This window comes from Cyanistes caeruleus, chromosome 2 (genome assembly GCF_971803275.1).
Source record: "Cyanistes caeruleus chromosome 2, bCyaCae1.hap1.1, whole genome shotgun sequence".
Lineage (NCBI taxonomy): Eukaryota > Metazoa > Chordata > Aves > Passeriformes > Paridae > Cyanistes > Cyanistes caeruleus.
The window spans coordinates 36930206-37074384 of NC_141702.1; the positions used below are offsets into that span (position 1 = coordinate 36930206).

Sequence of the window (144179 nt, forward strand, 5' to 3'; positions counted from 1 at the left end):
CTGCATACAGGAAGGGACAAGCTCATAGCAGAAGAATTTTTTTTCAGCAGTGGGAACAACTGCATGATGATTATCTTCCACCCAGTGTGGGATTCCATGAGAGATCACGGATGCTCTGGCAAGCGGTGGGGCATTACTACATGTTTGTGGAAGTCTCTCAGTTTTATTGATTAGACTCCTGACAAAGCAGTAAAACCCTGCAACAGAAAGCCACACTGCTCATTCCTGAATCATATGAAATCATTCACCATTTTATGTACAAGTTTTGAATTACAATCTTCAACTCCTCATCAGAAAAAATAACAAACCAAAAAGCCTAAAAAAGCATTTTTGGAAGAACTGCATAGTATACAGAAGCATACTTCAATTACACAATATCTTACAGAACACAGACTGTAACAAAAAGCAGAGCCTGTTACCTTTTCTGAGAAGGCAGTGCCCAGCCAAAACTAGATGTTTCATCTCCATTATTAGAGGAACAGCTTTAACTGAACAGAACATGAAAAAAGTTCTTGAACAGTCCAAATAGCTTAACAGAAAAATAAAAGTACATTTGTAAACAACTTTATGAAAACAGTAAAGGTCACTGAAAGTCAAGCTGTTAAACTCTTCTTAGCCCAAACTGCTGTATTTTACCCTTATAGAATTTTTTTTATGAAAAACTATTTTTTTCACATGGAAAACCTCAGTGAGAAATCTGGGCAAGTGTTTTTTAAATTTTTGGTAAAATTAAGAAAAGGACAATTTGAAGGCAGAAAGTGAAACTCCAAATTTCCTTTGAAAATTAAGAGTGATAAAACCAAACTGTTGACTGAAGCCAACAGTGCATGGTAGCACAGCACTTATTTTTTAATCTGAAACCCTTTTTAATGTAAACTCTGAAAAATCATAAGCAACTGCTAGAAATTACTTTTGTATTATGTACCATTAATTTATCACTGCATTCACCTTCATTATTCAAACCTTGCCATAAAGTGACTTTTCACATACAACACTGATTTACTTTAAGCCTATCTCTTTTACTACACAGCAAAATGTAAAAACTTCCCTGGGAAATATGTAACTATCAATGCCTCTGAAGTTGAGAATCAATATTTATGCTGCTCTACTTAATGCTTCAGCATATGTTAAGTAAGCTGCTGATCACTGAGTGTCTCCATTTTGGTAGATAGACAGATGTATGTGAACAGCAATGCTTTGGATAACTTGTGCTATTCCTAATACTAGAGTTATTTTCTCCCCCAATTACATTTTGCTATAAATATGTGTGCCCTTAAGTTGATCCTAATATCAGTTTCAGCTAACTAATCAAATTATCTGTTAAGGTTTTGGGAATGAGAACCCTTCCTTTATTTAAATAAAATGAGGGAAAGGTTTCTAACTCCCAAAGGTTTGCCAACATTAGATTTATTTTCAAGACAGGATGTTCAGTAAGTTGTTCGTCCTCTTTGCTGTTCACAGATAAGCACAACAGTATTAATGGTTTTTATCAAGTAGGCAGGAAGAGAAAGAAAATAGTGTGAGGTTTTCCCCTTAAGGTTTTTCCACGTTCTGCTCATGGGTATGAGTAACTATTCATTTGAAATAAGCGTATTTCAAATTTCAAATTATTTCTTTTATAGGGCTCAGCAGCTAAACTTCAATTTTCTATTTTACTTTTGCAAATAAGTGTTATTAAAACCCTGCCTGTAACTGAGAACATCAAAAACTTATGTATGTATGTAAGGAGTAATTTATCATTGTATATAGAAGTGCTTCTTTTTTGTACCAGTTAAAAATTAATTCATAATCCAAATAATCAATCTGCAATGTAAATGAGTAATTATTTTCTCCTATGTAATAATGGTAAATAACAACACTGAGCATTACATAGTCCACTCAAGTTCATTAAATGCAATTCTTCAGTCACAAAAGGCAGCAGGCATTCTGTGATGAACTTCCTTTGAGATATGTTCAAATGACTGGAATAACTGAGATTCCTGATGAAGATCTAAGCTATTTCCCTCATTTTCTTAATAGTTCCCACTATTTGCATACTCAACTCCATTTTATAATTTGCTATTTAAAATAAAGTCATCTCCCCAAACTCTTCTCTCTCTATCTAAAACAAACTTATTTACATTTATGGTAAATGCTTTTCACCAAATAAGTTTTAAGAAAAAAAACTCCTGAAGCATAATCAATAAGGGAGCAAAAACAAAGGGAGAAAGTATTTCAAGTTCTGCATTAATTTTCTTTCTGAATTTCCTTTCAAAGATTCTACAGGGACAAAAGCTGTAAAGATTTAAAATACGCTTTTACATATTTCTGATTGTATCTCTTTTATACAAGGGACCAACCCTATCCAATGATCACCTTCCTAAATTTTGACCTGTATTTAAATGAAACTGCATGTCATTCACCCCAAGAAAGTAAACAAAATACAGCCTTTTACTTCAAATATTTTATGAATGCAAGATTACAAGAAATATATTAGTCAAAAATGCAGGGCTATCAAGCACTGAACCAAGAATGCTGGCATCAGTTTGCCTACCATTTTGCATGTGGAAAAAATACACTATGTCTACAGGTAAAAGGCATCACTAATGCATGATGAATTACTCTGGTCAGCCAACATCACCTCTGCAGCTTGGTGCATGTTTCAGTTTATTATGAAAATAATCATCATAATCATAGTTTGAGATGAGACACTGGAACAAAACCATTCTTAAACAGGAAAGTTTTGTTTTTTTTCTCTTACTGAGGTAACACCAAAAACTAAAAATAAGTTCTCACAATTTAGCAGCCTCCTCAACACTTGTTAGGCTAGCCTTCACACTAGGAGCATGCAAACAGCCACTCTTCTCGCTTTAAACTGAGGGCTATTGGTTAATTCAAGTCACTGTTTTTTCACCCTATTCAATTAACCTGTTGAACTGAATTTCACCTAGGAAAAAGAAAATTAAATGATGTTAAGTGTAGCAGACAAGTACAGATCACACCAAGAAGCTAACACTCATGAGCTGTCATAATAAGGGATAATAATAACAATAAAAAAGTCAGTCTTTTCTGTGCATATTTTTCGCTTGAAAGGTCCCAGGAAATCATGATGTGCCTGGCCGCTTCTGTTGCTGATTTCTGATGACCTCTAATTGTTTTTTGCATTGCTGATAGTATGTTGAGAGACTTTTGTTTTCATCTAACAGCTTTTTATGTTCTTGTACAAGACGTGATGTGTTTTGCTGGTCTTTTTCATCCTGGTCCAGTTCTGCTATTAGTTCTTGTCTGAAATAAAAAAAAAGTCATTGCCATTTATATTCTATTTCCATTTGTGCGCAGATGACTTCATATGTTTCAAGTCAGTATTTGATTATCAGTCTGAACTCACAGCTGGTGATATTTTGTGCAAAAGAAGTTGACAAAAGAATGTTATTCTTTAATGTAGTCTGGGGAAAAAATCCCTTCCAAATCAAGTCCACATTTAAACTTGAAAATAGCTGAGAGACTGAACCTCAGACTCTAAAACTGTCCTTTAGATAATGTCTTTCAGATGTAGTTTACGGTCACAGGTAACAGGTCACAGTGAAATACCTAAGGAGCCACACAAAATCTCAAATATATTCAAAACCAATTTTAGGTATCTATATGTACATTTTAAATTTCTAAAAGGCAACTTAAAATACAAAAATGCAGTATTTTTTTCTAACTTTTTAGTTATTATTTTAGTTTACTTTCTATCTGGACTTGAACTTATTAAAGCAGTGGAAAAGTAGAATCAAGGAAATTACTCCTGTAACTGGCATTTCATATTATTTATGCTGTAAGTGTTCAACATGATTTTTTAGCAAAGATTTTAGAAGCCCAAACATACTGATAATACTGCTATAATATTCTGCAAAACTGACGTGGCAGTTTGTTTTACTATTTTGTTATGAGGTGACAAGAAGGCAAGCTGCCAGCAATACTTTTGCAAAAAAATAGCAAAGGAGAAAGTTCATGTTGATTAATTGTTGCCATATGTTTTTAATTACAGTTAAAGAAAATTTAGAACTAATAACTACCTTAACCAACATTAAATTCACCCATCACAACATCTTTTTTTGTTTTAAATGCCTATAGACAATTACATTCTGACTAAGAAAAAAACAGTTTGGAAGAAATGTGAACACAAACTTCCTAGGGAAAAAAACCCAGTAGGAATCTAAAAGTAGAGAATTAACCATTTTGAAACAAATAAATATTAAATAATTTATTGACCACTGGGGACAACATAAATAGAGTCAAAACTAAGATATTAGCTCTAGCATCATTATCTCCTCATCAAATCTAAGAATTCTAGTTACATGTGAAAAAAACCAAATTGTTCACAGAATACTAAGCCCAAAGCGAATAGGGTTCAATCTTACAGTAACATTTTCTCCCCACTCTGTATGCTATTTCCACTGTACAAAAGGTTTACACACACATTTTTCTCATTAGCTAATCCACAAACACCAAGGCAAGCTCCCTGTTAACAGCTGCTTGCCTGCAGTGGCTCAGACACTGGTGGGTCACAAGCTGATTATTTGGTCTAGTGTGTGACTATGACCTCTCTGAACTGGTCCTCAGCATCAGGAAACAGAACACAACAGAATGTGTTATGAAGTCAAATTCTGAATCAGCAATAATTTTTGACCTAATACAACAATATGTGCAGCTGCTTTACTTAAATGTGTAAACAATGCAAGAGGAAAGAGTTTTTTTCCAGTGCACAAGGAGAAGGTACGTAACAGCTTTTAAGTATCAGGTCTTAAACCCCTGCCAGAAAAATATAAGATGAATATCAATTATATTGTTGTAAATGCAGCGCTCGACAAAAGTCAGATACACATTTAAAACTAACTACAAAATGAGTAACATTGACATATTACTCAAAATTCTATAATCTGTTAATTAAACAATTATCTATAAATTACAACTGAAAATATTTTAATGGACAGTGTAGCAAATTAAATTCCAAGATTCTTTAACAGTTCCGGTGTTTCATTTGAGATGATCCAAACAAACATTACCAGTTTGTTACATACAGAGATTTGCCATGACCTTATATAGGACTTGTCCAGAAGAAGAGTATTGATATTGATTAGAACTTTCAATTACCTGCTCTAAATATTTCATCTGTACTGAGCAGCTGTACTGTACTCTGTTTCTGAGTTTAAGGTTGGAAAACAATTATACCATATGAAATTTTACTCAATAAAGCCAGAACTAATAGTCACAGTGACTATTATTTACTTTTCATTATTTATTATTATACACAGACTTTGTGTATAGGAAAGAGAAGAAGAGAAAAGGTCAAACACATTTCACTTACTTCCTCTGCAACAGCAATGCGATTTCTGTCTGAACTTTCATATATTCTTGTGCCATTTTGCAGTGCTGTTCAAACACAGCCATGGATTCTTTGGAGTTTGGGCATGGTGCTAGAGGCTGAAAATAAATCAGACATGTTAAAGACTAATGAACTGATATCTTAGTAAATAGTGTGTTAGAATGTCTCTGCAGTGTATTAATAACAGTCTTTTAAAAAACAGTAAGCCTTTAAAAATAAGTGTTAAACCATGTCCTGGAAAATATTACTGCACCGATGTCAAAGTTTACTCAAATCTGAAGTTTTCAATCTGACACTCGTCATAAAAATCAAAGCAATGTTTAACTCCACACACAGAAATTAAAGTGTATACAACAATTTGATGCAGTAACACTCAAGTAAATAATGTTTGACAGTCAAACTCAGCTTACATTTGGTTTTAGAGATCATGTTTCCCAGAGCTTGTTTTTAATAGCTTGATCAAACCTGAGTCAACCAATCTCAGATTACATAATATATTTTTTTAGCCGTGGTCAAAAATTAGACAGAACATAAACCCAGGTAAATATGCGGCACTATATTTTGCAGCCCCAAAGTCACATGTTAGAATGAAATGCAAACTTGAGAATCTAATAAACTGTATGTTTATTACCTGTAACTGATGGTCTAATGTGAGATATGCCATTGGGATGGAGTTATCTGACCCATTGGTCTCTGTAACAATACCAAGAAAACTTCAATGTATTTAAAAAGAGTTAATTCTATTCTTACAGGACAAAAAACAAGAAGTCTAAGTAATTTCACAATACACAATCTCAATGTGGATAAGCAGATGGAAATAGCAGCGTTCCAATCCCAAGGCAGATGAATCATTTTGTTTTTCTGATAGTTAAGAACATCAAAGTATGGTCTATCACATCAAGAAAAAAATAAAAAAAATATGGTTATCAACCTACATTTCTAGAAGCCATGTATAAGCACACAGATTTTAAAAATACTGTTTTTGTACAATTTGTGATAATTTCTGTTTATTAAAAAAATTGCCATTTCATTCTTGTTTATGAAGGATCAGCCAGCCAGCCCATGCATCTAATGACTTTAAAATTAGAAGCTGTGCAAATCAGCTCTGCCAAAATAAAATAAGCACAACCTCCTGCTCAGTTTTGAAACCTGCTCCCAGTGAGGTCTCTAAGTATCTTCCTCACAACATGCTCTAGGGCATCTTCTCTGCTCTGTATAGCTACTTTGTGGGTAGCAAGGAACCCAATAACCAGTCTGCGTCCTGGGCATGGCTGCTCTCTTCTTACACTGCAGTTATTCTGGATTTCTCTAGAGCTTTCATTCCAGATTTAGTATGTTTCTGCATTCTTATCTTTCAGTAGCCCACATTCTGGGGATCACAAGGTTACTGTTAAGCTTTAAGAGACACAGGAGTAAAGACATATGGAGAAACTACTGATTTTACAGCCGCATAATTGCTACTAGAGGATTATATGGAGGAGGGTAGGTGGGAGAAAAAAGGGGCTGCTTACCCATACCCCAAAAGCACCTGCCACAGAGTAGTCGTGGTAGAGAAACTAAGGTGTTGCCCTCAAAGACTATGCTATTTCCAAGAGCAGCTTCAAAAGGAAACAGAAATAAGAGGGTGGGAATGGAGAAAAAGTGGTTAAGTGTATGCTTGTAAGGAAACTGGAAGGTGGTAAAAACAAAAAGGAAAAAGAAAAAGAAAACAACCCTAAAACCAGAGACTTAATCACCATGGTATCTTAAATGCAATCAACATGAGAAGTCCTTCCCTACATTAGACTATTGCCATATACAGACACTGTGACAATGAGGGAATCACTGCAATGCTTCAAAGTACATCAGTACATGTAAATGTTTCAGGTGACATTCCTAAGTGTTTCAGCACCATATCACAGAACTGCAAATTTTCCTTGATTGACCAGATTTGGCTGCATCCTTGTTTTATCCCTTTGCTTCATTAAATTAAAAAGGTCGCATCTTTTACAGAAAACCAAAATCTTTTCTCTCTTTAGAAACCTGAACAACTCTTTGTGCATGGCATACATAAACCTAGCAAGAAAAAAATACACATATGGCACATTCTGTATTTACATGGGTATAAGGTGAGCAATTTCTGTGAGCCAGAAAACAGACCTGACTTTAGCTTGTGATGTGCTGCATTTAAGACCAAAATCTTGGCACAAACTTTCGTTACAGTGGCTTACAATTTGCAGCTTTCAGTTCCCAAGAGCTCTTGACTGGTTAAGAGCTTGCTTCTAATATGAGGCAACAATTCCTGTTAGTGCTCACTGCCTAAAGCAACTTGTGGTCCATACTGCACAAGACGGCCCAGGGTGGGCTGCAGCAGTGGGCAAGGGCTTGGAGAAGTTGAGTGACAAGGCATTCAATGACTTGCAAAGCAACAAAGGACAGAAAGAAGAAAATAGAGAAGCAAAACACCAGAATGTGTTGTACTCCCATTAACACGGGGAAAGAAACCCTACAACTTACATAATCACCTTATAGTAGGTAAAATGCAAGTGCGTGAATATACATCTGTATTTATGTATATATATACATATGCATGTGCTAGAGTCAGTCATATGAGTTTCTATTTTGTAGCTGGTTACAGGAAAAGAATGTGATCATACAGATGAAAAGATCACAAGAAAAAAATTACAGAATTTGAGGCACTGTGAAGCACCATCGAGACTAAATTTAAGATTCAAACATGTACATTTTGGGAACAAAAATGTAATTTTTATTTATATTCCAAAATGTAATTTGAGGGGATCCATTTTTTTTCCCTGCAGTCTAGTACTGGTTCTTTTCATAACAGAATGCATTAGGGCTTTTAAAATCAAATTGAACTATTCAATTATCTTAATTCTTAATCCTATTTCATAACAAAAGAACATTGATGCTACAGTAGAAGTATTTACAGTGTTTCTACAGACACATTACTGCATTTAAAACCAGCAATTTTGTGTGCACATCTACATTCTGCATAAGCAAAATTACAACAGAGATGGTAAACAGAGGTAACCTACTCCAGGTGATACTCACCTATGTAACATTTAATTCCAGGTGTCAGGGCAATGAAATCTTTAAATGTGCATTCAAAATACAAATGAACGAGACTAAAATGTTCCAAGATGTCTATGCCCCTAATTCCCCAAAACCACACTATAGCAAAAAACACTGCTAACAAGATCCTCATTAAATATTACTATCACTGCAATTTACAGTACTTTCTTACAAGCAAAATGCTTACAAGTTTATGTAATTTAACAATCTATAAAAAAGTATTCTTAAAGCGTACTTGAAAAACAAGGCAGTAATGTAATGATAGGATTTAAGCAGAACTTAAAAGAACCATGACCTTCATCCCTTACTTTTATTTATGTCTGAGCACACACCCCATATCATTATCAAACAAATATTTTGATTTTTTTTTACAGGCAAAAAATTGACATAATAAACTAAGGATTACCTGCATCATCTGGTGTCCATGGATTACGTGTTGGCTTTTCAGAGGTTGGTCCCGAGGTAGTGATCATTCTCACACTAGGACTAGATGATCTACTGCTGTTTCTACTCTCCTGAAATGACAAAATAAAACAAAATGACAAGTTAACAGAAGATTTTTGAGAAGTTTAGTAAAAAGAAAAAAAATTGAAGAAATCTGAACTTATAATCCTCCAAAATACTCTTCCTCCCCAAGCTTTTACCCTGAATGTTCTCCTGATGGTTTGGTCAACTGTACATGCATTGCAAAGATAATTTCATCTCCATTTCTTCTTTACTGTGTAAAAGAAGTTGATATAATTTTGCTGATCGGCATAACAAAAAGCAATGCTGAACAATTTGTGCAAGATCTTTTTAGAAGAGCATTACAGTATGTCTAGTGATTTTGACACCATCATTCAGTGAAATCTAGCAGCTCCCTAACATAAAGAGGAAAATGAAGTTTATTTCCAACATTTAATCAATGAATGGAACTATATTATATTAAAGGAATACAGCTTAGTAGCTGCACTTGCATGTGTTAATCTACAGTTTTCTTCTGGTTCTTTTGTTAACTCAGAGGTTATGTGACTAATCTTCAGAAAACATGAAAAAAGAGCTTATTCAAAAAGGATCAGTCAATTGAAACACCTCAATCAGAAAATGAGTACATTCTCCCTCATGAAGCAAATTAAGAACTAAACCAAAATTCTGAAGGATGTTTTTTCATGCATTTTTACATGTTTGACTCCTCCAATAATCCTTTTGTTTACCAATGCACAAAAACATAATACAGACTTCACTGTTCTACTAAGCTGCTTTTTCAGAAATGTTATTTACAATATATATGTTTCTATTTCACATATCCCCCCGGTGACATTAAATTAACACAGTAAAGGATTTAAGACTATAAACCCCAGCAAGTCTCTCAGAAAAAAACTGAAATAAAAAGAAAAGATGCTATTAAAATACAACTATTTTCAGGATGGTGTATTAGCATGAAATGATTCATTACTCAATTTTTCAAAATGAGCACTCAAATATACATTACCTAGGAATTACATTTCTTTATGACTTTATTTCCAAATATCCTACTTTAAATTTCAAAATTCAGGATTCAAGCAAAGTAACAATCCAAAGAATAATAAGATTCTACACACTGAAACATCCATTATCTCAAATGCATAGTCTTTCTTCTGTGACTTTTATTAACATTTCATGTTTTATGTTAATATCTAGAAACAAGGACAATCAACTAGAAATAATCTGATGGGTATGTTCAAGATGATGGCAGCAGACATTTTGAAAAATCTTTTGTGTTGGAGTTTTTGTTGACATTAAGAAAGGTTTATGTTGTTGAGCTTACTGTTAGTGTCCTCAGATATGAATGATAAACACACCGTGCTGATGTAAAAGATCAGAAGATAGAGAAAGCACTTGTAACAGCAGAAAAGTCCTTTATCCAAAAAGGGATTTGTTGAGTATCTATAGTAGATAGTGAGGGGCACCTGAGAAATACTCTAATTACAGTAAGTTCTCAGTGCTTTACCAGATTGTTTTGGTTCACCAACCAAAAAAACATTTCCTTGATATTATTTACATGAAATTCAGCAGATACAGAAATTAAGGAATCACATCTGAAGCATATCTAAAAAGCACTACGAAGTTGAAAGGAAGTTTCCCAAACTGAACACTGGTTAGATTACTATGTTTGAGTGTGTGTTGAGTGAGATGTTTTAGGCCACCTGGATGGCAGCCCTCTGACAGTCCAGACAACGTCTGGACTTTAGCCATCAGTTTCTGCTACCCCTTCATCCTTGCTTCCTCTGGACTTGCTAGCAGTTTACTCTCAAATCATCTTTGCCAGGTGGTGAAACCCACATGGCATTCTTAGCTTCCATTTCTCAAAGACTTACGGTCTGGAAGAGCTGACATGCTCTGAGGAATAATCCTCTCTGAAGTCTAATTTAAATAGGCAACAGAATTTAAAGAAATCATCATTACTAGTCCTGTTTCCTCATCTTATCTGTGAAATTTATCTTGCTGTGAAAGGAGAGGAAAAAACCCAAATGTGCATCTGTAACAAATTTCACAATCTCATGGACATAGTGATTCATCTTTGTAATATCAGATACCCATATTATCCCAGTTAGATTGCATGCATGTGGGCATCTACATTCTGACCTTGCTTCTCAACTGGTCGTGTCAGTACATGGTTTTCTTTAATATAGTGATTTTTTTCACTTCAAAGTGAACTATAAGAGTTTTGAAAGCCCAGCAACAGTTATGACACCTCCTCTCCCCCAAAACCAACAATCCCAAAATAAAACAAAAAAGTGTTTAAAAGAGGAAGTAGGTAGTTTTGGTATTTATGACAGTACTGTGAAAGATGAATACAAAACAACTAAACCAATAAAAGATACACAGGCAAGGAGACAGATACCACAATGGGCATCAGATCAGGTTATGACCTGTAGATCTTGAGTCATTATGCTAGATATATTTCTCAGTATCTGTGTAAAATGTTAAATTTTGTAAAGACTGCATGCAGAATAAATAACAATTTGCTGTGTTCCTTCAAATCCCCAAAAATATTAGTAATTGCAGTTCAGAGACTGCACATCTGTTTCTATGTTACAAAGGTGTTTAGCCAAGAGCAATAGCACTAGACAGATGACATACTAAAATGTTTTAAAGTGCAAGTACAGGGACATAGGCAGAAGAAACAATTTAAACAATTCAGTTCCAAAAAAAAAAAAAAAAAAAAAAAAGGCGTAATTAGCAGATCATCACATTATATGGACAGAAACAAATGAAAATGTAGCATATGACTTTAGAAGGGACAGCTACATCAGTGCTGCTCATGTCACTTTGAGTAAGAAGCAGTCTAAGGTCACCAAGTGCTAAAATCTGTGAAAATTCAGACCTAAACATGTGTTCTCAACACCTAATCACTCTAACAGCTGATCCAAAGATGGAAAATCTTTGACCTAGCAAATTTTCCTATCTAAACTGTTGATGCTGAGTAGTAAACTCTTTGCGAAGCACTATTACTGACTGTTACTGAGAAAGCCAGTAAGAGCAACACTGTAAAGTGCCTTAAGAGTCTCAACAACATAAACACAGTAATGGTCAGGCATACAAACTACACAAAAAATTATTCTTAAAGCACACAGACATGAAATAGACACACAATTGTAAAACATACAAGATGGTCAAATGAAAACAAACAGGTGCACAGGACCAAGAGTCTTGGTCTACCCCTTTCAGGTAAGCACCCAAACTTTGGTATATGCATTATTAAATATTTATTGTATATATATATATGTATATATAATTGCATATTAATTAATATTATAGATCCATATATTTGAATATTTATATACAAGCCTGGTGTTTTCCTTCACTTTAAGAAAAATTCCATTCTGAATTGGAAAAACTTTTCTAATTAAAAACAGTAGTTGTAACAGAAACACAGCAGCAATTTTCAGGAAAAATACATTAAATAAAAATATTTCTGATCAGCTTTACTGTGTCAAATAATAAAAAGCCAGAAAAGAGGCACAATCCTACAATTCTGAGTGGGATAGGGCCTTTCACAGCCTGGGTGAGGGAGCAGAGGCACGCGGGGCCATGGCTGCCTGGTGAAGAAGGCTGTGCTGCAGAGTGGGTGTAAGGGAGAATGGAATGCAGGGAAGAAGGATGTTTGCAATGAAGGGAGGGAGGGGGGAAGGGGATTTTCACATTACCAAGGATACCCTATATATGGTATGGTGCATATGGGGAGATTGGATAAACTGACCACAGCTATGCCACTCAGACCATTTTTTCTGCTTTGGCTTGTAGAATGCTTATATGGATAATAGTTCAAAATTTTTGCTAAAAAGTCAAGGCATTCAGATCCAGACCTAGAGAAACCCATAATTACTAGTCTGAAGTCTTTAGCCATAATTACATTGTGCTCTGTTTGTTCACTGTTTTCCATTTTTTTTAATATGCACGCATGTGTACATCAAAAGTTAGCATTAGTTTCAGCAGATTTTCCTGTCTCTCCTCACATCAAAAAAGGGATAAAAATTTCTTATTTGTTTATATGGAAAGTCAAAAATGTCTTTCAAACTGCATTTTTCATGCATGTGAAAATGTTACATTTTTCAGATTTTACCATAATGTTTCCAAAGAAACTGCAGGATAGCAACAGATAATTGTGATTCTTCCACTTACATTTCCAATATGTACACTTATCAGAAGCAAGAAAGAAAAATGTGACTGGTACTTCTATAGAGCCAAAGGAGTAATTGGTGAGGTAAACATACAAGAAAATTTCTGTATCCTTCTGTTAATAAGGACAATTTAGCTAGAACACCCATACAAGCAATAGAATAGCTTTCAAAGGATTATTATAATACCTATTAAGATATGAAGCAAATTATGAAAATCTGAAATATCAACCATTCATTAAAATTAAGAGAATGAAAACTTTTAAATAACAAAGCTATAATTAAGTATATTCATACATCAATCAGCACAATTTGGTGTAATTGATGTACTGTCACTTAAATTTTCTCCCAAGTCTTGCATAATTTTAATTCTACAATTAAATTAATAGGCTAAATTCGTTCCTAAAATTTACAGATTACTAACACACCTGTCTTCTCTGAAGATATTAAAATGTATTACGTAGACTTGTTATTTTCTAGTAGATGTACACAGTAAATTTACTAATACCTACAGGAATGATGAGGTTTCAGTGGCTATCATACTCCATGTAATTAAAGAAAAATCAAAGGTTATCTCCCTAATAATTATACCTCTAAGAATTACCACCTATTTTAGATTATTGGAGTAGGCTGTTTATTAAGGAAACCTGATTAACCCGCTGAATATGCTAAGCACAAGTATCTCACACACAAATAATAGTAAGGATTTCAAAATTGCCAATTCACACTAAGGGCCAAATAGTCTCTGAATTACTGAAGCAATTAAAAACACAAAATAAACACATTTGAATGAAGCATTAGCTATACTTTTCTCATTTAAAACTGAAATGAAACTAGGAGCATGTTATGTAGCATACCACTGTTTCTGTTACCATGGCATTTACAATACCATGTAATAGACATATAGCTATCTTATTATAAAATATCTTTTATAAAAAGTATTTTTTTTAAACAAAACTTTGTGACAACACCCTGCTGTAAACCTTTCACAAGAAACAGAGAGATATCTCTGTAATTTACTATTCAGGATTCAGAGACTGATAATAAATAGCATTTATTATACTGATGCATATGCTTTTTACTTTCATGCAGAAAGTGAGTCTATATATAAGTTTTACACAACAAGTAGTAATTACAATTGTTTTCGACACATAGAGAGATGAAAAGGCTTTCCTGTGCAACATGTGCCCTCAGCCAAATTAAGCGGTACACAAAAAAACATGTGTACATAAAAGTGATAAACACTGCATAAGCTATACAGAAAACGCTTCTCATCTACAGCTCATTCATAGTTGCCCTCATGGAATCTCATTTCAATGCAATACTAACAACACTACAGTCTGCCAAGCTTCCACATCATTACTATGAAAGCATCAAAGGTGAAGATTTCCAGATTGGTTCCCCAGTCCAGATTTGGTGCTGACTTTACTGAAAGGCAAAGAAGAGATGAGAAGGACATTACCTGACTGGACTCTGTTCCAGCAACACTAAGATCTTGAATGGATCTGCGCCTCTGCTGTCCGTTTCCTGCTGGGAAAAAAACAAAACAAAAACAAACCAGTGAAATATATTCAGAACAAAATAAGAAGGGTGCGACTGTTGCAGAGGAGCTTGGAATTTGTACAAATCCACAGAGACAAAGTGAGAGAGGGGGAGAGAGAGACAGCTGCAGAATTTTAACTCAAAACATGCTGGCCTGTCCACAAAAAGTATACCCTAATACAATAACCACTCCTACCACATGAATAGCTGCTGCACTCTACTCCACCATCTTCTGTCACATGTATTTGGTCAGGCTTAGTACTTGGGGCAGGAGCTGATGACGACATCTATTTCAAGTGCGTTACGTTATGGGGATTTCTAAAAGCTAAACCGCGAAGATAACAGGCTGCCAGCTTTAACCTGTTGCTCTTTGGCTTGCTCAAGGAACACAGCAAGGACTTCTGCTTGTGTGCCACTCCCTGCAAGAAAACTCAGAAGGGAAAGCGCTTCCTTCTGGTCTCCTGTCTCCTTCAGAGGAACGAAACTATGTCCTGTTCTCATGCTCTGAGAAGTGTGAAAAGGGGACCGTTCAGCTAAATCACATCTCACCATCAACCTACGAAGCACAATGCTGTAATCTTTTCCTCTTCTCCTTCCACCTGTTCGCAATTATCCACCAGTGACAGCTATATAAAACAGTTTAAATTTTAGCACTGACAAGCAATCAAAGGCATCTTCAGGAAACAAAATCTCCTTAAAAATAAAAGGAGATTATGCAACAGAATCTCCCTGACTACTTTGATTTTTATTACAGTGATTGTTTATATTATCTCTTGAGAGCAGGTCAGCTGTCCAAAAGGAAACACCAAAACGTCCTGAGTAACAGCTGACAATGCTCAAAATTCTTGCTCTTAGCTCCGCATTACGTAACTCTGCGACTGGAGGGGAGCATCTGAAACATGTACTGCAGCCGTGGCAGCCCCTCGCCCAGCAGCCCTGCACTCAGCCACCAACTCAGCTCACTCAAAGCCCTGCAAAAGGCAGCACATTGCTGACCTTTCAGATACTTCTCATTCAGCATCATTCCCACGACTCCAAGCCTATCCTAACATGCATTTTGAATTGCAACAGTTACTACAAAAATAGAAGACTTTAATATTAACATATAAGAATTTAATAATTATTTATTAAGCCTTTGAGTTTTTTAATATATATACTATTACATGTAGGAACACACTACCACAAAACAGCAATACAAAATGTTTAGTGTAACTTTATCGATTTGTCACGTCTTTTTAAAATTTATAGAAGGTACTATAAGAAACAAGCATATAAGAAAATCAAGCAGGATTCTAAAACAGGAATATACTTTTTGCTCTGACTACAGATGGATTGAAATTGCAACTGTTCTGTGGTCTTGATATTTTGCTTCTGAAATTCAGGGAAAGTGTATACTTACCTAAGCAGCAACAGCTAAGTCTGTTGCATACTTTGATACTAGGGATCTCGTGAATGACAAATCTATGTCAAAATGTCTGAACTTGTTCATTTGCAGTGAACTTTTTCACTATGTAATCATTTAACAAACAAGATTATACATTTAATTGAATTCTGTGCTGTGGATACTTCATCTGGCTGACACAGCTCATCTCAATATTCAACATATGTGCAATCCACCCACGACCGATACAAAATTATGTGCACATTTCATTCAACAATGTTGTTATAAAATTAGCTCAGCTTAAATAGGCTTGCAAAAATATCTGAAATTCTCATTTCAGATTAGCAACATTTGTGAATTTAAAGAACCCAGCACATGTGTTGCTGAAATATTAGAACATGGCTGACAAAATGTTAAAATAATCAGGGTGGGGTGCAAGAAAGAAAAGAAAATGCCTTGCGGGAAGTGAAGGGGTGGGGGGGGTGGGGAAAGAGGGGCCAAAACTACTTTTGTAAAAAATGAACACCTTTAAATAAAATATCTTCAAGTTAGTAGCATGAGGGAAGAGCAAGCTCTACTAGGCAATGCCATTTTAATTAGTATAATACTGCAGACATCTGGCAAATAGCTTCAACAAGGCAGAAACAGACTACAAATCAACAAATACTTATTGCTCCAGATTCAAGACAAATTTCAATTGAAAAATACACTATACAACACAATAAAAAATATTTATTTGAAAAGATCATGGGTACTTCTTTATGCTTTCCTCTCCCAGTTTTGATCTTGTTCTTACCTCTATGTCCATTTAATAGTAATTTTTCCTCATTATAAAAGCTAAGAGATTTGTACGTGGACAGAAGTTAATCCATAGTAACTTGATGCACAGTGTCAGGCTTTTGGTGGTTTACAGGATTTTAAGATTAAAAAGCAAATGTCACAAACATACTTCATGGCCTCAGAAAAACCCATTTCACATCGTGTTGTTTATTTTCTAAAATTAAATTCTAAAGGAAGAGGAAACTTCCATCATGTCCTGCCCCACATACTCTAGGCAAAAATAAATTGTACAGCTTATTAAGCTTTTGATCACCACCCCCACCCAGCCGCCAAACATCCAGACCAGCTATGACCTCTTCTCCCTGCCCTTTAGCAGACACTTGCATCTCCTTTTACACTTTCTTATTTACTCACAGTCCCCTCTCTCTTTCTTACACATCTACAGTGCTCAAACCTCTCTCACAGTGAAGGATGATCAGTGACTACAACAGTGCTGCAAGACATTTTGAAGAAGTTAAAGCATTGATCTGAATTCCAGAAGAATGAAGTGATCTGGGAAGACAAGGATGGGGTTTCTGGCATACATTGATTTTAAAAGTAGATAGAAAAACTGCAGACCTACAGCATCCATAATTCCTATGCACCTTCTAAAGACCCTCCACAAAATGCATCTATCTTGAATAATCATTTATGCAGCGTCAATGCTATAAAAATCGTAGCACTGTGGCACAGTTTCAGATGACAAAATTACATAGCCAAAAGCACACATGCTAAATGCACGAGATGTCTAACATTGCCACTGAAGAGAAGGCTGTACTTGTAGGTATATTTGCTAGATGCTGCTTGAATGGTTTCTATCCAAAATGTATACAAACTAGAATTCAGATTTTTTTTTGTTTCTTTAAACATAAAGATACTTAAATCTTTTGTTCTTACTAGGGTTTTTACCTTTCATATATAAATATGTGTATAATAATAAAGTTGGTGCTTATAACCTGTACCAGACATACTGTAAATGAAGAAAAAGAATTGATATGTCACTAGGCCAATCTGGCTGCAGGATATCACCACTGCAAACTCATTTGCTAAGTTGTTACACAAAGGATTTGTGTATTTGACCCGTTTTTCAGTTTTGTAAACTAACAACACAAAACAGAATCTTAAATAAACAAATAGTTCTATTCACCCTTATTGTACTTATTTAGAAAGAGCAAATATATTCCCTTCTGTCAACATTTTACCTTTAATTGATAAAGTATGCATTTTACGACCTTGGAAGCATAATCAGTTCATGGACGAAAAGCAGTTGAGGCAACAGATTACGAAAACCCCCAATGATAGCAGATGTAGTACTCATACTTCCAAAATAGCTCTGCCCAAAGCAGCTGACTCACGGTAACATGCCTGCCTGGTGCTTCCCCTCTCCGGGCAGCAGCTGCTCTACCATGTGCTCAGCACAACTCCAGGCAGCAGCACAGACCGACACTTGTGCGGCTCCAAGGACAGGGATGAGCTGCTCACCCCACCGAGGGACGTGCCCAGGGAAGTCCAGAGGAGCTGGGTCTGTGGCAGAAGTAGCATGGAATGTAACTGGGTGGGACTGAGGTGGTGGTAGCAGTTTGGGGGTCTTGGAAGCTTAGGGTTCTAGAAAGTGAAAAGTGTGTTCAGAGGCCAGAACTGAGAGCCTTGTGCTGAGAGAGTAAAGAAAGGAAAGAAGTGACAAGTATACAGATGAATATAATTAGTTTACTGGGCAGATGATCACATTCTGTCATGTAATTAATCTCATTTTTTTCTGGCTTTGGGATTATTACTGGAAAGCTGCTCTGACAACCGGAAAACTTTATATTTGAAGTCAAGATTTATTTGCGGACAATTTACATATTTTTTCTGTAGTGCCAATGCCGTCTTTTCGCTTAAGTAGCTCTCTCTTGCTACTTTTTAGCTTCAGATTCATCTATAGAAAATAATTATTTATTCTCAGCTTTTGTGGGCTAAAAAAAGCCATGCTTTCAGATTTGTTCTTATACTCTCTAAACTCCACTTATTCTAGTAACTCTTCTTCATATTATTTGCGTGCATGTATGGTTCTTCTATATGGCTGACCAGAACAGTATGTTTCATTCCTAATTATACTCAACGAGGGACAGTAATAGTGTCAGTGCTTCTTTATCTTTCCTGGAAATGAACCTTAAGATGTTTTTCACAACTACAGAAGATTCATGTCTCACACTACCTGGGATTATCTCCATGCATGTGCTATGTCATTTTATTAAAAATTCTTGACAAAAAGTGATGATTCAGGATGCATGACTGTGGATTTTACCCTACTTCTATTCAGTCACAGCAAAATTCTCCCTATGTGATATTCTAATCCTCCTCTTTGAATAGGTGCTTCCAATAAAGCATTAACAGGGAATTTTATTATCACTTATTTGACTTAAATACCTTAGGAGTAAATTTTGAGAAAACTCATTAATATGCTTGTTCCAACCCTATACCTTTTTTTTATTTCTACAGGTTTCTATTTTTTTAATATGTATTCCATATTATTTTGAAATTTCCATCCTGTCAAGTTCAATTAAAATAGACCAGCTGAATAATTTTTAATGACTAACTAGGAAACCAATAGACGGGTACAATCTATTTTGTGAAAACAACATGGTATTATATTTCACTGGCTTCTTCACTATTGCCTGAAAGTTTCAACGTTTCTTGGAAACCTCAATGTTATGGGCAGACAGTGTACAGAGACAAGATGCACTCATTAGCTTCCAGAGCTTATTTACCAGGCTCTCATTGTGAGTTAACACTGAAACTGGACAGATGTCTTCACTTTTGCTTTCCGTGCTTTTTCAGGATTTCATTTATGTTAGTGCAGGACAGGACTACTTGAAAGTCACAGTGAAAAGCTACTTTAGTAAACTTTTTTGCTAATTTGTTAGCTTCAGTGCCAAAGAGGTTTTCTTTTTACGGGTGCTATTGCTCTTTGGAATCTACTTATACCATATTCTCTATTTTTACTGTAACCTTCAATAAAGTGATTTGAAAGAAACTTTTGTACAAAATTATCTTTTGCATTCAGCTTTATCATACCTACCAATATCAAGATTTACAAGGAAACCTCCTCAGATGACAGAAATTTAGAATAGGAGTGCCACAGTTTTTAATGGATTTTTAGATACTATCACTTGCATTTCCTGCCCTGACATGCCATTTTGAGTGACTTGCATACTGTTAATGGTATGCCTATCACAGTTTGGGATTGATTATACTTGTTTTTAGGCTTTGAGAAGTATGAAATAAAAGAAAGAAAAACATCATGCTACTAACTAAAAAAAAGATTTGGGATACATGAGAATTATTCATTAAAGTCCCAAATGATATTCCCATCATGGTGCCTGATTAATTTTTTTCCTATCAGAAGCCTCTCCTAGTGATTTTAGTTTGTATTTATTTAAACACACCAGCAGTACCTCATGCACACACATTTCAGCCCTGGAAAGTGTAGTCAAATATAACAATTACACAGAATAAGTGTTAATGTTTTAATCACAAATATCACATGGATTTAAAGTTCTGTACATAATTTATCTTACATAAATCTTTATCTTAGATTTCTGTTCTACTGTTACCTGATTAAAAATGGGAACCTAAACACAACAAAGATTGTGGCAAAAGAATTACCTAGACTATGAATTTTTCAACTTAGGTCCATTTTCACCAAATGAGGTACTGTAATACAAGACTGCATGTATATTTTTCCTCTGTAAGAAGACTGAACATCAAGATTGTTAAGGGAAAAAGTCCTTTATCAGTAGAAGTAAATTTGAATTAGAAGATTGAATAATTAACTGATAAAAGTAAGTTTGTAATAAAATATCATGCTCCTCTTTACTGAAGCATTATGAAAAATTTAGTGGGATAATTTCTGGGCCTGTCCTAAAGCAACTGGAGCAAGAAGTATTTTAGCAGTCTGATCATTATTCCGGCATCTTAACCAATTGACCCGTTCACCTGGTCTGCGATACCTGGTATGATGATCTCAGGGACATCCAGAATGTTGCCAAATGAAGCAGTTTTACGATGGCCTCGTTTAGGCTTGGAATAGGCTGAAAAAATACACATATACAATACACATGCAAAACACTAAAATGGCAAGAGCAAAATTATTAAATTCCTAATACTGCATTGTTCATATACTTGGTTAAACTAGAGTTCATGCAAAAATGTGTCATGCAGAATAAACTGCATTGCCTTCCACTCATGCTTACACATAGTAAAGCAACTGTTAAAAAGCAAAAAATGCAGAACTAGCCATCATTACAACACAGTGTAATTAGTTATAGTTAGCAACACAAAAGTCAAACACAGAAAGCAGCATGGCAACACAGAAGGGAAAACCAAATGTAATTATCCAAATAGAGAACAAATTAAATTATTTCAGTTCACCTGTACATTCAGAAAAGAATCTTGATTGCCTGAACATAACTAACATTTTCTCTTTGGTGTTGGATATAAACTACTTTAATAAAAAGTCTAATAGCTAGGTACTTCTGTTTCCTTAACTCATCTCCTTTCAAAGCAAATCTCATGTATCTCTGAAAAAATGCTTACTTTTATTACATTTGACAATCACTCCTGCCAGTTACTCTTTTGTCCTACTAGTGAAGATTTTTTGTTTAGAAAACTGGATATAACAACCAGCTTTTTAAGTTTTGAATAATGTTCAAGAGACATTATACACTTTGAAACAAAATCTAATCATACTTTTTTAAATTTTTACCACTTCTGTAGTTTAAGATAAATTGTTCCTATTTAGAGAAAAATCTGAATATATCTACCAAAGTGTATCTACCAAAAATACTCATCTCACTAAGTAATGGTGATATGCATTACATGATTTACTCTTACATTTAATCTAGAGGATGATGGAACAAGATTAAATCATTTTCAACCTGATTTAACAACAGCCCAATCTTCACCCAGCCATGCAGTTTCTTTTCAGGTTCACAGCATATTATTTCTGTCACACAGTTAACAAGATTCAAAAAGAAACCAAAACCAATATAGTGCTGTTTCACCTCTTTTTGAAAAAGTTACGGTCAGATGTGCTTGACCTCATTTCTCATAGTCCACCACTGCATGAAGTGATTTTACAAAAAAACTACCCAAAGAACCCCAAACCAAAAATAGTATGTTCAATATGTACCTTTATTTCAAGAAAAGAAACCCTGCAGTCATGATTAAAAAATCCGAAAAAGCCCGTAGATTATTCTGAATAGTAATTATTATTTCAAAGCAATGCACTTAAAGAAGACAACCTAGGAAAATTAAAAACTCGTACAAAGGAGGGCCAGGTTATCTCTGCTAATATCAAAAAGTTACATTAAGAATGTCAGTGACCAAAGTGAGTCCTGACATGTTTTAAAATAAAACCAGCATGGTGTTATTACCAGGTAAGCACACAGCTTCCTTCTATGTTAAGACACCTTTAGAGATATTTGGGGTGAGATGTGCTACACAGTCATCCAGTCAAAGACTGACAGTACAAAAGACAGATTTTGGAATAAGGCTTTAAAATAAAAACATGAAAGTAAAACGAATTTAGGGCAGGATAAATATTATTTCAGTACCTCAATATTTAGTAAAACAAGATCCTGGAGTAATCATAACACAATGAAGAACAAAAATAAAATAGCCATGGTGCACAAGAAAGCTAGAATTTTGATGTGTAATTCCTTATTAATTGCAGCTACTCAGTTACCCTAATTTTCATATTGGTAGAAAAATACTCAAACAGCTAAATAACCCTGAACTAACAGAAGTAATTTTGTTTATTTAAATCTGGTCATATGCCATAACACAAAAACTTTCACATATGAAACTTAAAACCTGAAGTTTACATATACCAACAAACAATATCTTTGATGAAGAAAAGAGACAAGAAAGTGTTTGCCAAGTGTACAGATTTTTATTAATTCACTCTTCTGGGATGAATCAAAATTGCTTTCACCATAGAATTATGTATTTATACTTACAGATAAATTCTAATGCTCTCAAAGATTAAGGTTTAGAAATGACAGTTTATATCTGAAGGAAACCTGGCAAAACACCTGTATCTTTTTTTTAAACAAAAGACAATGCTTTCTTAACCTGGTGAATGAAATCTAATTACGTTTCTCATTCTGAAATCTGTCAAAGTGGATTTTTAAACTTATTTGAGAACATGCTGAACTTTGAACCTACCTCTTAATTTCAAAAGTATTATAGAGACAACCCTGAAGAAAATGTTATCATATAAATCATTAAGCTAGCAGAGATGTAATAACACTATTTCAGATAAAATGAGAAAGTTGTGCATTTGGAATAGGACTGATATTTAGAAGTCTCATAACACATTTTTTAAAAAGGCAAAAATCTAATTCAACAAAATCTCTAAAACCTTTAAAATATCCAATTAAAATACCCAGTGTTGCTGAGTGTATATCCATAAATAAAGGCATTTCTGCCTCCAATTAATAAAGGACAATCAAGGCTACAGGAATAGCTTAAGAATTTTCATATGGCTACTGTTGTTAACTTTCTGTAAGACTATGTATGTTTTACATTTTCCTTCTTCCTTTATTTCTTTCCAATTCCTTAGTCCACTCCCCAAACATCGTTAAATTTTACCTGTGATGGAAGCTATTCTTGCTTCTATTTCAGACATGTCAGCACTCATCCTTTTGGCTTCTCCAGAAACAAGGGCTGATGGTGGTCGTGCGCGAACATCTGACAAGCTCTCAACACTGCTCCCGCGAGATGGGGGCAAACTTAAACGGCCAGGATCACCCTGTTTAATAGAAAAGAAAGTTCTGCAGAAGCAAGCCCTCCATTATATACACCAGTATGTTTCTACAGTATGCATTTTCAAAGTCACAGGATTTAAAATTCATAATACAATAAATGGCAATAATTTAACTATTATTGGTATATACAAATGAAGTATCTGCAGCTTTGAAAATAATCTAACTTCACACAGATGAAAAAAAATCAGCAGGATTCGGCCAATACTGGCGTAAGAGAATCTTTGTATTTTTGCATTCTAATTGAAATAAACCAAGGTATTTTCAAAATTCACCTAAATGTTTAATCCTTTCATGTCATAGTAGTATTTTGATTATAAATTAAGGTGGCAATTTTCAAACATTTTTTTAATCTAATAATTCCCTTTAAATACTTATTTTAAAAATAATTATTTTTTACATTTCATTGGAGATCTTATTGGAGCCATCCAATTTACCTTTTTGGAATCATACAATATTTTTCTGTCCCTTTTCATATTCTTCTCCTATAACTAAGTGGATGAAATTTTGCACTATCTTGAATGATGACATGTTTCAGAGCAGATACAACACTTATGTCTAACCATGTCCACTTTGCTACCATGGTTCAAAATTGCACATGTTGGCTTACCGGCTGCTTGGCTGTATTTTTGATTTGCTGTGCCAATTTTGATTCCAAACGTTTAATAGTGTCATTGGTAGAAGCTCCTTGGAAATCACTTGGTTCCATGTTAGCATCGCTCTTGTTACTTGTGTTTGTAGAAGTGATGTCCATGAATGAACCTAGAAACCAGTAACAAGGAAAAGCATTTGAGAATGTCCACTAGAAATACTGAAGTACATCTCTTCACAGGAAAGCTCTCAGAAGTCCTAACTTGCCTTTAAAGCAACACTTTTCAAAACTTTTAATGAAAGACAAGTTGCAAGACTGCTACAGATCAATTAGTATAAGAAGCAAGAGGAGTGAAAAAAGAATATGTAACTAAATACTGTGACAACATTCTGAAGTCAATCTTTACCTCTCTTTGAAATTGTTAGGGTAGCTGTTATATTAATGACATAACAGCAACCTCATTCACAATTAATGCCAAAGACCATCATTGACCACAGGGGAGCACAAATACCTGAAAAATATCAGCCAATATATATTCACAATTTGAAGTGATGAATTATGTCTTAAAATCATGTGCTGAGAGGTGGAAAAAAACTAGTAAAGTCAGTGAAATGCTAAAGCTGCAAAGGTTTTGTTAATATAAAAGTCACTAAGCTGCAAAGTAGCCAGGGAAGCTTTATCCAAAATAGCAGCAATTTCTTTGGAGACAGAAAATAATCCAACCAAGCAGAGTAAGCTGAAGAAATGTAAGATTAAAAACTACTTAAGTGGAAAAGAATGTACTCTAAACAATGAGAAAACTAAATGATCTTTTGTCATTATTATTAAAAGGATTTTTTAAAGGTCAAAGCTATCTGAAAGTCTAGCCCACATTTTATTCCATTCACCTTTCTAATGATTTTTCTTGCACTTATTTTAAATAATTGTATTTACTGCAACTTATCATATAACAAATGCAAGTTTAAATTGTGGAGACTGCAACTTAAAGCAGGTGCAGCTTTTAATAATAGTGAAAAATTTTAAATTGACAACTCCTAAACATATGAGTAAAAGGGTGTCAATTGCTAGCAACGTTCATGAGATAAAAATGGAGACATTAAACCTGAGCATTTGAAGACAGCTTTTATTATAAGCTTTTTCTTCATTATGCTCACTTCAGCAAAACCATTTGACTGATAACACTAAATATGATGTGATATGAGGTATTAATAAAATAAATAGGGTCTGCTGATGCTTAAGATTTTGGAAATCTTCTCCATTTTGAGTTCAAAATCAATGTAAGAATGTGCTTTATAATCTATCTGCATCATTTAATGTTGCTGTTCTTTTTCTCTAACTTATACAAATGTACCTGTGCTAGTGGCTGAGTTGCTTTGGCCTTCATCTGAATACTGGCAAGGATACTGCAGAGGTTCATCAGCTCCTGGAAAGTACTGTGAAAAAGCAATAATTATTTGATAAAAAAGAAATTAACAATTGTTTTTAAATTATTTAAACAGTACCTCATAATTTGTAAGTGTAAATTATATATTACATTAATAACAATTTATTTAGAACATAAATGAATGCAATTGCTTTTAATAATTTAATACATTACATATACCTACAACTTTGTTTATTTTCTCAAATTTATTATGATGTATTGCACCCCTCCAAAGAAGGTATATATCTATATCTATAAAAATATATATAAAAGACAAATTATTTCCCATCTCTACTACAATAATTTGATATTTTTTGTCAAAAAGAGAGAGGCAAAAGAGAACATGCAAGCCCACCTTTGGAGTGGGATGAAAGGCATACCTTTTATAAATCAATTTCCCAGCTTAATAGTTTAAGAAATGATTAAATTACTTAAATAAATTTTTATACCCGCATCAAGTGTGTCATTATTTTAACGATTTCCTCCATGGATGGCCGTTGTGAGGGATCCTTGGACCAACAACGGGTCATTAAACTCTCAATTGGTTTAGGCAAATTTTTGATCAGTGGTGGCCGAGTACCTGCAATTGAAATTAGAAAACACCCTTAAATTTTTTAAACAGACTCCAAAACAAATGAGTGTCTGATCTCTCTCCAGTATTTTGCTAAATAAATAAAGGAAAATGCAGAGTTAATTGTAACCTGGATGAACTGGCTTGTACTTAATTTTCTCTCTTACAAACAAAAACTGACAAGAAAAGTTCCTTTGCACTATACAGTAGAAAAAAAAAATTAAACTTTTCTTTCAGTACAGGTTTAAATACTTTCCGTGACTAACCAAGTACAACATATTATAAAGGCTAATGAAATGTTACTTCTTTCTGAAGAATAAAGTTCTAGGCCAAACTAGGAAGCAACTAATAACAGTCTTTGCTCCCTAATGCTGTATTCACAGAAAAACCAGAAAAAAAAAAAGCCCAGGAAAAAATACCCCACAAAAAAGCCCAAAAGACTCAAAGTATTTTTGAAAGCTGTTTTTACTCTTGAGAACATCCTGAAAATTATTAGGCACTTATATTATTATAGGAACTACCAATTTTGTGTGATTTTTTTCATTGCCTATAGTCATTCTTAGTAACATTTTACTTCAACTACTGTATAACTATTCAGCTGGTTTTTGCTTCAAGTTCCTCCTCTTATTACAATTTCAATGAGAACAATTAATGGACAACCAGTTGTGTTTGATATATGAGATACAGTGATGGTTTGCAAAGAAAGCAGTAAGTATTTAAGAATATATTAAACAGAATGAATAATACATGAAGTAAGAATGCCACAATAGTTTTAGGTGAGATAAAGTGCACTAAGACTTCCTTCTTAAGAAGAAAGAAAAAGAAAATGGAAAAAGATAAAAAAGATAAAATTTTAAAGCAAAAGTAGGTACAGATAGGGAATTTTAAAGTATACTCCCACACCTTACTGAGGCTTCCTGATTTACTAGATTTATACTCAGTTTTACAGTTAATGCTTTTATGCAAGGCACTTATCACTCCTAATCTCAATCGCCAGTGTCCTTGAAAAACTGGAGAACTTCTTTCTTCATTCAAAAATGACATTTGCAAACATCTCTCTTTGTGCATTATTGAGACTATAATATTAATTGATTCTATCACTGACAGCCTCATTCTCTTCTTTGAATAGGGTATGCCTGTGCTCACCTTATGCTTCTGTCATTTACTACTGAAGCACTGACACTCAGGCAGAGTGCTTAGAGTCACTCAGCCTTTATTGTTTGTTAATTTTTACTTCCAGAAAGTTTATGCTTGCTTTGATGTTGTCTCTCACAAGTGGCAGAAAGTCTTTGCAGACATTCACTGAACTACTTCACTATCATTATTTCATTACTCAAAAAATTGTTTTGCCATGGTACCTAAAAAGACAGCAGTAAAAAAGTTACACCTCTAGCATGAAAATACTACAGGTCTACTCTACTACACTGACCTATGTTTCACCACTGCTTTAAAGAAAGCAGTTCATTTGAACACACCACTGTGTCCTGCTCATAGTCTAAGCTCCTGAAAATCTGTTCTGTATAGTACCTAGCAGAGCAGAGTGCTGCACCATGAGTGCAGGCACCTAGGTATAAAGGTAAAACCATTCAAAGAGCAGGATAAAAAAAAAACAAACCACAAAACACCATAGATGAAAAATAAAAGTAACATTTTTAATGCCTAATGGCGCTGGAGGAGGTCTCAGTTAATAACATTTCTAAACACAGGTTAAGTTACTTAAAATTACACATTTCTTGAAGACGGTTCAATTAAAAAAAAGAAAAAAGACAATGTATCTATTAAAATCATCATTCGGACAGGTAAGATGTTTTTCTCAGATCACTTTTAAAATTGAGTGTTATAATAATGAAGACATTGCTCTTCATCCTTCTTTGTACATACACCTGTTACACGTAGCAAGCACAGCAGCAGACAAGTAACTGAAAACCCACACTGACACAAAAGTAACAGTGGCTAACTACTTAGTCTTTGTGACAGAAATGCATATTTAATGAATCACAAAATAGAAACATTAGTAATTAAAAGTTGTACAGCTAAGACAGTTCAGCAAATTTATAGGTTGTATACACAACTTCAAATGCATTATTTTTCAATAAAGTAAAAGTTGAAAAGTATTTTCAACTCACCATTGTGAACTGCCCACATTATTCGGAAAGCTGGACCACCAATCTCATCAAAAGGTTTCCTACGGGTGATTACCTCCCAGAGAATAATACCCCAACTGAAAACGTCACATTTTTCACTGTAATTGCTACCTGGAAGAAAGCCATCAATATAATTTGACTCTTTTATATGCAACACATTAAAAAGAAATACAGTTTGAGCAGATCATAGAATCAGGTTGGAAAAGAGCTCCAAGATCGTTGAATCCAACCTTTTGCTAAACACCACAATGTCAACTAAACCATGGCCCTAAATGCCATGCTGAGTCATTTCTTCAATGCTTCTAGGGATGGTGACTCCATCACTCCCCTGGGCAGCTTGCTCCAATAAATAAATAGCTTTACATACTTACTTTCACTTCACATTTAACATGCTGGAAAATAACGAGTTTTCTAAAGCTGGCTGATTCATGCTAACTTAAGTCAGAAATCACTTGACAGTCTGACTGCTCAGAATGCCCCTCTCTGGGAATCAATCCTCGGAGTCATCTTGAAATAATAAAAATGCATGAGTTTCCTTATATAATATAAACCACAATTTATTAGGTTTAAAAAAATCTGTTGCATTCATGCTGTAATTGATTATTTTTGTTTCCTCCAAATATTCTTCAATTCACTTCTTCCAATCTTAGTGACAATAAGCCAGCCAGTAACACCTGCCATATCCATTACTCTTTTATTAATTACAGGTCTTCAGAAGAGCTACCAAGTTACCATATGAACAAATTCAGGAGAATCGTCAATTTCTCACCATCTGAATTCCTCTTGGTTTATTATTCTTATTCTTTTGTAATGTCATTACTTAATTAATTAAATTGACCATAAGTTCAGTATTTCTATGATTCCTAAAGTGCCAAAGACAGGTACGTGACATAGAGTAACAAATAAAAATGTTCAGAGGCTACAGAGAACGAATGTATGCTTTGTAACCATAACTCATGCAAATGCTAATAAGAAATGTGAATAGTTAATGACATGAGAATAAATGTGTGAATATAAATTATAGGACATTTGCTCATCTATCTTCAAACAAGGATTAAAATTGGCATATAGTGGATAAGAGATTTTTTTGTTCATATGTAATCAGGAAGCATTATTCAGACAAATCATTTCAGTAACAAAGAAGTCTAGTTTCATGTGAATACCCACCATATAGCAACAGTTCCAACAGGCTCCATCCCCTACCTGTGAGCCAACTTCCTTTGCCCCCATACCTCTGAAAAACTGTGCCCGGCAAACAGCTTGTTCTCTGGCCAGTTCACAAGTCAAACACAAGAAACAGGCTGCAGCATGAACCACAAGCCCTCTTTAAGTGAAGGCACTAATTTGAACTTTACAAAACTTTCTAAGAATGTGGATGTCAAAAACTCTTTACACCTGTATCAAAGTAGCTGAATGTGGCTAATGAATTCAAAAGGTAGGAAGAAGAAAAACAAAGTCAGCTTTATCAGTCAGCTTATTTTCAAAGATGCTGGGGAAAAAAAGTCATATAAGCAATGGCAGATCAGTAAGGGAAGCAAAACAGTCTCATCTATGCAGTCACAGCACTTCTGTAACACAGCCTATGAAACTGAAATACTGTTATTTCCCAATCTGAGCAATGAAATTCTTTGTGGCTGACAAGTCTTGGACTAATTCTGAAAAGCTAGAGTCCAAAAGAAGTGAGAGAGTATTCTGTATTGTTTCCTTATGTGAGAGACTAAGATTGGATAGACACAATAATTCCTCAATTTATCCAATTCACCCAAAGCAATTTTAATTTTTTAAAAAAAATTATTTCTTCTAATGGGAATTCAGATATTGGTTGCAATTGCTCTCTTTTACTTCACTCTGATCTATATAATATTATTTTCATTTAGATTATTTGATCTGTACAAGGCTTTAGGTGCCCTAATGTTTAAAATGGGGGAAAAATTTTTAATATTTCAGCCAAAGAGATCAAATCAGGGACACCTGCTTCCTAAGGCAGGAAGATGACTCTTCCAGACCACTGCTTAATTGCATTGATAATTAAGGTAGAGACAGGCTAAAGGGTGTTTAATCTCCAATTTAATATCTATGGGATTATTTCTTTGATAATCATGCAGCAATTATAGGTATCTAATTATCATCAGTCTTCCCCAATTATGCTCCAATAAATAGCTTGTTTTCCTACTTAACCAAATTAACTGTATTAACAAGTTCCTCAGAATGTAGGAAAGAGGAAGTACATCAAATCTCCAGATTACACAAAAAGCAGATGAAGATGTGAGTTACAAGAAAGTGGGAGATCAAAAAAGAAGGCAATTATGTTCAATTTAGAGACTCTAACAGGGAAATTCTAAAGTTAAAAGCTGATCAGAGTAGGGAGGGAAAGTAATGACAGTGTATTTAAGTGACAGAAGAGTTTGAAATTATTTAAGAATCTTAGAAACAGCAAAATTGCGGGGAAAGAGCCCTCTGGCTGTATTTGACTCACTTACAAAATAAGGAACTGCAGCTGTCTAAAGGTACTCCTTATGTAAATCTCAGCAATGACAAATAAAGATTCCACATCTTCATGTAATTAAATGTCTAATATTAACATGAGAGAATTGGTTCAGTGCTGCTCTTCAAACCTCTGCACAATTATTTGACAATTTAAAAAGATTAAAAAAAAATATTAGACTTCTGCCAAAACTTCCAGTTGTTACATCTAACTTTAGTAAACTTTAAAGACTACATGATGCTCTTATTCTCACATCACATTAATTCACAGCTGCATCCCTACAAAGAAAATGTAATATTCATGCTGAATTTTTATTACCTTCAAAAACTTCAGGTGCCATCCAAGCAGCACTTCCTTTGTTGTTGGTCATGTGTGTTTGAATATCACAGGCTGTACCAAAGTCACAGATTTTTAGAACTGTCCCCCCAGCTACCAAGAGCAAACTGCCAAAGAAAAAAAAAAAGGATATTAATATTGTAAAATAAAATAGTTTGATAACAAAACACTGATTTTTTTTTTTCATCCCAACAACTATCATTCTAATATAGATGAATATCTTAGGCTTTGTATCTCAGTGCTTTGTTTTATAATCTGGGAAATATGGAAGGTCATTTGTGTATATTGTGACTATATTACATATTTTAAAGTAATCCGATATATGTTGTAATTTATTAATATTTCTATATGCTAGATTTTAACTAAATATCTCTAGCCATAGTAAATCACTAAGCATATATTGACAAGAGTAGACTTTCAGATGCCAGGGGTTGAAAACCAACAAGTGCTGTACAAATTTTATCAAAAGAACAATCACGACTCCCACTAATGTCAGTCAACGTAGCTATTTATTTAAATGAAAGAACTTGGAGTTACAAGTGAATAACTCTAAATCAAAACTGGGGAGTACATGAAAGAACTAAAGATTTAAATTGTGGTTTCATGTTATAATTTTACCTGGTAATAACTGAGATTAACACCAAAAAGGGATGATTCTGCTGATCCTCAAATATTTGTTTCTATCTAATCTGTGGAGCCAGATCCAAAGCTGTAAAATAAGCTGGGTAACAAACTGACTGGATAGAAAACTATTAAATTTTGTTTCGGTGGAAAGTGATGGGATCTTCTGGCAGGGCTAGTGGACCAGGCAGAAGGAGGGGATAAAGGAGGATGGCCATGTGGCAAAAGAGCTCTAATGCAACAGATTAAATATGACATTAGAACCAATTAACCTCCCCACAATGTTCTCTTATTGAACACCACAATCATTCCAAAACTGGATGGTTTTACATGCCTCTGATCACAAGCCAAATTCCTAATAAAACCTTCTTCCATGATGCAGGGCAGGAGCATGGTATTTTTCCAGTTGAACAGAAAGTAACTGAATACAGTTAATTTTCTGTATCATATACTGTCATTCTGTAACTGAAGTTTCAAATGCAAAACCATCATTTGGAATACAGTACATCCAAAAGTTAGGTATTTCTTTTAAATGCGATACAATTATTATAAATGATCTTAAACACCAATTGTAAGAAAATATGAAAAATGAACTATAAACCTACTTTGGTGGTTTCAGATCTCTGTGAATTAGAGCCTTTGGTTTCATACTGTGGAGATATGCCACTCCTTGGGAACACTGTAAACACCAACTCATGGCATGTGCAGCAGTATAATGAGGCAGAGGTTCAGCACCATGCAACACTGCAAAACAAAGGCACAAACTAAAAAGAACTTTATTGCATATTACAACAGATACAATGGAGTTAACAAAATACCAGTCAGAAAGCTCTGTAGAGTCCAAGTAATCATTAACACCTCATTACTTCAACTAAAAATATCCTTCTGCAGACTGTTAAAATAACAGAAATATCAAAATATTTCCCATTTTTTAGTACACTTTCCATAATAATTTATGTTAAAATTCAATATGAAAGGTGTTGCCTCTTCTCAGTTATCCCTGGTAAAGTCTGTTAAACAAAAGCCCAGGGAATTCACAAATTAAGGAAGAATGTTTTCAGATGTTCCACTGGAAAATTTTAAATTACTTGTATAAAATATAGAAACTGCTATCAAGAACAAACCAGTGAACAGAAAAGAGGTTTTAAAAGGCACACTCCCTTCTCCTTTAAGTTATTTCAAGTATTTCAAGGAACCACATAATAATTCAAAGAGACCCCTGCAAGTCCACCAAGTAGGTCAAGCAGGCCACCTCCAGCTGGTTGTGCTGGATTGTGTTCAGTGGCTTATGAACAGCTCCAAGAATGGAGACATATTTATGAAACAACTCGTAGTTTAGATGATGTTTGCCCTAATACTAGCACTTTAACTCCAGGAAGTTGAAATGATACTCACCATTGTACAGAGAACCTCCTTCAGCATACTCCATAACAAGACACACCTTTGGGGGAAGGGGACAAAAACTTAGCATATTTTCAATGCAGAGGCAGAAGACAGTTTTCATAAACTGAAAGGGAAGTTCTTTGTGAGCAACTGCAAAAACTCCATATCTAAGCTAATGGGAAGTACATCAGTCAGTTTGACAGGTATGTATTTAGATGTAAGAAAAATCAGTTTTACACTTAGTTCTCATTGGAAGATAGAAAACAAAAGGAATGACCTCTCTCCCTCTTCAGACTTAAAAAGCAAATACTGTCTTAAAACTGCAGTTCACTGTCCTTTACTTTATTCCTTTAGTGGCTTACAAAAAAAAGAATTAAATACCATGCCAAAATCATTTCACTAGTACTAAGAAAGAAAAGGGATGCAGCATTATTTTAATCAGTTAAAAAGCCCATACCAGAATTAGCTAAGGATACATCTGTTCTGTCACAGCACCCTCTTTTCTGCTTAGAGCATTTGTGTGACTTTTTGCAGCTGTGGCAGAAAGCAAGCAAATCCTGAAAATTGCATGTATGAAAATAGGAGCTGATTTACAAGACACAATCATGTGTTGATAATGCATTTCCTTTCTGTATTGATTAGCAATTAATATGACTGTAGATATGAATGTAACTATATCTGTAATACACTAGATGCCATTTTGACAAACTGAAGTAAAACTGGTGTTTAGAAACAGATTTGGTGTGTTCTTGAAAGAATTTGTTTTTCATAGCAGTAGAAAGGAAAAACAAATACCTGAAAATATCAACCAACCTACACATCTGTATATTTCCTTATTATGGCCAAAACATGAAAAATATATAAAATATACATTTTTTAATATAAAATACATGTTATGTGCACTGGTCCTTGCACATGTTAAGCTAGTAACCTTTTGTCATACTGACATAAGCTGTAACTTACTGGGTTTAGACAGGCTCCATATAACTTGACAATATTGGGATGATTTACTCGTGACAGTTGTCGAAGCTGCAATACAAATCACACGCTTTCAAACCATGATAAAAAAAGGGATAATGCTTTATTTTCATAGCTATAAGTAATACACCACAACAGCAAGTACAGCTTTCTATGTCTGCATAACCCCAGATGGTGACTTCACAAATTAAAAGATTTATGTCACTCTTTCCATTTTAACTTATGTAATGCCGTTTGTTCAAACTGGAAATGTGATTTTAAAGAAAGTTTGAAGAAATTACGTTTAAAGAAAGTATTTTTGTCAGGCTATAATAACATCACTCAAGTCACAAGCACTGTGCAACTATGACATCTATAGATTTGGTGCTCTTCCTAGAGACTTCAATTTTGGGACTACATAAAAACTGATTAAATAAAAAAAAAATCAGAATCATACTGTTTGTTTTGACAATATAGAGGACAAAAGTTCTAAAATCCCCAAGCCCACAACCCTATAGTTAAATATTTTAACATTAAAAAAAATTAACAATAAATTTAATAATTAAATTATTGATAATCATTAGTAATAACTTATAAATCATTAAGAATTTACAAATGAAAATAATTAAATATTAAAATGACATAGTTCCAAGAACTTATTACTATTTGTACTACAATTGCAGTATTTTGCATTGGGTTTTTTTACCAGTACATAGTAGAAGCAAGCAAAAAGGCATTTTTTCCCCTTTACACAGACAGTTGAAGTAGTTTATGCTGTCTACAGAGCAAATGCTATTATTTCTATGCAGAATTATTTCTATGTATTCAGAAGATCTAAAAAATCAGAATGAAATATTTCACCTGATGCTTTTACTGTGCAGGGTGTTCTGAATAGCAGTAATTACTGAATCCTTTCTGGGATTATCTACTCAGATCTCATTTGAACACAAAAATCCCAAGGGACCAATCGTATCTACTCAGCATTACAGCAGATTCAGACTAATAACCTTAAAAACTTTTCATCGTAATGAACAACATATAAATATTTAAAGAAAGGCCAATTACAAATATGCTTTTTCCAGCCCTTTAGTGTGTCACATTTTACTAGAGTTAGTTCTAAATTTAAGAGTTTTATTTTTAACATATTTTGTGTATCCTGAACATCCTAAATTATAACTGAATAAATACTTGGCAGTATGGCACAATATATCTAATTTAAATTAAACTTTTGATTTTAGAAAATATTATGTATCTTGGGAAGTCTATCAGTATATCTGAACTACTCAATACATTTTTAAAGAAGCAAACATTGAACAAAAGCCTTTAAGGTACCAATGTATTTATATATAAGAAAAGAATCAAGTTATTAGAACCGCTGAAAAAACTCAGGAACAGTTTCAAATATCAACCTGATTGTACTGATTGAGAACCTATGCTGTGGCCCCTGGAAGTGTTAACCAGCTCCAAGGCTTTGGCTATTCCAGCTGCACCCTGACTTCAGACTGGGACAGAATCTAAGAAGTGTTATTTCACTCCTTGTGTGGCCTTGTCTCTCCCACACTCTTGCTTTTCAGTTTTTATGAGAAGCAAACTAAAGGAGCTGCAATATGCTTTGACAGGGCTCCTGTTCTGCAAAACAAGGGTCCAGGCCTGAACTGGGTATCACAGGCAGCATTTATATTAAGATAAAGAAATAGCTTTTAGTACACTAAATGCACCCATGAATTTCAGGAAACAAGCTCTACCAAGCCCCATACTTTCCATCAGATGTACTGTACCTCTACAATGAAGGCTTTTCTTTCAGATTCACTTTCTATCTGTTTAATGGCTACATCTTTAGCTCGCCATTTTGCCTTGCAGACCACACCAAAGGCTCCTCTTCCAACAACCTAGAACAAAATATAAAACACTAGAGTTAAAACTTGAAATGGTTTCATTTGTTGTGCAGGACTTCACAGACAGAAATTTAACTTACAAAACTGAAGATACGCAGACTTGAGGTTTGCAGTAGGAATTGAATACTGTGCCATCAAAACATAACTGGGCTTAGCTAAGCTTGCTCAAGAGACCATTTACAGAAGAATTGGAAAACACACATACAAAACATTTTACTACTGATGTGCAGAGACAGTATTTCAAAGAATTATGATCTCAATTATTTAGAACAAGAATTGCTCAGAAGAAAATCAGAGAAATGAAAACAATTTTTTTTTTAGGTTTCACCCATGAAATTGCATTTATCTGCTGTATTTGTTTATTCTTGCTAAAAACATGAATTAAGACTTCTGAAATTTAAATGCATACAAAACTGCACAGGACCATGATGAAACTGGGACAAGATGCTCAGTGTGCTCAAAGTTATCAGTTCATTTTCTCAGAGATGACTCAAGAGTGTGACAGCAGTAAATAATCCTGCAAGTCCTTCAAAAAAGCACTGTGTCTATAAGATAAGTTTTCCCTATTTCTGTCTGCTTTCTATCTGATTTAGAATTAACATTGCCTAAAACAATTAAAAAAACCCAACCCCTGAGAAGAGCCATAATTTTTCAGTGTAACTTTGTAAAAGCAGTAGTAGCAGCTTTTGTATTCTATAGTGTTCAAGCAATCTTTAACCTTTGCTGTGAAGAAGCTCAACACCACCACACCAGCATTATTTAGAGTAGCTCTTTGAAATCAAGCATATAAATTAAAACAGCATAGAGAGAAGGTCACTTTCAGTTACTGGTGAATTACACATGATGTTTAATTGAAAATTCATTTATTTTAATTGTTCCTCAGAGGAAAATTGGCAACCTACAGGAATAATGACAATACATGCACATGAGATGTAAAATTGAAATGAAGGTGTTGCCAAAACAGTGACTACAAAACAGTGGCAGCCACTACAGGAAACCACAGACAAGCGCATTATTACTCATATACTCAAAATAAAATGTTGAAGAGTAGGAAACCTAAGGCACACACAGGCACAGAAGGAAAAGGAGCACCTTGAACTCCAAAAAATGCAAGGCAGGCAAGATGAGAATTAGGAGAGGGGAGGAGAAACAAGGGGCTGACTACCATTTATGTAATCTATTCCTGGATTAGGTTTTTACTATGTGCTTCCCAAATAAATAAATAGTGAAACTGATTTCCTCTGGGAATGGGATGGAAAAGACTGCAGGTGCACAACTCAAGACCTGCTAAACTCTCATGGATATGAGAAAGTCTGCAATCAAGGCCCCAGTTTGAAGAGATGAAAAATATAAATTAAAAAAAACCCTTCAAGATCTTGCATTAAGAAAGATCAAAAAAGGGAAATTATGCCTAATACTTCTTAAAAGTTTCATGTGGATATAAGAAACAGCTGCCCATGACAGCCAAGGTGATCAATGGCACTTTCTTCTTCTGGCTTCCTTGTTACTGTAAGAAATATTTTTCTCTTTTACATTACAGCATGTACTTAAGCCTTGCAAGAGTTCCTGCCATCTCACCTTTACCTTCCACAACAGTGGTTTGCAGACTGAGTCTGCGAGAAGATATTCACAGGGGATGCACAGAACATGCTCCATTCTGTTCCATTAAAGAACAGGACCTGTTGATTGTAACCTCATCCCCCTGCCAAAGTGCAGGGCCTTGACTCTTGTCCTGACGTAACACACGCTATTTTCTTGCATTCCACAAGTGAGGTTGCAAACACCAAGCCATATGAATGATAGATGAGCAGCCTACAAAAATAGTACATATCAACAAATTGGAAACAATGAGTCACTGGAAGATATGAAAGTCCCAAACAGCCTTCCTTGTTATTTCTCCTTCTCTCTCAGACAACGTTTTGAATAAAATTGCCCATTTTCTTGGAGTTGGCAGGCCCCCCACCTTCTACTGCTGCAAGAGTTGTCCATTATAAAGCCTCTACCCACCTTGCACAGCACATGACCAGACCTACAGAATAAGCAAAATCTTATCAGTTAATGTGTGTGCTGTAAGTCTGCATTTTGCAGAAATGATGATTATTGAGCACATAAAAATCCACCATGCAAACACCTGGGAAATACTAAGGACATTTAATGAGAGAAGGATGCCACAGAGCAGCTTGTGCAGGATGAAGAGCAGCAGCACTACAGTTCCACATCTGCTGATCCCCTACACTGTGAAGGAATCCAGACAGGGTTACCCAAGTGAGTGGGAAGAACTCTCCCTTCCACTTAGGGAAAAGGACATGGGCATATAACAAATTCTCCTAGGTGGATACAATTGGCCTTGTGATGCAAGTCTCTGTGCACCTTTTAGGTTCCTTTTCTTAACATATCTATCTTTCTCATACTCCGTCACAGTTTTCAACTACAATTCTGTTACATTTAAACCAGTGACAGAAACAAAAGGATTTGAAAAAAGTGCATATACATCAGTTAAAAGATTGGTCTCAAAATTTAATTAAGTAATATTTTTTTCTTTTACTTAGCCTGAATCACTTACAACAGTTTGTGATGGGTCAGGTTTACTTTTTTTCTGGCTAGTTGTATCTTTCCCTGCTGAAAAGACTTGTATCTGTCCATATGTAAAAATACACTGTATGTATTATGTACATAATTTTAAAATTATGAATAGGCAACATATACTACATACATTTTTATACATTAAATACATTTCTTTTTCAGATGTATAACAAAAAATAGAAAGCCCATGTATCTCTTCCATTTGATTTCACATAGTTAAATTCAGCCTGTAAGTTACTATAAATGCATACTGTTTCCTTGCAGATAATCCATGACTATTTGCAAGTTTCATCATGAGGACTTGTACATGTATTTCCAGTTCATATACTAAAGAAAGCATAATTTTGCAGTGTTGTTGTATTTTTTAACAATGTTGCTATTAAATGAGGAATCTCACAGAAACAAGTATACTGCCCAATGTAGTGTTTTACACTGAGCCACGAAAGTCACAATATTTGGGTTTTAGTTGACAAGTGGAATAAATTCCAAGAATCAGATGTACTTTAAGAAATTCCACTGATGACTGGAAAAAATAATAATAAATAAAATCAGTGTTGAGCACAGAGAGAAAGAATTTAGTAGGTAATTTAAACCTTAATTACATAACAGAAAGCTGTGAGACCATCACGTATGTAAATTTTATTGTTTGTGAAAATTTGATAAATGATTATGCAGTCAAGGTTTCATAACAATTTATCAGTGACTTGGTGCCAGCTTAGGCAGAGGGTTGAACTTGAGAAGAGGACATGAATGCAGTGAATATTTACCTAGGATACAGGGAAAACAGAAGAGCCAGTCCTCCGTTAAAGCAGCTCAGGCTCTTGGATAGCACATGAAAGGAACAACTATCAGAAATGATGATGGATCTAATACAAATTGAAGTTTCCCATACGTGAAAACACAGTGTTTTTCCTACTTAATCTGGAAAAAGTACCTTACTCATAGCAAAAACCCCTTTATAACTGACAGAATGCAGCCTGTGGTGGAGTCCATTTACATATAGTTTTCTTCCCTTTAATTTTTTATTTAAAGGAGTAAATCTTAGATATTGTCATGATGGTTTAAACACTATGTAGTTTCCTTCAGCACCACGTGCTGGAACTAAGTAACTTAATATCACAGGAGTAAGGCACTGCCTGAACTTTAGTTTCTTCATGCTCATTCCTTCTTGTCCCCTGCTTTTGGTGCCACACCATATGTTTTAGCAATACTGCATATTTGGAATGATATGAAGCACAGTTAATGTAATTATTGACACAATAAATCAATAAACAGCAGTTGATCTGTAGCACTGTGTATATCTGGAAAATGATCTAAAAATAAACAGATTCTTTTGGTAAAAGATTTTGTTCCTTTAAATATCGTCTAGGAGAAATAAGGAAAATACAAGGCAGATGAGACATTTAGAGAGTAAGAACAAGCCTGCTTCTACCTTTCTCACAGAAGAGAACTAAGTTTGTCAAAAAACACTCGGTACATGACACAAAAACATTTTAAACTGGAAGTAATACTTAAAGAGATTCAAAGATTGAAAAGTGTACTAAAATTTCTTCTTCTACATATAGAATACACACCAGTCAAAAGTAACATTTTACTGTGTGACAAAGTGACATGGTGAAGGACAGTGCCACTTGCATGTTTTCCAGATAATGTATTTAGAGTCTTATTTAAAGAATATGAACCATACAAGAACCCTGGAACAAGCATTACCTCTGTCTCTGTGTACAAATAGTATCAAATGCTGTACGTAAACAAAGATACATGATACTGACTTGTAAGTATGTAGACTATACTGACTGCTAAGTTATGTAGACTAGAAATCATGCAGGAAATAGAGACTGCAGATATGTTAAGACCTTAAGGATGTATTTTGTCCTAAGGGATGTGACCAAAAATTTCCCCTCCCCCAGTAAAACACGAAAAATGCATCTCTATTTATTCAGATGCACAAAAATCCCCTAACAAATGCCAACACTTTGGAAGAATTAATTTCAACTTTGTATTAACTGCACAGCTTTTCTATTAACTCAAAAACATAAAAATGAAAAGTTTTTCTCTCTATCCATAAAGTTTCCATGTAAGGTAGTTCTGCATACTGGATACCTAGTGCTTTTCTTTCTAAAAAAAACTTGCTGGATATATAAGACAGCAATAAAATATAATAGCTCCCTGGTTAGTAGACGTAGTATTCTTTGCAGAACTGACTTCATAATTTGAAGTATCTACTGTATGACATGCTCATTTACAATTTTGGGAAGCAAGAGAAACGGTTACAAAAATCCAACAAAAGAAACCCAACAAAACCCGTGCTTCCAAAATGACTACAGGTTTTAAGTTATCTTTAATATCTATGTTGCTTTGTTTACTGGTATATTTGCTAATGAAATGGTATGTATGCAAACTGAATGTTTGGATCTCTCAAGCTCCAGACACTACACAAGACAGAGTGGGAAAAAATGTCCTATATTGCTTTCTAAAAACACAAAAAAGATGTTAAAATTTTATTTTAACTGAATTTTAAAATTCAGTTGCTTCTATTTTCTTTGTCTACCAGAGCTCCAGCAGTACCAATAAAGTATACTAATATTTTCAGTTTTTCACATGCCTGCCTGTATGGCAAATGGAGCATAAATTAAAAAACAAACAAAAAATCCAACAAAACCCAGAAAGTAAAACAAACAAACAAACAAAAAAAGGTACCAAAAGAAACCATGAACAACATTTTAGAGCTTCTAAAAATATATGCCTACACTTTTATCATTCAACTAGCCTCAAATCCCAGCTTTGGTTCCTCTGTGTGTGCTATGCTTTATTAAGTAGGTTGAAGCAAATCGGCCCCATGCCACGAATGACTGGGGCCAATACCCTGGCAGCACTTTTAGGAAGGAGTTTGGATCTATCTGCCAATTCTTACAGCTATGTTCTTTGGTTATTTGTACTAGTGTCAGCACAACTCTAAATGTTGCTTTTCCTTTTTGGGATTCATACAGAAATGAAGAAACCTCCAAATCCTCTTCACTCCCCCACTCCGAAAACCCCTGTAATGAATCCTACTTTTTTGAAGAAAACAAAGTCACTTAGTTTAGATTTAGTTTACAAGTTTCAACTTAGAAGTTATGCAAAACACCTTAGGAAAAAAGTATTTCTTCCTGAAATAAACTAGTTATTAAAATCAACTTAGATTCTTAATAAATATAGACAAACTCATACAGTTGGTCCCTAACTAGGGTTTCACCTGTTAGAGCTGTGTAGCACTGTACAGGTTTCATTCAGTGGCTTGTCTATCTGAATTTAGCTCTGTTTTAAGAACTAATTATCATTTCAGCTTCTTTAGAACATGTTTATGAAGAATCAAACTATCACCTTACATGTTCTTGAAATTACAGGATCATAGAATGGTTTGGATTGGAAGGGACCTTAGAGACCATCTAGTTCCAAACCCCTTGTCATGGGCAGGAACACCTTCCACTGGACCAGGTTACCCAGAATCCCACTGAAAATTATGTTCCCAGAGATTCTTCCTTTGCTCTGAACATGCAACCAACCCTCCCTGCATTTTGGTAGCTCAAGTCATTCAAAAAAATGCATGCATCTCAAAGATAACAGTTTATCAAGTTATACTTTCATTCTGGCTTATCACATACTGAAAAGCTTTTACCCTACTGATAGGGTTTTATACATCTGTATCAAGAAATTAACTAATTTTAATTACCAGCAATTTATAAACATTAATGAAACAACTGTCTGATGCTTTAGTATGAATCAATTTCTTCTGTTAAGAGCAGCCCAGAGATTGGATTATTATTTTAGAAACAAGATATTGGATAATGAGGCAGTCAGGATGCAGGATTCTAACGTGAGCTTTCTGGGCTGGCACTGTCTAAAATTACTGGTAATTTACTGTAAATACTGTTCCAATGGGTGGAACAAATAAGGGACATGTGAAACTTTCTCTGTTGTTTTAGTTTTTTCTTAAGGAAAGAAAGGTATTAGACATAGAACTCTTAATTACCTCAGAAATATGGATCTTGCTTTCATCACTGGAACAGGAAGATCTGTGAGGTTTCTTTCCCATGTGTTCTTTATGAGAGTGAAGTATGAGTCTCTTTTACAGGACACAAACTGATTCACTGAATATATCTGCATGTGCAGAAATGAGTGTAAAGTGCCACATTAAATGTTTAACTAGCTTATTAACTTATCTTCTAACTCAGTGCACAGTAAATTTCATCCACATAGAATTGGTGTTGAACAACTTCTGCTATAAATTTACACCCCAGCTAAAACTTCAGCTATTTTCTTATGTAAATGAATAAAGAGAATCTTCCATTGGTGTAACTAAACTACATTTAAGTAGTTATTTGAATTAATTCGGAAATGTATTTAGAATAAAATCAGAGAAAATACTGGCATATGTTTTCACCATGTACTTATTTTTTGCCTTTGTTTTTAAATACCCAGCTTTGCAGCTTGAAGTCTTACCGAAAAAGGCTGAGAAATTCAACTGACTTCAAATGGATTTCTAACCACCACCCTTGGTTCTTGAGAACCAATCCTTCTGCACTCAAGTCAGATATCCAAAAAATGCTGTTCAGATCTCAAATCACATCCAGTTCTTCTCTAAATTCCTTCCAACTTTTCAGATTGTATTCTACAACTGGGGGTGACCCCCCAGAACACAGAAACAGTGGAGGTAGTAATAGCTTCATGTTCAACAGCAACTTACACAAATCTGCTTTACTTTGTAATGGACATAATCAGTTATTGCATCTCACTAACATTTTAAAAGTTAACTATATAAAGGGGAGAAAAACCCAGTTGCTCTGCTGTATTGCTCATTTTCTTGCCTCTGAACTGCTTTGCTCCAGAATTGGAAGGAGCAGACATAGATCTCAGCACGCTACTCAGTTAATGAAATTAATCAACTGTTTCAAAAATATCTGACATAGGTGGACATACTATAAATTGCATCTCCTTGGTTGCTGGGATCTTAAGTAAACTTTCTATAAGAAATATATATTAAGCCTACCTCTTCATCTCAAAGAAAACATTACCCTAATTCTCTTAGAATTAACTACTACCCAAATAGATTGTTGAAAATAAACTTCACTGTAAAATGTATATATACAGTTTACTGTATATACTCTACCAGTAGAGAATTAAACAAGAGTTTTCAAGTAATTTACACTTTCAGACCATCCAAAAGTAACTTACAACTATGCAAATATGGCATTAGTTTTTCTAACTTGTCTGCATCAGGCAGTGACTGGGCAGGGTCACAGTATACATGACCAGACATGTACCTTTGGCTGTGCCAAGGATACACACATCATGTGATGAAGAGGTCTACATTTTGGTCATGTATGGGACTGTTACCCAGTTACCTGGTCGAGGAAAGCCTGTGGAATTTTCAGGAAAGAGTGGCAGGGAGTAGGCTGCCAGAACAATTAAAAACCAAAGTGTGTTTGTTGCTTAGATGTGGAAACTCCTCTGGGAAGAAACAACAGGAGTGTTGTTCTAGATTTAAATATGAGACTTTAAAACAAGACTCTTAGGCTTTTTATTGCTGACTTGATTTTTCAGTTATATTAGGTAGTATTTTTTCAGTTTCTAGTGATTTGTCTGTCTAATATTAAAAACTTAAAACGGCCATTTTCACAATCGAAAATTTGCATAGTAAAATAGAGACCACTTCTTTTGAACACAAGTTTTATGTTGTTTTTCCCCTTCTAGTTTTGAAGATGCTCCTGCTGTGTCACATCAATTTTGATCTGACTCCAACTCTTTAATAATAATTGTCTCCATGTTTTATTTAATTTTAAGCACCTGAAATGACAAAGAGGCAGACTGAAGCTGGAGACGTGTTTGACTGGTGGGAAGTAACACTACAGTTAGTCATGTGCATGGTAGCTAAAGTGAAATGTGGTATATTCTTGTTCTTATCTTAGTAGAGTTCAGACAAACCTAAATGAAAGTGTACTTATAGATCTCACATTTATTAACAAGGTCTCTGGGCCTGCAAGTATTCCAGAACTTCAATATCTATTAATAAACCAGTGGCAGAGTGGGACTGCTATCTGCTGACAAGACAGCCTTGATAATACAACAGCAAAGCTATGATTATAAAAGCATTTGAGTTTCCAGTGTAGATCTCTTAACACTCCATTTTGAAACACTTGAAGTTTGCCAAGCATAAATATGACCATTTGGAGACATTACAGTCACTTACAATCCTTGAAAACTTCTGAAGTTTCTTCTAAAGTGAGAGCACAGAAAATCCTCAGTGAGGATGTGTGTTTTGTTATGACTACGAAGTTGACTATTCATGCTGAAATTGCATCATGAGTAAGAGGTCAACACCCACAGCTCAGAAAAGCAAGGTCTAAGTATGATCCCCAATCCATCTGTTATCTTGTAAAGTAGGCCTTATTTCTTCCTCTGTGCAATGACATTTAGACTGTGTTCAGCATTAGGGTATCCCCATTGCCTGTAAGAATTCTGGGAGGACGGGTACACTCAATATGCTATGCCAGCTGTGAGATTTTTTTCATGGAGACAACGTGGAACACTTCATCAGAGTTCTCTTGCTTATATCACATGAGTTTTGTTATCTCTACAAATATACTGTGTTGAGAATAATGCAACAGCTGCATTAAACAAATTTCTACTTAGGCATTGTCTCTAGATACATTTTTGTGCTGACAGTCCTGTTTCTGTGAGTGCCAGGCACATGTGTAGGACACAGTCAAGCTCTGAGCACCGAACCTTAGAATGCTAAACTCTAGTTACACCAATTACACACTATGCAGCTCCACATTTCTTATATGTAAAACAGCAATACAATCCTTGCTAACAACCTCCCCAGGGGTGTTGTGAGGATTAAAGATTTGTATAGCACTTTATTAATTCAAAGGGCTATGTCTGACACAGCAGATGTGGCACTCACTTCTATGAGCCATCACTGGGCACCTTTTTCCGATGGATAACCCACTTAAACTTTCTCCACTGGGTGACAAAGGCTGTTTCTCCCATAACATGTGATTTGATCCCTGGCTATTAGTAAGTGTTGCAAAAACATCAAAAATACCTTCACTTCAGAATAATTAATTGCACAAAGGAAGGTGGAACAACTAGACTTACAGAAACAAAAATCTTTATGATTGCCAAATTCATAGAAAGAGATAAAGGCAATCTTTTGAAAGCTACTGTCTCCTGAAAATTCCCAGTGCCTGCTATGGTGAAAGCCAAAGTTACCACAACACTACCTGAATACAGCAGAAAGTGCCCTGGTGCTCCATGTTGTAGATTTTAAGGTCCCTGAACAATCCCCAGAAGACCCAAGCCCAGTGGGATAATTATAAACAAACCAGTATCTACCAAACTGCTATAAAAACCTGACAGGAAGGTTGTAATCTAAAAGCTATCAAAGCTGCTACACAAAACTCCACTTCCACACAAATTTTTTAAGGAAAAGAGGGTAATTATTACTGAAAGAGAAAGATGGTAACCTACAAATAAAAGCACAGAGACTGCATTAGCAGTCTTGGATGCCTGTTAGGTCCAGACTCTACAAGTGGGTCTCATCAAACTTGTTATGGGTCAACATGAAGCAACTTCACTCATGTAGAGAATTTAGGAGGGGACAAAGGAAAAAACCAGCAGCAATATTTTTGTGTAACTCTGAGAGTCAAACAACACTGTAGTATATAGAGACTACTGAGCCTGTTATTAAAGCACGCAAGCCACCCTAGATCACACCCACGCTACTTTCACAGGAACTCCAGACAGATGAAAGGTACACCTGAAATAATTTTACTATACGATTTTCACAGAAAAAAAACTTACTTCCAACTTTGTTATTTAATAACTGAATACCACTTCCTGGGTAACAGGCACAGGTCACAAATGAAATGTTACATATCCATGAGTGCAACATCACTAGCCTATGTATGAAAAAAAAATCTGTTTACCCTTACAACTCACGGAGCTGTAAATTTAGCAAATCATTAAGAGTGGTATGATTATTACATATACAATGGCTCAGTTTGGTGGCAGAAGGTGAAAACAGGGGCATAGAGAAAAAGAGATCTGAAAGAAACACTAGAATTAACAGCTCTCTCTCCTGACAACTGTGTTTGCCACCCATACTAAAGTGGGTGGCGAAACTTTAAAGTCCTTAATAAATCTATCCCGTTTAAATAAAATTCCACAGTAAGGCATTCAGCAGCAGGGCCGGCAGAAGTAAGCTGGCACTTCCACTCCTAGCTAGACCGGCTTTGTTCGCTGGTGCCAGCCGCTGCAGCATCCACGGGACCACAGACCCCCGGTCAGGTACCCTGGGGGGGTCCCGGCATCCCGGCGCACCCGGGAATTCTCCGCAGCCCCTTCCGCAGCGGAGGGACGGCGCCGGCGAGGAGAACGCCGGGGGCGCTCGGGGTCTGCGCGGCCGGGACCAGGCTGGCCGCGCCCGGAGAGCGAGGGGGACGGCGGGACCCTCACTCACCTCTTCCACCTCGATCTCTTTGTAGTCGATTTCTTCGAAGTTGAGGACCGGGGGGGTTTCAATCATGTCAGCGGAGGCGGCAGCGGACATGCCTCCTCTTTCACCGCGGGGAGGAGAGGGAGCCGGGGCTACGCGAGGGTCCGGCACCAGGCAGCCGAGGGCCGGGGCTCGGCGGGGCTCGGCGGCGGTTCTTGGCGCAGGTCGTGGCGGGCCTGTCCGAGGCGCCGCCGGGGCCGCATCCGCGGCGGCCTCGGGCCTCACTGGCGGCGGGCGCAGGCCCCGGCGCCGCCGCTGCGCATCCCGCGCCCTCCCGCACCCCCCCGGGGCGCCGCGCCGACTGCCCTAGGCCGCGGCCTCTGCGCAGCTCGGGACCGCCTCGGCCGCGCGTCCCCGGGCGAGAGAAGGCGGCGCCCCCGGGGCCGCAGCCGGGCACCTCCGCCAGCCCCAGCGGCGGCAGCGGGAGAGGGGGCCGCGGCGGGGGTGGGGGAGCCGCTCAGAGCCGCGCCGCGGCCGCCGCCGCTGACATCAGAGCCGCTTCCTGCTGCCCCGGCCGAGGAGGGAGGGACGGACTGAGAGAGTAAGGGAGGGAGGGAGCGCCGGGCGGGGGCGGGCAGGGAAGCGCCGGCAGCATCGGCCTCTCGGGCGGCCGCGGCTGGGCCACGGCCTGGCGGCGGCACCGCCCCCGCCCCGCCCCGCCGCCCGCTGCCGCCAGGGGGAGCAGCCGCGCCCCGCGACGGCCCCGCTTCCTCTTCCTGCCGCCGGCCGGAGCCGCCGGAGGGGCGCGGGGCGGCTGGGGCTGGGGCTGGGGCTGGGGCTTGGAGTGCAGGGTTCGGCCGGGCTCCCCGGGTTCCGGGCGGCTGACGGGCACGGCCCCATCCCACACGAGCTTTTTCATACATATAGATATATAAATATATGTATATATATATGTATGTATATGTGTGTGTGTGTGTGTGTATATGTATGTATGTGTGTGTGTGTGTATATATATGTATGTATATGTCTGTGTGTATATATATATATATATACACATGCATGTATGTATGGGTATCTACATACATATATATGCATGTATGTATGTGTGTGTGTGTGTATATATATGTATGTATATGTCTGTGTGTATATATATATATATATATATACATGCATGTATGTATGGGTATCTACATACATATATATGCATGTATGTATATGTGAGTGTATGTGTATATATATGTGTGTATGTATATATATACACATACACACCTTTTGCCTGTATATATGCATATATATTTCTCCAGTGCAGGAAGTATTGTATGGGGTCTTGGGACGAGACCAGTCCAGTGCTTTCTCAGGCGAAACCTGTGTGTAAGAGGGTGGCCGTGGAGTGGAGGGTAATGGAGAGTTAATGTAAACACTTAGTAATACACTTAGTAATAAAGGGATAGAACGTATAATTTAACCACTCCCTCTCAAGGGAGTCTTGACCCACTCTTTGCCAGGGCTGGCTCTTGCTTCTGTTTTTGGCTGGGGTACCCACCCCATTATTGTTTTGGTGGTAAATGTCTCAGACTGATGCTTCAGGGCAGTCCATGGTGTGAAATCAGTGCTGAGATGAGTGAATAGAGCTGCTGTGTTGCCCTGAAACAGCTGTGCTTCATTTTGATATGTTTAGCCTTTGGGCTATATATAAAAAGTTATGTTATTATATAATACTATTAATAGTATGTAATTTTAGTAGATCTAGTAAGCTTTCCTAGATCTTCCTCTGATAGCATGCTAGCATGTGTCTGTACCTCACAAGGAAGTCTCATAAATGTAGATAGATCTAGTTTACAGAGCTAGTCTGAGAAAGCCACTTAAACAGTTAACTAGGAGAAAAAATACGAAGGATGAATATGGACAGTGACATAATCTTATGGTGGCTCAGCTGTTGTTAAAAAAGCCAAAGTGAAAGTACCTCTATCAGAGCTGCTGCACTTTGTGACAGGTTGCCATTAATGGGTTCTTTGCTCCCCTCTTGTATTTTTCTGTCAGCTTTTGTAATTTGTCCAGGATTTTCAGACGTACACCAATCCAGAAATCCCAGCCAAGCAGTCACAGTACATGTTGACTCTGTTACATGCAAGATGAAACTCGTATGCAGGGCTGGTTGGGTCGGTGCAATTACATTGCCTGAACAATCTGTGTCTGTGTGGGGAGCTGACTCGAATGCTGAATGTGCTGAGTTTCTGTTGCTTTTTGATTTTCTGATATGGTTTGGTCTAGAAAGATCTAAAGTGTCTTCTGTTAGACAGGGGAAGTTTCCCCATACCCCAAAATCTGGCTAATACCTGCTTCATCCAGCAGTGGAGTTATTCAGAGCCTCTACTTTCTCAGGTTGTTTATAGGTTTGGATGTTCATACTGGCCCTGGCACCCCCTTATACCCAGTGAAGCATTTGATTTTCATTTTCTCAAAAGCACTACTGATGCACATCTTGGTCATGCTGTGACACAGTCATAAAGAACCATGTTTATACCTGGACCTCACAACTTACAGGAAAGTGTATCTCTTGTGTAAGCAGCTGCTACTGTCTCAGCTGCTGGGTGTGCAATATTTTGATTGTTGGAAGATAAAGAATATGGATTTCTGAGGTATTGAGAAAACTGCAAGTCCAATGAAAACCAGACCCCTTTCAATCTGGCTCATCTTCATATTGGTTCATACTGGTTCATGCTGCTGGATGAATTGCTTCAGTTCTATAAACACTTGTAGAGCAAGGCAAGAAACACATAAAGTCAACTGAAGCCAAGGAAAAGGTGCAAATGAAAGGAATGGGAGGTGTGAAAATCTATCACTGCTAGTCTTGATACCTAGTTGCAATCATGAGCATGGTCTCAGGCCGAAAGCTTAAAATTTGTTTCTTTTTTGGACACATGCATTGGGGAAGGTGAATTATATCTACTTTTTGAAAAGATGGCCAGGTGTGTGGCTTTAGGGGTTGGCATTTGGTGATCTCTGGTAAATGTAACTGAATACTTGGTTTCTGTTATGTTTCCCAGGCCTCCCTTGAGGGTTTGTTTCAAGCAAATGGCAGTTGCAGGCTCCTATTTTTCAGTGGAGAGATTTTTCTGTTACCTTTGTTATATTTTGTTGATGGCTATTAAGGCAGCAGAGGAGAGCATTCCAATTATAGTTGCTTGTAGGGTTCATTTCCTATCAGAAATTGATGTTGAAATATGTATCTCAAAAATAATGAGCTCTTTCTTTGTGAAGGCAGAGTCATCATCATTATCAAAATGTCATTGCTGTGAAGATCAGGAGGGGTTTTAAGGATGTGGTAATTTTGATATTACTTTTTTTTTTTCTTCTTTCTTGACTGACAGAGTCTTAATTAGTTACGATTAGCTATTTTGTGGACTGGGTATTGGTTGTACAGCCCCAAAATATGTATTCAACAAATACAGGAGTAAAAGGAGAAGAAAGGCTGCACCTGCTGTGCTTATCTTGGAGAAAAGCTGCTCTTGTGTTTAGAAGAAAAACTTAGAACCTGGTAAGTCCACATTCTGGGTCTCAGTAGCCTGTCTCTAACATTGGAAAGCAGTTACACTGCCTGGAGGGTGATCACTTTAAAGATTATTGGAAACAACTGGGTGCCATGGCCAGAGTGTGCACAGACACTCAAACCTGAGATTGCTGCTGGGGTGCTCATTGTCACACCTCTCCTAGAGTGTAGGGCTCTGTTTTTTCAGAGGAGACAACAGTGAGTCTGATACAAAATATAAACAAAATCTACATGGACAGCTTAACAGATGAGATTTAGCTGTAGTATGCAGATGTATATCCTAATGAAAATTTATCCAATATAATATGGAATTGTACAGCTTAGAATTTGGATACATCTTCATGAATACAAAGGCACAGATACATTATCCTGGCTACCCTTCATCCAGCTCCCTTTAAATTACTCTGACAACTTTTTAAAAGGAGTGAAGAAGCATTATTTTCCACTAACTTAATTTAGAAAAAACCTAAGTGATTTCTTCTTTCAAAAGACTTTAACTTGTATTGTTTTTTCAGTGTATTCAATTTTTTTTTAAAGTTGGTTAAAATGTCTCACTTTAGGTGACTGAAGATTGATACTAGAAAACAATGGTGGAACATATTGGATGGAATCTACAACTGGAGTGCCTACAACAAAAAAATATTCCCTTTTCTATTAAGCACAGGAATATATTTCAGCCAGGTCTGACTCTATTTTATCCCTGTTAAATATTGTCCTGTAAATATGAAGTTATGTTATTTCAGTTTGTGGGAACCCTCTATGATTAAAGAGCAGGTTCCTGGTGACAGTAGTATGGAGAACACTATCAAGCACACATGCCCCACAAATTCATGTCCCAGCTGGGAGGCACCCCAGAGAAGCTTGCTGCTTGTTCCAGTGCAGGTAGTGTGGAAATATCTCAAGAGGACAAATCACTGTGATGATGTCGAGAGATTTCTGTTTCTCTGCATGGCTGAGTTGTTGTCTAATACACTCGTCTCATGCAACTTCTTTGGATTGTACATTAATATTTCCCAAGAGCAGGTTACAATATTGTGTGTGTCAGATTTCACTTTGGATCTCAATAATTTCTTCAGTTATGTCCTGCATTAATGGTTTGCATAGTCTTGGAAAACAGCACAAGGGTGTCTTCTGCCAAATACACTGAGATAGCAGCCTCATCATACTTCATATATTTTTATTGCTTTTTTGCTTTCTGGGAAGACTTCTCCACAGTATGTAAAATCTTCTAAATAGCTATTAATTCCTTCAGTGGTGGTGGTCCCTATTATTTGTGATAAAATGCATATATTAAAAAAAAAAAACCCAACTAAAAAAGCTTTGCAAAGTAAATGTATGAGCTGCTTTGCTAAACAGCAAACTCAGTTGTAGGCAAGAAACTGTACTCACTTTGGTAAAAGGAAAAGTTCTATTGTATGAGTATTACAGAAACTCAAATGATCACAATTGTTTCTGAATCTTTTTTTGCCTCCTAATCTGAAGTGTGTTAGGTCTCCAACAAGAGTTTTCTATCAGTCTAAACCACCAAGAGAGCCAGGAAAGACAAGTAATGCAGCCACTGTGCAGTAAGGGCAAAGTAAATGTGAGAGACTATCTAGATTCAGTCCTGTAACCAAACACCCTTTCACTGTTGCAGCTATCAGCAGTTGGGCTTGGCTAAGTGGCCAGGGGGAAAAAGATAGTAAGAAATTTAGCATGGAGAAGAAGGAGACAGGTGGCTGTAGACTGGTTGATCTTGAAGTGAGTGTCTGAAAGGTATAGGACATAAAATTGCTGACAGAAGATGTGTTAGAGAGAGGCATAAGTGCAGGTAGCTATAAAGTAGCAAAGGTATTTTAGAAAGGTGCAAAACCAGATCCAGGCATCTAAGTGTCTTTTGCTGTGATCTCAGTAGGCTTTAAAATAAAATGTGATGGAGAGCATAATAAAGAGCATGGAGGTAAATGGAATGAAGTGTCACGTCTTTTTAATCAAAGGTAGATTATCTCAGATTAACAAAAGATCATTTTTGATATATTCAGTGATATTTTTAGGCAAGGAGTATGGATAGAACTATTCTATCTTGAATGTATTTGATATATTGTCTTGTGGGAAATCGTTAATTAAGCTGGACATGATAAGAATCATTAGAAGAACTGAAAGTGGGTAAAAAAAGTAGAGGAGTGGTTAGGAGACAGTAGAGACTATCAAAAGGTAAGTATTGAAATGAAGTTGCTAATAATTTTTTTTCAGGATTGAATTTTGAGAGAAAGCTTCCTAGTAATTTCATTAACAGTGTTGATAAGAGAATTAGGAGTATGACAGTGATTCTGAAGACACAAGTTTAGACAGCATAGTTAATGGAGAGAAGGATAAGAATATCAAATGGGAAAAAGTAGATGACTCCAAGGATAAGAGAAATAAAGAGGCTAGTATTTAAAATATTAGAGTGCACGTTCATGAAGTAATTTGAGAACTCATAACATCTTGTTATCCTATAAAAGACTTACAAAGAAGAAGTGAAGATTGCAGCTTGCATGTTTAAACTGGTTTTAGGAGGACAGTGAGTCTTTCTAGGTAGTGCATCTAGAAAATATGCAAGCTTATATATCCTATATGATATATCCAATAAAGCTACAAAAGTTTATGCAGACCTCATCTGAAAGGCTCTACTGTGTGTGTACCTGCTTTCCAAGAAAAATGAATTGAGACCTAACTAGTTGCAGAGAAAAGCTACAAAGATGGTCAAGATAAGAGAGGACTTACTATAGAAGGGAATATAAAACAACTTGGCATGTTTAATCTTGTGAAACAAAGACAGAGAGGAGGATATATGTTGCCTCTGTTTAAAGAAATTGGAAAGATAAAGATATTGTGGACATAAACAGTGCTGATGGAAAGTGATATTCAGGTAAAAAGAAACTAGTTTTTGCACAAGTACCCTGTTACTGCCTGCAGATTGGAGACCTGTAAATATTCCTTGCAAATGGGACAAATCACTTCACTGGATGGTCCTGATAAGTGAAATAATTTATTTATCATAACTATCTGTGAAAGCTAAGTATTATATTCATTTCCTAAGGAGGTAGCTTCCAATCATATGTTTACTAAAAATGTGCTATTAAAAGTGTAAATAAGGTAACAAATCCTTTTTGTGGTACTTCTTTACCTGATTATAGCTTGAAATGAACTGTATGTTCTTAAGAGTAAGTAAGAATTATGTTGAATTGTGTAAGGCAGTGTTCTAAAGAAGGAAGTGAAATTGGAAGTAGGAGAAATTTTTGGTATTTTATTTCTTGGAGAAGTAATATCATTATCTTTTATATGTTAAAACTTCTAACTTATGAATCAGAGCATGTGAAGGGAATTGTTGTAGGTGTGATTTTTGAACAATATTCAGAAAGAGAATTTACAGCCTTGTACGTTTTATACAAGGCACGTAAATGGGTGGAGTATCACGAAGCATGGGAGCAGTGGACTGGAAATAAGAGGGGAAACTGTTCATGATCTTCATCACATAATGGGGATAAAGACATGTAGTCTGAGAGCACATACACTAAGGCTCCTCTGTAAGAGGAACTTACCTTCAAAGTTTTTCTCCTAGAAGATCTGTTTAAATGAGAAACAGAAGTAGATGCTCTGTGTGCTTACTTTCTGGTTTCATACCAGCTAGAACTGACAGAAACATGGAACATATAGAGCTTTCAGTCAAATGGAGAACTTGCCTGTGAGGAAAGTCTGAAGAGGTTAGACCTTTTCTCCCTGAAAAGAGAAGGCACAAGAGAGAATCTCATCACAGTATTCTAGTACTTAAAGGGCTTCTCCAGAGATGATGGAATCTCTCTCTTCATAGGGAAGAAAAGGTGCGATGGGTACTGGTTGTGCTAGGTTTAATCTTGATACAAGAGACAATTTTTTTACAGTGGGAATAACCATTGCCTAGAACAACATATCCAGGTTCACAGTGAAGTTCCCTTCACTGGATGTTTTCAAGACAAAACTGGGCAGGGTGCTGGGTGATCTCTTCTAGCCTCCCTTTCCCAGACAAGGTTGGCCCAGATAATCTTTCAAGGTTCCTTCCAACCTTGGCTGAACTATGTTCCTAGGAATATGCTAGCAGGCTGGAAACATCTCACAGAAGGATGGAAACATCTCCCTGATTCTAGTGTGGTTTGCGATAACCAATGACACGAGTGTGGAACGTGGACCTGCAGTTCCAGCCTGGTTGGGTGCACAGGCATGTCCTCTGTGTAGCTCTGCTTTCTTGTTGCTTGTGGATGTGTTTGGAAAACAGCCTATGAATGCACATGGAGGAACCAAATTTTCCACTAGATAGTCATATTTCTAATTGATATGTGAGTCACATGTGTGCTGAAAGTCAGTGTTCTGTAATGTAAAATAAAAATCAAAAAGATCTGGTTGTTTTAAAGAGGTACTTGTTAACATGACTTGCCATGCATCATTAGGATGGTATTTCTTTCTAGAAGATATCTTTAATAAATGATCAGTCAAAACTATCTGTAATTAAGATAACACATTTCTATCAGTGGAAGAATAAAGCCAATAAAATTATAGGAGAAGGAAGTAAACAGTTTATATAATTGTATCACTTGTTTCATAATGAAATAGAGTAATTTTCTTCTGTTTTATATGTGATGCTCCCAATTAAATGTGACCATATAGGAGCAAAAGTCACAGTAAATATGGAAGCGATAAATCACTTTAAAAAAAAAGTAAAAAACCTTTTGTTTCTCCAAAAGCTTCTAGTCCGGTTTCATAAAGGCAGCCTTCTTCAGGCCATTAATGTAGCTGTTGCTTCAACAGGTCAATGTAATAGATGTGATGTGCCAGTTAACTTGCTAAGGCCTAACTTTAGGCATAATCTCAGCTTTAATTGTCTAATTCATTTACCTTGGTGAGACCTGGAGGTGTGTGCCCTCTTGGGAATCTCAGTCTGTGTCCATTAGTCCCTACTCATTAAGAGGAAGGAAAATGAACTTTTGCAAAAAACCCCAAATACATAGATCTTGTGGTTTTGTGGTAGAAAACTCAAAACATAGCTTTAAAGCTAGCCTGAAATGGTAACTTCAGGATTTGCATATTTTTTATCTGAGAATGTCTGTGAGTCTCCCAGACTGTGAGGCATACATGGCTAGTGCAAACCCTCCAAGTTCAGTGTGCCTGGTGGTGACATCTTCTAGAAAGACATCTACTTATGGGATGTGTGCCAGATCCACTGTGAAGGAGACTGGGAATGTGGAGATTGAACTTGGGGATATTCTTTGATGCCATGACTTTAGGGTGTTGGTTTATGGAGGTAGAGAACATGTTGAGAAGGAAGCATATTTTTTTTCTGTCTTTCTGGCCAATTAAATGCATGTTTGGAGAAGAGGGGTCCTGTCTTCACTGGGAAGAGAGCGTGTGGTCCTAAAAGAGCAGCTGTGCACAGAGGCACTGTTCATGCATATGAACTGTCCCTGGCAATCAGACCTCAGTTGCTGGTATTGCCACCACTAATGTCATCTGAGCTGACTGCTATCCTGAAATAATGTATGCATTATAGACCACATCACATTATACAAATCATATGTACAACATGCAACCCAAACAACAACCAACAATGCTAATATTGTCAGCATGAAAAAATAGGGAGAAAGTCTGCATCTGTCATACATTAACTTTCAGTTTAATCTCATAAAAATGTGATTCCTTGAAAGTTAGATGGTTTCGAAGTGCCTTCTTTGATCAGTAGGGAGACACAGGCATCTTCAGAGGGCATTTCTTCCCTATATGTCAGGTTATGATGAATTACTCACTGGAGATGTCTTTTTCTCTACTGCAAGCCCTTGTGACAAACTTCAGTTAGACTTCTAGGGCTCGGTCCAGCTTCCTACTAACGGCCATTTAGTGACTTTGGAGAACTCCAGGGATTCTGTGACCTTTGCATGGGGCTGGTAAATATTTTTCAGGTCATGACCTGGAGATCCAGGAAGCACATTCCGGGGAATCTGAGATGATGTTAGATAGGTATGTATGGGCAGTTGGGGTGCTCACCCTATTTCTTACTTAAAGTAAGGTTAGGGAAATCCCAAATGGGATCTGACCCCAGCCCAGCTAAGGCCAGTATTACTCTTAGTAGAATACCTGTATGTAGATGAGTCCTCAAACTCTAGAGGTCTAAATGTCACAACCTAGCTCTGTGTGAAGAGTAAACTTGAATACAATATTGTTTAATTTCTCATGAGTTTGTTCCTTCACTGTTCCCATCAATGGCAGGTTCTCCACACCAAGAAGACAAGCAAGTTTGAATTTCATTTTTATATTGGAAGAAAATATAAAATAGCCCAACAAAACCCCCAAAAGAGTGCTTTCGTCCCCATCTCCTCCCCTCCCCGCCCCCCCTTGGTCAAATTTAAACAACTTGGAAAAGAAAGACTTAGTTGCTCTGCTTTATTAGAGACATTAAATTCAGAGATGCCTATAAGAAGTTATATTTGAAAGGGTGAAAATTGCATTTAATCCAGCTCTTAAAATATGATGGCTGGGCAACTGTTTCTTCTGACAACTAGCAATTACTTAATCATACAAATTTCTTTCACTATGTAAAAGAAATGGAGAAAAGCAGATGAAAATTCCCTTTGGGGATCTGAGGATTTGATAACCTTATTTCTTCAGATGTAGTCAGGAATATTACTGTCTTTAATATCTACATCAGTTGCAGAAAAGCAATAAAAAAAGTCATCTCAAAGATCCTGGCATTAGTTTATTTGTGTCATAGCCTTTAACTTTATGAAGCATTTTGTGTGGGTGGAATTTGACATGCCTGATGCAATTGTTCTCTTGATTCAGTGTAACTAGAGAAATAAATTTGAAGCAAATGGAAGTCAAGTAAAGAATGCAAGCAAATGTAAAAGGAGGCATTTTTCTTCCAGGAAGTTTTTACAGTAGACTTCTGAAAGATTTTATCTGGAACATGGATTCTTCAAAAAGAGTAATTTGACACTGGAAAAAATCATGCATCACATATATTTCTGACATCTGGGTCTGTTTCATTTGTCTTAGTTATAATTTTATGTTTATATGATGGGTATTTCCTGAAACTGCAGTGGAAGAAGTCAATACTGAAGTCATTTTTATTTCCCCACAAGGTGGTACTGTGGTACTGACTATACAGCTCTTGTTTTGGCTATAGTTGATTTATATCTGTACCCCCTTCTGCACATGTTTTAAAGACAGATTTTTGTTTGCAAAGAAGAAAGTTTCAGTCCTAAAATCAAATGGCGTTGCACAATGTTCTTAAGAGTCTTTTTTTAATGTGCTTTTTACCAATCTTTTTTTCTCATTAAAAATAAATTTTATTGCAAGTTGTGATTGTCAGAAAATCTCCATTATTGTTGTTTAGAATTTTTCATCTTTTATTGCATTAAAAAAAATACTTAGTTTCAGACTCCTCTGTTTTCTAACTAAAACAATAGCTGTTGTAAGTTTGTTCAGAAATTAATCTCTTTTTTCCCCCTTTAGTTACACATAAGTAAAGAGGTAACTACAAATAATTACAGATGTAAAAATAAATTAAAACATTAAGTATTTAGAAGAATGCAGTTTTTTCCCCCCTAAAAACAGACCTAAACACTGTCAAGTACAATAACAAAACATAATTAATAGTTTTAATCAATCTCTGGCAGTACATGGGGTAATTCCAGTTGCTTGCAGAGGTCTGTAGGATCCATTGTGAACAGCTCTATGTGTTTGCACCCCACCATTGCATCTGATGACTTTTCTGTGGTCATGTCTATGCCTCTATACTACTGTAGTTTGTAGTTTATAGTTTACATTACGAAGTGGAATAAGGCTAGGGGAGACCTGAGCCCTAGCCTTGGTCTGGGAGTCTGCATACTGCTAAATGGTCAGCATAGTCCTTGGCAGGGCTAAGAGACAGTTTATCAGAGGATTTTTATTAATTAATAATTTTATTTAGTCTTATTAATAATTATCCATGTATTACCAGAGGGTTGGCTGTAGCTGTACTTTACATGGAATAGAGTTCAGCTGTATTGATATGTGCTGTTCAGGGATTATTGATCTCAAGAGCAGAGGACAGGCCTTGGTCCGTTGCATTCATCCATATCAATGTAGCCACTGGAATCCAGTGAATAATCCTTATGCTCAAAGCTAAGGATGGACTCAGGTAGGTTTTTGCTCAATTTTAGAAATGCAAACTGCTGTTTTTATGGCCCAGCCCTTTCATCCACTGTGTTTCTCTGTGCCGCTGTTTCTATTCACCCCCCGTGCATGGATATACCATAGGCGGCTTGACAAAGCAGTTACCCTACAAATTCTGGTTGTACAAGTGTCATGCACAATCATTACTTAAGAGCCAGAAGGAACATCAAAATGGGCTCCAGTTATAAAAAATAATAATAAAAAATGAGTACAAATGAAGGCTCACATTTAACTATTATTAAAAATAATGTTCAGTGGTCTATGCCTCATTTAGTGATATCTAAGAGCTTTCTAAGAATAAGTTATTCAGTTTCCTCTGAGTTTTCTATATATTCTTCATGAATGGAAGAAATACACTGGAGGGCTGAGTGTGGCTATTACCTTTTGAACCTTCTTTCAAGCAGAATCCCACTTGAAGTTCTTGTGCTCCACGGCAGGCCAGGGACAGCAATGTGGATCAGGAAAGAGAGACCCAAAGCAAGTCCCAAATTACAGGGGTGCCAACCATGTGGCACCACACAACTTGTATGGAGGCAGAGTGAATGCCTTGACTCCTCAAGCAGGACTTGTCAATGTTCACAGCTTGCCCTTCATGGCCTCTAGGTCAGAGGATAGAACTGGTCCTGCTAGGGTGAAAACATGACAGGAGATACTCCTTTTTTTGCAATTTGTGGCATTCCAACACTGATATGAGGGTGTGGGGGGCATGGAAACACAATATAGGGGCTAAAAGAACTGAAAGGACTATGGTCTCCTGGCAAGCAGTGCTTGCAAAGCAGATCTGTGGGATCTGTTACCAGTATTATGGTCATATTATTGTGCCAGAGGTAACATGAGAGCAGGATAGGAAGAGGCACTTCTGCTCAGACATTCTGTACATTTACAAATGGGCACCCTTTCTTTAGGCATCAGATCCCAAGCAAAGAATTTTCTATGATTATATCTTCTCAAAGCATAAAGTTATGGTCTATTAAAAGTCTGTACACCCTACTTGGAAAATGATCTGTCAGCATTTTCAGATTTTGGCTCTGCTTTTGAACAATCTCTGTCCATTATTGTTGATAAAGGCTTCTTTCTTCCTACTATTTTCCCTTATCACAAAGAAGTTCCCTGAATTCTGGGACTTTCCTGCACATGTGCATGCTTAAAATAAGCTTTCTGTGGGCTTTTTTTAGATTTCAATTTTTTTCTTGATGGAGATAATAACATTAATTCTTCATGAGAGAAAAATATATCCAGTGCCCTGGGAAAAGTGTTCTGGACCTGGTAGCAATGTCTCAAATGTGCTTGAATGAGATCTAACAAGAGTGAGCATGTGTCTTAGCCGGGCTCTTGAGACTGCAGGATGGGAGAAATATGTTTGAAGGAATCACACTGAAGTGGTTCGCTGGTAGTACATAGATAGAATCGCTGGTAGGGATATTTAATAACATGGGTATGGTTTTTGTTTCCAGGACTTAGAGTTCATAAAGAACAGGTGAAGAGAGATTAAATGCTTCTCCGACATCATTTTTCTATGTCAGAATTTGCTGTCAGTGCCACAAGTCATCTTTGCAGGGGGAAAAGTGAGCTACATAGCTACAAGCAGAAAGGGAGCTGTGCCTATGCCCTATAATCTGAGAATCTTGTTTCCCATGACACTAGATCCCAGTAACAGTATTTCTTTGTTATAGAAATGCACTTCAGATATTGAATCAAAGCCATACAAAACAATTTTAAGAATCCTACATCTGAAAGCAGAGGAATATCACACAAAGAGTAACAGATGTTGAAAATATTTGCCCTCTGGCTCCCAGTTTTGGTTTCTATTCCTAAATGGTCCTTTTCTGAAGCCTAAGAAAACTATTAAGCTGGACTCACACCTGCACAGGCCAGACTCAGCTCACATGCACTCTGAAACATCTGCAGACTCTGATATAAAGCAACCAGAAACCCCATGTTTTATGAGCCATTTTGGGCTTTAGAGAACCTCTACTAAAGCACAGCTTTCGTATTATGGAAAGAAATTGAAGGGTTGCCAATTGGAGATGACCACCAAAGGGGACAGCAGGATCAAGATGAAAAGAAATCTTTTAATAATGTACTTAAGAGGGAATAGATCCAATAAAATGACCTTTGGAAAGTCTCTTATTCTCCTGTAATTTCTTTGTCAGTTGCTTTAGCCAAGTCCACAGGATGCTCCAGGGTGAAGTAGCTGACCTTCAAAGCTTGTGAGTCCTTGTACTTTCCTCTTCTGCTTTTATCATCTTCTGGAAGAATTCAAACATATATCTAGTCACCCACTGAAGAATGAACTCTGGTTTATCTAATAAATGATAGAAATTGCTGGTCTGTTCTATCTGGAAATGGAAAGGACCTAAGATAAAAGCCTCTCTTTATTAAGGAGCCAAAGATATTTTAGATCTCATTTGGCCTTCATGCCCTACTCATTCCTGTTTGTTTTATCTAGTGGTGCTTTGCTGATACAGTTATTATCCTTCTCAGCTACTCTAAACATATAATATTAATTCTGCGCTCTCTTTCTACCTCCAGCCTTTTTAATAGTTAGCTTTTTAAAGCCCTGTAAGGCTAATTACCCCATGATCACTCTATGTGTTTCTCACGTGAGCGGGCATTCTCTGGTTCCCTCTAAATCCACTTGCTCCATTAATTCCCTTGCCTTCTTTTTTCTTCTTGTTGCTCTTTAGAATTTGGATCCTTTTTCCAACATCAGGAAAACCTTTTTGTCCTCATCTTCTGAGTATTTTTTTTTTTCCTATTCTTCAGGAAGCAAAATAATACCAGAAAGAGGTGAATGAGAGACATGGAATTGAATTGCACCTGTGATGTTCAAGACCTAGGTTGAAATATTTCAGTGAATGTCCATTTTGACATTACAGGTTGTTCTTGACATCATATAAAATGGTTGTCCTAGATTATTTTAATGATCATAATCACTGGTTCTAAAACCTGTGGGTTCTTCAAAGATTCAGCACTTCAAACAATTACTCCTCTCTTTCTCTCTTCATTAGTAATCCCCTCACATGCTCTTGGTTACAGTGTTGTTTCATCTCATGTTTGTTTGTCCTAACTAATTTAGATATTAAGTCCTTGGTGACTGACAATGTGTCTATCTATGCAAAGCACACTTAAATAAATAAATTTAATAATAATTAATAATAAATATGCCAGCTGAAAGCTGTGCGTCTGAGCTAGCAAGGACGACACTGACATTGATGAATTTGGTTTCAGGAACAATGCTTGCTGTTCCCCTGCCTTGGATCTATGGGAAGATCTGTTAATGGATGTTGTGCTCTGATGGCTGCCAGATCCCCCTCTTACAGTCTTTCCCACCAGAGAGTCATTTTGCCTTGCCCCTCATCTCTGGACAATTTGAAATCCAGCCTTTGGAGCTAATATTCTCCTAAAAGTGATTGAAAAACAAGAGGAAAGCATAGATTCTGTTTTGGGGGAGATGATCCTTGCAATTTCCTCAAAATCCGTGTTCACAACTAGTTCCAGTATTTCACTTATAGACAGTAAAATTTTTGCATCTTTGTACTCTACGTGGAAAATTGTTTTTTTCTCTTTCTCTCTCTTTCCCCCCTTCCCCAGTTTCTTATGTGAGAAAGGTTTGCAAAGCAGGTTAGCACTTTTGTGAAACAGGCTTTGTAAACAATCAGACAGAATCATTAAAACTGGCAGGAATGAATCTTGGTGTGTGCTAACAGTTGTCTAAGCTTGAACACGATTTAATCTGTTATTCCTGGTGGGCACTACATTGTAGGAAAATAATATTATTAGAGATATAATCTTTCAGTTAGTAATAAACCTCAGGAGTGGTCTGGTGGAGAAGGGGGACAAGTGAGTCTTTCCTAAGCAGAAGTAAACTGGGATAAATCTGTCCTTCATGTGCCTGCCTGAGAAATTGTGACTTCTGATAGAAGTAAGTTATTCACAGTATATATTGTCATTTTATTTCATTATGAATAGAAGAGATTATTTGCATATACATTCTCTGGTCCATTCCAGAGCTCTAACTGTAATAAAAGTCAGGAAAAGAATAGCTGAATAATAAGTAGCAAAGGAAGAAGAATTACTGTAATTTCTATGATTATTAATCTATCCTAAGATGACAACTTTTGTCAGAGATGGCAACATCTAGAACGTGTTCACTGTGGTAGTAGTTTTACTGTCATCAAAATCCTGAAGTATTTACTGCCACAAGTAACATTTGTTCTCCCAGTTCACCCCTGGGGAAAATGGGTGAATGTTCATGAGCTTTGTTGTTTGTACAATCTTTATTTTTTTAGGTAAGTATAAAATACACTTTGGAGGAAGTGGTGGGGTTCTTGGAATTCAGGAGCTGCAAATTAGACCACAAAGCAGTCCTTTTTCAGGCAAATAACTTTTCTTCTTACACCATAAGGCTTCATTGTGACAGAACTTTGTGAGGTCCCAGGAGTACTTTGAATATAAACACTGCAATCTTGAGTTTAATTCAATATTTTGTGGAGTCAGTGGAGAAAGTAATATAATTTGTTCACTGTAATCAGCTAGTAGGTATCTCTGAAGGTCTGATTACTTCATGTTCAAATAAAATGTGCTGGTACAATCCAGATGGGAGTTATGATGGCATATATAACTAAACTGGACTTGCTTAGGATGGAGTTTTTTAACCAATTAGAAGATAAAAAAGGCATTATCGATGGATATGGCTCCTTGGGATCTTGGTGTGAGTGAGAAATCCAAACCTAAACTAAATTCTGTGGGCGTGCAGTATCAAAGAAAGTTTATTGCATAGTAACTACAGTTTTTTGAAGTCTGCTGCAGAGCCTCCAGCATAATCTGTGTTTCACAGGTTTCAGGTTGTCTAGTCACTTTTCAAATACATGATACTTTTCGCCTGTGGGAGTGAGAAGCCAGTATGTTTGCCTTCCCCCATTCCCCAGCATTTTCCTTAACAATTGCAGAGGCATGGGCACTTGTGGCATCTTTTCCACTTTATGATGGTGTATGACCCATTAGCAGTTTGGGGCTGCTGTCAGTGGGCTCAGCCACCACGGAGGTTAAACCGTGATTTGGGCAAGAGTGGTGGATAGTGAAGGTCGCTGCTGGATTACTGCCTGTATTGTCTGGTCCAACCATTTCATGGCTGTGTAGATGCTAACAAAATCTTGACAGAGAGCTATTTCCTGAAGAGCCCTGTCTTTTAAGAAATCACTTAAAAGGTTTAATAATTTTTCTCACTGGTATTTGTTAGGTGCTTCTAACCCTGAATAAGCAACGTTTTAGCCTGTTCTTCATGACTATTTCTTCCAGGCAGGACAGCAATACCTGTCAGAGCTTCTAACAGGTTAAATTTGCAGTTTATCCCAGGTTCTCATATTCACTATATTGAAGATACCATGAGATTTATGTGAAGCAGAGAAATGCTACATAATGGTCTTCTAATTTTTTGTTCCTTTTGACAGCTAAATACCAAGTCATTGTAAGACTCATCTACCCAAGCACAGCTGTCTGTAACTGAGCTAATTGTCTTTCTTCATTAATTAATGAAGAAAACTAGGCACTTCTGGGATGCAATTTGTTCCATACCAAAGGAGATACCTCAAAAATATAAGTTTTATGACTTGCTGTTTTTCAAAAATTGTGACCTAATTAGATCACTATAATTATTTCAGGCTATGGGGCAGACTGTTAAGGCTTAGGGGACAACAGATAACAATTTATAACTTTACTTGTTAAGAGGAATACTGGTAATCAATATTTCCATGTTTTCAAATGCTTTACAGGAATTGTATTTCTCATAATTTCTGTTCTTTTATTCTCTAGAAAAAAGCAGCAACAGGATTCCTTTCTTTCCAATTCAAATGTGACTTCCATCCATATTTTGCACAGGCAGTTCTGCCCAGGGATCCCTCAGAATGAATGAGCTGAAACTGAAAGGTATGTGTGACTCAGACAAATGCATTGGGCTCAAGACAGGACTAACTGGATGCTATTTTATGAGTAATACAGGAGGTCAGAATAAATGATTCGGTAGTCCCTTCTAGCCTTAAAATCTATTTAAAAACCTGAACAAGTTCAATAAAAATGCAATAGTGTTTTACAGAAATTACTTTAAAACCCCCAAGAATTTATAGTCATTAATAGCCTTTTTATGATATTTTCACTATATATTCCTAGTGCAACAAATCCTATAAAGAGGGTTTTTTTCTTTTTAAATTGATGATGTGATGGGGAAAAAAAGTCCTCATTTGAACAACCAGCCCTGGCATAGCAAAAAAGCTTGTTTCCTAGTGTGGATGCCTCATATGCATTTGCAAGTAGGAAGAACAGTAATTTAGAAATGAGAGGGGGATCTCATTTTATTGTGAATTTTCAAAGCATCACTCTGTGTATCATTTAGACAACCTTTGGCTCTGACTGCTGAGTACAAATGCATCAGCCAGTGTGTGTGGGCAGTGTGAGTCGTTCAATTTTCCTACTATGTAATAATAAAAAAACAAACGGTGGTGAAGCCAGCATTTAGGTCTAGAGAAAGAAGCTGTGATAATGCCATGAATCCTTGCACTCAGGGATCAACAGTGATGGCATACAAAGCAGGCATAATGACAGGCAGATTTTTGCTTAACGGGTGTTGATCTGAGCCACAGGCACATTTATCCAATCTTATTTTTATCTTGCAGCTCCTGTACCCTGACTAATACCTTTAAGAAAAAGAGTGGTGCTTTAAAACATGGTAACTCAAGCCTATAGGAATTAAACACATTTAAAAACAAGTTAATTCTTTTGGGTTAATATCACAGATTTCTAGCCTTTCTTCCTTCCTCTTATTCCCCTCAGCTATACCTGTTTTATGTTTTAATGTAATATATTGTACTGTAGAGGCTGTAGTTTCAATTCATGCTAGTGAAAAAGAATAGAAATCCAGAGCTGCTGCAATGCTGTGTGCCTTCTGGGGATCCCTGTAGCCAAATGTGTCTGGAGAACTTCCCTGCATAGAATATAGCTTCTTCATTATTACTAGTAAGAGACATGAATAAACATCCCATAATATAAATACCTACTCTGCACACACAAACAAGTTTTTCATGACAAAAACAATGTTTTTTTATTGCTTTTATTAGCACTACTGCACAAAGACAGGATTAAGAATTGCTCTTACAAATTTTATTTGTGGTGAGACATGGATATTTAAAGAAGATCAAGTGTGGAAAGAGAAGATGATTTCAATAATTTTTAATAATCAGACCATCACATTCAGGTTTACAGGCTGGTTGTAGAGAATATGATGGTCCAAATTAAGAGAATTAGGAATGAGAACTGTCAGAAACAGAATATTAAATAGGGAAAGAGTCAAGCCTCTAATCCCATTATTGTATTCACAGATAAAAGATAGTCAATTCAGTGGTACATAAACATGGACATGTTGACTCAGAGAAACTTGGCAAGGCCAGTCACATGAGTAGAATAATAATTCTGATGCCATAAACCCTGCATGGCGAATTGGCTCAAGGAAGATTTTCTGAACTGCATAAGACTCAGAAAAAATTTTCTGTCCAAAGTGATTAAAGGGTAAAGCATTATTTTTAGGTCTATATTTCACAGTTGAACTACGGAAGCTCTAAATATGCTAGCAAAATTTTTTGGAATATGCCAATGATGATGGTTAGTGATGTGAAGAGAAATGTGATAGCGCTGATAATGATTCTGTTGCATAATCTTTTCCTCTGTGTAAAAGGGCCCAGGACTTGAATCAGAAATGTGGGTATGCCATAGCAACGCCCACAGTACCTTCGAGCTCTGCTGGGCTTGGAATTCTATCAATATTCCTGTGAGATTTTGATCCAAAATGGGGCACAAATTATGTGAGGGCTGAAGACTGTTTATTGTTGCTGGAGTAGTAAGATACAAATTAATAAAGAAAGCAGCAGCAACAAAATGCTGCCGGTCACAATTTGTGGTATAAAATTAAAGTAGACAGCCTGGAGGAGCTAGTGACAATAAGTAAATAACATTTACAAATATGCTGGAGGGAAAAAAAAAAAGCAAAAGCAAGAGAAGGAGTCAGTCTCTTGATAGATGACAAGGGTAATAAAAAGCAGAGGGATGAGGCTTTGCACAATTCTCTTATCTTTCTGTCCTTGTTCTCACTCATGCATCCTAAACTGGAAATGTGATCCTCTCATGTTTAATGAGAAGGGACATATAGTATAAAGAAAATAAGAAAAGCAGACATGTTCCAGTGCCTTCATTGCTGCTTGTGTGAGCTTATCACCATATGGGAATCTGCAGCCCTGCAGCAAGGCTGAGCCCAAATGCCTGGCAAGGCTCACAACTCTGCAAGAAAACCCTGCCTTTTCTGCTGGGTCTTCACATCTGGCCCCACCATCTTCCCACAGCCCCTGCATCCTGGTGTTAGTGAACACATCACAGCCCTGTGTGGGTACTCCATGCTGGACAGGTCAGAAGGCAGCAGCTCAAGCTTATTTCTGCCTGTGCTCAAGTTCTTCACCAAGGACTTCATCTGCCTTTCTCCTACCACATGCCCCTGCACTACCAGTTGCCTAAAACTCTTCCACATTTGCTAGAGATGTGCACCACATGAAAAAGATATGATACACTTGAGTGATTTTTTTTCAACTTTACAGATTCCCTCTGAGCGTAGGTAAGACTTTCAGGGGAGCACACTACCAAAACAGTGCTCCAGTCTTTGTGTTTTCCAGCTGAGGTCTCTCAGGGTGCCATCAGCCATCTACTCCAGAAAGCTCTTTCAGGAATCCCATCACAATATTGCCACAAATCCTCCTTGACCAGTCTGTCTGTCTTTGCCTCTTACTTTCCCAGCAGCTCTCAGTTACTGCTTTTCCAAGACTCACATATTTCTCAGTGACATTCCTCTCTCCTCCCTCCCCCTTTCCTCCTAAACATCCTTTCTCCCCCTGATTTTCCCAGCAGCAGCCTCTGTCTTCATGTCAGCTTGGTGCCTCTGCCTGAATTCCGTTGTTAAAAGAAGTTACTGGCATAACATACAATTACATGGCTATGGATTATGGAGCTCTATTTAGTATTCAAATCTTTGCTTTTCTCAAGTGGCAGAATATAATAAACTCAAAGTTTTGCCTTCAGTGGAAATTTAACAGTGGAGGCAGGCCCATTTTAAGTTTCCACTGTGTGTAGAAAGGAAGCTGGAAAGATTTATGGAAGGAAGGTAACAAGAGCTTGACAAATAGGGGAATTATCCTGTGCTCCTCAGACTGCCTTTCCTTTGAGCTGGAGCAGCACTGGCCTCCAGGGTGGTTCAAAAGGGGTCTGTCTGCAGACCCACAGTGCTGCAGGAGTGTGACAAATGCAGCCAGAAGTGTGCTGGCAGCTGGAACCTCCCTGGGTCTGTAAACTGCTTCTAGACAGAGAAGAGTGGGATTGAAGGGCAAAGGAAATAATGTGGGGGAAACCTCGGGTGAAGACGGTGCCCAGGCTGAATGGACACTGAATGCTAGGAACTGATGAAACCCAGGGAGGCTGTCCCATCTCCAGGAAAGGGGCCAGTCGGTGTCCAGGCTTGTTGGGCTGACCCAGGTGCAGCTTGGTACCCTGAGGTGCCTGCAGGAAGCAGATTTGGTGTCCTGCTGCCTTCAGGGACAGCTCCCCAGGAGCCTTGGGAAGGGAAGGTGTGCGGAGCTGCCCGCAGCTCAGCCAGCCTCAGCAAACACACCTTGTGCCCCTCACCAGCTGGCATCGGCCCAGCAGGGCCACGCTGCTCTTGCTAATGCAGCAAACTTATTCAGTACAGGCTAGCAGTGCTGTGGCCTGGGGTAGCCTAGGAGCCTGCTCCGGCAGAAACTCAGGAGAGCAGCAGGTGACCCTGGCAGCTGGCTGTTCATGCCTCTGTGGGCTGGTGCTCCACAGCCTCCATCACCTTCACTCAGTGCAAAGCTTGGAATAATCAGCAAGTGTAACATATCAAGGTAGATAACTAATGCAAAGTGCTTTTCTAATAGCCCTGATACAATTATGAGCTATTGCTCATTCTTCATTCAAATACACTAAATTTTCTCGCACTAACACGCAATAATTACAACAGTGTATTGAAAGCTCTAGTTTGGCCCTGCATTCATGTTCCTCAGTCATGTCTTCAGAATGTATATCATATATGCATTGCTTCTGTCTAGAGAAAAGAATAAATGTAGAGAAAAAATTATAGTCAAATGCAGTGAAGAATTTCATTTTATGAAATTCCCACAGAAATGCTGCTGAGCTACACTGAGAGCACACACTTTACATGAAAACCATTCCAGAAGAAAAGCATGTCATTTACATTATGCTACGTGATAAAGCTAATACCTCTCAGAATCATAAACTTTTGATCTCATGATTTCTGTGTATATAATATTTTCAGATTTTTTGCTGCGATAGAAATCTTTTCCATTAATTTACCATCTAGTTGCAAAAACAAAGTACTGCTTTTGTTTTATTAGTTTACCTTTTATTTACTGCATTCCTGCTTTACCAGAGGTGTGTTAAATTATTAACAGGTTATGTTCATGTTCACAGAAATGCTAAATTGAATCCAGTACAATGTGGAATTATTAAAAGACTGGCTAACAGATTTGCTTTGCCCACAAAACTGTGCACTGTGGTTTCAAATATTCTTTTCCTAATTAAAGCTATTTATTTATTTTGATTTCTAGCAGTCATGGTGAATTCTTGACAGTGGTATTTTTTTCCACAGAAATGCTCTGTATTTTTGCAGGAGTAAAACTGCATGTTTAATTGGTTATTTTAACACCTTTAGTGCAATATCTCCGTACTTTAATGGGCCTATAATTTTTAAATGTAGGTCCATTATTTTCTATGGCATGAACATTGGCAGATTTCTCAAGTGTCTTGCTTCTCATTGCTGTCTCTGATTTCACATTAAAATCCCTCTTTGTCCCCCTTTAGTCCCTGCTGATGACCCTTATTAAACAGGCGGATTTCTAGAGCTGAAAAACTTACCAGGTTAGAAAGGAGCATGTTACAAAAATGTGTTTTTGTTAGAGTTTAAAGTAACTATCAGAATAAAAAAAGAAAACCCGTCATTGTGCACTGGGGTGCACATATTTAAATATGACAAAAGTTTAGATTATTTTTCTTCTTAGTATTTTTTCTGCATGATGGATGAAGTGGAATCAACAAGTTTTGCTCCATTAAAAGACAGAAATCAGCAGTATCCTTCTTTCCTAGCAATTACCTGAGCCTCCGTGTCAGCAGGTCAGGTCTCCATGATTATTGTCACCATGACAATCAGGTCATCTACCTACATTCCAGATGTGTTTGGGGGGAAACCAGTGGAACTCTTGCCCTCTTTCTGTCCTATCTGATAGAAAGGGATGTGAAGGATTGTGGGAGAAATGGCTTTAAGAATGTCTTGTGTTGGCTGCATGAGGCCAGATTTTTAATTTGTGTCAGCTGATGTCACGCCACGAGTTGGCAAGGGGAACTCTGTATGTTGATGCTGGTTGGGATCTGGCTCTTTGAGCTGTGACTCATAAATAGCAGAGTTTCATCAGAACAACTAATGTGTTAGCAAAATTGGGCCAATTTGGGTTAAAAAATATAAAAATCAAGTGTTATGTCCTAAAATGTGTGTGGCTGAAAAAAGGGTAATGGTATGCTTAGACACTGAATGGGGAACTCACTGGGAAGTATTAAGGACAGGGCAAACACAAGGTTTAGGTGTGAAAGGAAGAAATCTCAAGTACGAACAGGAAACCTGTGTCCCACATTGTTCAGTGTTGGGGAGATATTTATGGGACTCCTAATAAATCAGGCTGGAATACCTTCAAGAAGGATACTGAAAATCAGGGGAATCTTAGGGCCCTTGTCACAAATCTTTCACCAAGATTTAACAAAAATGTTTCAAGTCTGTAAATATACCATAAATTTAGAGATGTAAGAAACTACATTTTGATTCTCCAAAGAGGATATTAAGAGTGAATTGATTATTATTTACACTTATGTAAAGAAGATATTTGTAGAGATAGGTCTTTAATACAATGGAACGGCATAATGGGATCCAATAGTCAGAAGATAAGACTAACAAACAAAATGTGTGGTTTTAGTATCGAGGGTGATTAATCCACAAATCTACTTAACTTGGAATATGGTCTTTTCAATTCAATTTTCAATTGATTCTTTGAATTAGTTGTGAATATTTTTCTTGGATACAGGCTATAACTCACTGAGACATTATAGACTTGGTATAGGAATCTGTTGTTAAAGTTCTGTGGGGAAAAGTCAGATTTACTCATCATATATATATATATTATCATCTATGATTTATGAATAATCTCATAATTTATGAATAAATTATGTAATCTTAGCCAGTTCTACATTTTGATTCCTGTTTTTATCTGTGTTTGGGTATAGAATCTTCATGCAGAATAATCTATTAGATCAGGCAGAGAATCAGCAACATTCCTTGGGAACATTTGCGAACTGTTAATTTTTCTGCTTCTCTGAAGGGCTCAGCATCAATTGTAAAGCAAATGGATGTTGAAACCCTTAGCAATCCCTTCAGGTCAGCTGACATATAAGTTGTGGCTGGGTTCAGGATTGACTGTCTCAGACTGCACTGAGATGTAAAGAAGATATTTTTCTAGCCTGGACCCCTTTGAATGTAGTTCAGGCTGAGCAAAGCATACAGCAGGATTTGCACTTCTTCTCTGTTTAAGACTTCATTCCTTTCAAAGTATGTCCTCTTTCCAACAATGCTATAGGAAGAAGTGGAAGTAGAAAAGACCAGTCCTATGAGGGTTTTTTTCTTTGTATCCACTTAAACTAAGTACATAAGTGAGGATTAAGCTATCTGAACAAATAGAAGGTTGATTCTCTATAAGTTGTAACATTAATCAAAGCAAAATGAAAATTCCTCCTTTACAAAAGTATGTGATTATTTTACTGGTGCTATTGAAAACACTTGTTTTATTCAAAAGCCTTGTTATAAAACCTTCATAAGACCAAAGAGATGGCTAAGAAACAGTTCCCATAAGCCATAATTGGAGAATCATAAATGTAACAATTATTTTTGTGCTCCTGGAGTCTGTACAATTTCTTTCTCTCATCAAGGATTAAAATGAAAAAAATACAATAATGTTGTCAGAGCATGGTTTATACTTTAATTCAAAGTTTGTGAGCTAATCCTGGCAGTGGTATAACTACAGTGAAGTTTATTGAAGTTGCTTCACAGAAGGATTAGGTGCTGTTTGTCTCCCCATGCCTCTACTTCTACTCTGATAATATACCTTTATGAAATCAGATTTTTAACCATGGCTGAAATATTGAGTGTATCGTTTTTATCTTTTCAAGCTGCAACTTAATTTTTGTTTTGTTTCAGTAATATCTTTGTCAATTGACAACTGTGAGTATGTTAAGCTTCTATTTATGTTCCAAATGGGTGAGGAATGTAACAGAGCAATCAGAAGCAGAAATATAGTAGTTATGAATGATACTATTTGGAAATAAATTGTGTTAATTTTAATCTTACTGAAATTCCAATAGTCAATTTTACACTAATTTTTTTTTCTTCAAGTCCTTGAACTAGCCCCATCTGTGATGAACCCATTCACATTACAGTGCCTTTACTTGTGAGGAAATCTCAATCCTCATTTGCTTTGGAATGCAATTTATGGCATGAAAATGCTATGTCCTGGAACATTGTACTCCCCCTATCCAAATGATCAATATATGGTTTTCGTTTTGCAGGTATGCCATTGCCTAAAACAATAAGAAAAAAACCAAACAAAACCCAAAAAAAGTGTGGGCATTTATTTCTGTAAATTATATAGATTTCTATAAATTATAAAGATTTTGATGCATTACCAGTGAAGAGAAGAAACATATTCTTAGACCCTGAGCACAGCAATATCTTTTGTATCATCATGTTCTGGAGGGATTACATGTATTTAGATATCTTTTATGGAATTTAAGAAGAAATGTGAGGCTTATGTCATACTACTCTTAACCCTAAGACGCAGAGGCACTTAGAGAAGCTAAACTGATATCTGTACATTGATATAAGTCTCCTGATGCTTGCTCAGCTACACAGAAGCACAGCACTGAGAGCATTTCCTGGAAAATGCTCTCCTGAACTTCCAGTGGAAATATGGAGTATTTGTGCATCCTCTGGGGATTGTCCAGAGGAAATGAAATGGCCTTTCCTGAGGTAGGCGTGCAAGTATTTGCTTAGCTCTAGAGGCAAGTGCATGGTAACCCACGAGGGTGGGAACAGGGGGAGGAATGAACTCTTTACAGCCACCACAGAGGTAATTTATATTTTACCTTCTTCTACAGGCCAGGCTGTATGTGTCACATATGGGTAAAACCTTACAGAAGGAAGGCCTTGTAAAATCACGGTTCAGGCCTTGTTACTTCAACTAGTCTTGTTACTTTGGCTAAGTATAGCTAGCAGCTAGCTTGATATGTTCCTGTGAGAAAATAATTTTAACAATGAGAATCAGTTTGCATATCAATCTATTCCTGTGGGAACTGGTTGCACCTGAGTAGAGAAAGATTCTTACCCGTGAGAAATTGTTCCTTACCCAGGAGACAAATATGTAAAGATCGTTAGAGAGAAAAGTTTTGTACACTCGCCATTACAAACCAATGAACTGAGTTGCTAACCAATTGGAATTAAACACGGTGCCTTCTGATAACCATGGCAGTATAAGCAGAGGCAATAAAGATTCAGCTATGGTGGAAGAAGAAACAGGTGTCATTGTCTGTCTCTTCTACAACATGTAGGATGCTATAGCCCGTTTTCTTGTAGCAGCTCTAGAGAAACCACAAGAGGCAGAAAGAGAAATGTTACCTTACTAAGGAGGGATATCCGGGGGTGGTCCCTCCATCTTTCACAGAAAAATAGGATTTTTATGAAGACCTTGGAAATCCAGTCATTAATGGAGAGTGAGATTTCCAGATGTTTGAGACTGCATATTTTCTTGACTATATAAGTCTTTTAGTATTGACCTAGGCAGGATCCAATTTCATGTTTTAAGACTTTTCATGTGGTAATTAAAGTAGCTGTGCAGTATTTAACAGTATAAAACTCACCTCAATGAACAGCAAAACTCCCAAGGGCATCTGTAGGATCAGGTTATTGCCTCCTGGGCTTTGGGTACTCTCAGTTGACTGTGGCTCTCCTTTGCCTCTGAGGAAGCTTCCAGGCTCTAGTGTCTACATCCTTTACTCCCAGTAGTGTTGTTTACCTGCCCTGCTCCTATATCCTCTTTGTTTCACATTCTTGACAAAGCTGTCAGTTGTTGTGGCTGTTCTGTTTACTCTCTTCAATGTTTCATTTTGAAAAGAACAGAAGGACTTGGAATTTAAGTCATCAAAACCATGATTTTGACAATTTGAAGAACATAATCTAATAAACTATATGTAGAGAAACAATAAATTCAATGCAGTAAGCGAATGAGTGAAGTATTTTTGTCACTGGGGAAGCGTTCTGTAAAAGCTGTGACAGGGATGAGTAATATTTATTTTGTTCTCATGTTTCACAGTTTTTCAGACTGCAATGTCAAAAAGGCCTATTAGGATCATCTAATTTGGATCCCTCCTGCATAAATAGAATTTCACCCAGTAATTTCTGTGCTGAGCCTGATAATTTCTTTCTCCAAAGATATATTCTTTTAGCAGCTTTGTGCTTCTTAATGGTTATTGATTTAAGCGTCCTCTATCCTGCTCTTAAAAATGCTTTGTTTCAGGAAAGAAAAAGTGCACTTCGTTTCTTGTCTGAACAAAATGAGCTTCTTTACTCAGCTTGGCGTTTCTCTTCTTTCTCAATAGCAAGAAATTTCTGCATAGCAGCTCAGGGCATTTCAGGGAGTAAATGCTTTCAATTGTCAGTGGAAAAACCCTATTGATTTCAGGTAACAACTGGGGGGAAAAAATCCCACGAAAACGTGAGAAATGTGAATACTTAGCATATGATTAGCAGATTCAGCAGCTTCACTCACTACTCTAATTGTTTATAGACCAAAAGACAGATTGATAGGAATCACTCAGTTCTTCCACAATAATTATATACTGTCCACATCATCTTTGCCACAGTTTGAAGAGGAGACTCCCTAAAATATTTATTCATCGGTCAAAAAGATGGGAAAAAGCAGTACTACTGGCATGACATGAATATTTAGAAGTGCTTTTGAGGAACAAGGAGAATGTTCTGGATGCATTTGTCAGCTCCCTGAGCTATGCTATAACTGGTGATAGTGACATCACTTAGTGGAATGAGTTCTGTGGCTGCAGTGCTGGGGTGGAAGGCTACAGGTTGTTGAGGAGGAATAGGCAGGGCAAGCAAGTTTTGCACTACATGTGCAAAGAGGTTTGATTTCACAGTCCTCACAGTCAGTGATGCTGTAGTGAAGGGGCTCTGTGTGAGGATTAGGGAGTTGGAAAACAAAGGAAATGTTATAGTGTGTGCCTACTGCTGATTGCCTAGCCAGAATGATGATTCTATTGACAATTAGGAAAAAAAATTCTGAATTGGTAGCCCCTGTCCTTATAGGAGATATCAGCTTCCTAGACATCATCTGGAAAAATACTGCTGTGATGAACAAATCTTGGAAATTCTTGAAGTTTACAGGAGACAACTTCTAGTAATAGGTGCACAGTGAGCCAATACATTTCTTTGTGGTGTAAAGTTCCAACCTAATCCTCTCTAGAGCCAGAGCAGAAACTCACCCAAAAACCAAAGGAACAGAAAAGCATGTGGGCAGCTGTACTGCTTTTGTTGACTTTTGGCTACTTGATCAATTACAAATGGGAAAAGAGCATAAGCAGCTGGCATAAGCCATATTGTTATCCATTTTTAATTTCTTATTTCACTGCTGGGAAGGATGCAACAGGCTTGTCTGGACCTGGTAAGGAGGAGTACTGTACAGCTTAGATGTCACCACTGCAATTGTGATTGAATATTGGCACATGTGCTATTATATTATGGGTTGAATGCTGTTTTACAGGTTCATAGCTAACAAACCACACGGTGGAGAGCAAATAGTTGCTAGTAACTACATTTTACATTTCAACAAATAAATTTTCAATTATTTTTTGCCATTAGAATTTGATATAATTTATGGAAAGAGCTTGGTCCAAATGATGACTACATAGTGAAGACAAGACTTTACTTCTCTGGAAGGGCTCTCTTAAGTCATAAACTACAAACTCCTTGTGTTTTCATCTGTTTTCATTCTGGGGTCATCTGTTATTTCTAATATGTACTTCTTAGCATTCACCTTTGATCTTTGAAATTTCTAGGTTTTTAAAATGTTACAGTTAATTATTACATGATTTAGTAATGCCAGTGAAAGGATATTATCACTTTCAGTGGCCTCGTGGGAGCTTATTAGTTTACTACCTTGCGAATTGTAAATAAATAAGCCAGTAACTAACTATTATTAAGGGAAGTTTATGCCTCCATAGTTAGAGGTTTTGACAAACTGTGTTCCAAAGTTGATTATATTGTGCTCCCTCACAGGAAAGTTCACTAAAACCAAAGCAAGGTACCTAATAAATCACACTAGAAATGTCTTTCTGGAGGTTAATTCACTGTTCAAGCTTAAAGGATGCTTAAACAATGCTGGACTGGAGTGTAGCAGTAGTTTTTTATTTTTTCATACACTAATTCTTTCTTCTTTTGCTTTTTAAATGGAACTCTCAAAAATATTTTCTTGAGTAATGCCAAATTTATGTATGTAAACTAAAGCAGGAAGAGTTGCTCTTCAGTAGTGAATATAACATAAAATAATAGGTGGTATAGCAGCTAGCACTCAACTTTTCCTTCTTTCTGGCACTTCCTACACCTTATTATAAACTAGTCATATTCTTGAAACAAAAAGCATACTCTCCATAAAAGGGCAAAACAAAAGAAAACGTTATTCATCTGTCTTTTCCCCTTTCATTGTTCTTAGTCACAGCCTTCATTAGAGAATATTTCAGTATTCCTTTATCAGTAGTTTATATTCTCTCACATCACTGCAAACTTGCTGCTTCAAATGAAGGGGTTTGTTTGTTTGCCAAAACCCCTGCCTTTTAACCAATCCCAGACCAAGGCACACCTGCTCAGAAAACCTGTAGCCTAGATGAACGTCCCCCATTTTTCTCTAACATCTGCCTGGGTCAAAGCAAGTTTTAATTCACTGCAGGATGCTTCAGGACCCCCTTTCTTAGATTGCTTCTCCCCATATTGCAGTGCAAGGAGGCAGGGAGTGGAAATCAGAGGCACACCTGAAGAGGTTCTTACAGTCAACAGAACACAGCCATAGCCCAGGCTTCCATAACTGCCTTATTGGTGTAATCTACTTTTACAGGCAGCAGGAAGGAGCAGGCACCTAGAAAGTACAGTTTATTTAATCTTAAAATAGATGAAAATTTAAATGAGAGAACTGATGCCTGAAGGAACCTACTTCCTAAGAGGAGGTTGAGGTGACTGCCTTGGATGTACAGGGCTGCTGCAGGTCACTTACATAAACACAAAATCTCTGCAGATCCTCCATCAGAATAAGCAGAACTCACCATTTTGCATTTATACATTTGGTGTGCCCCATTTTTGACCACTGTGAGAACTTCTGACCTGGTTTCAAGAAAGGCATAGCAGGGGATAGGGACAATGTAGACCAGGGTGAGTAGAATAATTAATAGTCAGGGGCAGCTGCCTGAAGAGGAGGGGTTAGAAGATGTGGGATACTTCAGCTGGAGAGGGAAAGGTAGGGATAAGATTGAGGTTTCTGAAGTCACTGAGGTTTCTGAAGGTTTCTAGATAAGATAAAGACAGAACTGCTGCTATTCACCAACCCCTCCACTGTTGGATCTAGAGGACAGTACCAGAGGTAGGAACATTTCCTTCTGAAACACCTACAGCAACAGCAGTTGGTGCTGAGGCTACATAAAAAAAAGGCAGTAGAAACAGCCTGGCTTGTGTGTTTTCTTTAGTAGTGTCTCTCTTCTTGTGCAAGTCAGAATCATGATACTGGGGTAAATGGATTACTGCTGAGACACAGTGGGGTATTTCCTAACATTTCCTTCCACTGACTGTGTAAGGAATGAAAAGGAGCTGTGCTCCTAATTTCTTTTTCCTGACAATTAATATTGTTTGGCATCAGTTCCAAGTTGGATGCTCTGGAAGCAGCTACCTCTGATGTTGGTCTGACTTTCTGGAACAGCAGGAGTCTACCATGAGCTCAGTCTTTACAAGTGAGGTCAGCCTAAATGACCTGGGAGAGAGCAAGTTCTCTCTCCTCCTAATGAAATCAATGAGAATTACGGGCACTGAGTGTATTCCAGCAGGTGTTCAGCATCTCACAAGGTCAGGCACTTGGTTAATAGACTGAGGCTGCATAAAATGGTGTATGCTATTAGCAGCCAGGGAAAAATCAAGAGGTAGAGAAGGACACTGGGCTGAGCTGTCAATTATATATTGGAACAAGAAGAGAGAAACTGTCTGTAGCACTTAGAACAGAAGAGTTTAGGCAAAATAGAAAAAGTCACTAATGTTTGATGCTATCAAATTAATTCTGCCTTTCAGAATACTAAGTGTTTTTGTAATGAAAAAAAAATTCTGCAGCATCAAATGTATTGAGGAGTCACCAACATGCAATCACATTGTTAGGGATACTGAATACTAACCTGCCTCCAAGCCTGAACATATTCAGGCTTAGGTTAGCCTTACATATTTAGGTAAAGTTGCCTTGTTTTTGAATGCACTCCTGCATAAAATAAGCAAGTTCAAAAAGTCTGGTCAATGCAGGTCAAAACAAAAGTCCACAAAGTTTTTGAAATGACTGAGAAACTTCATGGATCTGGTACCTCCATTTAATCATTCACCACACCAATCATACTTGCTAAACTTAATTTATAGCATCTATACAAGACTGTGTCTCACAGTAGTGTAATTAAATTCATAGAAGCTTTTCATAGTTTTAACTTTGTAGCTGGGTGTAGCATTCAATAAATAATACCAATCTCATACCACAAATTGACTCTAATGCAAACAGATAAAAGAATCAAACCTGTTCAGAAGAGACTATTAGCCATATAATGGAAACAAAAACTGAGTTAGTGTTGCTTAGCTAATCAGCACAGGTTTTATTATCTCATTCTTTTTTTTTTCTTCAAGTTGTAAGAGACCAAATCAGAGGTTAAGTTACCATGTTCAGTTTAATTTTTCTTCAAAAACAAAAGCTTCAGCTCTGAAGGATTGTAGGGACCCATTCCATGCCTTACAGTCTGGTGGAGACTGAGCAACCTCAGTAGGTGTCAGGAACTCAGTTGGCAGTGCCCAGGTGCTCAGCATCTCACAGCAGTGCTGGAATATTGCTGGAAATATTGCTCTCTGAGAATCAATTAGACATGAAATATTGGGAATTAGTTACACAAACCCTGTGATATTGCTATTGTGATATTGGTTTGGCAAGATATTAACACTGGTACATTCACAGTTAAAAGTGGCTGTGAAGTACATCTATCCTTCAACAGAAATGTAGCGGTGTCATCTGCATCCATGCTCTTCTCCTGCATGGGGGAGAATGTTTTCACCCATCTCAAATTCTCTGGGCTAAAGAGGTTATCCCTCAAATCTTCTTCATTTTAACTCTTCACAGGACTCCTTGCATTGTGCTAGAGTAATGTAGCTTTTTAGTTTCTCAAGATCTCAAGGTATTCCTTTAGGCTCATATTTGATTACCGAGCCCATGAACACTTCAGGGCATGCAATATCCATTGCTATAGCACAATGGTTTTCTCACTTGTGCTGAGGCTGCTGGATGTGTCTGCAATAGGAAAAAGATGATATTTTTCCAGTTTTCTAATCATTCGATATTGCATTCTGGTATCAAAACTCCCCTGAAGTAATTGTTCATCCTTCTGATCCCTAATTGCATTTATCAACTCAGTATGAAACCTATTGCTACCTGGAGCTTTGTCTTCCTTTATCCAAATATTTCCTCACAACTATTTTCATAATCTGCGAAAGAACCTACAAAATATATCCTCACAGGAGGCACTGTTAGTATTCTTCTTAACAAATAAAGAGGAAAAAAAAGTCATTGAGTTTTTATGTTGCATTCAAAATTACTGCTAATATGAAGGAATGTTTTTTTTCAGCATAGAAATACCATGCAGCACTATAGGTTGTGAGATAGAAATTGTTTGTGTATTATTAGGTTCATGCTGTTTTGAACTACAGAATCACTTCAGTAATACTTTTCTTGGAAAATCAATTATATATGAAATTGTATAGCAATTTAGTTACATAAACCCAGGTAATAATATAATTAAAAAGAAAATATTTACTTGCTGCATGGGGTATTTTGGATGCATCTTAATTATGTACCTTTGCTTGCTGACTTGTGTTATGTTTATAACCTTTGGGTAAACCTATAACGTGGATATGAAAATAATAAAAATTAATATCATAGTTAGACTTTAGGTGTAATTTGAAAAATTGGTATCTAGATATTTGCTGCCAGTGGCACTGTGAATTAGGAAAAGACGTAGAAAAAAATATTCCTCAGGATGTAAATCTTACATTAAAATGTGAGGCATCAGACTGTAAGCATCCAATTAACCATGTTTTAAGTATTTTAGGCCAGATTGGTCTAAGTGGTGTAAATAGTTTGACTCTGTCAGAGTCCACTTTTTGATACTATTTCTCTGCTGTGAGTCAGCTCTGAATTAAATAATTTGTTTTATTGTTCATTTTAATGAAAAGGGTTTTGGGCAATATTCTTCCCAGATACCTTGCAACAGTAGGCATGTATAGTGAGTGATTCCATTTTTTCTTGTTTATCAAAAGTAATTTCTTTAATTCTTATATCAGGAAGATCCTCTTCATACATCTTGGAGTAGCAGTTTTATCAGGAGTTTCAGATTATGAGATCACCACAGTCATTTGCAGCATCACTGAAGTAAATGAGGCAGGACTTTGCCAAATAGTCAAGTGAGCATCGCAGGCTTATATATCAATATTTGTCAAAGTATTTACAGACTTTTGGAGTCTTTAATTAGCTGTTGTATGTTGGGGATTCAGTTCAGTGAAGACAAACAGACTGTATTCCCTTCAAAAGCTGGATGAGGTTTACTGCAGTTCTAACTTGAGGATTTGTTCTGTGTTGCAAAGCAAATCAAGCACACTGTGATTATAGCTCCCCATTAATCACTTTCTGCATTGTTTCTTTACCAGTCCTAACAATTTTATTTTATTTTTTTCTCTAGGACTGCCAAATTAGGTCTAAAATCCCTTAAGAGGATACATCTCCACTACTCAATGAGGTTTGTCACTTTCTTTCAGAGAACTGCCTGACTAATCGATCTGATTTTAGGTGGGAATGTCCACGACTGAGTAGATGACAAGGTTGCTGCTGTGGTCACTGATGATCTAACCAAGATCATCAGTGGAGTTCATTCATCTGACCAAAAGCAGGCCAAACAAGTTACTTTCTGAGGTCCTCTGATAAACTCAGATGTATGTATGCTATGTAGACCTGAGGAAGAGATGGATGACACTTTTGGTGCAGAAAATAAGGGTGAAAGTCAGATACACAAGTTAGGTAGAACTGCTCTTTAAGCTCTACAATGATAAGAGGAGCCTCTTGTTCAGGGATGTATATTTGTCTTGTGTCTGTCAGAAAAATTAATGCACAAACACCAGAAGTTTATGTCCAGAAAGGAGACAGAGGAGTCCTTTTACTTTCCTGACATGGCAAAGATGTCTCAAGTATCGGTACAATTTGCTGTTGCTGTCAGCTGCCCTTTTACTCATTTTGAACTTGCTGCCTCTTTTAGTTCTGTAAAGTTGATACTTTACAGTTTCCTTCTACCCCTTGGGCTGACAACCCTTGCTGGTATCTTCACATTTGTGTTTTCTTCACTGCATTTCTCCATTCTACCATCCTTACATACACCTCCAAGACAGGTAAAAACACAGGTTTGCTTTGTGGTCACATCCTTTGGGAAAAGAGAAGGAAGGAAGAAGAATTTTTTGTGCAACACCATCTCCCTTGGAACCTGTTTTTTGTATAACTAAATTCAGCTCGGAGTCTCCAAGCTGTGAGAGGCCAATGTCCTTTATACACTATTCTCTATTTATACTCAGCAGAAATCAGTGTCAAATGCCATACTGGGCAACTGCCAGGGCCAGCAAGTCCTTGTTTTCTGTGGAGACTCCCATGTATGCTTGACATTTATCATTATTACAAAAGGTTTCCTCTGCAAGTAATATTGGATTCCATAGATTCTCAAAGGGACAGCTTCTCCTGTGGTAATGAGTAACCTGATTCAGTTTAATCCAGAATGTCTCGCTGCTTGGTCTCTGGTAGTCAACATGTTCTGTAACAAAATTACTATTACACCTGGCAATGTAATATTCAAGGAAGAAGATCAAAGCTTAGTTTTAAAATAAGTAGGGGTTTGATGACTTTTTGAGGACCCTCACCCCAGCCACACATCCTGAATGGGAAATGTCTTCCTGTCGCTTGACAAAATCGTATCCTGGGCCACACCCACAGAGAAAAGAATCGTGATGAGAGTGAATAGACCAGAAAAGTGGGAGGTCATTTGGTCTAGATCCTATTTTCATCTCTATTCAGGGAGTTGCTTTGCCATACAATTTGAGGTCTTTGGGGGTGTTTTGCCAGCAGGGAGCTCTGTGTTTGTGGAATGAAAGTCCACAATGTGGTCCTGTCCTAAACCTGCCCTGAATTCACCCCTTTTTTGCCTACTGTTAGTTTGCAGGCTCTGCTTTTTCACTAGTAGTTTCTTTTATCTGCAAGTACTACGATCACTGTGTTCTGAGATGTTTCATTGGAATCTTAGTTGAGAAATTTCTGCTAGTTTGTTCAAATTCTTTCTGCCGGTATCTTTCTAAAAAGTATTATCTTCAGCAATGATCTGTGTTTTTCTTTAGGCTTTAATATTTGAAAGGGCTAAATAAAGCTCAGACATCCTAGATCTTTTTTCTAATGTAGGTATTGCAAGACAGCTTCTTCTTTCCCTACTCATCTCAGTCTTTTATTTGGTATATTCTTTCTTTACTAAGTATAGTGTATCAACTATAATAGCCACCTCCAGCAGTATTATTTTGCTCTGTTTCAAGTGGATATTATTGAATTTTCTTCCTTTATCTTCAGTGCATCCTTGTGTACTTTCTTCTAGGCATCTTTCTCTTTTTTTAAAGTCACACAGCTGCTGGGTTACTTTCTTTTTTGCCCCTTGGGCCTTTTGAGTCAGCATTAAGATGCTCTCTTAGATCCGTAATGGATCTTAAAATGAGTCAGAAAGAGAAAAGACTGGGACAAAAAGAATTCACTACTGCAACATTTTGGGTGGGTCAGCTTTCTTCCTGATTACCACCTACAATACAGCGTCTTTGTACTTTTGTAACCCTTTCTAGTACACGATAAAAATAGTTCAGGATTCATTAACAAATTGCACATGCTTGATGAAAAAATTAGTGACTATCATTATGTAAAAGCAGGGGTACTAAATTTGGAAAAAAAGTATTTCTCTTTCTTTAAATCTTTGCTTTGATTATACAGCCTATTAGAAAAAGCAGCTAGAAACTGACTTTTGGTTAAGATTACCTAGTACATTAAAGTATTCCTTATCTCTTTGTATCCACAGTCAAAATATCATGTTTATCCTATTTATTTTCTATTATCTATTCAGATAATAGAAAAGCTTCACAAAACAGCCTGAAACAATATAAATTTGCTTTTTGGCCAATAGAAAAGTAATTTATTTTTCTGATCCAGAAGAAAGAATTAGTACAATCAAGGCAGATATCAGGACATAATCTAAAGTTTCAGAACATCATTTTAGACCCTGGTGAATTGTAGGTCAGATGCCACCACATAAGATGAGTGTGATGCTAACCTCTTTCTCTGATCTAAACTAGAGTGGCAACAATGGTAAATGCACCTGTGTGCCCCAATTTTCTGTCTGCAGCAGTGAGTAGGCATTGAATAGGTTTCAAGTGGTTCTCCTGTGTCACGCAGTTGGGCAGCCCAGTGAGAAATCTTAAAATTAGGTAAACACGATAGATTGATGCTGAGAACATTTTGGGTGAATGAGATCTAGTTTATACATGAGACAGTCAGGTAAATTAATAAGGGAAATTGACAATCATTTATACATGCCAGCATCAGGAGGCATCTCAGTAAGGCTGCTAGCAAGAGGTCACAGCTTTTCTGCCACTGGGACAGCCAGCAGCCAAACTAAAAATTATTCATTTTCAGACACTCTTTAGGTACTTTGTTCACCATGGAGGCAAAAATCTTATTTTTTTCCTCTTTATAATTTTTTTTTTTTAAGCAGGCAGAAGCAATAAATCACCTAGTTTAAAAGATCCAGCTAGCCCAACACAGATTGATTTCACTGGAGCAGTCAATGGGCTGCTAATAGAATTACAACTACCTGTCAAAATAGGGAAAACATATCTGTGACAGTCACAAAGGGCAAATCAATTGAAGAAGTGTTGTGGGCTCTTTTTAGTCTTTTTATTTATTGTTTTTGTTGTTGTTGCTTTTTTTTTTTTTGAGACACAGATGAGAAGTACAAGTGGGTCTTTCAAAGTCTGCAACTGTGACAAACATCAGTGTTTATCCCTTTACTGCAGCCACCAGTCCTGCAATACTGAATTCTATGGTTACTTTATTTCTACTGCAATTACAAGGCTCTCATAAAACAAAACTAAAGAGCTGCATCCAGAGCTATTTGAGCAGTTTCTCATGTATTAGGAAAGCTATTTAAATAGGTTTTATTAACACCTGTAATAATTTGCTCCAGGTGAAAAGCCTTGGCACATTTTGTTTACCAGAAACTGTATTTTTTTTCCAATTACACACGTGAGCTTGCCAGTTTCAGGTGTTTTTTAGTGTTTGTACAGCTCAAGCAGAAAATCAGTTACAACAATGTTGTTGGCTCAGAAATTGTGTTATAATTTGCAATAATTAGATAAAAATTGAGTTATTGAACAGTGAAAAGTTGCCCTTGTGCTGTAAAACTACTCTGCTGCCAGTGTAGACCTGTTCCCTTAGTACTTTACTTACCTATGTCAGAGATTAAAAAAAAATGTATGTAATTGAAAATGTATGTCCTCATACACATTGATGCAACAGCTTGTGATGACCCTGCAGATGCCATGGCTGAATACTGGACTTGTGAGTTATTTCCCAAGTCATGCCAGCACAGGCTTCTGCTCTGCTGGTACAGCTCCTAAGCAATGAAGAAATACTACAGGAAAGTAAGTAGGGTAGTAGACCTTTTTCTTCTCTCACTTCAGTCATTTCTAGGTCTAGAGCTATCTCTGACTTCTTTCCGAGAAGACCACTTTTTTAATGAATTTTGTATGCATGTTTGAATGACAGCTTGGAAGAAAACTGTAATCAAAATTAATTATCTGGGAATATTCTTCCTATATTGTTGCTTGGGTATACAAACCAAAGAGGTATAAGTTGTGTAATTTCTTAGTGCATAACTGTTTGGATAAAGATTGGGTGCAGAAAAACTGTACTGCCAAAATCAAAAAAGCAAACAGTTCTTTTTTCTAAGATTTACTCATGTATGTTTAAAATATGTGTACACACACACATATACACACACACACACACACACACACACACACACACACACACACATCACACATACAAGCTAAGCTGGGGAAAATTCCTTGAAGTCAATTGAATTTGCATTTATATAAAACTTGTATTGATAAATGATGATGAAACTTGTATTGACTCCCAATGAAAGCAGGATTTCATACAGTGCAATTAAACCAGAGTATAAGATGAGTCAGGGTCAAAATTCTCATATCTGAATATCTTGTTTTTCTTACATTTTTTTCTTGTTTTGACTGTATTAATGTCCAGCCATGCTCTTTATCATAGACTGCAACTTCTGTTGACTTTGTTGGGTCCTTCAGGCTTCTGTGATTATGGCAATGTCTCCAGAGGCAGAACTGTGTTTTAAATTCTTTGGAGCAAGGAATAAACCATAACATTAATCTTTTTGTAGAACATTCTATGCATTTTTAACACTGCGATTTTTAATAGATAGTAATAATAGCAATTTTGAAGTACCCTGCCGATTCTAGTAAAGGACTTTTCTTCAGAAACACTATCCCCTGCTGCTAGTTTGTAAATCTTCTAATTCATTACCACATAGAGTGTCCTATGTGTACAACATTTTTTTTTGCTTCAAAACAGATAAATCCGTATATTTTACCAACAAAGGTTTCCCGACAGCATGTTACCATTTCTCCTGTGTGGGACTACAGCTACTTTAAATCATTTCCAAATAATGGTAGTGGATAATTTAAAGATCATGAATAAGTCATTTATTTAAATTAAGCATTTAGATTAGCCTTCTGTATTTCCAAGCTTATAGATCTGTACTAAACTAGTACATTTTTCCTGCATAGTGTTTTTATGATGTGGGTTATTCAGTGAGTCACAGTATTCCTCAGCAAGCTGTATCATCCTTAAGTTATATATATCTGTGAGAAGTGTGTTTCTGTGCCCAGCACGACATGACTGTGAATCTTTGTGCTGTACAGAGCTCAGGAGCCCAGCAGGGAGTGGCTGAGCTGGCGTTGCACAGCTCCTACAGCAGGGCAAACAACAGGGAAGCTATTGCTGGAACTCTTGGAATAAAAGGTGTGACGTGAGATCCAAGCACTAGTGATGAGAGAGTAAGTCTCTGCCATCCACCATGGCTCTTTCTGGAGCCTTACTAATTTCAAAAGTAGAAGACTCGAAGAAAGAGGGCAGATGGTCTGTTAGTTTCAAACAGATATATAAAAAAACTGGGTAGCCAAAAAGGGTTTAACACCAGCTTTGTAGTGAAACCTGGAAAAAAGCAAGTGCCTAGGGCTTTGTCACCATGGCTTCAGAGTGCATCTGGTTTGTGCAGCCAAGTTACACTGCACATGCCACATCACCTTTGATCTATGTTTTATAATGTAAGGCTTAAAACTCAAAGCTTTATGTGGGAGAGTTGCCATGAACTTCTAATGTTTCACAAATAAGAAAGATTGAAGTAGAGTTTGTCTCTCCAGAAGGCCAGAAAACTTAGCTGTATATGTCTGAGAAAAATGCATATGGAGGGAAATGGATTATGGAAACACTGAATCCTAGAATATTAGCACAACAAATATCCTGCCAGCACAAGTCCTGGCCTTAAAAAGTTGGCATCTTTGTGCCAGATTGTACCAGGGAAAGAAAGCTACTGGGGACAGAATGCATAAGCAGTGCTTTTTGCTCAGTGTTCAATCACTTTTTCTGTTGCATTTAGCCCACTTTTATAAACTGTGGTGTACTAGTTTGAAATCAAACCAGTGAGAGATCGCAAGTCAGAATTATAATTTAATAGGAAAATGATAAAAAGAATAAATGCAATAATATCAAAAACACTGACAGAGTCAAAATACAGCCTGGAACTCTGTTAGGGTGATGGTAGTCGTCCAGATGAGGTGGTCTTGTTGAAGCGTGATCCTCTGGAAGAAAGGGGGTTTGGTCTTCAGCTGAAAGTCTAGCAGTAGCTCCTGTCCTCTGGAAGTCTCGTAGGTAAGGGCTGCTGTGGTGTTCGAATTCTCAGCTTATATCCAGTATGGAATGCTTGGCTCCTCCCTCGGGGAGGAGCATCTCACAATGGGATGGTGAGTCATGAGATAAGGCCTTGATGAGCCATTAACAGAAAACAGTCCAGGAGGAAGTTATCTCTGAGTCATGCAGCAAGGCAGTGGTGGGCCCATTAACAGGGGACAATACAGGGGGAAGTTATCTATGAGTCATGGGGCAGGGCATTGATGGGCCCATTAACAGAAGGTAGCCCGGGTGGGGGGGGGGAGGCAGGGAGCACTGCCTCACCTGGTTTCAACAGTACATGAGGATGGTGATAGAATATACTGCAACCCAGGACATAATCCACCCCTTATTCTATTACCATCTACATAATTCCAAATCAGTACCTTCCTTAAACTCCACACACACACACACACATATATATATATATACAATGGAACCTTACACACAGTTCTCACTTAAAATGAGGTCTCCTTGTGGCACACATCGGGTTTCCCCATCTTTCCGCATTACCCACCAAGTGCAACCAGGTCCTTGAGCGAAGACAATCCCACGGATAGGTTTGCTCTTGCCTGAGGTGGGATTAATCCAAACAGTCTTTCCTAACATACCTCTCATGTGTACCACAGGGACTTTATCTCCATCCACCGTGTGCAAGGGTTCAGACTGGGCAGGACCAGCTCGATTGATGGATCCTCTGGTGTTAACCATCCAGGTGGCCTTTGCTAAGTTCACTTCCCAATTTTTGAAGGTTCCTCCACCAAGTGCTTTTAGGGTAGTCTTGAGTAGTCCATTGCACCGTTCAACTTTCCCAGCAGCTGGTGCATGATAAGGGATATGATAGATCCATTCAATTCCATGTTCTCTGGCCCAAGTACTTACGAGGCTGTTCTTGAAATGCGTCCCGTTGTCTGACTCGATTCTCTCAGGGGTGCCATGTCTCCAAAGGACTTGCTTTTCCAGGCCCAAGATGGTGTTCCGGGCAGTAGCATGAGGCACAGGGTATGTCTCCAGCCATCCAGTGGTTGCTTCCACCATGGTCAACACGTAGCGCTTGCCTTGGCGGGTTTGGGGAAGGGTGATGTAGTCAATTTGCCAGGCTTCCCCATACCTGTACTTGGACCATCTTCCACCGTACCACAGAGGCTTCACCCGCTTGGCCTGTTTGATTGCAGCGCAGGTCTCGCAGTTGTGGATAACCTGTGAGATGCTGTCCATAGTAAGGTCCACCCCTCGCTCACGAGCCCATCGGTACGTTGCATCTCGTCCCTGATGACCAGAGGCATCATGGGCCCAACGAGCTAAAAATAATTCTCCCTTGTGCTGCCAGTCCAGATCCACCTGTGATATTTTCACCTTGGCAGCTCGATCCACCTGCTCATTGTTACGGTGCTCTTCATTAGCCCGACTTTTGGGTACATGAGCATCCACGTGTCGAACCTTCACGATCAGCTTCTCCACCCGAGCGGCGATGTCCTGCCAAATCTCAGCGGCCCAGATGGGTTTCCCTCTGCGCTGCCAGTTGGCTTTTCTCCAGCGATCCAGCCATCCCCACAGAGCATTAGCTACCATCCAGGAGTCAGTGTAGAGATAGAGCCTCGGCCACTTCTCTCTTTCAGCAATATCTAAAGCCAGCTGGACAGCTTTAAGTTCTGCGACCTGACTCGATCCACCCTCTCCCTCGGTAGCTTGTGCAACTCGTCGTGTGGGGCTCCATACAGCAGCTTTCCATTTCCGGTTAGTGCTTACAATTCGGCAGGAACCATCGGTGAAGAGGGCATATCGTCTTTCACTCTCCGGTAGCTCATTATATGGTGGGGCTTCCTCAGCACGTGTCACTTGCTCCTCTTCTTCAGAAGATAATCCAAAAGTCTCACCTTCAGGCCAGTTTGTTATAATTTCCAGAATCCCAGGGCGGTTCAGGTTTCCAATACGGGCACGCTGTGTAATGAGGGCAATCCATTTGCTCCAAGTAGCATCGGTGGCATGATGCGTGGAAGGAATCTTTCCCTTGAACATCCACCCCAGCACCGGCAGTCGGGGTGCCAGAAGCAGCTGCGCTTCAGTACCAATGACCTCTGAGGCAGCTTGGACTCCTTCATAGGCGGCCAAAATTTCTTTCTCTGTTGGGGTGTAGTTGGCCTCGGATCCTCTGTAGCTTCGGCTCCAGAATCCCAGTGGTCGACCCCGAGTCTCACCAGGCACCTTCTGCCAAAGGCTCCAGGACAGACCATTGTTCCCGGCTGCAGAGTAGAGCACGTTTTTCACTTCTGGCCCCGTTCTGACTGGACCAAGGGCTACCGCATGAGCGATTTCCTGCTTGATCTGGGCGAAAGCTTGTTGTTGTTCAGGGCCCCAATGGAAATTGTTCTTCTTGCGGGTAACCAGGTAGAGAGGGCTCACAATCTGGCTATATTCAGGAATGTGCATTCTCCAAAAGCCTATGGCACCTAGGAAAGCTTGTGTTTCCTTCTTGTTGGTCGGTGGAGACATCGCAGTGATCTTATTGATGACTTCAGTGGGAATCTGACGCCGTCCATCTTGCCACTTTACCCCCAGGAACTGGATCTCCCGGGCAGGTCCCTTGACTTTGCTCCTCTTGATGGCAAAACCAGCCTTCAGGAGAATCTGGATGATCTTCTGTCCCTTCTCAAATACTTCTGCTGCCGTGTTCCCCCACACAATGATGTCATCAATGTACTGCAGGTGTTCTGGAGCCTCACCCTTTTCTAGCACAGTCTGGATCAGTCCATGGCAGATAGTAGGACTGTGCTTCCACCCCTGGGGCAATCGGTTCCAGGTATACTGCACACCCCTCCAGGTGAAGGCAAACTGAGGCCTGCACTCTGCTGCCAGAGGAATGGAGAAAAACGCATTTGCAATATCAATGATCGCGTACCACTTTGCTGCCTTGGATTCCAGCTCATACTGAAGCTCCAGCATGTCTGGTACGGCTGCACTCAGTGGTGGCGTGACTTCATTCAGTCCACGGTAATCCACCGTCAGTCTCCATTCTCCACTGGACTTACGCACTGGCCATATGGGGCTGTTAAAGGGTGAACGAGCCTTGCTGACCACCCCTTGGCTCTCCAGCTCACGAATCATCGTATGGATGGGGACCACAGAGTCTCTGTCGGTGCGGTATTGCCGACGGTGCACTGTTGCTCTGGCAATTGGTACCTGTTGTTCTTCAACTCTCAGTAGTCCCACAGCAGAAGGGTTGTCTGAGAGACCAGGCAAGGTACTCAGTTGTCTGATGCCTTCTGTCTCTAGAGCAGCTATCCCAAAAGCCCAGCGATAACCTTTTGGGTCTTTGAAGTACCCGTTCCTGAGGTAATCTATGCCGAGGATGCATGGGGCCTCTGGACCAGTCACGATGGGGTGTTTCTGCCACTCATTCCCAGTTAAACTCACTTCAGCTTCCAGTACCGTGAGCTCCTGGGATCCCCCTGTCACCCCAGAAATAGAAATGGGTTCCGCTCCCACATACCTTGATGGCATTAGAGTGCATTGAGCGCCGGTATCAACCAAAGCCGTATATCTTTGTGGGTCAGATGTGCCAGGCCATCGGATCCACACTGTCCAATAGATCCGGTTGTCCCTCTCCTCTACCTGGCTAGAGGCAGGGACCCTCTAATCCTGGTCATGGTGCACGTTGCTCTCCTCCGGTGAATATGCTCTTGATGTCCCTTCAAGAGGATCACTCATATCATCATTTCTATACCTTCTGATGTTCTGGCCACGAGAGACCGGAGCGGCGCTGGCTCTAGATGAGCTCCTTGTGGTAGTTGTCCCTCTTTTTAGTTCACGTACCCGGGCTGCTAAGGAGGAGGTGGGTTTTCCATCCCACTTCCTCATGTCTTCTCCATGCTCCTGGAGAAAAAACCAGAGGTTACCTCGTGGAGTGTATCCTTTCTCCCTGGCTGGGGAATGCCTACTCCTAATAGCAGAGACTCTTGTTGGTTCTGGGGAGACGTGGTAAATTTCTTCCTTAAGTTCCTTTTTTAGTTTCTGATGGCCCTCTTCAATCAAGCTCCGGACTTGCTCAGCCAGCCTTGTTTCCACAGATGAGACATGGGTGCGAAACGGGGCAGTGACAGTGTCCTCGTAGATTCTTAGTTTATTGGCCAGGACACCCACCCTGTCCTCACCTTCCCTCCATTGCAGTGTTGCCAGGTAACGGGAGTACATCTCTGGTCCAAGCCGTGCAAATCTCAGCCACATCTGTGACGTGCACTGGACACCATCTGGGCTCTTAGGAAATCTCTCATCTTCTGCAAAAATGATCTCCAGCACAGCCAACTCCCTCAGGCATCGGATACCCTGTTCCATTGTGCTCCATTTTCTCTGGTGCACCTGGAGGTCTTCTTTGCAGAGGTATCTGTCCCTTACACTTGTCAGCAGTCGCCTCCAGAGGCTGAGAGTTTCTTGGGTTCTCCCAATCCCCTGGTCAATGACCACATCCCGGGACAGCGATCCCAGTTGCCTGGCCTCACTTCCATCCAGGATGGTGTCGTTTGCTGCAGCGTCCCAGATGCGGAGCAGCCAGGTTAGGATGGACTCGTTCGTCTGGCGGGTGAATTCCCTCCGCAGGTCACGCAGCTCACCTAGGGATAGAGAGCGAGTGATAATCTCTGGTTCTGTCTCCTCCGCTGCGTGTGAAGGTCCTGCCTCACCCTCATCAGTCACTATGCGGACTGATTTGCTTTTTGATTTCTTTTTCTGAATGGGGGCAACTTCTACCGGTTTAGGCTGCTCTGGTTCGGTGACTGTTTGTGTGGAGGTGCTCATGGCCTTTTTGGTTCCTTTCTCCTCTGTGGTAGTCTGCGTAGACATGGACGCTGTTGTTTTGCTCTTGGTTCCTTTCTCCTCTGTGGCAGTCTGAGTGGACACGGATGCTGTTGCTTTGCTCTTGGTTTCTTTCTCCTCTGTGGCAGTCTGCGTAGACACGGACGCTGTGGCTTTGCTCTTGGTTCCTTTCTCCTCTGTGGCAGTCTGTGTGGTCATGGATGCTGTTGCTCTGCTCTTGGTTCTTTTCTCTTCCTCCTCAAGAAGACGCTGTACCACACCAAACAGTGCTTTGTTTCTAAGCATGGTGTACATGGTGCAGGCCATGCAGAGAAAACAAAACAGCAAGACTAGGCTGTCTTTGGCATCCAGAGAGAACTCAATATTTTTAAAAACTGCTGTGCCTGACCTGAAAGGCTGGAAGAAACCACTCTCCACTCTTCCCACCAAGGGCAGGGTGCGATTGTTGAGAAGGTCCCAGATGTAGCAGCCCAGACTAGGACAAGCAAACAAAATTGAGTATATATTCCGAATGGTATTCATTGCCTCACAGGTTATCATGCCATAAGTATAATAAACTAATAAAGCAATTCTCATACCATTCCCTGGTCTCAACAGGAGCAATACAACAGGCAAGTAGTTCCCCATGTGAGGGAAAATATAGAGAGCAAGATACAGTACCCATATAGACAAGCCAACCACCATGGTGGATAGGTTTCTGTTAATATGAAATTGCAATTCTGACTTTCTCTCAGGTTAATGCCCCACGTTGGGCGCCAAAATATGTACTAGTTTGAAATCAAACCAGTGAGAGATCGCAAGTCAGAATTATAATTTAATAGGAAAATGATAAAAAGAATAAATGCAATAATATCAAAAACACTGACAGAGTCAAAATACAGCCTGGAACTCTGTTAGGGTGATGGTAGTCGTCCAGATGAGGTGGTCTTGTTGAAGCGTGATCCTCTGGAAGAAAGGGGGTTTGGTCTTCAGCTGAAAGTCTAGCAGTAGCTCCTGTCCTCTGGAAGTCCCGTAGGTAAGGGCAGCTGTGGTGTTCGAATTCTCAGCTTATATCCAGTATGGAATGCTTGGCTCCTCCCTCGGGGAGGAGCATCTCACAATGGGATGGTGAGTCATGAGATAAGGCCTTGATGAGCCATTAACAGAAAACAGTCCAGGAGGAAGTTATCTCTGAGTCATGCAGCAAGGCAGTGGTGGGCCCATTAACAGGGGACAATACAGGGGGAAGTTATCTATGAGTCATGGGGCAGGGCATTGATGGGCCCATTAACAGAAGGTAGCCCGGGTGGGGGGGGGGAGGCAGGGAGCACTGCCTCACCTGGTTTCAACAGTACATGAGGATGGTGATAGAATATACTGCAACCCAGGACATGTGGTTTAACAGGCGTTATGAACACTTGACTAACAATGGTATTCACTTTTATTAAATATAATTTCAGTGAAATATGTCTTGAGAGGATATATGGCCCTTTAAAAGCAGGAAAAACTATTAGTTACTATAGAAGCCTAGAAAATATTTGTTCAGTGCTCTCTTAAGCATGTGGCCAGAATGCCTCACAAGCACAGTGTCACCATTATAAATTAAGCTGAGACAAAGTGCCTGTCTTTTATTGTTCTGGTGTGATACACAAAGTCCTGTGAAAATGTCCCAGTGCTTTTCTGTAGCATCAAGTCAGGGCAACACAGCGGAAAATCAGATTGGAGGGGTATTCCTGGTGGGTTTATTAGCACTTTTGAGAAGAGGTCATGCTTCTACCCCTTTTGAGGATTGTGCTTACTAGATAAAGTTTTAAAAGGGCTAATATTTTAATGTTGTGTTTTAGCATATATAACATATACTGGAAGTGTTCTAAAATGCCAAGGGTAAAAAACCTGGAATCAGCTTTTAAAAGACATCTTTGCAGGCTATTGCACTATTCTGGCTGTGGAAAGATTAAAGGAGTATCTGACTTTCTGAGGCACTCAGCACTTGCAGTGTACTGCTACCAGAACTGCAGATTTCCATTTCATTTTAAAGTAGCTGAAGAGCTCTGTATCTCCTCTGGGCTGGCATTTGACAGGTGATCTAAAATGACCCTAAGCATTAAATAATGGCAAGTATATCTGAATTTCAGGCATCTTATCTGCACACTCAATTTTTTTAGTCATTTCACTGCAATTTTCAGATACAACTTAAAGAAGATGGAAGAAAATGAGGAAAACATAATTTTTAATATATGATTCAGTTTATGTGCTACTTACTATAAAAAACCAAGCTCATGCCACTAAAATAAAATTTAAAACAGGCAAAAAAAATATCAAAATTTGAACAAAAATAGTCTCTCCAAAAAAAGCCCAACAAGCCCAACATAACAAGGCAAAGTCATTCCAATTAGTGTAATTTCAGGTCTACCCACAGTATGAAGAATTTGTCTGCTACCAAACTTCCACTCTAATTCATTAATTTCTTTATAGAGTTATAAACCGCATTAACTCTCTTGTGCAGAAATCAGCACTCATGAGCAGATGTGATACAAGAGATCCTTTTTATTTATTTATTTTTTTTAACACAAAGAGTAATGACACCACAATATCATGTGGTGAAGGAGCAATAATTTGATAAACATTGTCTTTCCATTAGATTAGAGCAATTAATCTGATTCTAATTTAGCTGAAACATTACCATACTGGAATCCCTAGAGCCCGCTGAATAATCTCTAAACACATTGACACACTCAGCAGACAAACATTATCTCCACTCATACTGTTGTTCCATATGGTCTCCTCCCATTCTGATGGAGGGCACCCTGCTGTTTCAATCAAATAAATGTCAATTATCTGAGATAGATTTTTTAGTTCACAAGCGCAGGCTTACAATTCAGCTGTGGAACAATTGTCTGCAGTTCTCTCCTGATTGCCTCTGCCTCCTTTCTCAGCTGCCCACCTCGCCGGATTGCTGTCAAACTTTGCTGCACCGTACACAGTTTCCAAGGCTCTCTCTTGAAAATTGTAGGCACAGGAAATCATTTGTACCTGGGGAGAAAGCAGCAAAACACAGAAGAAATGGCAAAGTGTTTTCCGTGTAGGCTTCCTTACGCTATTAGTTGGGATGGTCTTTATTGCCTTTTCCATTTGTTGATGTAGCAGGGTGCCAGAACTCTGTGTAACTATAGGCTGCTTAGATGATTTGATAGTCTTACTCCTCCAAGGCAATACCTCACAAGCCTTTAGCTTCAGTGGGTTATGGGCAGGCTTGCCACATTCCACAGACTGTCTGACACTATTATTTGAATAATAGTGAAAACCCTGTAAAAGATGACAAGCTGAAAACCTCAAGCCCTTGCAAGCCAGTTTTGACCACTGCTACAAGGTCCAAAGCTCATCCAAAATATATTTTCGGAGTGATAAATGTAGATTAGCTATTAGGAAGAGATTCTTTATTGTGAGACATTCTTTATTGTGTATGATTCTTTATAGTTAGACACTAGAACAAATTGCCCAGATTTGTGGATGCCCCATTCCTGAAGTCTTCAAGACCAGATTGGGTGGGGCTTTGAGCAACCTAGTCAAGTGGAAAGCGTCCCTGCCCATGGCAAGGAGATTGGACATAGATGAAGCTCAAGATCACCTTCCAATCCAAGCCCAATAATATGATTCTATGATTCTGTGGTAATCAGACTGTTTGGTGTGTTTGCCTCTTAGATGACTTGTCACTACTATGGTGTCTAACACTGGGGGAGTGTTGTGCAATTCAAGCTATCAGATGAGATAAACTAATGCCATCGGTAGAGGAAAACAATCACAGACCCTGAAGTAGAACCCTCTGAGTGCTGGTCTGACATAGCACTTTGCAGGCAGAATTAATTATTTTATTACATCATAAATGACCTCAGTTTTCTTCCCTGGATGTGTCATGTTAGGCAAATACACTCAATGCTAAGGGCAGGTGAAGATGAAAGATTTTGTTGAGCTGTACTCTCTTCTGCTTTCTGTTGTTTGGGTGCTTAAAGTAATGTAGCAGAAGATACTCTCTCTTCATCAATATACTTTAAACTGTGCCACATAAACTATTGCACCTGCTGCAAATTATATGGCATTAATTGATCAACCATAACTGTTTATAATGATATGCAGATTCACAAAGGGTGTCTGCATATATGAGTTAGAAACACATGTTGGATCCCTTGGCAATATGACATGGAGAAAATTTTAAAATTGAAAATTCTGCAATTTTTCAATGATACTTGGCATTCAACTTGACCTAAATGATATGGTCATTGTGAGAAGAAAAGTTTGTTTTTGAATTTGGGCTGTGATCTGTGTGAGAAACTGGTCCTTTGATCCATAGGTATGAGGGCCAGTGCAGCATTCCTCTAGCTGAGAAAACCTTTGACTTGAATAAGTCCTTGTAGATCCAGTAGACTGAGATAGTAAGTAGAGTGTGGGTTGTGAAATCATGATTGTGAAACTGGCCTATTTTTACTCTCTGGAGTAGAGTATACCTGCCCTTCCCAGCTCCCTTCCCTCTAGCCTTCTTCACTGGGTTTTCTTCAACACTCATCACATAGACTTGAAATGCTCTCATACCACTGCTTTGAAAAAGTCTGGCTACCTTCCCCTCTTCCTAATATCAAATGGGCTCCCAGATACTTCAGCACCTCAGAAGCAAATTAATTCATCCCATTTCCACCAGACATTCCTCTTCTCTAGCATGGAGAGCTGGAAACACAAGGAATCTGTCAATAAAATGGGGTGATTTGCATGCAGCAGTGATCCATATATTCCCACAGGAATAGACAGGGCTTTCAAGCAGAGTGGGATGGTTATCAGTTTCTAATGTAGAATTTTAGGCTATCCATAATTGTATTTTATAGAAATAAAAAGTGTCTCTTACTATGGATTTGGACATTATGTCGCCATTAATGTGCCAATAAAGGCTTTGCTTGAGGACACCATGGAACAACACAATTCTGTTAATATTGCTCAATAAAACTATTAATACAATCAATTTCATTTGAAATTTCTTGTCTTGTAAAGTATCAGATCATTAACTTAAGCAATGTCAGAGAGTTGTAACTATCCTATTCAATTTAATTAGTGTCCAAGGATTAGCTAAGACCTCATATTCAGTGGAAAGTATTAATGTACTACTGGATGTGAATAAACTGAGCAACCTTCAAATGTTTCAAGAAGGATTTAAGTTTGCATTGATACATGTTGCAAAAAAAGGGGCAAGTGAGAAATGTGAGGCAGAAAAGGAGACAATAATAGTTCTTGAACTGAAGGCATGAGATAAAGAAAAAGGTATTGAACATCTGAAATTTTCTTGTAATCACAGTGATTCTCAGGGCCTCAGTGTAAGACATTTTATATCGATATATTTAACATTCTTACCTGTTTTGTTTCTGTTTGAATGATGCAAAATGAATAATTGAGCACAAACCAAGCTCTAGTTGGGGAAAGTAAAATGAAGCACACATTGATAGACATGAGATATTTTTTCTAGTCAGAATGCCTGTGTTCTTCCACAAATATTTCTCATGCAATACCTGCCTTTGTTCTTTCCCTCAACAGGCTGCCCTGTGGTGGAGTCACTATCTATGGATGTATTTAAAAGATGTGTAGATGTGGAATTTAGGGACATGGTTTACTAGTGGACTTGGTAGTGATGAATTAAAGGTTGGACTTGATGATTTTCCAATCTAAATGATTCTATTTTTCTTGCTGTTGAGAGACAAGGAGTAGGGTCAGGAAGGGCACAAAGAAGAAACTCAGGCATCTGCATTAGACTTTCATTTCAAATCAGGAGAGTATTTCTGGAGCATAAATCATAATATTTGCTGTTTACAAAATTTGGTTCACATTGTAGAGACATATTGGAGTACAGGAAAGTAAAATGAAAGGTGTGTTCTCAGTTTGTACCTAATTCACTTTGTTCATGGCTGATCAAATCCATAGGAATAGACTGGAGCTAGTCAGAAATAAAGTGTCCTGAAATTCTGGTAAAGTGTAAGCTGAGTCTTCACTGTTTCACTCAAAAAATCCCCCTTTATTGGGCTGCACTTCTTGCTTGTTTGGACATAGCAGGGAAATGTACTGAGGACTCTTTCCCCTGCCCTGCCTACATCCCCCAATACACTCTGGCTATATGAACATATATAAATAATGATCAAACCAATAGTAGTTGTCCTATTTGGGTAGTTGGGAACATCATGATTTTAAGCCTGTTTTTAAAAGCATCTGTGAATGCTTTGGTACTGGCAGTTCCAACAGCTGAATATAATAATAACATGGGGCAGAGCCTAGTGTGGGCAGTGTAAATACAGAAGGGAGAACAAGCGGATAATGGGAGCTGAACATGTTATTTTTGAACTCTTATGGATGTGTTTTGCATATTTTTATTCCTGATCTGCTCCTCTTCTTAAAATAAGCTCACCAATAATACTGAGAGCTGACTGTCCAAGTGGTAACTGCTGAAAAGGACTGGGTGGATACCGAAATGAACAGGAGGTGACAATGCAGCCTCACTGAAAGGGAGGCACATCATGCAAAGTATTTTGGGAGGAGTGTGGTGGGTAGACTGAGGAAAATAACTCTTCCCCAGTCCATGCTGGTGGTGTTGTACCTAGACCAAGGTAGATTGGCTGGGGGCCGGTCACAAAGGTGATACAGGTGCAGTGTGTTACAGTGGTGGCAGGTCATACAGCCAGGGGCAGCAGTGAGAGACTGCATTCAGGAAATGAATGCAGTCATTAGGAAAAAGCTTGGGCCATAGGTGCCACAATGGAGCAGGTTGTTTAGAAAGATTGTGTGATCTCTACTGTTGGATATTGGCCCTAGATGGGAAAAGCTGGTCTGGTGCTTGTGGTGGCCCTGCTTCAAGTGGGATGTTGGACAAAGTGACCTTGGGAGACCCCTTCCAACCTGCACTGTTCTGACTGCAGAAGGCTGTGAACTCCAGTGCATATTAGGGGACTGATACAATGAGTAGATTTGTTAACTAGAACATTTGGCCTGGCCTGGCTTTGCAGAAGGTCACAGGTAACATAAGCTGTATCACTCACTGGGACACCAAAATCTGTAGCAGTTATCTGGGGAGAGTCTGACTCTCTGCATCTGAGATTTCTTAGCAAGGAGTGAGGTAAAACTGAAGTGGAGAAAATAGAGGGAGACCCTTGAGGAGCCTGATTTATCATTGCTGAGAGGAAGAGGGGAATGGTAGGTGTTTCTTGAATAAGGCTCCTCATTGTCCCACCCAGAAGAAGCTGCTGCCCTTCATGTTTCCAGCTGTACTCACAGGAAAGGCTGATTTCCACCTGGCAGCCTGCTGCCTCAGGCAGCTGCCTACATCACCTCACCTTGATAACTAGCTCTACTCGGGACTTGCAAACTTGCTCTGGGGAACAGAGCAGCTGTACTCAAAATACTGAGCAGGCGTCTTCACCTCCACCTCAGTACTGAAGGTTTTCCTCTTTCTCCCCATGGGGTGGCTCAGTGGTACAGGTTAGGAGCAGAGACAGGTGTCAACATGGCCTTAGTGAGACATCTAAATTTTCTCAGCTTTACTGAGGTACTGGGAGATGAAGCTGCAATCTGGCCTCAGAAATGTCACACATATGGACTGGCAACTAGATGTGACCCACAGAGGCATAGCTGAGCAGGTGTCTGCTTAAAAAACAGCTGCATTGATGATGGCTTTTTTTCACTGCCTCTGTCAATTTTCTCATCCAAAGTCAGTGGGATCAGTGGCATTGAAAATATTCAGTACAGTGTTTCAGCTCTGATTTTAAAATCAAAAAATAAAAATTATAATGAAAACACTCTTCTTTCTTAATACATTTTTCCTTAAAGTTTGGCTTTTACTGAGGATATTTTTCTGGTTAACATCACAATTTACATTTTTTTCCACCGAAATCAGCAACTTTTTTTTGGTTTTGTGTTCCTTTCTGGGAGGTTTAGTGAGACAAAAGAAGCTTTCTGTGGTGGGACTGGAGAAGCAGGCTCCTTTCACAACACAATAGTCTGTTAGTAAATGTGACCTATGGCTGTAAGATTCTAAATGGATTTTTATCTCTGCTCTATTTTCAAGATGTGACAAAATTACTGGGTAGCCTATGTATCCAAAGTCAGAAATATACTGGGAGCTGAATACTGCCAGCAATAGCAGAGAAGCCTGATTTTAACTCCATTGCAACATAGCAGAGTTCTGCTTTCATGGTGCATTAATTCAACACCTGCAGGTGCTCTCTTCCCTTGCTGAAATTACAGGCTGTCTACTGAGTAGTTAAGGCTTGGAACTGAAGTGTAAAGTTGTGAGGTCTTTATTGATCAACACAATCCTAATAGCTGGATGTAAGCTACAGATGCTCCCTCATGTTGCTAGAATGAAGACAAAGGGTGAAACATAGCTGAGATGTTTTACTACCGTGTGCAGTTTTTAGAGTTCTTCACCTTTAAAATGGAAGGTTCTTTAAATTCAAAATTATAGTGCTGGAAAAGGATCAGCATTCAAATATGTTAACTTATCAGTTGAAATTATAATTTAAAAGCCACCTCAGCATCTCAAAAAAGATTTTGAAACACAGGACTATACGAATCAGACAAAAGCCAACCCAAAATCTTTGCTTTTGTCATGTGCATTAATTCATTAAATTAGAAACATTAGAGAAGCTTAATTTAATTTGAAAGTAGGCAGTTGACAGCACTGTTGGGCTGTTGAACCAGTCTGGTTCCTGTGCTGGTAGGAGGGGCTGGAAGTAACGGAGAGCCTAGAGAGGAGGCCATAAATAAAGAAGATGTTTAATTCAGTATCTTAGGTAAAAGTTTACCAGTTATAATGAGACTGCTGTGGGGCATGTTACTATGCTCCAATAAGCAATATGTTATTGTTGTTTCTTTGGTTTCCCTAATGTGGCAGTTGTGTTATAATGTCTCTGTCTGGCAGGGTGGAAAATGGGGATGTTTCTGAGCCCAGCAGGAAGCAAGAGCTGCTGCCTCATTCCTGAAAATCCCAGTCCTCTCCTGTGTCTGGAGTAGTGGTGCTGTGGGGTTCCTGATATGTCCTGTACTGCACTGACTTGTGTCTCTTGGCTGGTTTTCTACCTTCAGGTGGGCAGCACCTCTCAGGGCTCCATGCCTCACCTGAGCTTTGACGAGGAAGATGCTGCATCACTGGCAGCACATGTTTGGTGGTATCAGGTATCTGTGGTAGAAGAGCATGCTGGATTCCTGCCAGTGTTTGCAGTGAGGCAGTTACCTGAGTCTCGATGCTGTTCAGTGGATGAGTGGAGGTACGCATGCAGCTGCACACATTGCTCCACTCTGAATGTTCAACAACTTGCACAGACTTAATGGGGACTCGTTATACGCCGTGAATTTAGGACATAAACACCAGACAGTAAGAGCACTGAATGGGGTGGTACTCCACGGCTCTCTAGCTCTTTGCCCAGTCCCTCATGGCCATCAAAAGGAGGTATCTGGGAAATAGGCTAAAAATAGGGTGCACAGTACCTGATACTTCCTTAGGCACTCTCCCTGCTTCCAATCATTTGCAGCTCAGAGACTTTCTGAGCTGGAGATGTCTCTTTATGTTTACAGCCTGAAAAAATTTCTGATCTGTGAACTTGCCCTGCCTCTCCTTGGATCCTTGTAAGCTTTTAGCTTTTGCAACGTCCTGTGGTGTGGAGTCCATCAAATGCATGTGCTTTTCTAAGATCACAATCTCAGAGTCGGTCTGACTCCTCGTGTCAACAAGATTCAATCCCCCATTGCCATCACAGCAGGATTGTGTTCCAAAACCAGCTCTTCTTCAGTACCCTCTCTCTGTACCTGTTAATACACATTAATATTGATTAATGCACTCACCACATATGGTGTAGGCACTTTTCTCACTCCCCATCCACCTGGGATACACATTAATCAACAGTACAGCATGGTATAGTATGTCATGTCTCATTGCTTAAAGATTTTCCTACTCCCTTACGTTGTTTTTAAATTGAAGAAAACTAAGTGCTCAGACAGAAGTAATAGATCAGTATAACTAGATTTGTCTTAATACACCCCAGATGGATTTGCCCAGAAAAGTTTAATGGAAAATCTTTTTCAGCATACAAAATTTTCTGAGGAGTTATATCACTGAGGATTGCTATCTGCAGAAAAAGCTGAAAAGGCTCTTTGTTCTGTTTCCATGATATCCACAAGATAAAAACATTTTTTTCTCTCAATTGTCCATTAAAAAAATAAATAAATTTTTCACTGTGATGTGTGTTTAGACACTGGAACAGGTCTAAACCTCTCTGAACCCAGGGAAGTTGCAGATGCCCCAACCCTTCTGGTGTTCAAAGCCAGGTTGGATAAAGCCTTGAGCAACCTGGTCAAGTGGGAGATGTCCCTGCACATGGCAATGAGGTTGGGAGTAAATGACCTTTAAGATCCATAAGAACTCCTAAACATTTTATGCTTCTATGGATAATTTACTGGCTTCAGAAAGACAGCATTTCATCTTCCCAAATTTTTAGTTTATGAAACAGTAATAGGTTATGGGCTAAGTGCTGCTGTAGCTTAGTGCCTGATCTGACCAGCCAGCTCTGCAGTGGACACAGAGGAATGGGTGCCTCCTGAGACAGATTTATTTTAGGTGTTTAAAATCAATCCCTAGAGATGCTCTATTGATTAGAGGTTATTGATTCATTGAAAATTAGCTTAGACTGCACATTACCTCTGGGAAAAGTTGGAACCTGGGACCTGGAACTTAAAGAGAAAAGAAACATGACGGAGAATGATTTCAGTTGTGTTTGGTATAACAGTTTTCAAATATATAAAAATTCATATTCAGTAGACATAAAGGAATTGAATAGCCAAATTTTCTCAGAAGCCTAACACACAGAACACAAGACAAAAGGGCTCATGGGGCAAACAGCAGGTGCTTCCAGTGTGAGTAGTTTCTGGCATGAACTGTTACAAGTCATATGAATAGTTCATACGTCTAACTGATCACTAAATCATTATTGTTGGTGGTCTTGGTGTAAATTCTGTGATCAGTGTATTGGGGTACCAGTGACAACAGTGAAAAAGTAAGAGTTGAAGGTGATAACCAGAGGTTTTGCAGCATGTTCTGTATTGCCTGACCTGCCTCTTGTGTGCATAAAGTTCCTTTTTACATTTGTTTTGGAAATTATGGACAAAAGTGTATCTTTTATTACATGAGATATTTCTGAGTTTATGCACAACCTAGTAATAACTTGGTATATTTTAATGCGCTTACACAAAATGGGTTTTTGTTATTCATGTAGTCCTTATCATACCATTTTATCACTTCTGAATGCAAGTTCTATGGCCCATTAATGTACTTTTTGAAACTTTCTTTTTTAAATTCTACCAAACAAGCCCACAGTTTCCTTGGTTTTCAGAAGATGTCAATATGCCTTGCAGATTATTGGCACTACAGGAATAGCAGATAGAAACTGATTTTCTTACACTGACTGCATATCAGATACTGTGTGATAAAGGATACAGTCAGGCCATCTGAGTATTGCAAATGTGGCTTGTGGTGCAAAGAGTGAGTCCAGAATAACTTTAATGCAGGAAGTATTTTGATGCATTATGAAGAGCTTTTTCATGGAATTATACTTTCCAGAGTATTTATGCAGTGCCTTCATCTTTAAGCAACTGTATAAACAATAAATAATCCTTCTCATCAGTGTCACTACATCCTATTGAATAAGTCCCCAAGGCACTATAAATAAAGGTTATCTTGCAAACATTAATAATAAACAGAAAAAGGATTTCTTCACTGACTTTTATGAAGTTTTCAGTAGCATTTAAATTTGATTCAGTATTTTTGATAGTGGCATCATATTTGCCTTCCTGCCTTCAAAGGCAGGGAAGTTTTTTAGGTCGTCAAATCCCACAAGTTTCTATAGGGTTTCAGAGTTTGGTGGGCTGTTTGTTGATATCACTGCAATCTAGTACTCTCTTGGGTATATTGGAAACTGCAATTGAATTTAAATTTGTCATGGCTGTCCATAGATATGCCTACAGGATGAAAACAGGGCAGCCTGCTCTTGCTCTAACCAAAGAGTGCTCATTCAGGTTCAGGACATCTTGGGTGGCTTTTAGCCAGCTGAGAGTAATATAAGATCATAGAATAATTTGGGTTAAAAGGGGCCTTATAATCATCTTGTTCCAGCCCTCCTGCCATGGCAGGGACACCTTCCACTAGACCCAGTTGCTCAGGACCCCATCCTGGTTTCTTCACTTATTCCCCTCTGTGGTTCACTCACTGGTGATGAAGGCGCTCATTTCTTTGGATGTAAAAGCTGGTTTGGCTTTTTAGGATCATGCATGCTGGTAGTCTGTGTGGAAGGCTTTCCCCAGTCCTACCTGAGCAGTGACTTTGAGGTGCCATGGTTGAATCTCCAGCCTCTGTCCAGCATCATCCTTTGAGCAACACTTTGTCATTGCTGCCACTGGGACATTGTACTTGTTCTGTTTCCTAGTTGTATGTTTCTCCTGATAGAATATTTTGTTTCCCAGCAGTGGTACGTGCAGGAGAAACTAAGCTCAACCAAAGGAGGAAACTGAAAAAAACCCAGAAGTATATTAATCAGACAAGACATGAGTAACCTGAAGAAGAGGTGAGTTATAAATTTCCACATTCAGAGGACACTGCTTGCCTTGTACCTTTCAAACTTGTTAGTGCCACTGCTGATTCAAGCAGTATTTCTGGCAATTCTCATTAGGATTCTCCTGCCCAAAGTCAATGGACTGCCTGTATCATAGAGCACAAGGACTAAACCTGTCTCTGCACTGCATATACTAAAAATGTCTCTGAAATGCTATCTATTCATAAGAGAAAAGGAATCAACAAAATAGCCTTTGCAGGACCTATTCAGATATGAACTCTTCCCATGACCTTTATATCATGAAACTCTGATACCTCTGGGAGAAATAACCTGAAATGCTTCATAAATATTTTTAAGCATTAATATAAGGCATAACTTTTCAAGGGCTACAAACATCTGCCAGCCCCATTGCCTTTTATTAGATTTTAAGAAGAATTTTATAGTAGTATTTTACTTCTAAATTGAGAATATTTTTTTAAGAGAAAACAAAGCAAAACATGAATAGAAGGACTAAGTCTAGAAATATTTTGATTCGTGGCAACAGCAAAAATTTGTGTGTTAGTAGAGGCCCATGTTGGGTTGTTATGCCCTATGCTTTTGTCATGCTCTGTCTCTCTCTGTTTAAATTAAATCCCAAAGCTACTGTTGGGTCGATTTTGGGTAGAGCAGAAGTGGCACAAAGCCAGGTTGTCTCAGTTGAGAAAATAAATTCATTCTGTGATAATGTCTTTTTTAAAAAGACACTATCAATAAAGTAATCAGTAAAGTAAGAAACATCAAGGTAGATCTAATAGTCACACCAGAGAGTTTACTAATGTAAACCTGTGTGCTTCTCATGAGATCACCACAATAGACCTGATGGTTTTTGGTTTTAATTTTATGTCAGCATGAGCTCTGTTCTCTCTGTTCAATATAGCACTCTTTGTACTGACAAAGTGGAAATGGCATCTATCCAAACAAACTGGCTCAATGAGCCTTGGCTTTGATGACCTTCTGCCTTGTTGGCCTTCTGGTTTAATTGTGGTAAGTTTATTGTTGGCTTTAAAGCAGTTAAAACCTCAGTCTTAAAACCTTTTCTTATTTATTAATATTTTTTCCCTTCCTCTTTTTTTTCTCCTCATTGTAGAAGGGAAATACTGTGTCAAGGACACTTAGGTTACAGATTTTTTCTTTTCTATTACTGTTTTTATCACAAGGTAACCCTGAAAACTTTATAATTCTCTTGATTGTTTAAAGGGGCTTCATGAAAACATGACATCTCAGATGCAGAGATAGGTATAATTGAGTGAAAGATTCCATTTGCCAGGAGTCTACTACAGTAAGATCCTAAGGAATTTAAAAAAAATTGAAAGAGTCAGTAAGGTTTTAGTGGAATTTGATAGGAGGCCCCATACAAATATCCAGATGAAACTCTAGCCAATTATTCTGTGCTGAATATTATGCCCTGATGAAAATAAAATACCTGAGTTTAATCTTTCATTCAGAGTAAAGATTTGTAGTATAATGACCTGATTTAGCGGAAAAAAGGAAAAAATAAGTAAGTCTGACAGCTGAGAACAGAAGGGGGATTAATCTCAAAAGCTGCTAGTCTCTGCTTCCCATCCTTTCATTATTATTCAATCAGAGCAAAGAAAGGACTAGCTGCCCTGACACAGCTCCGATTGCATTGCTCAGAGAAAGGGAGAGGCATGGTGGAGAGAGAGATTTCATTATTTACAGACCAAGGAACTGAGAAGAAAATAGAGAGTAAAGGAGCCATTTGGTCCACCTTTACATCTGCCTGGGGCTTTGATGACAGCCATCAGCAGGTGCAGCAAGGGCAGCTGCAGGTAGGTATGACAGGGTGGGATGTCTCACAAGGTGCAGGGTGTACTAAGCCACTGAATGCATCATCACCCCACTTTTCAGTCTATGTTTGACCTCCAGTGCACATGAGGAGAAGGGAGATGGTGCTGTGACTTACATTAGAGTGCTGTCTGCTCTTCTGGTGTCTTTGATGGTGGCTCTTCTTGGCATGTGACGTGATCCCAGCTCTCATTCCTCTTGTGAATGTTTTCAACCACAAGCTCCACTACAACCCCTAAATGCCAGTGGCTGCTGCAAGTCAGGCTGTTGTGTACCTACTCACTCCAGCTGACCAGAATTGTGCTCCAAAGCACCATGATATGCCTCGTGCTTCTTACACCATCTGTTTGAATTAATGCTTTTGTCTGCTAGGCTTTAGCTTCTGCAGTAATACTGGAACAAATATCCAAGGTATCTTTAAAGATCTGGAGGATGATGAGGAGATGAATTAACAGCCATTATTGATTTTCCAAAATCAGGTTGTCAGTCATCTAATTTCTTTCTGGAACTAAATAATAAATACCCTTATAGATAGGAAAGAAACTGGCTATGACATGCTGCTTTCTCCTGACAAATTCAGATTTTATCTCTCATGACATTTCATAAGGTAGCTAAGAAAGCACTCTATAGATTTAATTATAATAAGACTAAGTTGCACTCTGTTTGGAAAACTGCATTTAAAAAGATTTTAAAGGCTCACTATCACTTTTCAGTATTTTTTTTGTGAATTTTAATAAGAAACCAGCATTTAAGGAGCATACTGTAGGACAGGATTAGTCTTGAGAAAGAGTTTGACATATTAAAGATGCAGTCTAAGGCAGCAGTTCAACAAGAAGAATTTTTAGATATTATGCTTGGACAGGAATAATCTTCTTACATCCACAGAGAGAGAGAATAAGAGGCTGGATAATTGAGTATCCTCCTCACTGGAGAATAAGAGGTTAGGCTGAATCTCCCGTCACAGTGAATCACCTACTGAACAGGATAAGAAAAAAGTAATTTTGTTGTGAGTTAATAGGATAGCTACACAAGAGTATTACCTGTAGGGTATTTGAAATCATCTTCTGGTCTATTAAGTTTTGGTAAAGGTTCATTTGGAATATTATGCCCAGTTTTGAGTACTAACTTTTTACAAATACCTGGCTCAACTGGAGAGATTGCTGAAAACAACAATTGTAGGAGCAGAAAATGTGATTTATTAAGAAAGGCTTAAGAAATTGGGATGGTTAAGTAAAGAAAGAAAAACATTAGCAGGAAATATAACAGTCTTTGCACAACTTAAAGGAGGGTGGAAAACTGTTCCTTTCACATTCTCCTGATAGAACGGGAAATAACAGGCTTTAACTGGCGTAATGAGAATTCCCGCTGAAAGTTAGAAATAATATAATGAGAACAAAGACAGAAAAACTTTAGCACCATCTGTGAAAGATTGTGGAATCTCCATCTGAGTAACTTGTCTGTCAGGCATGGCTTGGGTATAGTTCAGTGAGGAGAAGGATTAGATTTACTCTTGAGGTAATTTCAATATTATTTTCTATAACTTTTTTGCTGAGTCTGTTTTTGTTTTCTTTTCAAGATGAGATTCCTTCACAAGAGCAAGCGTGAGATGAAAGATGTTATTTAGCAGGAAAAAGAGATTAATTTGTCTTGATTTCTACTTATGTGCTGACGATCACCACTGACATACTCAAAATGGATTTTTTGCATCCTGTGAGTCGGTGGTGCTGGCTCAGCCTGGTAGGTAGACTTCAAAATACCCCTGCCCCATTTGCAAATGCTTAAGAAATTTGATGAATTTTAGTGCATACATGGTGCAGTTTCCAATGAGTTAGAAGTCAACATGATATTTTAAAAAAATTTCACTGCTTTGGAGAACATCAGACTTTGGTTCATCCTGAGACACTCATTTGCCTTAAACTATGCTCTACAGCAAAATGTGCATGAAATTGTCTGCACTTCGGTAAGTGTTGCCTTTGCTGACTGTAATTCAGCTTCCAAATGAAAGTTTTGACTGTCCTCACTGTAACCTTCTTACTCTCATGGTTCTAGGCTATGAATACATTGGCATACAATTTATGATCCAAAAAGTTTTCTTGTTAATAAGTTTTCCTGTTAAATTTCAGGTTTGTGAGGCCTGGTTGCAAACCCTTGGGAGTTTAACCATTTCATCAGAAGACTCTGAGCTCTATTAGTAGGATTGTTGATTTTGGCTGGTAATTGCAATCAAAGTGGAATAATTAAAAAAAGCAGCAGTGGTTCAAAATGATTGCCAGTTGTAATTACAAACCAAAATCAACAATCCTACAGCCTACTGGCACCATCTGTTTTTTTTTTTCTGCTCACTGTGACTATAGTTCCCCCATTTCCTCTTCTCACTCAGCACTGGATAACTTCTACTTCCTGCTTGACCCCTTTGCAAGGCATCAGGGCTGGATCTTCCAGGGGCTGTTGCTAGCAGGATGTGCCCTGTTACAGCATTCTGACCATGTATATGGGGTTTGTTGTGCCTCCTCCCAATAAACTGTCATGGGAAGAATGCCTCTTGTTGAAGGAAACATCAGGTGGCCAACTAAATTGATTAAAAAAACTTTCATTGTTGTTTGTTAAACTGACAGCTGGAAAACTGATTCTCAGCTAACAGTTCTAATTTCTATTACTGGGTATCTAACTCTTTCTTGAAAAGAATTCAGGTTTTGCATTTAATAACTTGAATATATTTTTTTTTTTGCTTATGTGTCACATACTGGATTTGCATAATGAGATTTGAAAGTATGTCCAGAGGTAAAGAACCCCTAAAATAGCCTAGATTATGTTGAAGAAGACAAGGAGACATTTACATATAGAAGCCAGAAGAGGGTGAAGACAATTTTTATGGCTGTTAAATATTCTGCCAGTTTACAGTACCATCTAATTTGACATTTCATCATGAGCTATGGAAGCAAAACAATTATAACATAGACCCCAAAGTATAATTACAGAAAAAGCAAAAGTAAAATGCTTTTGAATATAATTAGTCACACTGGTCAGGGGTCATAATGTAACCTCCTTCAGGTGCCCAAATATTCCATTCCTAGGCTTGCACCTAGTTTTAGGTTTAACCTTCTGCTCTCTGAAAAAGTAAACAGCTGTGTTGGTGAACTAGTTTTGGGCAGGACAGAGTTAGTATTTTAGTAGTAACCAGGAGGGGCATAATCTTGTTTGATGCTATCTTGCACTTGCAAGGAACTGGCATTTTGGGGGGCAAAGGTTGGCATTTTGTTGTGATTTTTCTGCGCAAGTTGTTTCTTTTTCTTATATCTTTTGTTATTAATGTTGTTGATGTTACTGTTCATTATCTCATCTTATTGCTGTTTCCTGTAAATTGCTCTTATGTCAGCCTGTAAATTTCACTTTTTTGTGCCTCCAATTCTGAACTCTTTTCCCTGAGTGGAAAGGGCGAGGGCGAGGGCGAGTGGGGTGGGGAGCAAGCAGGTGGTGTCTGGTTTCAGAGTCCTATCTGGGGGGTGGAGAAGGTACTAAATTGGGGAGTGCCATTCCTAAGACACAACAATTGCTTCCCAGTGATTTTTGACTAACTCTGATGGTGTAAGAGAGAGCATATACTTCTTATCATGATTAAATTCTTTCAGAAATGTTCAGAAGAATGAAGAAGCTGGAAAATCACTTAGATTTTCTGACTGCTTATGACTCAGTACTGCTTATGACAAAGGTGTCCACTAGTCAAGACGTCCTCTCAGATAAAATACTTGTTCAATATAATCTGTGGAGATATAGCACCTTACCTGTAACCTTTTCAGTTTGAAAGTGAAGGAGCACACTACCACACCCAAGCTGCAGGTCTGCAGATGGTAATGAAAATCACTTTTTTTCAAGGTGGAAATGAACTACAGAACTGGGATACTGTTTGGAGGAAAAGAACATTATCCTCTGTGGTATACAGAATTTGGATGGCATCTTTTGTAATCTTTTGTGGAATATCTAACATTACAATACGATGCCAAGAAGTGGCTGAACAGCTGTCAGGGCAAGAATATGTCTATAAACAAACCAGACAAATTGGTGGATATCTAGTGAACAGTTATGTGTATTGCAGCTGTGCCATCTTCCTGTTATGAAAAAAAATCTCAACAAACAGTATTTTATTGGAACTAAACATTCTTATTTTCTTTCCCTACTATTTTATGTTAGGAATTGGAACTTTATTTTTAAAATCCCAGTATAGGGAAGAAATAACAGTAATGAGGTTAGATTTGATAATCTCATATAAATGATGAACAGGATCCCACATGCATTTGAAATAAAACTGTTTGAAATTCATTCTGGTTGTCTCCCATTAATCTTGATTGTAATTCTCTATTTCACTTTCATAGGTTGCTAGACCTTGGGAAGCTGCGTTATTGTGTTATTGTTCTTATGTACTTTATTGTACGTAATTTTTACATACATTAGTTTAATTCATGAAGTTTTTCTGAGTTCTGCACGTGGAAAGGAATGTGAACACTGCCATTTTCTATATGGGTCTTTATAGGCCAAGCAGTACTGCTGTGATTCAAAGCAAATAGGGAAAATGCAGAAAGTTCTGCTAAAGAGCAGACTTGTTTACCTGGGATAAATTTGATGGAAGGCTTTTGTTTGTAGTGCAACTTTTAAAACAAAAATAGATCTTTCTGTCCACAAAGAACAGGGTACTGGTAAAACAAACTGACCAAATGGCACGTGCAGTGCTTCAGAAAACTGCACTTTTTTAAGGTCCTGAAGGAAGACTTGGCATTTGTAATGCAGAACCTGAAGGACAAAAATCTCACCCTTTCTGCTTTCACTGACTTCAAGGAGAATCGAGTGTTCTCCACACCTTGCAGGATTTCATCCTTTGTAAACTTGCTCATGATTAATACATGTTATGAATATCTATTAAATGTTACAGTAGGTTGATAACACCCAGCCATATCACTCATTTATTAAAAGCAACTGTTCAGTCAAAGTCTGAATAGGGAGGTGAGAGAGCAACTCAGCTGTACTTAGATTGATGATACTTCTAAAAATTGTCCAAGCATGTGTGCAAGAACCTGTCAAAGTAAGAGTTTAATAAATGAGAAAGTGAAGGACAGGTAACTTTCCCAATATACGAAAGTTGTGCACATGCACATGCATGCTTCATTTATTCCCTGCTTCCTACCAGGTAAACAACACAGAAAAAGAGTCTGTTTGCCATTTTTGAGCTAGATTGTCTGGAAAAGAAATTTGCCAAGTCAGTTATTACTGGAGCTACAGTGGCATGCTGCGTGGCATCACTGAAGGCTGCTTTTGCATCAGCAGATTTCCACCAAACTTAGTGTAGTGGCTCTTGCCTGTCACTCCAAGAACCTGCTCTGGTCTTCTGGACAGCACCAGTCACAGCAGGATTTGCCCCTGGGAGGACAGGTGGCTTCTGAAGAGAGAGAAAGGATGGGCAAGGGAGGGTGAGGAATGAGGGATAGATGCAGAACAGAGACTGGGGAGCAGTCAAGCCTGCAGAGTTACCTGCTCCAGGCAGTCTCACCCTTCCTCCACAGTGACAGCATTGGTCCTGATTTTATAGGAAATTTGCACTTTTCATAGTCTGTTGCCCAAGCTAATTGCAGATTTTGCCATGTATTTATTTATTTATTTGTTTGTTTGTTTATTTATTTATTTATTTATTTATTTTGGGAGCTGTCCCTGTTTATACCAGAATTGGTAAGGTACCATAGCACTATAAAATTCTCAAAGGCAACAGGCTATGTTAGGTATCAAAACATTTTCCTCCCTACTGAAAGTTCAGAGTTGTTTGTGATGAATATTTGGTATACTAGATGATCAATACATTTTGGAAAAGAAGGATTGAAAACTACCTTTAGCTACTTGCCTGATGTGGCACCATCATCTTAACTCCAGGCTTTGATTGTGTATGTCTCTGAGAGCAAAATATAAAGCACTTGGAAATAGCACTCAAGCAGAAAAGGACTGTTGGCTGAGAAGTTCTTAGTGCCTGAGCACTCGATAAAGAGTCTTTTCTGTGCAATCATCTGCTTTCATTTCTCCCTTATAGCTATAGAAACTGTTCCATTTGTAATTCCAACAAGGATTTTAACACAGCCCACATTTCTAATAAACTGCTACAATGCTTCTTTATCAGCTAGTTTTTTTCACTGCTAACCTCTTGTTTCACAACATAATTCATATGTAACACTCCTGATAGGTTACTGAGTAAATGTACCTCCTCTGTGTTCCACACTGTCATTTTGACATTGTCAATTGGTATTGACATTGACAATATGCATGGTTTCAGCTCCGGCATCTTTGCCACTTTGTAAGTGGGCTATGGATTTTCTATGGCAAAATGTTGTATTGCTAGATCTTGGGGATCCAGGATTTTTTTTTTTAATAAAATTGTGAAGGCTGAATGACCTTTCTTTGCTTTAATGTCTGTTTTTGACACTGTGGTTGATATCTGGTATTTGATTTAGTATGATGTGTTAGGTGGCTGAGTAGAGTTGCTACCCTCCAGATGTTTGTGATTATCTGTGCCCTGGTGTGTGTACAATAAGAAACTGTTGTGGAAGCTGGCTGGTTAACCTCAGTATTTACTGTCCTTTAAAAGGGGAAGGATACTGTCAGGGCCATAAGAGTATCCAAATGCCTCTGTTGCTATTATCACCCATCCATGACCTGCCTATGGATACAGAGTTCCTTTTCACTACAGGTCCCCACTCCTGACTGAGAAATGTTGAGAGTTGCTTAGAGTCTTTCTGTCTTGACTTCCTGATGGGATTTTCTGGAGGGATCTCAGACCTATGTTCCAGTCAGATCCCCATCCCTGCTTCCTCCTGATCCCAGAAGATCTTCCTGCACAGACCCCAGGTGTGATTCATTCCCCTTGCCTGATGGTCCCCGGCTGGTTGATGGCTGCCACAGTCACTGGGTGCCCTCCTCTCAGATGTGGTGGGTCAGCACCCTGGTAGAAGAGGACACCAGCTGTTCTGTGTCCCCTTGGCTCCTGGGGGCTCCTCTTCCCTCAGGAAGAGCCCCAGTTCCCAGTAGGCAGTATTTTCTGCCTCAGTTGGCTCAGGCAGCTGGTCATTATATAATGACCTCTTTGAATCGCCTGTTCCAAGTCTTATTGGCAGGAGCAGGAGCCTTTGATGATTTGATAAATCCAAAATAGATGAGGGTCACTTCACGGTCATGGTCAGGTTGCCTAGAAACATCTGCTTCATCTAATGGCATTTGGTGCCTTCTAGGGGAAGGTGGATTTGTCGGGGCATGTGACGTATTTAAAGAGTGTGAGTCATCCACATCTGAAAGGACTTTAGTGCCCTCATGTTGTGTGCTTGGCATTGGCAGTAAATGTAAGTGAAGACAGTATGCTGAGCCCCACTGGAAACATTCACACCATTGTGCCTGCAGAAGCACTGGAATATCTCAGCAATCACATCTCATGGCTCAGTTTGTCCCTTTGAGAGTGAGGAATAATAACTTATTATCAAGTTCTGTGAGATATGAATAATGTGCAATTCTTGCCTGTTAACTCCTCCTGAAACTGCACTGTGATTTCTGCTGCACACTGCTGCAAGGTAAATAGAATGTGTTTCTGGGAAAGGGAAAACAACCCCAAACCAAATCAACAGCCCTCGAGCAAACAAAATGAATTGTTTAATAATTTACTGTGATGGAAGAGGCACATGGATGGGAAAAGTTAACCAGTCAGGGAAAATACCAGCAGTAAAGAACAGTAATCAGTGTGAAGAAAATCACCACAGTATCTGAGTGCTTTTTCCAGGTGCAAAATTCTACATCAAGTCTCAGCCTCCTCCTGGCAGGATAGAGGTCCTAGTGTGCCACTTTCTGTCATCCTGCCATTAGCTGCTTGAGTCAGAAAACGTAATGAGAAAAAAATAGCCCAAATCTGTGGTATGTGCCATTTGTAAAGGAAGTATCCTATTCAGAAAAATTACTCCTATTCATGAAAGATGGAAGCCAATGTTAGAAAAAAAAAATGTGTAGGTTACACAGGAGTCTGTATAATATAGCTCTCTCTAATAAGCCAAACAAACTTTGCACTCATCAATATGGGTTTCTTGGCATGCAAGTGGTATTCAGGAGCACACAAGGGAGGGGAAAGGCAGGCCAGAACAGAGGTGAAGAATGAGAGGAAGTTGGCACTGACACAAATGATACCCAAAATGCTGATTTAGTAAGGAAAAATGTAAATTAATTTTAGTGTCTTTTGAAGAAATGTGCCCAAGTTAAAGTTGCCTTGAAGGTATATGACCCAGCCTGACATTGCTTTGGCAGCAGAACGTGAAGGGTGTGGATGCAGACATGAAATGTCCTTCGATGAAGAGTGCTCACCAACAGCCTTTCCCACATTGATAGCAACACCAGTTATTTTTTTCTGTCTCTGGACAAAGAGAATCAGGTATAATTTGTTAACTGTGAAAAAAAAATTGATGTAATTTTCCATATATGGGGGTATTTATCTCCTTCACAATCAGCTAAACATAGCACTAATTCTAAGCATATAACTGGTTCAAATCTTGGGATTTTTTACCTGAGACAGAGACAGACACAAAACTTTAACTTTGAAGTCATTATAGTCAGTTTGGGACTGAACCAGCAAGCAGTTACCACTTCAAGATGCTGAGTTGACCATGAAGTGACATCTCTGCTGGGGTGCTATTTGAGCACAGGAGCTGTCTGAACTTTCTAGGGTATACAGGGCCACATCATGTAGAGCCTGTCCTGCTCATAACCCTCCTCTGCCTCTCCCCAGTCCTGGTGTGGGCAGGAAAACCTCTCATTCTGCACCATGATACCAGGCCATTATGCCTGGTAGTTTGGTACTTATCAGTTCAGGTACTTCTTGTGCTCACTTGGCTCTATTCTTTTGGTCTTTGTTTTACAACAGGGAACAATGCATTTCTATACAGCAGAGTCCTTTATATGTCTTTTGAACCTTGTCAGGTGCATCACTGTAAAAACATGTATGAGTACATCTAGGGTGTATAAGGTAGCAGAGAGGTTTTATTTTCTTTCATGCTTCTGCTTGATTTCTACAGCACAGCAGCACCCATGCAGTGCTGCAGCACCTCTCCATCTTCTAGAGTCAGATGTGAGCCTGTGGCATTGTGCTGCAAGTGTGAAGAGTGCCTGTGCTGCAGGGGGACTACCTGCAGGGGCTACCCCTCTGGCTGAGCTGGGCCTGAATGCTTTACCTTTGCCACATTCCTAGTTCTAAATACCACATTTTTCAGTGTTAAATGCTCCAAGGTATTGCTGGGCCCAATTGCATTAATTATGGACTTGAAATTGGACCCAAACTTGAAGGATTTTAGTCCAAGTTTAAACTGAACTAAGACTGGAAATGTGAAAATGTGAAATGTTGCAAATGTGCTGGTTCAGCTTGTACCTGCAGGCTGCTTCAATTTCTGAAATCCCTGTCCCACTACACATGCTCAAATCTCCAAAGGCTGGAAAGCAGCAGCCAGTGCTGGATGGGTCAGTCATATTCTGCAACTGCAGTTCCAGCCTGAAGAGCTCCAATTTCTCCTGGTGCTCTTTTGTGCAGCTTGAATGCCTTATGGACCGTCATCGCTATCCACAGCCACAGGGGCAGGAAAATTAGAAATGGGCTCTTTACAGAGGCTACCTGCATCCTTTTGGGAAAATGGATAGATTTCAAGGTGCCAAGTTTACTTGTGAGCAAAGAGCTCACAAAAGGGGCTTAAGCCTGCTACTGGCTGATGTATTGTTTTGCCTTTTTGGATCTACCCTTTGCAGTTTCTTCATGTGCTCTCTTCAGGGTAAAACTGACCCTTAAAGAGGGAGCCTGAAGTCCACACATAACTTGCCTCTTTATTTAACCTTGTGCTGACCAGTTACTTAGGAATAAATTGAATCCCTCCTGAATTCTGCTTTCCAATATGTATAATTTAAAAACCCAAATGAACTGAGACCTTTTTTGTTTTGCAGAAACCTTAATAACTTTTCATAGCTTTTAAATTATTGGCTCAGAAATCTATTTTCTTTCTGAAGACTTCTGACTTGTAATAATGAAGGAACTGCCTTCCCCAAGCAGAGAAATACAAGAGAACTTTCTTTTTTGGTGATTCTTCAAAAAAGGGTACCTTTAAAAAAAGTTTATTAGCTTGTGACCTGGGTATATAAACCAAGAATCTTACTAGTATAATTTTTTAGTCCTAGGTGAAAACAATTTCTTTATTTATCTTTATCCTTCAAGAGGGAAATTTGTAGAACCTGCTTGGAGATTTAGGGTGATGTTCATTGCTTCATTGCCAGTTTAACATTACCATTTAATGTACACAGTATGTGGGCTTCTCTTTCATGTTTTGCAATAGATGTAGAGTAAGAGTCATAATATATCACTTTCACAAGCAATTTAGCACAGCATAAGGGAGGAAATGTAGCTGTACTGTCTTGCTACTTATTTTCTAATAAAATTCTAATAGATTTTAGGTTAATGACACAGAAGATGACATTTACATCCTTTTTTTTTTATTATTAATCTGCAGCACAATGAAGCGGGAAGTTATAAAACCAGATGATAAGATAATGCACTCCTTGCTTGTGCACAATAAAGTACACTTATAAAGTGCTGGTTTGCCTTTGACACTTCACTGAAGTCTCTCTGTAAGACTGGCAGGTCAGAGTCTGTAAGACTGTTTAGGCTTTCCTTCACTGAGATTGATTTGCTCCTTACTTGAAAGATGATCTACTTTAACTCTCCCCTGCCATGCCAAGAATTATCAGATTTTTTAAAAAAGAAGGCAGGAAAAATAAATTTTTTTTTTTTTCTATGGTTAATAAAAGAAGATTAAAAAGACTCCCCTGTTGATAAAATCTAACTATTTATGTTCCTGTGTGATGAAAGGTGAATACTTATTTAAGATTTATTTAGTATTTTGTCATCTATAATGAATCTAAAGGGCACAACAATTTGTCTTAACATTCTATAATGCAATGAAGCTCATTTTAACAAATAACTATATAAATAACACATTTACTAAGCCCCTTGGTTGACTGATCTTGTGTTTGAGCTGTAAAACATTTTTAATTGATAACAGACTGAATCTGAAATAGCAGGATAGATTTTTTCTGTATAGGAAAAAGAAAGAGTGTAAGGCACTTGTTGCTGTGTTCATATGTTTCTGTAAATCTTGCTGCACATCTGTGTAGGGTCTCATTTCATCTTTCTCAAAGTAACTAGGAATATTATGTCAGATTACTTTGAACGTGGCACTAGACAATATCTATTTCCAAATTTTTCAGAATTGAAATTCTACAAATAAAAGCAATCATCACAATATTTTTTGAAATGTCACAATGTTCTTTAATTTCCAGAGGCAGAAAGAAGAGTCAATGTTTTCTGATAATTTTTTTTGCCATTAGCCAATCCTACTAACCAATACTTGATAGAAAAGATTATAATTTCTGAAAAAGAGAACTAAAAGAACATTGTGGCTGGATTTGATGTTTACAGAATCATGCAACTTATCAAAAAAATTGTGAGACCTTCGTGCTATCTGCCATGACTTTCTTTTTAGTTCTCAATAGATATATTTCTGTTCCATGTACGTGATCTCTAAGCAGGCTTTTGCCTGGTATTGTGGGTTGGCTCATTTTTGAACAAGAAGCAGAAAATTAATAAGAAAATAAGAATACAGCATAGGAATATTCCCAGTGGAAGGACTATTCAAGCTTCCCATAGAATTGTTCCAAATCATCTCTGCTCTCTGCTGTGCCTACCCATGAACAGAAGTAAATAGAAGATCTGAGATTTAGTTTCTGTTTCTGCAGCAGCTCAGTTTGACTGCACTGGAGCCTAGAAGGACACAGCACAGGTGCCAGGCTATCATTTATACCTTTCCCCTTCCAAGGCAAGCCCTGAACAGCTGAACTCATATGCCAGTGAATTTCCTTAAGTAAAACAAATCAATGTGACTGTCATGGGCAGAGTGGGAACTTCAGACAAAATTTGTTAGAGAAGTCCTCCCATTGAGTCACAAGGTGCAGAAAGGACCTCCTTGCTTTTTTAACTCCTCTCAGAGAGGAGCCGGGGTGAGATTGGATCTCCCCAGGCTCAGTCAACAGTTCATGTCTAAGTGATTATACTGGTTTAATGGAACTTTCATAAAAGTTTGTCCTGCAGGATTAAAGATGGACACTCAGATATGTCTATAAATAATATTAATTATTTATTTGAGTTAATTAAAAAGTTATAATGATTAGACAAAAAAGAGCCTAATCAGAATTATTTACTATGCAGTATGCTATAACAACTAATATAGTGCTATTTTTGAAGCAATATTGAAGCAAGTATATTAATGCAATTATATTGAAGCAATTCTATTAAAACTAGAAAAACCAATTATTAATGATTATGGGCAAATCTCTTTCTCTCAGCCTCAAGAAGTAACCTTGAGGGGCACCCCCACTCAAGGGAAGGACATCACACACCTTTGTATGCTTGAGGGCCTCACCACGCAAAGTGGGACCGGCCTTTTATGGGATAAAGTGATGGACTGTCAGTCATACACGTTTTTAAGATCATGCTTTGTCAGATTTACTCAGCAAAAAACGCTTTATGCTGAAAGAAGTTATTAGCAGCTCTTTGGTTTTTACTGCTGAACACTTCTCAGTCTAACTTTTGTAGCAGTGCTCTCTGGTCCCAGCCTCTGGGATCCTGTCTTGCACGTCCCTGTGGTGGGGTCTGATGGTTTGGTCAAACTGATCTCAGCATTCACCAACACTAAAATCAGCAGTCTCTCCTTGCTCCAACAAAGGGCAAACTCTCCTTTCTCAAGCCATCAACTTGTAAAAAGATACAAGTTTTGAGCTGCTGTGTCCCTGTTTAGGCAGAGCATCCTGCTAAAATGTTCTTACGTAGTCAGCTATCTGAACAAAATCTAGTACTTAAATGTGTCTGGCTTTGGACAAGACTTGAGTATTTTTTGGTAGTATAATACTGAAATAATTCAGTGACATTCATGTTGGCTGCTGAGGATGGTACTTTTGCAGTATTATCTGATCTCTTTTATTACCTCTTTCTGGAGATGAAAGGAGGTATTTCCATACCTATTTCTCTCAACAGTCTACAAAAAGTCCAGACAAATAGCTCTCAACCTCTGGTGGCTGAGGTTATGGTGTCTCTATCACAGACTGTATATAGGAAGTCTGTTTTGCTATGACTCACTCTGAAGTTGAACTCATTTAGCATTTCATTTTCAATGAAGCATTCTCAGAAGAAAAATGCATGAGGAGGATCTGGAGCTACAGTGTTGGAGCAGAGGGACTGAGTCTTCTTCCTTGGTGGGATTCCAGGGAGTTCCTTAGGAGTCTTCTGCTCTGCCTCTCTATGTGCTCTCTTAGATGTATGTACAATTGTTAGAACAGATTGAATGCATTAACCAGGACCTTTAACTCACCTTGCCTAAAATTCTTTGTTCTATATGCCAGTAACTGTTCTTTGCCTGCATCTGAGCTGTATTTTTTAAAAGAAAAAGAGCACAGTCAATGCTCAGCTGAATAAGTACTAAGATTTTGTCATAAGATATACTGAAAGATCTTCAGATGTTTTAAGAAAATAATCAGAATTCAGAGTGTATATTAAATTATCAACTATCTAATAAGCATGCTACTTCCCAGCTGGGATCCTTCTGGTACATTCATTCATCTTCAACTGGTGTAATTAAAGATGAAAGGTGTAACACTGATGATCCTTCTCTAGAGATCTCATCACTCTAATTCTAGAACTATCAATGGAAAGAGAATATCATATAAATTTTTCAGACTTAATTGGACACCTGCTGGAGGTCAAGCAAAACAACCAAGGTCTACTGAAACAGGGATTGCCTTCAGACATTCAGTAATTTGATAGGAGGGAATTTGGCAAGGCTATGCAATCTTTGTTACATATTTGCTAAAACTAAGTTATATTTGTCTAGCAAAGCAGACACTAGGAAAGAAGTGGAAAACAAGAAGAGCATACAGGAATGTGCTTAAAATTTCATCATATAAACTGGCAACCTCATTTATGAAGCAACTGAAGCAAAGAATGCCATGTCAGGGTTGCATTTAATAGCTTCTTACTGGTCCATAAAGGGTGTGCAGAGTTAGTTCTGGTATAAGAACACCTTCTTTATAAACTTCTATTCAGAAAGTGTGCTGTAATGGACGAGTGAAGGAGCAGCCGCTGTTTCCCTCAAGGGTGATTTTATATCACATCAATGTGTAGTGAAAAAAAAAATAAAAAATTACTCACTTTTAAAATAATTTTTCGTATGGTGGTGTCAAGAATACTTTTTCATGCTGCTGATGATGTCATCAGATCCACTTGATCAGTTTATAGCTGTTATTTAAATTGCTGTTTCCATAAATGCATATGACTGCCTTGAGGGTGTCTATATTTGTTACAGAAGTTGTCTCAGGAATCTTGGAGCAATCTCCCAATCTAATTAAGAGTGCTGTAATTACAGCATAAAGGACTGTGCTGCTAATACTAAAATTTCAAAAATCATGAGTCAGGCCCCGTAATTTGAGACTGGTCCCCAAATGTGAATATTTGCTTTTAAAAAGAGTATGTTACGTGTTGGGCTTGTTGCTAATTTTTGAACTCCCTCTGCCCCTTGCCATGGTTTGTGTGTGTGTGCATGTATGTGCATGCATGTGGGCTGTAATTCTGCAAATAATATTTCTTCACCACAGGTTTAGAAAAAGGCAGTGCTGGTTCCTAGTCTCATTTCTGTCTATCTGCCTACCTTTAAGCACCCAAGAATTGTTACTCCACTGGTCCTCCTGTGGTACCTTACATTACTCACTCCTTGAGAAGGGGACAAATTGTTGTGGCTTGTGTTCCGTCTTCTCTGGCTGGAAGGGAAAGAGATGGGAAAAAAGAACAGAGGGAATCTTTACCACATGGGAGGAAGAGACAGGTATTTTGACTTTCCAGTCACTTTATTACTCAGATGAGTTTATCTCCTTGGCTTTAATTTTCCCCAGAGCTGGGGATCTACGTGATGAATTCACCAAGACACAGGACCAAAGTATTTGGATTTATCTAAAGCTTAAACCAGGACCTTCCTTGTTCTGGTTACTGGACAAAGATTTGGTGATAATGGTTTGCTTCTGTCAACATTGTATTCAAGTTCTCTATGATAAAAGATGCTCAGCTAAAACACTGATAGGTACAATACGTATCAATCTTCCATACAAAACAGAATGAAGGAACCTCTGCTTGGGTAGACTAATACAAGACTTGATCTTTGCTTATTTTTATCAGTTTCTTATAGTTTAACTAATCCCTGAAATAATTTATTTCAGTTATCCCTAGAATTTCAATTACTGCATTACCATAAAGCATCACCATATCTTAAAAGGCAATTTGAATGTTTTGCTTAAGAAATGGCTGTGTTACAACTTAATGTAGGGTATGTTGCCTGTGAATGGAAATATTTTTGATTTCCCTCCTCATGGCCATGACATAAATAACGAAATCATTCAACAGTCCCCTCTCTGACAGCAGCAGGAGTCTGCCTTACCACAAAATATTCTTTGCTGTTGCACTTCAAAGGGGAATTATACTAATGGATTTTTTAAAAGGATAAAAAGCTTTCAAAATTTCTTTCAGATTCCTGTAAATATTTTCTCATACAGCCTTTGCCTCAACCTCTGAATTGCTTGACATCATTGCATATGGTCTTCTACTTCCAACCCTCCTTCAATAACTTACCCTTTTTGTATCAGTTGACCCAAGGTCCCTGGGTACTTTTCTCCCTTCATGATATTTGTAATTTTTGAACATTTTCTAGGAATGAGTGATGAGATGTGCCAAGTTTGACCAGACATTTTAATAAGCACATCTGTGACTTCATTTTCATTCCTCAGTTTTGACTCCACTATCTGCAAATTATGCATCCTTGTTGACTAGGCCAACCACAAAGACCACATATCCCCATTCTTAGCTCTTGTTTGCACATCATCCACAATGCACTTGAGCAGTGAGGTTCTCAAGCACTCTTCTCTGATTACTAAGGAGTATGTTTTTAAGGTAGAGAAACTGGGTGTTGCTCCAATGAGCATGGCCTTTTGGAAAAATGCAAAACTTAGTTCAGAGTGAGGTCTCCTTCAGTATTATCTAAATACAGGCAAGTCACCTTTTCTCCTCATCTAAGCTTCACCTGTAGTCAACAGACAGAGAAACAAGCAACAGAGAGAGGGGTATATTTTTTCGTAAAGAAGAAGACTTAGCAGGAGAAATTCTCCTGTGCAGGTACCCATAGTCCTTTCCCTTGTATCCAGGTGAGCCCTGATATTCTGGTTTGCACACTAACTTCAGAGACACGTCAGGCCTTTTCTTGCACTGAGAGGAACTGGAGCACTCATAAGGGATGTCCAGGGCCAGCTCCTCCTCTCTCACCAGTGGCATGCACCAGGTACCAGGTTTCTGAGAGATGTTTAGGGTGCTTTATTGCCTGTCTAGACAGTTCTCTAGAGTCTCAAACTTCACCTCAATAAAAGAAGAATACCTTTTACCTGGAAATACTGCTACTTATGTTTTGTTGTTTGTTCAGGATGCAGGCGACAACTGTTAGCGGTATGACTTCGTTGCCTGGACCAAACACCATTTCTGTTTCATAAGCCTCCTTATGGAGGAAAGGCATAGGGTTATTGCACAATTTCCCCAGGTTCAGCCAACTGTAGTGTCTCAAAACATAAACCATGTTCTGCTACAAGTTTTTTACTTCTTAATAAAAGCAGCCAGACCCTGAGAACTAATATATTAGCACAAGTAGGACAACTGTATTGCTTCACATTAACGGTGCATGATGTATGATTAAAATAACATCATTGTTAAAATGTCTCAGTTCCAGAAATTTCCCTTTTACTGACACCTTAAGAAGTGAATTTTTCTTTGGCAGGTTGCAATTCTTCTCTTCAGAACTAATACCTTTTTCAAGAGCTCCCCTAGATTATGCTTGGGTATAATTGCATATAATGCAGTGTTGCAATGTGTAGCATCAACTCAGTTCAGCAGAGCTATTGAGTTATTGTACTGGTTAATATAGTGAAATTTTTACAAGTTTAATCACATTTATTATCCCTGACAACAATGCAGGTGTTCTGAATGCTAAGTGAATTTTTAGAAAGGACATAATTAATTTCTCGTGGCCTGTCCAAAAATGCTTAGTGGTCAGTTCTGCCATGGAAATGTATTTGATAATATGTAAATCTGGCATTTTGGAAAGTAATTAAAAATAAAGTTGCTGTAATTTTAAATTCAGCTAATATCTGTCTTGCTACATTCTAAAGTGGTACTAGGCTAACTGCTTGAACTAATCGATTTTTAAAAGGGTTTGGTTAGTGATCTCAGGGGAAATAAGGTAGGTTGTATGAAAACATATTAATTATAAAGCCTTCTTTTTTAATGATGCATGCCCTTTTTAGAGTACAATATATTGATGTAGTAACTCCTTCAACTTAAATCATCCAACAGACCTTTCTAGTTTTGTCTCATCTATCTTGATTGTTAGCTATATTTATTACAGGATGAAAAGAAGATTTTAGATTTTTAATTATTTGCTTCTAAAGGATTCCAGAGCAGCTCAGTGATTAAATTTCTTTGTATAAAGTATACAACTTCAGCAAATTTTTGCTGACTAGGAAATTTGTCTTTCTCTAACATTAATATTACTTTTGTGTTCAGTATGTCATATCTTGCTCTCAAGTGTGCAGAAAGCTTATTCATGAAAAAGTTTCTAGTCTTTGAATAAAGTTTTAAATTAGTCTTAGAATGTCTGTTGTGGTTTTGCTTGACGTGAATCAATATTTTAGAGTTTTTAATTAAAAAATAATAAAGCCATCTTTAATGCAGAGATAAAGGCTATGCCTAGCCCCTGGGTTGGAGTGAAATATCAGATTATCTGCTGCAGAGAGGCTGGGGTTTTAACTGCAGAGCACAGGGCAAGGCTGGAACCGCTTCTAGGGAAAGTGGTGAAGCTGTTCCTGCTGGAGGAAGGAACCCCTGTTCCTGCTGGGCAGGTCCTGTGCTGGAGGGAGCTGGCTGCTTGCAGTGGCAGTGAGACAGGGCAGAAGCTGCTCTGCTCTGCAGGAAGGTTGGTCTCCCAGGAATTAGCGTGGAGGTGGCAGGGGTGGTTAGCAGTGGGCACAGCCTGCTGATCTAAGTGAGACAGACTGCATAATAAGCCACTAAGGAGGAGCTGCCTGCACCTTTCTCTTCCAGCAGGTGCGAGAGGGCATCAAGTATCAAAAACCTTGTTTATTGGGTCAGCTTTGAATACATTAGTTTTGAAAGTGAGATAACTGAAGTCTACTACAGAAGAACAAAAATGAAAAGCTTTGAAAACAACTATTTCTCTTAACCATTGCTCCTTGAAGGACAGGTCCTTTCCTCCAGCTCTGCTTTCAGTTTTAGTGTCTCCCCAGGTTACAGCAGACACAATATAAAATTCTGCTCTTTGATCTTAACCCTAGTTGTTTGTATGCTCCTTATCCCCAGAGCATAAAAACATATCTGCTTTTTCCAGCCTGGAATCTAAAAGGTAAGTGTGCTTGGCGGCAGACCCCCACTCCCTACAAAGAGTTTTCTTTGACCAGAGGAGAGCCTCCTCTCACAAATCTAATGGATAGCTTTCCCCTCCAGCTTCTTAATAGAAAAATTATGAGATACAATAGTCTGAGCAGTGGATCAACAGATAAAATAGAATCATAGGATCATTTAGGTTGAAAAAGACCTCTCAGATCATTGTGTCCAGCTGTTAACCCAGCACTGCCAAGTCCACAGCTAAATCATGTCACAACCAAGTGTGACATCCATACCTTTTGAAATACTTCCAGGGATAGTGATCCAGTACTTCCCTGTTTAGCCTGTTCCCATGTTTAACAACACTTTGCATGAAGAAATATTTGTTACTATCCAACCTAAACCTCCCTGGAGTAACTTAAGGCTGTTTCCTTTTGTCCTGTTCCTGGCTGCCTGGGAAAAGAGACCGGCTCCTACATGGTATGCCCTTCTCTCAGGTAGTTGTGGAGAACAATAAGGTCCTCTCCAGGCCTCCTTTTCTCCAGGCTAAACAACACCAGCTCCCTCAGCCTCTCCTCATAGGACTTGTTCACCAGCTTTGTTGCCCTTTTCTGGATATGCTCCAGAACCTCAATGTCCTTCTGGTAGTGAGGGGCCCAGAACTGAACACATGATTCACAGCCTCACATATAGGGACCAGTTTTTGTGCTTTGTGTAATAGATGCGATAAGGACCAAAGGGTATATTTTCTTATTACTGTTTCATTAACTCTGTAAAGTAAGATTCCCTGACTTTTTAGTTTTGTTTGTGTTTTGTTTTGTAGGTTTTTTTTGTTATTTTTTTTTGTGTATGTGTGTCACACATTTATTTATGAATACCTCCACTTCTAGGCTGCTAGGTGTGCTCCTATGCTGTCTTTGTGACAAATGAAACCTCTATTATGAGAGCTAACACTACTTACAATGCTTAATATTAGGCAGATATTTCAAGTATTTTTAATGAAATTTGCAGCTAAGAAACAGGATCTTATGTCACAGGATTGGTCAAATTCTTCACATACCATCAGAGAATGTAGCTTCCAGCTAGAAGAAAATTATTAAGTGAATACCTATATCTGATTATCCTGTCGGAAAGAAAGATGTGAACATTATGAGTGTTTCAGCTACTGGTTAGACAATAGAGTTTTGTTTATGCTCAGATAAACTTTTGAGGTGTTTGCCCAAGTTTAACAAGGTGGTGTATGGAGAGTGGAGTACTTGGAATAAATCTGACAATACACGTGTTATCAGTCCAATTTTCAGTGCTGGGGTGTGGATGACAAGAAATATGTATTTCAGAAGATGGTTGTGCTAATTTACCAGCAAGGAGATCCTGTGGCTTCTTTTCCCATCACACTCTGGCTGTGTGATCCTGTACATTTTCGTTTGCTGTCTCTGAAGCCAGTCTGACCCCTTGATGAGACATGTCAGCTTATTCAACAGGCAGAAAATTATCTCCTTTTTTTTGCTTGCTGAGTGAGCTGAATTGAGTCATCAAACTGTTGGAGCTAGCACAAAGGAAGTGGTAAGTACACACAGCTGAGATGGAGAAAAAGGGGAAAGCTGAACCATATTTTTAGTGGTAGGAAGCTGTTAGACCAGCTCAGCACTCTTGTGAAAACTCATTCTCAATGAAAAACTCCTGTGTCACATTCAATCTGCCTCTGGACTGGTAAAACCTCGATCTGTTGGCTGCTAAGTCTGGTGGTTCTGCAGAAGTGTATGCCAGAAGAAAGGTTGTTTGATTTAAGTGGGTCCCTTGATGGAGATGTCATTGGCAATGGATATTGATGAATTGAGGCTAATTACTAAGTCTTAGTTCATGACCTTTTAGTTCTTTTACATATTTTTGTAAATGTAAAATTTACACGTGAGCTATGTTTTGCTGACTCTTGCAAAAGATTTTCACATTTGCTCTTCAAAAACATTAATGGAACCCCAGAAGCTTTTCTTAAAGCTACAGATGTATCCACTTACTATATCTGTTGTCACATGAATAGGATGGGAATGCCTCAGAATCTGCAATGCTAAATAACGTGAGACTTACTGAAGAGAATGCGTGCTGGAAAAATATAAAGCCACACAGAAGTGAGCAATTGGAGAGGTTTATTTTTGCTACTATAGACAAATGCCAGTGATTATGTTAGGATTTTAAATTTTTGTGGTGTTCAGCAACCACCATAAATAAACCCCCACAAGCAATGCAAACCCAACAACAAAAAACCCCAGCACCTCTCTAGGCATTAAAGGACAAATTTTTTAAACTGTATTTAATGCCCTCACACACTGGTCTTCTGTGCACTGTTCAAACATGGTTAATGCTAAGATTTTAAACTCTTAAAAAAGCTGGCTTAAGGTCTCCATACCATGCTGAACAGTCTCCACACAGTAGGGCAAAATGACTGCCTGTTTTCCACTACAGAGAGAATTATATCTCCAGATTCAGGTGGAGATATCCAGGAATGGATCAAAACAATTAAAACCAGAAGACTTAAGTGACCTTCAATGACATGTTGTGCCAAACAACAGGACAAGAAACATAGGGCAGAAGATAACACACAGGAAGTTCCACTTGAATATGAGGAAGAGCTTCTTTACTGTGTGTGTGACACGGATTTCCCAGGGAGGTTGTGGTGTCTCCCTCACAGTTCCATGAATTATGCTCTAGGATGATTCCACTTGAGTGGGGAGGTTAAACCAAATGACCCAGTGTGGTCCCTTACAACTTTACCCATTCATGATTCTGCCTGTTCAGTATCCTTGGAAGATGCTCAAAGAGAGAAAGAGTAACAGAGATAAAATCATGGATCAAAGAAAGATATTTTCAGAACATATTCAAAGAAAAATCTTTTCTTTGCAGATGGATTTCATTTGAACAATTAGGATGCATGTATTCTGATTTGCCAAAATGAAAAGTTTTTTTAAACTGTTAAATGACAGGAAATGATGACCCAGAGACACAACAGTTACAAGTTTATTACATGAATATCAGGAAATGGGAAAATAAAATAAAAAAAAAAAACAACAAAAACTTACTCTGAATATTACTCTGAGTAGGTAAATACTGGGTTGAGGCTGACCACAAGGAAATACATGAAATACCAATGCAAGGAGTGTGGGCCAAAAAATGGAGGCATTAGAACTGTTAATGTACAGAATGAAGGTGAATATCACAGATGAGAGAGAGGTGGCCATGACCAGACTAGGGAATATATTCAGAGTATAGATGATCAGAATCAATGAGATTACCTTCACTCAGTACTTGTGATAAACACAACACTCTTCCAACCAAACCAAACAACAAATACAGTGGATAAAACTATTTTGAAAGTCAAAATTTTAGAAAGGTTATAAAAGGTGTAATATTGGCAACAGACCATCAGACCTTGATTTGGCTACACCTGTGGATCTGGATATTTATCAGAATGATAAATAGCATTGGAAATGTATTAATTTAACTAAATCCCAACTTATCCAGGATAAATTAAAAAAAAAATGCTGTGAAGAAGTCCATCACCACCTTGTATAAAAGTAGTCTTTCAATTTTTTTCCCCAATACTCACTGAACTAGCAAATGCTGATGCTATTTTAAGCTTGATTTTGTGTGAAGATGGTTGACAAAATACTATAATGCAAAATTACTTTGAATTGAATGGCCCTCCTGTCTTTCAGTCTGAGTGAAAGAACAGACAAAGGAGAGCCTGAAGAGTTCTCAGTCTGAATGGGAGAGAAGTGCTTACAAAGAAGGGGTTTTGGCCAAGCACAACAGCAGAGTGAGATATTCACAGGCTTTTCTGTGAAGGAAACTCATAAGTAAGTCAAACATGGAAAATGAGTTTAGAATTTCAGTCCTAGGAAAGGTAGGGAAATATGTTGGAAATGCAGCTGGATCAGTGCTCACTTTAAGGAGTACTCTAGGAATGTCCAAAGTGAAAGAAATTGATAATTTCAAGGCAACAGATAACTGTTACTGAAGAATTGTGAAAAACGAACCCCCAGAGCCACATATCCAGAATCAATTTTTTCAGTGGTTTTCTTGGTTTCAGAGTGGTTCTATATTGGGTATAGAATCTGTTTGTAGGGAAAAGCAATCAGAGAAACCTATATTATTTAGCAGAGTACTATAAAGTTAAAAACATATTTTGAGATACATAATAATTAAGGATATAAAAAAATCAAGGGACTGGTTAAAACGTAAAAAAAATTTACCGGAGTAGAAATCTGCAAGTATATCCTCTCAACTTCTTTCGTATAATGAATTATTTTCAAGACAGATACAGTATACTTAACTAATCAGAACTGCAATTAAAATAGATGAACTTCCTATTGGATAAGCTTGATAATGACGATGATAAAAAAACCCCAACCTGTCAGGAGAGGAAAAAAAAGGAGATAGCCATATTTGTGATATAGGGTAGTGGAAGTTTACTGTTAGACTTCCTCTGGAGAAACTATTAGACTGTATCTCCTACAATCTTTCAATTTATGTCTGTGTAAAAGCTCAATGTTTAGAGCCCAAATGAATTTTGCTGATGGTTTAAATTGAGGAGATATCATTATTGCAGAAGATGATCATAATATGACAGTGGCAAAAATTGGATGACCTTGAGAACTGTGATCACAGAAAGAGTATGGAATTTAAAATTTAAAATACAAGTGTCATATAAAGATTTTCTGCTGTGATTTGGGATATTACCATTAGAACAGAGAGAAGACAAAGCTTGATTGAAAAATGACACAAGGAGCAGAAATCATGCAATGCTATGAAAAGAAAATTCAATTCTAGGATGTGTCTGCTAACAGAGGGAGGGAAAGTGGATGTGATTGGATGTGATCTTCACTATTACTGCACAACCCCAGTGACCTATGTTTGTAAAAGATAGTTGAAGCCAGAAAAGCTGCAGAGAAAGGCTAGGAAGACTGTGAGGGCAGTGGAGAGAAAACAAAAAGACCTTCTAGTTTTTAGCCAAATTGCAGACTCAGGAAGTATTTAGCATAAGCCTGTATCGCTGGAATATGTTCTTGTCTAAGACTTCTGGGAATGAAACTCTTCCAGTCAGATATTCCTACATCTGCTGATTTTGGTTCCTTTACTACTCACCATGGAATTTCTCTTAAAATACAGCAGCTCTTCAGAGACATTGCATGGGGAATTAAAAGAATTTAAGTAAAATAGCATATGTGTAGATGCTTTCATCCTGTCTTGAACTGCCATTAGATGCATCTAAGGGGAAAAAACTGTGGAAAATGTGCAGAGTGAAACCCTGGCTCCAGCAAAGACAAAGGAATGGTTATGGTGTCCCCCAGCAGTATAGTTAGTTAGAAATAAAGTAGCTTGAAGTAGTTAATTTTTATGGTCATCTGATCTTTCCACTGTTCACATCCTTTGTTCAAATTTAAAAGTGTTAACATAACTGTTTTAAAAGAATAAAACCCTGAGATTTTAAAAGACAAATATTCTTGAAATGAACAGGACAAGTATTTTTTTTTATAAATCTGAACAAATAATTATCAGGAATTACAAATCCTTAAGCACACTCTTTTTGGAATGAAACATTCTTAGATTATGGGAGAGAGGAGAGTTATAATTTTACTATGTCTTTCACTGTCACTCAATAAATTTCAAAGATTATTGGAAGCAGGTTCACACAAGACTCTGTTATTTGTCTTTGGAAATATACACCAACTCTTAGGACAGTTCATCTAAATCACTTTGAAACACCCAGCAGCCTGGTACTGTAATGCAAACAGAACTATTTTATAAATCAGTCAGGAGAGCTCATTCTTTAAAAGATATGCTACATTACTGGAGGCAAAAAGCTCTCTGTTTCGTTATATAACAATGACAATAACTCAATTTAAGTGTATAATGACCCAAGTCAGCAGTCCACAGCAACAAAAATTTAATAGGAACCTTATCTAGTTTGCTGACATGTTCTTCTCTAGAAGCCATTATAGGCTCTTCAGTTTACGAAACAATTGGCTCTAATCTTTAATATTGCTAAGCAGCAGGGGGCAAATAGGCATTTTAGCACAGCTTTGCTTTTTATAAACAGCATTTAAAATATTCACGTGCTCCTAGGCACAGAGCTGTATGTCAAATGTTTCTGAAGTTTGGTCATTAGAACAGCCTCTCTCGAAGTAGAGGAGTGCTTCTGCACTCCCGTGATGCCCTTTAAAATGGATGGAGTGTCACCTTGCTGCGAAGGCGAAAGATTCCAGTGAGAGCCTCCTTCAGGAACAGAGTGATTTCTGACTATCTCCTGATGTAAATTAAACCCATGATAAAATGAATGGGCTCCAGAGAACCATTACAAAGAAAATCACTCTATTTAATACAAAACCAAGCATAATTTCCTCCCTATTTCTTTCACAAGTTTTCTATATTCTGCATGTAAAGAGTACATACTAATGCCTATATTGAGTAGGTTGTAATGGTCACTTAGCTTATGATAGGGAATATTTATTGGTAGTTTGTATAGTAGTGCTGAGACTGGAACAGCAACAGAGTAAGAAGCTGTCAGAAAGCAACACCTATATTTACATCTCCATCATGTCTGCTCAAAATTCATTCATTGTGTTCATTTAAATGCCATTTTGTTACTTTTACAGTTATAAGGCAATCAGAGGACATTAGATGTAGATACATTTTTTATGGTTTTGGTAATGCTGCATTGCTTTAGCAGTGCATACTGGCCCTCCATAACAGAAAGGTGAAAACTGGTATGTGAAAACTCTGCTCTCTGACTGAAACAAAAGATTTTATACAGAAGGCACTGCCTTAGTCACTGAGTCTAGTCACCTGTCATCACAGATTAGTGATTTTTAGTTTAGAAGGCTTTGCAGCAGATATATCTCACATCTCCTTGCACACAGGCTGACAAAAACAATCCAAATACACTTTAATACAGTGAAAGCCAGTGGTAAAGGAGGCATCCCTAGAAGAGAAATGGGAAAGAAGAGTGTATGGGGTAAAAGGGAGCTGTGGTGAAGGACACATTAGAGGGATGTGAATGAAAAAGGGAAACCTAGAGCTAAGGAATGCAAAGTGAGGGTATTGGGGTATGCTTACGGAGCTCCAACCTAGATTAAGTCACACCATGTTTGCCATAGGATGATGTCACAAACTTTGACAATTGTTGCACCTTGCCTCTTGTGTTTGGGATATAAACCACTACACCTAAGCTAGCCAGGATAGTCTCTCTTTATCCTAATTGAGAAAAATAGGCAATTTTAGGACAAGAACAGTTTCCAACATGTACTTTAGATGGGATGTGTTGGCTTATAAAAATACCTAATTCTCTCCTTCAAGACCTGTGGTTTCTTTGGTTTAGTTTTTGTTTTTATTCTGTGCATGAGAAATATATCCTACTCAGATAGGCACTTTCTTCCAGAAATCTTATTACAGTACACATCCTCTGTGTCCAGCTCATGGAGGCATGGAACCATCCTCCCATGCATATCGATATGGTTGTATAGGAGTGTTGTCTGTGCTCTGTTGTGAGGGCTCTGATCACCTCCCTCCTTTCTTTTTATTGCTCATCTAGCAGAATGAGTTCAAAAGGTTAGTGATTTTTCAGCCAGTGGTGTAGGAAACAGAAAACCGGGAACTTTGTGAAAAATCATCCTGTGAAAGGAGAATTTTTTGAGTTTGGATCCATTATGTTACGTTATACTTTTCAGTGGCTGCTGACAACTTCCTATTTAGTATTGTTGATCTTTTCTAGTGTTTCTTGCCTACAGAGCTTGTGGAGCCTTCTTTTTATTTTAATTTCTAACTACCAAATAGTTATCTGACACCTTGTGAGTGGAACCTGAGCAAGAATGAAGTTGAAAGAGGAGGTCATACAAGGATGTTATTTGACAAGATTACTGTACTGCCCCAGCAGCTTCCAGATGCCAGAAGGGGTAGTTTTGCTCTTGCATTCCCTGTTCTACCACTGCTATCAGTTTTCCCTTGCTTCAGCACAATGAATGGCCAAAGATGGCTTAGCAAAAGCATGAAAAAATAAAAAAGAAAAAAAGAGAAAAAAGGAGAGGGGAATAGTTCATAGTGCACCAGGACTGCTGAACTTGAGAAGACAGGACTGTGTTGCTGAGTGAAGGTGCCTGCAGAAGGGAGGAAGGAGAAACTCTCCTTTTGGCAACAGCACATTGCTCCCTGTCTTACCTGAGGACAAATGTGATAACTACAGCCAAACAACCGAGGAAATGGAAAAGAAGCTGCAATGACCTAGGAATGATGACATTTGCACAGCAGCTGGATCAGGCAGGTGATTTTCACTGTGTAGAGTCCTGAGGTTGCACCACTCTGCTGATGCTGGGATGCTGGGAGCTTACAGGGCTTGAAGGGCTGCTCAGGAGGCTTTGCAATTTTAGTTGTGTGAGCAGAAGGAGGCTTAGAGGCTCAACCAAATGTTTTCCATCAGGTTCAACAAAAGGAGGTAACTGTGGGAAAGAAAGACAAAAGTTTGGAGGTTATGTTCATGTTTTTATTAAAGCAGTCCCACTGAGTTTCCTTTGGCTATTTTTCTGATTCCTCAAGTGGGGACCCTTAGGTAAAGACCATGGTAAAGCATTTCCACTTCTAAAATATAATATTGGGCTGTCAGTAGACCTTCAAGTTGGCCTTAGGTCTTACTGCCTGTGGTTAGGAAGGAAACTTGTTTTACATGTACTAAAATGCCTAAAGAAAAGGCACCCTACCATGAAGCTGTTTTTATTCCAATTAAAATGTCTTTGGGTTTTTGGAAACATTTAACACTTTTTACTTGCTTTTCCTTTTCCTTATGAAAAGTAGTAGAGTCCAACACCCCTGAAGAGAAGGTGAGCCTGTGTTTCATGGAGAGCTATTCGTTATCTGGTGGTGAAGTGTGAACTTGCCTTGTCTCACCAAGGAAGCTGACAGAGGCAACATCTCATTTTCCTCCCTGAAGTAATTGCTGTAAGGCAAAATAATTTTCAAAGTCTTGGGAAAGAAAAATTCTGGCTAGTGTATGTCTTACTGATTTTATCGTTACTGACCTCATAAGTGGCTGCTGACTGGCTTTTTACCAGCCAATAAGAACATTCTGGGTTCCTTTAAGAGGAAGTGGGCTTAAGACAATGTCTGTCATGAAGTAAAACCATAGGCTCAGAGGATTTGACATTGTTTATTTCTCTTAGAACTCATTCATTATGTTTCCCATTCTTTTTGGATTTCAGAGGCTTATTTCAGAAAATGAGCAGTTCAATACTGATCTGTGCTAAAGCAAACACATGGTCCATCTGGTGAATTGCACATCTGTCTTCAGACAATAGAGGGCGATTGGACATTCTCCAAGATGGTATTATGCTCTAGGCCGTGCTTTGTCTTGTGTCTTACTAGTGATCTCAGACTCTCTCATTTTTTTGTAGCAGTGTCTTCATATAAAGACATTTCAGTTTTGAACTTTTCTCTTAGAATCTTTCAGGTAGTTTTATCTGTGTTATCATATGAACACAGACTGTAAAATGAAAATATGGTATAAAGCAAGAATCATGTAGTTGATTCAAATAGCTTATCATGGGGCTTCTCCTGCATAGAACCATTTGAAGCATCAGGGCCCAAGTTTACAATATCTATAAAGACAGAGATTGGAGAAGACTAAATGATTATGTAATGATGATAAAACACCAAAGCCTTTTTCTAATAAAGAAATGAGGTATGACCTAATTACTACTGTTTGCTAGTAAAGATTGATCCATTTATCATTTTATGCTCTGTAATGGTTAAATTATTTTCTCTCAATTTTCAATAAAGGGGAACTTTTGAAGTATTTTCAAACTTTTGAGTTATCACTCATTGGGACTCAAGTAGTCAGAATTAAATTATGATGACCTGAGAAGTTATTCTGCCACAACTACCTTTGTGCTTTTAGCCCATCTCAGCTTAATGTAAATTGTTAAAAGTTTAATGCCAAATCTTAAGCTTGTCAAAGTTCAATCTATTTTTTGCTGAGAAGTAAGTCAGCAGTTGTGACTGGAATGCACCAAAAGCATTCACATTATGGACTAGGTTGGCTCAGTTGACAGAGTAACCTATGAAGCCATAGAAATTTGGTCATGCTTCATCAAGAGCCAGAGTTCCAGCATTTTTCTCTGGTGCCCTGGTGTAAGGTCCCAGAAAACTTGCACAACGAGCCTCTGACAGGGGCTTAGGGTATTTTATGTACTCTGAGTTAGATGAACAGAAGAAATACCAACAGGATATTCTCAAGACATCAAAATGACAAAAAGAACTTAAGTGGAGACGTCAGAAAATCAGAGGTCTTTGGCAGGAGTTTAGAGCAGCATTCAATCAACATAAAGTGCTTTACAAGGTATTAACTTAGCCCATTCAACTTAGCAAACTCCAAACCCCTCCGATGTTACCTTACTCAAAGCTCCAAGAAGGGGAACTTAGAAGAAAGAGAGACAGATGGAAAGAGGGTAGAAAAGATCAAGTGTTGGTAGCACTCCTGGTTCCAGTGGTGTTCAGCTGATAGAAATTCCAGGAGCTGGTAGGGTCAGAACACACGCTTGCCACATGTCCTGTGTTAAATACCCTTTGGCTTTGTGGGCCCTTCCCCCTTCCTCCAGCTTGGACTTCCAATCACCTGACCATTCTGAGGCTGGACTGGGGCTCCAGGAGGGGATGTGGAGCATTGCCCCCAGCACGCCAGGGATTGCTGGCTGCTGTGGGATGGGACACAGGCCTGGGGAGAGGAGTGGGATATGTGGGGCAGGGCATCACCTCAGCAAAGGCAAAGCCCAACCTGCTGCTTTGCCCCCACCCTGAAATGTCTTGAGCTAGCAATCCTTCCAGCCTTTCACATCTGGGAAAAGTGATAGAAAGCTGTATTTAAGTCCATGGGAGGTCCCATGCAAAATAATTTAAATGTAGAGGTACATCTGCCTTCCACACCTGACTTAGAAGGTGTTTTTCAGCAACAGGAGAGAAATGGCATTGTAATGATATGGATTGAAGTTGAATTGACAGCATGCTTTCATTTTTGTGTAAGACAGGACATTTGTTTTAAACCATGGTACAGAATAAATAACAAGGCCTTTGACAGTCTTGCCGCAGTCTTTCCAGATTCCAGAATTTCCTTTCTTGGGCCAAAGGTCTCATGACACTAATGTTTGAGATTTGGATAGAATCACAGGGCACATAGATTTTGTTTGTGATTCTGGGGTCAGTTCCATATCTGGCTGAAGGGAGAGCATTTCTCCTGCTCCTTTGGGGTTTGCATGGTAGTGTTTTTACTGTGTTAGATTCCTGTGCTCCAGATTAAATGCTGCCCTGAAAAGTGAATATCAGCTGGCAGGCTCACAGTGAGATTTTTGCCATAAAACTTGGTCAGCTTTGGATTGTTGATGACCAATGAGGCATGTTTACTACCAAACCCATGTGAGGCCCTATAGGTATGAAGGTGAAGGCATCAGGTATTTTAAACTTGTAATGTCCTGTGCTTTTCAGAAGGACAAGTCCTTATAGGTCTTACTTGAAGTTCAGACACTTTGAGGAGACCTGTTTTTATTTATCCAGATAGTTGTGGAGGAGGAGGATTGCAAATGAGTAAATCAGATGATTTAGCTGAAGAGTTTCTTTCAAGATGGCAAGCAGCACATGTGCTTATTATTAAGCACATATGCTTATTGCAATTCCACCAGCATACTCAGAACTTCATCAATGAGACAAATATTGAAGCTAATTTCCACTGCTCCCATGGAGCTGTAGTCTAATCATGTCTGTTGAAGTGACCTTTGGAAAAAAGTTAACAGAGTAAATGACAAACTTATCAAAGCTTTATAGGACACTTTTGCCTCATTTCATAGCTTTTGAAACCTTCAATAAAAACGTTTACTTCTGCCACTGCAGGTGAAGAATATACACTAAAAAAATTACAATTTTTCCTTAATATTTCTCCTGTTTTTAATTTTGAATTTTTCTGAATTTAAATAAGGATCAATGCATGGATTTTTCCATAGCAAAAGTATATGGTGCTGTGTAGCTACTGTTGCTAGATGAGCTGAGATTTTGCTAATAACTGTAGTGAACACGTTAGCTTCATTTTTCTGAAATGAGAAATAAATGGACTGATAAAGCAAAAAAGCTTGGGTAGGACAGGTGTGGAAGGCAGTTAGCTCCTTGCAGAGTTGTTTTTCTTCCTAGGCTTGGTACTGTTAGAGCAGGAAAATGAAGGCCAGAGGCTTATGGTCTGCTTCTCTGCTGATAGCCTGGTCGGTGTGTTTCTTTGCTTCTCAGGCAAGCCAGGAGGTTTCTCTCTTTTGCCACTACTTTTGTCCTCTATCATTTCTACTCCCTTGACCTTTACCTCTGCTGATGCTGGAGTAGATCAGATGCTGCTCTTGACACTCAGAATTTTAGAAAATGTTCAGTTTAAGTATAGGCCTAAATCTGTCAACTTAAACTTTAAATAAAAGATGCTCACTGTTAGGTCTTTGGTCCTCTGGAGAGCTGAAATTCATTGCTCCATAAAACTGTACAATTGCAGCCACAATATTGTGCTTCCTACTCCACTCCTCATGCTATAGATTTTATGACTTTGCAATGCACTCTTTGTACTGCAGCTATAGAAAACCCCTTTTATTTTCCTTGATTTTGCCAAGAGAACTTAGCAACAGATCCTTTACACCCTCAGAGAAGAACCCTAGTTATAGTGGCTTGTCTGTGCTGTTGGCTGCTGCCCTGGGTTCCAGAGTTCCCCAGTCTTTGTGCCCACACAGTTCTTCAGGGGACATCCCCATCCCTCCTGTGTCTCAGTGTTTAAAGGAAACCCATGAAGGTGGGTGTGACCTGTTCTGTCTCCTCAGGTGGACAGTCAGAACACTGGGATTGCAGGGCACATTAAAAAGTGCCTTTTGCCTTCAATCTAAAAATAGCCTCTGGGTTGACTCAAAATTTGGGTTTTATTGAAATGGGTGAACTGTTCTTGTGTTCCCCAAAGAAGAGGAGAAAAGGAACAAGGAAAATTGCAGTGAGTTCCAGCACTGCAACAGATCAGTTGGGCTACTGTCTGTAAAGGTCTGTTTCACTCATCACCTGCAAGATAATTATGTGAAAAACCTCGATTTCTATTAACTTGTACCATCCATTGTTAAAGCAATTATTTATAGTGTTTCTTCAACTGTAACTACAATTCCTCACCTCTGATATAAGACCTGACTTTCAGAGGCCTCCCACAAACTATTTATCCTTGAAAATATATTCTTCTTACTATTTTTCATTTAGGCTAAACACAAGAGAAAATGCCAAACTTTTGTAGGTCTCTGTCAGACACATGCACAAGGGAAGAGTGAGGCTCTATACTTTAGAATACACAATGAAAAAAAAAATGACATCTGTTTTCAAGAGAATTGATTTTCATACATTTTAAATGTATAGTACATTAAGAGCTGACTTAGCATTTTATAGAATATTAACCATTTTCCCCCAATTCCATCCTCCATTTCAGATTATATTTTGCATGTGGAATTGAGTATTCAGTTAGGCACAAAGCTATGGAAGCAGATTTTCCTTTTTCTAATTGCATTGCTTGCTTCAATTCCCCTTGTAATAGTATTTAGAGTCAGCTGAACATGCAGTTTATCTTCTGTGTACTCAAAGTACCTGAAAATTTAGCTCCATATACATATATACACACACATATATGCTCATGAATATTTGCTGAGATCTGCAATGATCAGATCCTTGACTTTAAAATGCTGGCCAGTATGAAAGAAGAAATTAAAAAATTTATATTTGCTAGCATCTTTGTATTTATTTTGTTTTGTAAGAAATCCAAGGCAACAAGCAATTCAAGGGGAAAAAAGCATTGGAATAATAGAGAATGGGAGGTCAGTGATGAAACTTTCAAATTCAAAATATAGTAGGGAATAAACCAAATTTCAAATATAGTAGACAATAAAATATGTTAGGTCACTTTCAAAAGCTATCAAGTCAAAGAAGCTTGACACAGAAAAAGTGAAAAGACATTAATGTATTTTAGTACCTCCTGCATAGGATCTAGAAGTAGCTGTTGCTTATCAAAAACAGTTTTCACACTGTATAAAAAATAATCATTCTAGGAGAAAAATAGTGCTATTTAATAGTGCTATTATTTCATTGTTATTACCCTCAGCTTCAGGATAAAATCTGATGGCTACTGTAAAACTGCCTGAAAGGAAGCAGTACTAACTCCCAGTACCTGTGTAAATTTTCCTATAATTACTGAGGAATGCTGCTTTCTGCACTTTCCCCATGGGCAGGGCTGTGGGGAGGGCAGACACAGCTGCTGGTAGAGACTTGGAGCCTCAGGATGCTGCCACAGCCCTGTTCTGGCTCCCTGTTCTCCTCCCTGGGGAGAGGTGGCTGCTGCAGCAGAGATGTGAATTTACAGCTTCTTGTTGTGACCAGGGTGATGTGGAGCAAGCAGAGCATTCCTGTGAATCTGGCCAATGCCCTTTTTATAGGGTGAAATCCTATCCTTGTGAAATCAAGGGTATATTTGCCATTACAGGGCCAGAGTTTCTCCCAGAAGTTCCTCATTGTAATCTGAGATTGATAGACAGACAGACATCATTGGGATTGGCGAAAAAAAAATAAAAAATCCTCAGCTTGCTCTAGTTTGCTCCTGCTAGGTCCAGTTTTCCACTGTTTTGTATATGAAGTTTAAGGTCTGGCAGCCTGGGAAGTAGGATTACCCACTTTCTTTATGCCCCCAGGTATCAGCTAAAATTGCAGGAGGGAGCTTTTAGCTCAGACTGCTCCAGAAGGCTGTGCAACAGGATGCAGGAACTGTAACCCTCATTTCATCACCTGCTTTTCCTTTCCCAGATCCTTTCTTCCTTTCCTGGCAGGGTGATGGTGATACAGGAGGTCTTTTCCCTCCTTTCTCTCCTCCTTGGTGCAAGCGAGATGGCCGCAGGGGATGCAGGCAATGGAAAAGGGTTTTGAAACACAGGGAAGCACATCTGTTGTTTCTCAGATTAGAATTGAGCCTATAACAGTTGTCTGACAATTTGCAAGTTGGATTTATAAATCTGCCATTGTAAGAGGCTGAGTTATAAATGCACTGTGCAGTTTATAGAACCTGCCAGCAAATCTTAACTGCAAACCCTTGATTTATAAACCATCTTTTAAACAAGTAAGTTTTAGTTCGGTTTTTACTGAAGCATTTCAGTACATGGTAAATCAGAGAAAAAATTTCCATATCCTAAATGGGATTAACAAATCTTAAATCAGATCTGTAAGTCCTAGAACAGATTTACAAATCATACCAATAAATCCAAAATAAAACTACGTCTTCTTTTTTTCCCCTTGGCTTACAAATCCTGATTTTGCAGATGCCTGGTAAGGAAGTGATTTATAAAGTAAGAATTCAAAGCTCAACTGTCAGCATGATCAGCTCTGAGAGGTCTGGCTCTCACATCTTATCTGAGTGCTTTGATTTACAAGCTGTAGTCAGGCTCTCTCTATCAGAGATTTTCTCCTGAAACTTGGAGTTGTTTATTATGAGATCTACAAAAGGTTAGGCTCCCTCTGTACCAGAGTTTGACTGGCTTGGCAGTGTTATGGAAAAGGTGATACCTAATCAGATTGTAGCTGGCAAAAGTGCTCTGCATAACATTTGGTTGTCAGAGAAAACAAACAGCAGCTGAGCAACAAATTCTTGAAATGTTAATAAGATGAGATCTCTGAGCCTTTCTTCTTGCATACCTCAGTAATGCACAGTGCACACCTTCAGCAGCTACAAGGACAGAGGTGTAGGTTCACATGCTGCTTTGCACTTGTTTAAGTCCCATTAGGGACAAGATGAAACATAGGTTACACACTTCATTGAGTATCTGTGGGTTTAAGCAAATGCTTCAGCTTGTATTTTAGTACACTGCCTAACAGGATTGCAGCTGATTCTTTTCCAGATTTGAGACTGGATTTTCTTTCTAACTCATGTCAATACCTTTGAAATTCATACAAATAAAAATGCCATACAATTAAAATTACATAATTAGAGAATGCATTCTGGAGGCTGAAATCAATGTAATAATCTGTCTCCTTCTGATGAAAAAAAATCTCCACCAACAATCGAAAGCAGCTTCAATGACAAGAGAATATTTAATTTATGGAATATTTATGGGAATTTGTTTCTACTTGACAGATTAGCTTCCACTAATCAGATAAGCAATTTAAAAATCACTTTCTGTGCTCTTGAGTGATCACTTTAAGTGCACATTTTTTCTTTATTGATAGTCAGGATTTTCTTTATCTCATCTAACATGTTTTTCTTCTACCTGCTCTTCACCTCCTCTTTATAGATTAAATAGTAAGAATCCTTTCACATTAAATAATAACTTGGTGAATAGCCTGAGCCCATCTACTGTCTGGACTCACTCACTGACCTGTGTGCTCACCTAACAGTTCAGAGGTTACCTTCATTATTGTTTCTTGAATGCTTCTGGGCATCTTTATATCAAATAAACATGTACCTGCCAAAACCAAAATATATTGACTGCAGCTGCTAGAAAGGTGTTTAATTTGGGCTGAATTCTGTTGGACTATTACTTGATTATTCTAATGTTCCCACCTAGGCACATAACAGGCTGGGGTATAGTCAGTCATTACTGCTCAGTGCTCTGGTCTTGTTACTCCTCGTGCTGCTTAGGATTTTCATGCTAAGTTCAAGACTGTCACATTGCAGCAGAATCCATACAAACCCAGGAAGTCCATTGCTCTTTGCTAGTAAATTCACAGAAACTCCTTAGAAAGTGAGTGGAATGTTTCTGATGCAGCTAAGCCTCTAACTTTTAATGTAATAGATGTGATTTGACGGACAGCTACCTGGATTTGAAGAGATGAGATCTGATGTGCTGGTGCCTACTGATTACACAGTGATTATTTAAATCCTTGTTTGTTGTTGGGAGCTGTTTACTGAACACAGCAGCTCATCAAGAGGAGACTTCCCAATCTGAACAAATAAATCACGTAATCCTAATAGCAAACAAAGTGTTACAGAAATAATGAAAGAATTCAAGGAGGGTGTGTGGGGGCCTGGAGCATGGATGAGTAACTTTGTTGGTGCACACATCCCTCACTAGTGCCTGTCAGTAAATTTTCAGGAAACAAGCAATTTAATGGCAGGGCAACAGTTGTACTGATAACAAGATATTACATAAAGATAAACATAATTACAACCATGGGTCTGGGTGGATTATTTTTTTTTTTTTTTAAACCTAATTATGATAGTAGTATGGTTTTAATAATGTATGGAGTTGTTCCAGAATAAGCAAGTTTCTATTATGCTCAGGAAAACTGTGTTTTACTTTACTTGTGCTTGGTTTTACCCAAGCATACCAAAACTGCCTCACAAAGAGCTATGGGATTTGAAGAGACATTTGACCCATGAAGAAAAGGAGAACAGGAATCCAGAAATTTGCTTTGCGGCTTCCGCGGCTTTAACAAATCAGAGGAAATCTCACATATAAAATTGCATAAATATCTTTACTCTACTGCCTTGGAGGAATGGGTATGTAAAACTACGCAGACAAAGCTTATGCAGAGCTGGGAAACTGTGAAGTAGAAGTCATCCTTATTTTTATTACTGTAGTTGGCATACATGCAAACATACCTAAAGAGATGGTTGGATTTTCTCAGCTGCATATCAAAATTTCTTCCTTGAAAATCCTTGCCTGGATAAACTGGAAACCCTTCAGATTTTGTATGAGCAAGGGCATAGAAGTGAAGAGTTTGAAGTGAAAGTCTTTTCTGCATTGTCCTGCACTGAGCTGGAGGAGGAGTGGAATATTCCAGAGAGTTTATGTGACATGCCAGTGTGTGACATCATGCAGTGGCTGTTTAGGCCACAGAATAAACTGGTACAAATTCTGGCCCATGATATAAATAGTAAAGATTATTAAAATTTATCCATACTCTTCTTGGAAGACTGTATTCTTTCCTCTAAAACATGAAAAATCCTTGATTGAAAATAAAATGCAAAATATTTATTTCAAGTTGTTCCATTGTGATTTAGAATGTCTTGGTTTATTTAACTGAATCAAGAGGTATCATCTTGGGACAGCTCAATGTTAGAAAACTGTAGTTTTAAGTTTTTGGTTTTTTTTTTTCTAAACTGTACTTTTCTAAGGCACAACTGTGATTTTCCCACCATTTGAAGTGCAAATAGCTCATACTTGGTTCACCTCAATGGGTCAGCATTCCCTGTCTGCACTGCAGCACAGATTACTTCAGGGACTCCTTGCAGTACAGAATGGGAACTGTGGTTGGAAAGCAGTTCAGAGGAAGTGTGTTGCTTTGTGAAAATGGGGGTGTTTGGCTCCAAAAATACAGTTCTTATGAAGTGTTGTGACAGCTTCCAAGGATCATATTGAACAGTGAACTGAAGTGAAGCATTTGCTTATGGGACTGATGAGATCTTTAGTCTCAGTTAAAAGATGTGTATTCATATTTCCCTGCAAAAATTTTCAGCCTTTAGCCTTCAGCTAAAATAGTTTTGTGTGTGTTTTTTGTTTTTTTTTAAACTCTCTTTGCTTACACGTGTTTGTGGTTATGCCCCTCCCCGCCCCCCCAAAAAAGTAATAATTATACTTAAAATAAGACATTGCTATTGGAAAACTATATTTTGAGAACCTCTCCACACATTCAACTATATCTGATGAAAAAATTGTTTTGGTCTGCCCTTTCCACCATTGTAATGGACAGTTTTGCACTGGTGTTCACACAAAAGCATGTGCAAACACAGACAGCCTTAATTGGCTGAAATACTCAAAGGGAGTCCAAGAATTAAAGATAAGCCATTACATTTTATTCTGTGTAGTAAAAGACTACAACCATTTCTCAGCACAATAAAAAGT

General features: G+C 38.2%; 1 protein-coding gene and 4 long non-coding RNA genes across 13 annotated transcripts; 4 read left to right on the forward strand and 1 right to left on the reverse strand.

Moving 5' to 3' along the window:
* Positions 1–230: 230 nt before the first annotated feature.
* Positions 231–47403, reverse strand: MAP3K7 (mitogen-activated protein kinase kinase kinase 7). 9 transcript variants are annotated; one of them, XM_023922235.2, is made up of 18 exons: positions 47107–47403; positions 35904–36014; positions 34132–34197; positions 33181–33226; positions 32391–32529; positions 31147–31271; positions 28326–28454; positions 26078–26208; positions 25557–25638; positions 24224–24375; positions 23441–23600; positions 20797–20877; positions 14525–14592; positions 8829–8937; positions 6862–6948; positions 5982–6043; positions 5333–5448; positions 231–3264 (listed from the first exon to the last, which is right to left on the reverse strand). In XM_023922235.2, the coding sequence occupies exons 1-18, from the start codon at positions 47194–47196 to the stop codon at positions 3084–3086; spliced, it is 1935 nt and encodes a 644-aa protein (XP_023778003.2). In that variant the 5' UTR covers positions 47197–47403; the 3' UTR covers positions 231–3083. The 9 variants fall into 9 exon arrangements, with proteins under 9 accessions (XP_023778003.2, XP_023778004.2, XP_023778006.2 ...); XM_023922236.2 differs by having other exon boundaries at positions 14525–14589; positions 47107–47402; XM_023922238.2 differs by lacking the exon at positions 20797–20877 and having other exon boundaries at positions 14525–14589; positions 47107–47402.
* On the forward strand, positions 4661–8836 carry LOC111925722 (uncharacterized). The gene is made up of 2 exons (XR_002862418.2): positions 4661–4740; positions 8797–8836. It is a non-coding gene; the product is annotated as an uncharacterized LOC111925722 (long non-coding RNA).
* Positions 47404–48765: 1362 nt separating the features above from the next.
* LOC111925719 (uncharacterized) lies at positions 48766–52581 on the forward strand. The gene is made up of 2 exons (XR_015283023.1): positions 48766–50620; positions 51193–52581. It is a non-coding gene; the product is annotated as an uncharacterized LOC111925719 (long non-coding RNA).
* A 12067-nt stretch (positions 52582–64648) lies between these two features.
* On the forward strand, positions 64649–69922 carry LOC147654736 (uncharacterized). Its single transcript, XR_015283025.1, has 2 exons — positions 64649–64762; positions 65506–69922. It is a non-coding gene; the product is annotated as an uncharacterized LOC147654736 (long non-coding RNA).
* A 7625-nt stretch (positions 69923–77547) lies between these two features.
* On the forward strand, positions 77548–106678 carry LOC111926068 (uncharacterized). The gene is made up of 4 exons (XR_015283024.1): positions 77548–77691; positions 104761–104861; positions 105766–105872; positions 106569–106678. It is a non-coding gene; the product is annotated as an uncharacterized LOC111926068 (long non-coding RNA).
* Positions 106679–144179: the final 37501 nt, after the last annotated feature.

Bases quoted from the DNA above. Each gene is read 5' to 3' on its own strand.
- MAP3K7 (XM_023922235.2), bottom strand. From the start codon at position 47,196: ATGTCCGCTGCCGCCTCCGCTGACATGATTGAAACCCCCCCGGTCCTC. The intron at 31,272-32,390 runs GTAGGTTTATAG...TTTCTTTGGCAG, and splicing joins AGAGATCTGAAACCACCAAA to TTTGCTCTTGGTAGCTGGGG. The intron at 8,938-14,524 runs GTAATGTCCTTC...TTGTCATTTCAG, and splicing joins CTGGAACAGAGTCCAGTCAG to GAGAGTAGAAACAGCAGTAG.